The sequence below is a fragment of the Cibotium barometz genome, chromosome 64 (genome assembly GCF_041138505.1).
Source record: "Cibotium barometz isolate CiBa-2024 chromosome 64, ASM4113850v1, whole genome shotgun sequence".
In the NCBI taxonomy this organism is placed as follows: domain Eukaryota; kingdom Viridiplantae; phylum Streptophyta; class Polypodiopsida; order Cyatheales; family Cibotiaceae; genus Cibotium; species Cibotium barometz.
The window spans coordinates 30,907,289-31,051,467 of NC_141109.1; the positions used below are offsets into that span (position 1 = coordinate 30,907,289).

The following is a 144,179-nucleotide window of genomic DNA, read 5'->3' on the forward strand; positions in this document are numbered from 1 at the left end:
ATTGGAGGGCACGTGCGTCGTTTTTGAGTTCTTTATTCCATTAACTGACATGTAGGGTGTTCTTTAATTCAAAACAATGCATCTTGAGTATAGTTTTTTATTCCCACTATGGTGCCTTATTTTATTGAAAAAAGACACCACTCTCTTTCTTCATTACACTTTTGAATGTAACGAAGCCAACTCTGCTAACCGAACTTAGTCCCTGCAACCCGTCATCTTGCATTGTCTCCCTCATTGTCTTCCCGATTGCACAACCACTACCACTCCAAATCCGAGTTTTTTTGAGCGGGAGGTTTTTGATTTTCTCTTCTTCTCAAGGCGGCAAGTTTTGAAAAAGGATGGAAAAGTGTTTGTTCTTCATGCGCCATACCTGCTTGTGCATGAATAACAATCCCATTTCTTACCTTTTTCAAGTGAGGGTTGTGCTTACAAGTACTCTGTACATTTGGGTTCATCCAGGATACCAACAAGTTTGTTTGATGGACAAGGAGGTATTATTTAGTGATGTTGTCTTTTGGTTTTAATGAAGCAATCTTCTTCACGGGAGATAAGTGTAATATCTAAGGTTTTTTTTGGTTAAAGTGTGAGTTCATTATGCTTTTTGGTGTTGTTAAAGCACAGAACAATGCAATGGAACCTGTGCAGCAAAAGAGGAAAAAGGTGGACATCCACTTCCAAGTAGAACCCGATTATGCTCCCTGCTGTAAGAGAAATTGGTCTAGGCCAGCATGCGAAGCCCGCATTACTGAGCTTCGAAATGAAGGAAAGAAAAACATGGACCTTTGGTTGGATGGTAGTATTTACCCACCAGATCCAACCTCCTCTCAATCTCCATCATTCTTTGGGTTGACAAGTTTCTTCAAGTTTGTGTGTGAGGGTGAAAATGGATTGCTTGGGTATTGCAAAAGACTGTTTGGCCAATGTCAAAGTATCTTTGAAAGACATTTGAGTGATAGAGATGCCAGGATAAAAATGCTTGAAGGTGCGAATTTTTACTTGGCATCGATCACAACAGCTTTGCAAGCTTCAAACGAGGACAAGGCAAAAGTTTGTGCTGGGTTACAAAAAGAGTTTGATCATTTGCAGCAGACTATTTGTAAGATGCAGGACACTATAAAGGAGAAGAATGAAATTTTGGCAGTTCGAGAAATCAACAATTTCACATTGGAGAGTGAGAATGCACACCTTCGAAAACAACTTGAAAAGTTCAATAGAAAATTGCAATATTTGAAAGACACGCCATTAGGTGCTCGATTACGCAAGAGAAAGATCAAACCATTGGAAGAACTCAATGTTGGAGGTGGCCAATGGAAGCGTCGTGTAAAAGCTTGCAGGTATTGGGATCTATAATTTCTTTGAGCTTAAATTTCTTTGAGCACTCACTTTCATTTTCATCTTTAGTTCCTTTCTTGGAGATGGGGGATTGGGTGTGGGGGTGGTATAGTTAGATGAATGGTGGACTGAAATAGCTATCGTTGTTGCTTCAGGATGGTAACAGATGTTGTGGGTCCAAAAGAGCAAGGTTCTGATATATTTGGCAAAGTTCTGACAAGAGACATCATGGAGTCAGCAATACAGCATCCTAAGTTTGCAAGACTTCGATCAGACATAGCAAAGCAATCCTTGCAAGAGGTGAGTGAAGCATTCACGCCTGCAGATGCACAAGGTATATGTGACATGGCTGGTATAAGCACAAAGTCTTACAGGATGTTGTTTAATAAAGTAAAAGAGGGTTTCAATTGCAAGCTTGGAAAAAAGACAGTAATTCCCATTCCAAAACCATTTCACGTAAACAAAGCTCGAAATATTCTCAACTTGGGAATGGTCGAACTTGTTGGAGAGCCTTGTCACGTGTCTAGCACATTGACAGTGACTAAAAAGAGCGGGGAACAGAAAATTATAGAGCTTACAGAGTTCAACAATTTCATCATGGATGTTCGTAAATTACAAATGGCTATGGTGAAATTTTATGACATCAGTGTACATGAGTGCAATGGAAGGCTAAAATTTGTTTTGAAACTTGATGAGAGTGAGGTGATCAAAGGACAGAAGCTGGAAAGGGTTAGCATTACTTTAATGAATAGAGCTTTGGATGCAAGTATCAGTAATGCTGATGAGAAGCACTTTAGTGTACAATCCGAAAATGAGATTTGGTGGCTGGCTGCATTTGAGGTGACGTGCTATCCATTTTTAAATAAAGAATATTATGTTGCTATCCTCTTGTTATGATGTTGTAGACAATCTAATAGTTGTTGTTAACAGGTTCCAACAGAGACCCATGAAATTCTGAAGTGGTACTTCAACCAGACTGAGCTTCCTTCCACTATCCAGCAGCAGTCGAATGGCGAAAAGCTTTATGTAGAAGGATATGGTGAATATGAGGTTGAATGGCACCTGGCTGCAGATCTTAAAACCTTGAAATGCATGTTTGGTATTTCCCAAGGAGCAATGGCCAAGTATCCTTGCCTGTATTGTATGACCGAACGAGGTGTCTCCAAAGGAGGAAAAGAGAGAGAATGGAAATGCCCAAATGCAATCAGTAATAGGCGTGAACCCCCAAATCGTGATGCTCCAGGAGTGGATCCTACTTGGGATCCAATTCTTCCTATCCCTTTGATCAGAGTTCATATTTGTGTTTTGCATGCGCTGGTTAGAATAATTGAGAAACTAGTCTACATGTACATCGAATTTTCATGGAATATGAAACCAGCAGTAGAGAGTGAAAGAACTATTAAAAAAATAGAGCAAGTGCTTTCAGATGCAGGTTTACATTGTGGTCAAGTGAAGATTGAGAAGGACTTGAGAAGATCAGGGAAGACCGGGAATGTTCCTAGCAAACCATGTTTTGGAGGTGCAAAAGCCAGAAAGTTCTTATCTAATCATACCCAGAGAGGTCATCTGGGTACAGATTTTGAGGTGTGGAGGAAGCTTCATGCAGCTGTACCTGACCGAGGCTCTTCAGGACAAGCAAGGGTGGCAAAGGCCAAAGCGTGGTTGGCGCTTGATCGCCTAGCACCTTTGTTGCAAAAAGCAAGGTTTGAAGATGGGGATGTTGAGAAATTTGAGGCAGTTGTGACAGAGTTCTACACTAGCTATGAAAAGGCATGGGGTGCGACAAACTTGACACAATACATGGTTATTACTTGAAAACCTACAGCTTTGAGTATTTTTTGTTGTTCAAAAAATATTGTACGATACTAAATGTCTTGTTGTTGTTGAGCATTTGTAGCACATTTTGCATGCACATGGAACCTTCTTTGCGGAAGAGTTTGGAAGCCTTGGGATTTGGTCTACCCAAGGCATGGAAAGATCTCATTGGCAAGCACGTTGTGCCTATCAAAGGGCCACTCAACATGGAGGAGGAATAAAGAAAAGTAATCCCATGAAGCAACTATGTCAGTGGTGGTATAGGCGGATTCAAGTGAGGGCTCGTGTGAAGATCAAACATGCTGAATCAGCTGTGTCATGTGCAATAAGAAAGGTTCAGGCTGAACGGAGACGTTCAATATATGTCTCCTCACAGGGAAAGCAGAATCATGCTGAATGGCTAAGACAACGACAAAGACAGGGCAGAGTGTGGAAGAAAATTGATCATTGAAATATATATTGTAAAACAATGATGTAACTGAGAAAGATTTTAAAAGAACAAGAGCTTTCATCTATGTCCCATATAAATGTTTCCAATATATATACATTTCATAGTTTGCAATGGTAAACAAGAAGAGTATTGAGAAATATGACGAAACTTCTGAGAAACTGGAACAATCTAAATTTGTTAATCTTGAACAGAGACTTCCCCCAGCCGAGCCTTTTTTGTTGACGTTTCTGCATCATCTTCTTCATCCTCTATTAATGGCACAAGAGGGACCATTGGTCTTGCTGTTCTAAGAAGATGCTTCTTCCCGCAATCACTCAACAGATTGGGATCTGTGATTCCACATGCCAACCCGTAAGCAGCATATGTTAAATAATATTTACATCTTAACGAATATACTCCAGGTCCCTCTCCAAAAATTCGAACAGCTGCTTGCCGCTCCAGAAGTATTGCCTTGTTTGCATTCAGCCTTACGTGGTAGCCACCTAAATACCTGGATAAAGTCTTTATCGCCATCAGAGGAAAACTGGCGTTGTCCTTCGAGTAGCTAGCGTGGAATATCACAATTTGAGGGAATGTTAGGCGGTGTATATATGTTCCTAGTGTCGAATCGTGGCCCAATCCCGCCATACGCTTGCCTGAAGCACGTTTGAGGAATGTGTCTTCATATATTTCCAGCTGAAAAAATAAAGGAGCATTAGCCAGAAACAACATCACCAAACATTTCAGGACAAAGTTGATAAAGCCAAATCCAGAACAAAATAAAACTAACCTCTTGGTTCTCATCTGCTTCAAGCAAGGCGTCTTGCCATAAATTAGTGCTCGAACTAGGAACGTTTTCCGCTGACTTGTTTGGCACATCCCTACACCCTCCCATGTTGGTGATATTCAATCTGTCCCTTGCTTCTTGTAGCTCTTCCTCTGTGGCATCTTTTCCTTCATATCTAAGGGCATCAGCATAGATCATATTTAGTGTTGCTGCAGCAGAAAGGAACTCAGTGTCTTTTACATGGCTATCCACTAGTAGGTACTTGTCTATCCCATCATCATCTACAAAATTGTCATCGACCTCCAGATTCTGGGCTATGAAAGCTATGCACTGATCTTCCCTTAAGTTAAATACACGTTGTATGTCTGTCAGCAATATATACTCTGAGTCTCCTACTTGGTAGGAGGGGAGTAATGGCGTTGGAATGGGGGAGGAGTCATCTGATTCAATCACAAGCTGACCTACATCACTGTTTTGTTCTCTAACTGCCTCAATATCAACCACCGAACTAAGCTTCCTCTCTTCTTCAACATTGAACTCCTCAATGACATGAGGAGTGTCCTCCTCTTCAGCAGCATCCTCAGCGGTGGGACTTGCCTGACGAGAAATCGTGTCTTCACTTTCAATTTTTGCAAGCGGCTCTGTACCTTCTTCATCTGTTAATTGCACGTTCATGTGCAAGAAGCATAAGAAGGCGTAGGAGTATTCCATCAAGCGGCACTTTCTTTTGTGAAAAGGGCAAAGCAAGGCTCTCTTCTTGTCACATGGCACCTTGTGCCAATCCCTGTTTAACCTCTGCTTCTTATCCGACGAAACCTTGAGATTAAAATGAATGTGACTTTTCCCATCAATCATCATTGGTTCTTCATTTGTGAGCTCGTCAAACTCTTGCTTTGCCTCTTCGAAGTATCCATGATGGCTAGACAATGTTTCCTCCAGAGAAAAATCGCTATTGAACATCAACGAAATTGCAGGGTGCAAATCATGATGTCGACATTTGTACAGGAAGTCATATAATAGAGTTGCAGGAGTTTCTTTGATCTCTTCGTCCACATCAAATTCGACTTGAACTTGCGACATGGCTGAATTCAAGTCTGTAGAAAAGACATGGAAAATATTAGTGCAGGCAATGAATCAAGAGACAGTCGATCTTAAACAACGATAATTATTGGATAAATTTATCTTTATGCTTAATTTAGGGTATTCTTTATGTATATCTCTCTCTCCCCAAAAGAATGGTCATTCCTATGACCAACTCTCTATTCAAATGATGCATTAGGGAAAATTTGGACTCAAAAAGGGGCCTTGTAAGAGATCCCTTGGGATGGTGATGTGGACAAAGCAAGCCAATAAATCCACATATAATATTGGAGGGCACGTGCGTCGTTTTTGAGTTCTTTATTCCATTAACTGACATGTAGGGTGTTCTTTAATTCAAAACAATGCATCTTGAGTATAGTTTTTTATTCCCACTATGGTGCCTTATTTTATTGAAAAAAGACACCACTCTCTTTCTTCATTACACTTTTGAATGTAACGAAGCCAACTCTGCTAACCGAACTTAGTCCCTGCAACCCGTCATCTTGCATTGTCTCCCTCATTGTCTTCCCGATTGCACAACCACTACCACTCCAAATCCGAGTTTTTTTGAGCGGGAGGTTTTTGATTTTCTCTTCTTCTCAAGGCGGCAAGTTTTGAAAAAGGATGGAAAAGTGTTTGTTCTTCATGCGCCATACCTGCTTGTGCATGAATAACAATCCCATTTCTTACCTTTTTCAAGTGAGGGTTGTGCTTACAAGTACTCTGTACATTTGGGTTCATCCAGGATACCAACAAGTTTGTTTGATGGACAAGGAGGTATTATTTAGTGATGTTGTCTTTTGGTTTTAATGAAGCAATCTTCTTCACGGGAGATAAGTGTAATATCTAAGGTTTTTTTTGGTTAAAGTGTGAGTTCATTATGCTTTTTGGTGTTGTTAAAGCACAGAACAATGCAATGGAACCTGTGCAGCAAAAGAGGAAAAAGGTGGACATCCACTTCCAAGTAGAACCCGATTATGCTCCCTGCTGTAAGAGAAATTGGTCTAGGCCAGCATGCGAAGCCCGCATTACTGAGCTTCGAAATGAAGGAAAGAAAAACATGGACCTTTGGTTGGATGGTAGTATTTACCCACCAGATCCAACCTCCTCTCAATCTCCATCATTCTTTGGGTTGACAAGTTTCTTCAAGTTTGTGTGTGAGGGTGAAAATGGATTGCTTGGGTATTGCAAAAGACTGTTTGGCCAATGTCAAAGTATCTTTGAAAGACATTTGAGTGATAGAGATGCCAGGATAAAAATGCTTGAAGGTGCGAATTTTTACTTGGCATCGATCACAACAGCTTTGCAAGCTTCAAACGAGGACAAGGCAAAAGTTTGTGCTGGGTTACAAAAAGAGTTTGATCATTTGCAGCAGACTATTTGTAAGATGCAGGACACTATAAAGGAGAAGAATGAAATTTTGGCAGTTCGAGAAATCAACAATTTCACATTGGAGAGTGAGAATGCACACCTTCGAAAACAACTTGAAAAGTTCAACAGAAAATTGCAATATTTGAAAGACACGCCATTAGGTGCTCGATTACGCAAGAGAAAGATCAAACCATTGGAAGAACTCAATGTTGGAGGTGGCCAATGGAAGCGTCGTGTAAAAGCTTGCAGGTATTGGGATCTATAATTTCTTTGAGCTTAAATTTCTTTGAGCACTCACTTTCATTTTCATCTTTAGTTCCTTTCTTGGAGATGGGGGATTGGGTGTGGGGGTGGTATAGTTAGATGAATGGTGGACTGAAATAGCTATCGTTGTTGCTTCAGGATGGTAACAGATGTTGTGGGTCCAAAAGAGCAAGGTTCTGATATATTTGGCAAAGTTCTGACAAGAGACATCATGGAGTCAGCAATACAGCATCCTAAGTTTGCAAGACTTCGATCAGACATAGCAAAGCAATCCTTGCAAGAGGTGAGTGAAGCATTCACGCCTGCAGATGCACAAGGTATATGTGACATGGCTGGTATAAGCACAAAGTCTTACAGGATGTTGTTTAATAAAGTAAAAGAGGGTTTCAATTGCAAGCTTGGAAAAAAGACAGTAATTCCCATTCCAAAACCATTTCACGTAAACAAAGCTCGAAATATTCTCAACTTGGGAATGGTCGAACTTGTTGGAGAGCCTTGTCACGTGTCTAGCACATTGACAGTGACTAAAAAGAGCGGGGAACAGAAAATTATAGAGCTTACAGAGTTCAACAATTTCATCATGGATGTTCGTAAATTACAAATGGCTATGGTGAAATTTTATGACATCAGTGTACATGAGTGCAATGGAAGGCTAAAATTTGTTTTGAAACTTGATGAGAGTGAGGTGATCAAAGGACAGAAGCTGGAAAGGGTTAGCATTACTTTAATGAATAGAGCTTTGGATGCAAGTATCAGTAATGCTGATGAGAAGCACTTTAGTGTACAATCCGAAAATGAGATTTGGTGGCTGGCTGCATTTGAGGTGACGTGCTATCCATTTTTAAATAAAGAATATTATGTTGCTATCCTCTTGTTATGATGTTGTAGACAATCTAATAGTTGTTGTTAACAGGTTCCAACAGAGACCCATGAAATTCTGAAGTGGTACTTCAACCAGACTGAGCTTCCTTCCACTATCCAGCAGCAGTCGAATGGCGAAAAGCTTTATGTAGAAGGATATGGTGAATATGAGGTTGAATGGCACCTGGCTGCAGATCTTAAAACCTTGAAATGCATGTTTGGTATTTCCCAAGGAGCAATGGCCAAGTATCCTTGCCTGTATTGTATGACCGAACGAGGTGTCTCCAAAGGAGGAAAAGAGAGAGAATGGAAATGCCCAAATGCAATCAGTAATAGGCGTGAACCCCCAAATCGTGATGCTCCAGGAGTGGATCCTACTTGGGATCCAATTCTTCCTATCCCTTTGATCAGAGTTCATATTTGTGTTTTGCATGCGCTGGTTAGAATAATTGAGAAACTAGTCTACATGTACATCGAATTTTCATGGAATATGAAACCAGCAGTAGAGAGTGAAAGAACTATTAAAAAAATAGAGCAAGTGCTTTCAGATGCAGGTTTACATTGTGGTCAAGTGAAGATTGAGAAGGACTTGAGAAGATCAGGGAAGACCGGGAATGTTCCTAGCAAACCATGTTTTGGAGGTGCAAAAGCCAGAAAGTTCTTATCTAATCATACCCAGAGAGGTCATCTGGGTACAGATTTTGAGGTGTGGAGGAAGCTTCATGCAGCTGTACCTGACCGAGGCTCTTCAGGACAAGCAAGGGTGGCAAAGGCCAAAGCGTGGTTGGCGCTTGATCGCCTAGCACCTTTGTTGCAAAAAGCAAGGTTTGAAGATGGGGATGTTGAGAAATTTGAGGCAGTTGTGACAGAGTTCTACACTAGCTATGAAAAGGCATGGGGTGCGACAAACTTGACACAATACATGGTTATTACTTGAAAACCTACAGCTTTGAGTATTTTTTGTTGTTCAAAAAATATTGTACGATACTAAATGTCTTGTTGTTGTTGAGCATTTGTAGCACATTTTGCATGCACATGGAACCTTCTTTGCGGAAGAGTTTGGAAGCCTTGGGATTTGGTCTACCCAAGGCATGGAAAGATCTCATTGGCAAGCACGTTGTGCCTATCAAAGGGCCACTCAACATGGAGGAGGAATAAAGAAAAGTAATCCCATGAAGCAACTATGTCAGTGGTGGTATAGGCGGATTCAAGTGAGGGCTCGTGTGAAGATCAAACATGCTGAATCAGCTGTGTCATGTGCAATAAGAAAGGTTCAGGCTGAACGGAGACGTTCAATATATGTCTCCTCACAGGGAAAGCAGAATCATGCTGAATGGCTAAGACAACGACAAAGACAGGGCAGAGTGTGGAAGAAAATTGATCATTGAAATATATATTGTAAAACAATGATGTAACTGAGAAAGATTTTAAAAGAACAAGAGCTTTCATCTATGTCCCATATAAATGTTTCCAATATATATACATTTCATAGTTTGCAATGGTAAACAAGAAGAGTATTGAGAAATATGACGAAACTTCTGAGAAACTGGAACAATCTAAATTTGTTAATCTTGAACAGAGACTTCCCCCAGCCGAGCCTTTTTTGTTGACGTTTCTGCATCATCTTCTTCATCCTCTATTAATGGCACAAGAGGGACCATTGGTCTTGCTGTTCTAAGAAGATGCTTCTTCCCGCAATCACTCAACAGATTGGGATCTGTGATTCCACATGCCAACCCGTAAGCAGCATATGTTAAATAATATTTACATCTTAACGAATATACTCCAGGTCCCTCTCCAAAAATTCGAACAGCTGCTTGCCGCTCCAGAAGTATTGCCTTGTTTGCATTCAGCCTTACGTGGTAGCCACCTAAATACCTGGATAAAGTCTTTATCGCCATCAGAGGAAAATTGGCGTTGTCCTTCGAGTAGCTAGCGTGGAATATCACAATTTGAGGGAATGTTAGGCGGTGTATATATGTTCCTAGTGTCGAATCGTGGCCCAATCCCGCCATACGCTTGCCTGAAGCACGTTTGAGGAATGTGTCTTCATATATTTCCAGCTGAAAAAATAAAGGAGCATTAGCCAGAAACAACATCACCAAACATTTCAGGACAAAGTTGATAAAGCCAAATCCAGAACAAAATAAAACTAACCTCTTGGTTCTCATCTGCTTCAAGCAAGGCGTCTTGCCATAAATTAGTGCTCGAACTAGGAACGTTTTCCGCTGACTTGTTTGGCACATCCCTACACCCTCCCATGTTGGTGATATTCAATCTGTCCCTTGCTTCTTGTAGCTCTTCCTCTGTGGCATCTTTTCCTTCATATCTAAGGGCATCAGCATAGATCATATTTAGTGTTGCTGCAGCAGAAAGGAACTCAGTGTCTTTTACATGGCTATCCACTAGTAGGTACTTGTCTATCCCATCATCATCTACAAAATTGTCATCGACCTCCAGATTCTGGGCTATGAAAGCTATGCACTGATCTTCCCTTAAGTTAAATACACGTTGTATGTCTGTCAGCAATATATACTCTGAGTCTCCTACTTGGTAGGAGGGGAGTAATGGCGTTGGAATGGGGGAGGAGTCATCTGATTCAATCACAAGCTGACCTACATCACTGTTTTGTTCTCTAACTGCCTCAATATCAACCACCGAACTAAGCTTCCTCTCTTCTTCAACATTGAACTCCTCAATGACATGAGGAGTGTCCTCCTCTTCAGCAGCATCCTCAGCAGTGGGACTTGCCTGACGAGAAATCGTGTCTTCACTTTCAATTTTTGCAAGCGGCTCTGTACCTTCTTCATCTGTTAATTGCACGTTCATGTGCAAGAAGCATAAGAAGGCGTAGGAGTATTCCATCAAGCGGCACTTTCTTTTGTGAAAAGGGCAAAGCAAGGCTCTCTTCTTGTCACATGGCACCTTGTGCCAATCCCTGTTTAACCTCTGCTTCTTATCCGACGAAACCTTGAGATTAAAATGAATGTGACTTTTCCCATCAATCATCATTGGTTCTTCATTTGTGAGCTCGTCAAACTCTTGCTTTGCCTCTTCGAAGTATCCATGATGGCTAGACAATGTTTCCTCCAGAGAAAAATCGCTATTGAACATCAACGAAATTGCAGGGTGCAAATCATGATGTCGACATTTGTACAGGAAGTCATATAATAGAGTTGCAGGAGTTTCTTTGATCTCTTCGTCCACATCAAATTCGACTTGAACTTGCGACATGGCTGAATTCAAGTCTGTAGAAAAGACATGGAAAATATTAGTGCAGGCAATGAATCAAGAGACAGTCGATCTTAAACAACGATAATTATTGGATAAATTTATCTTTATGCTTAATTTAGGGTATTCTTTATGTATATCTCTCTCTCCCCAAAAGAATGGTCATTCCTATGACCAACTCTCTATTCAAATGATGCATTAGGGAAAATTTGGACTCAAAAAGGGGCCTTGTAAGAGATCCCTTGGGATGGTGATGTGGACAAAGCAAGCCAATAAATCCACATATAATATTGGAGGGCACGTGCGTCGTTTTTGAGTTCTTTATTCCATTAACTGACATGTAGGGTGTTCTTTAATTCAAAACAATGCATCTTGAGTATAGTTTTTTATTCCCACTATGGTGCCTTATTTTATTGAAAAAAGACACCACTCTCTTTCTTCATTACACTTTTGAATGTAACGAAGCCAACTCTGCTAACCGAACTTAGTCCCTGCAACCCGTCATCTTGCATTGTCTCCCTCATTGTCTTCCCGATTGCACAACCACTACCACTCCAAATCCGAGTTTTTTTGAGCGGGAGGTTTTTGATTTTCTCTTCTTCTCAAGGCGGCAAGTTTTGAAAAAGGATGGAAAAGTGTTTGTTCTTCATGCGCCATACCTGCTTGTGCATGAATAACAATCCCATTTCTTACCTTTTTCAAGTGAGGGTTGTGCTTACAAGTACTCTGTACATTTGGGTTCATCCAGGATACCAACAAGTTTGTTTGATGGACAAGGAGGTATTATTTAGTGATGTTGTCTTTTGGTTTTAATGAAGCAATCTTCTTCACGGGAGATAAGTGTAATATCTAAGGTTTTTTTTGGTTAAAGTGTGAGTTCATTATGCTTTTTGGTGTTGTTAAAGCACAGAACAATGCAATGGAACCTGTGCAGCAAAAGAGGAAAAAGGTGGACATCCACTTCCAAGTAGAACCCGATTATGCTCCCTGCTGTAAGAGAAATTGGTCTAGGCCAGCATGCGAAGCCCGCATTACTGAGCTTCGAAATGAAGGAAAGAAAAACATGGACCTTTGGTTGGATGGTAGTATTTACCCACCAGATCCAACCTCCTCTCAATCTCCATCATTCTTTGGGTTGACAAGTTTCTTCAAGTTTGTGTGTGAGGGTGAAAATGGATTGCTTGGGTATTGCAAAAGACTGTTTGGCCAATGTCAAAGTATCTTTGAAAGACATTTGAGTGATAGAGATGCCAGGATAAAAATGCTTGAAGGTGCGAATTTTTACTTGGCATCGATCACAACAGCTTTGCAAGCTTCAAACGAGGACAAGGCAAAAGTTTGTGCTGGGTTACAAAAAGAGTTTGATCATTTGCAGCAGACTATTTGTAAGATGCAGGACACTATAAAGGAGAAGAATGAAATTTTGGCAGTTCGAGAAATCAACAATTTCACATTGGAGAGTGAGAATGCACACCTTCGAAAACAACTTGAAAAGTTCAACAGAAAATTGCAATATTTGAAAGACACGCCATTAGGTGCTCGATTACGCAAGAGAAAGATCAAACCATTGGAAGAACTCAATGTTGGAGGTGGCCAATGGAAGCGTCGTGTAAAAGCTTGCAGGTATTGGGATCTATAATTTCTTTGAGCTTAAATTTCTTTGAGCACTCACTTTCATTTTCATCTTTAGTTCCTTTCTTGGAGATGGGGGATTGGGTGTGGGGGTGGTATAGTTAGATGAATGGTGGACTGAAATAGCTATCGTTGTTGCTTCAGGATGGTAACAGATGTTGTGGGTCCAAAAGAGCAAGGTTCTGATATATTTGGCAAAGTTCTGACAAGAGACATCATGGAGTCAGCAATACAGCATCCTAAGTTTGCAAGACTTCGATCAGACATAGCAAAGCAATCCTTGCAAGAGGTGAGTGAAGCATTCACGCCTGCAGATGCACAAGGTATATGTGACATGGCTGGTATAAGCACAAAGTCTTACAGGATGTTGTTTAATAAAGTAAAAGAGGGTTTCAATTGCAAGCTTGGAAAAAAGACAGTAATTCCCATTCCAAAACCATTTCACGTAAACAAAGCTCGAAATATTCTCAACTTGGGAATGGTCGAACTTGTTGGAGAGCCTTGTCACGTGTCTAGCACATTGACAGTGACTAAAAAGAGCGGGGAACAGAAAATTATAGAGCTTACAGAGTTCAACAATTTCATCATGGATGTTCGTAAATTACAAATGGCTATGGTGAAATTTTATGACATCAGTGTACATGAGTGCAATGGAAGGCTAAAATTTGTTTTGAAACTTGATGAGAGTGAGGTGATCAAAGGACAGAAGCTGGAAAGGGTTAGCATTACTTTAATGAATAGAGCTTTGGATGCAAGTATCAGTAATGCTGATGAGAAGCACTTTAGTGTACAATCCGAAAATGAGATTTGGTGGCTGGCTGCATTTGAGGTGACGTGCTATCCATTTTTAAATAAAGAATATTATGTTGCTATCCTCTTGTTATGATGTTGTAGACAATCTAATAGTTGTTGTTAACAGGTTCCAACAGAGACCCATGAAATTCTGAAGTGGTACTTCAACCAGACTGAGCTTCCTTCCACTATCCAGCAGCAGTCGAATGGCGAAAAGCTTTATGTAGAAGGATATGGTGAATATGAGGTTGAATGGCACCTGGCTGCAGATCTTAAAACCTTGAAATGCATGTTTGGTATTTCCCAAGGAGCAATGGCCAAGTATCCTTGCCTGTATTGTATGACCGAACGAGGTGTCTCCAAAGGAGGAAAAGAGAGAGAATGGAAATGCCCAAATGCAATCAGTAATAGGCGTGAACCCCCAAATCGTGATGCTCCAGGAGTGGATCCTACTTGGGATCCAATTCTTCCTATCCCTTTGATCAGAGTTCATATTTGTGTTTTGCATGCGCTGGTTAGAATAATTGAGAAACTAGTCTACATGTACATCGAATTTTCATGGAATATGAAACCAGCAGTAGAGAGTGAAAGAACTATTAAAAAAATAGAGCAAGTGCTTTCAGATGCAGGTTTACATTGTGGTCAAGTGAAGATTGAGAAGGACTTGAGAAGATCAGGGAAGACCGGGAATGTTCCTAGCAAACCATGTTTTGGAGGTGCAAAAGCCAGAAAGTTCTTATCTAATCATACCCAGAGAGGTCATCTGGGTACAGATTTTGAGGTGTGGAGGAAGCTTCATGCAGCTGTACCTGACCGAGGCTCTTCAGGACAAGCAAGGGTGGCAAAGGCCAAAGCGTGGTTGGCGCTTGATCGCCTAGCACCTTTGTTGCAAAAAGCAAGGTTTGAAGATGGGGATGTTGAGAAATTTGAGGCAGTTGTGACAGAGTTCTACACTAGCTATGAAAAGGCATGGGGTGCGACAAACTTGACACAATACATGGTTATTACTTGAAAACCTACAGCTTTGAGTATTTTTTGTTGTTCAAAAAATATTGTACGATACTAAATGTCTTGTTGTTGTTGAGCATTTGTAGCACATTTTGCATGCACATGGAACCTTCTTTGCGGAAGAGTTTGGAAGCCTTGGGATTTGGTCTACCCAAGGCATGGAAAGATCTCATTGGCAAGCACGTTGTGCCTATCAAAGGGCCACTCAACATGGAGGAGGAATAAAGAAAAGTAATCCCATGAAGCAACTATGTCAGTGGTGGTATAGGCGGATTCAAGTGAGGGCTCGTGTGAAGATCAAACATGCTGAATCAGCTGTGTCATGTGCAATAAGAAAGGTTCAGGCTGAACGGAGACGTTCAATATATGTCTCCTCACAGGGAAAGCAGAATCATGCTGAATGGCTAAGACAACGACAAAGACAGGGCAGAGTGTGGAAGAAAATTGATCATTGAAATATATATTGTAAAACAATGATGTAACTGAGAAAGATTTTAAAAGAACAAGAGCTTTCATCTATGTCCCATATAAATGTTTCCAATATATATACATTTCATAGTTTGCAATGGTAAACAAGAAGAGTATTGAGAAATATGACGAAACTTCTGAGAAACTGGAACAATCTAAATTTGTTAATCTTGAACAGAGACTTCCCCCAGCCGAGCCTTTTTTGTTGACGTTTCTGCATCATCTTCTTCATCCTCTATTAATGGCACAAGAGGGACCATTGGTCTTGCTGTTCTAAGAAGATGCTTCTTCCCGCAATCACTCAACAGATTGGGATCTGTGATTCCACATGCCAACCCGTAAGCAGCATATGTTAAATAATATTTACATCTTAACGAATATACTCCAGGTCCCTCTCCAAAAATTCGAACAGCTGCTTGCCGCTCCAGAAGTATTGCCTTGTTTGCATTCAGCCTTACGTGGTAGCCACCTAAATACTTGGATAAAGTCTTTATCGCCATCAGAGGAAAACTGGCGTTGTCCTTCGAGTAGCTAGCGTGGAATATCACAATTTGAGGGAATGTTAGGCGGTGTATATATGTTCCTAGTGTCGAATCGTGGCCCAATCCCGCCATACGCTTGCCTGAAGCACGTTTGAGGAATGTGTCTTCATATATTTCCAGCTGAAAAAATAAAGGAGCATTAGCCAGAAACAACATCACCAAACATTTCAGGACAAAGTTGATAAAGCCAAATCCAGAACAAAATAAAACTAACCTCTTGGTTCTCATCTGCTTCAAGCAAGGCGTCTTGCCATAAATTAGTGCTCGAACTAGGAACGTTTTCCGCTGACTTGTTTGGCACATCCCTACACCCTCCCATGTTGGTGATATTCAATCTGTCCCTTGCTTCTTGTAGCTCTTCCTCTGTGGCATCTTTTCCTTCATATCTAAGGGCATCAGCATAGATCATATTTAGTGTTGCTGCAGCAGAAAGGAACTCAGTGTCTTTTACATGGCTATCCACTAGTAGGTACTTGTCTATCCCATCATCATCTACAAAATTGTCATCGACCTCCAGATTCTGGGCTATGAAAGCTATGCACTGATCTTCCCTTAAGTTAAATACACGTTGTATGTCTGTCAGCAATATATACTCTGAGTCTCCTACTTGGTAGGAGGGGAGTAATGGCGTTGGAATGGGGGAGGAGTCATCTGATTCAATCACAAGCTGACCTACATCACTGTTTTGTTCTCTAACTGCCTCAATATCAACCACCGAACTAAGCTTCCTCTCTTCTTCAACATTGAACTCCTCAATGACATGAGGAGTGTCCTCCTCTTCAGCAGCATCCTCAGCGGTGGGACTTGCCTGACGAGAAATCGTGTCTTCACTTTCAATTTTTGCAAGCGGCTCTGTACCTTCTTCATCTGTTAATTGCACGTTCATGTGCAAGAAGCATAAGAAGGCGTAGGAGTATTCCATCAAGCGGCACTTTCTTTTGTGAAAAGGGCAAAGCAAGGCTCTCTTCTTGTCACATGGCACCTTGTGCCAATCCCTGTTTAACCTCTGCTTCTTATCCGACGAAACCTTGAGATTAAAATGAATGTGACTTTTCCCATCAATCATCATTGGTTCTTCATTTGTGAGCTCGTCAAACTCTTGCTTTGCCTCTTCGAAGTATCCATGATGGCTAGACAATGTTTCCTCCAGAGAAAAATCGCTATTGAACATCAACGAAATTGCAGGGTGCAAATCATGATGTCGACATTTGTACAGGAAGTCATATAATAGAGTTGCAGGAGTTTCTTTGATCTCTTCGTCCACATCAAATTCGACTTGAACTTGCGACATGGCTGAATTCAAGTCTGTAGAAAAGACATGGAAAATATTAGTGCAGGCAATGAATCAAGAGACAGTCGATCTTAAACAACAAATCTCTGTGGTGTAAATGGATTCAACATAACGCGAGAGGAGATGCCAGAGGAATGCAGGTATTCCTCCTCGCATTGTAGTGAATCTATTTTCCCTAACGCAAATAAAATTACAGCTAAGTCAAGGACCTCTTCTCTCATTATGGTGAATCGATTCACCATAATGCGAGGAGGAGTATTCTGCTTCCTATGGGACCTTCGCTCGCGTTGTGGTGAATTGATTCACCGCAATATGACGACTTTATCATCCTTTGGCAACGCCTCTAACGTTATGGTGAATTAAAAATAAAGATAGTTCTCCAGTACCCATACTGAGAGAGGAGGTGTCAAACGAATTAAAATACTCTTCTTCGCAGTCAATTCACCATAACGCGAGGAGTCATAGGTTTTCAATTCACCTTAACGCGATGAAAAGACAAAGCAAGTAGTTCTCCTCGACTGAAACCAAAACAACGAAATAACAAAAGAAGAAAATGTAAATGGATTCAACATAACGCGAGAGGAGATGCCAGAGGAATTCAGGTATTCCTCCTCGCGTTGTAGTGAATCTATTTTCCCTAACGCAAATAAAATTGCAGCTAAGTCAAGGACCTCTTCTCGCGTTATGGTGAATCGATTCACCATAATGCGAGGAGGAGTATTGTGCTTCCTATGGGACCTTCGCTCGCTTTGTGGTGAATTAATTCACCGCAATATGACGACTTTATCATCCTTTGGCAACGCCTCTAACGTTATGTTGAATTAAAAATAAAGATAGTTCTCCAGTACCCATACTGAGAGAGGAGGTGTCGAACGAATTAAAATACTCTACTTCGCAGTCAATTCACCATAACGCGAGGAGTCATAGGTTTTCAATTCACCTTAACGCGATGAAAAGACAAAGCAAGAAGTTCTCCACGACTGAAACCAAAACAACGAAATAACAAAAGAAGAAAAAAGCACAAAGGAGATAAAAATACCAGGAAAACGAATTGTATACAATCGTCGCAGGAGATGGAGATGAAGGAGGTTGGAGGTTTGTCTTTGACGTTGGATACAGGAGGATGATTGATGAAGGAGGGTTGTAGGAGATAGTCAGTCGTTGATGGAGATAAAGGCCGTTGGTGGGATAAATGAGAGGCAATAAATGAGATGAGTATCCTAGAAAATCCGTCTTTAATGCTACGCAACACGTCAGCGCCGCGTTTTCACCCGCCATTCCATGACTGCCACGTGGCATCCCGTCGTGTACCTAGCAAAAGAGGCAATAAATGAGATGAGTATCCTACAAAATCCGCTTTTAATGCTACGCGACACGTCAGCGCCGCGTTTTCACCCGCCATTCCATGAATGCCACGTGGCATCCCGCCGTGTACCTAGCACGTGTACAAGGTATAAAGTTTAATCAAAGCCCTTTTTAATGCTATACGACACGTTAGCGCCGCCTAGTCGCCCTGGCAGCCCGCCAGCACGTGTGTTCGCTCTAAAGACTAATCAAAGCCGTTAATCACGCCACCTTTTCGTCCTCTTATCGATTTTGCCTTGTCCGTCCTCCTGCTTGCCTCCAGCTGACTTCCGACTACCGCCACAGTACTGAACCGACTTTCCAACACCTGCACGACAGTCTCCATCCATTCACAAGCAAGAAATGTAAGTTTTTGTATAATACTTGATTGTTTTGTAAGTTTCTTGTATATTGCTTGTTTGTTTTATTTTTTCTTCGACTGTTTGCCCTGTGCCATTGTTTATTCTTCGACTGTTTGCCTTCTGCCGTGGTGACTCGATTAACCTTAAAGCACACGACGGGCCATTAGAATCTCAATAAGCTCCATGTCTTATGGTGGATCGAATCACCAAGGGAGAAGGCAAACGTAAGAGATTCGCGAAAATCGATTCACTATAACGCGAGGAGGATTGTTTTGCTTTGACTGGCCCTTAGACTCGCGTTATGGTGAATTCACCATAACGCATGACCAAAGGGCAAAGGATTCACGATAATCCACCTCTTATTGGTGTCAATTAAATCACCTCCTGCACGACAGTCTCCATCCATTCCCACTCATAGAATGTGATGAAAAGTATTACTTGATTGTTTTGTGTTTCTTGTATAATACTTGATTGTTTCGTTTTTCCTTCGACTGTTTGCCCCTGCCGTTGTTTTCTCTTCGACTGTTTGCCCTCCGTCATGGTGATTCGATTCAGCGTAAAGCAGACGACGAGTCATTAAAATCTCAATACTGCTCTATGTGTTATGGTGAATCGACTCACCAAACTGCTAGACGGAAAGGTAAGAGATTCGGGAGAACCCTCCTCCCGTTGTAGTAGATCGATTCACTATAACGCGAGGAGGATTGTTTTGATTTGACTGGCTCTTAGTCTCGCGTTATAGTGAATCAAATCACTTTAACGCAAGATCGAAGCTCAAAGAATGCACGATAATCCGCCTCTTATTGTTGTCAATGAATTCACCATAATGCGAGAAAAATTATTGTGTTTCTGTGGACCTTCATCTCTCGTTATGGTGAATGGATTCACCATAACGCGAGGAAGTGCATATTGCTTTCTTGGCCCCCCTCTCTCGCTTTATGGTGAATTGTTAATCGTGTACTACTGAATAGCAAAGTTTTCTGCTTTTTCTTGCGTTTTCAGATGGCTCGTGTAAGGCATACAGCTAGACCCATTGATAATGCAGCTCCCTCATCTACTGGGAAGAAGATGGGCGTTCTGAAAGCCTCAAGATCAAGAAAATCAAGCAGTCCTTCCCGATTGTCCAAAACGCAGCCTAGACTCAGGCGTTTCGCAGAGCATTCGGCAGCCCTGCGAGAAATCAAAAAGTTTATGAAGCACCCGACAGCTGCTATTCCCAGATTGCCTTTCCAGAGGCTTGCCAGGAGAATTTGTGAGCAGAATGGAATTTTGTTTAGGTGGAAGGCATCGGCCTTGTTTTGCTTGCAAGAGGCCACAGAAGATTGGATGATCGAATTTTTTTTGGATAGTTACGTTCTTGCTGCCCACGCACACAGGGTGACAGTAATGGACAAGGATTTTTTCAGCCTAATAGCCCTTCGTTTCAGATACGATAAGTCACTTAGACCAGTTACGTTTACTGATGAACGAATGTTACAAATTTTGGATGTCCGGCCTGTACAAAAAGTGAGAATTGAAGAGGTGACCGAGGGAGGTCCAGATCATGAGCATCAGACTCGGGCAAATTTAATGACAAGCGCTCAAAGGGAACATCAAGCTGCAATGCTTGCATTGCAAACAAAAAGGGAAAATGTTCGAGCACTCCACGCCATGAATCGGGAGGCGCTGCAATTTTTGTTGCCGGAGTTCTATGTACCCTTTAATATTAGAGGGCATAGATGTTATTTCCCGATTCATGCTGAAGAAATCAACATTTTGTTTGATCCCAAAACTGAAGTCAACGACAAAGTGCTCAGATGTGTTTTAAGGTATACTCTTTTCTCTGTCCTCCCACAATTTTTCATTCTTGGCTCTTAAAGTTGATGCCTCACTCTTGATATGTTTCCTTGTGAAGTTTTGTTATTTCGCTATTGCCCGAGGATGTACAGCAACGAGTGTTCCAGATTGATTCACTGGTCTCAACACTGTTGGTAGAAGAGTCAGTTCCGTACCTCGATGTGCTGAACTGGTTTCGGGAGGTCCAGCTGGACGATGCCCGAGTATTTTTTTTGGCATATCATGAAAAGTGAGTTTGTCTCTCTCTCTCTCTCTCTCTCTCTCTCTCTCTCTCTCTCTCTCTCTCTCTCTCTCTCTCTCTCTCATGATGTTTATAGGAATCACCGTACACGAGTTATATAGTGCTTCCTTTGGATTGAAACTAATAGAATTCTATTGTGCAGTTCCCATTGGAGTCTTCTACTAGTCGACGTGCAAGAAAATGTCATTTACCTTGCAAATTCGACATCTGGTGCCCATGGAAATGTTTTGCTGTAAGTAAAAATCATTAAGATACATATTATTGTTTGAGTTAGAAGTCCGGATTGATCAGGATAATGATTGGTCTCTGTTTACAGTGGAGTCAGGAAACTAATGGCAGCTTACGAGAGCCTCAGCATGGACATCGACACCCTGGATCGATCGACCATCCGTAGGGTTAGTGTCCCCAAACAAGAAGATGGCTACAGCTGTGGGTGGAGGGTTGCACTTAATGCAATGTTGCTGCTACGAAGCATTTTCCAGCTCCCTTCAGAGGATGTAAGCATTTTCAGCTCCCATACGCATTTGTGCGCCTGTTTATCTTCTTATATATTGTCATGTTGATCTTATTTATGTCTTGATGAATTGTGATGGCAGTTTCCATCAATGTCTCGCTACGTGGACCTAGACGTCCAAACGTTTAGGGAGGAAACGATTGCGAAATTGATCGAGGTCGCTGAAGTTATGCCTCCAGACGGGCCAGTGGACTTCATCCCGCCCAATCCACGAGGGGGGATAGGCCCCCCTGACCCTCTTGTATGGGCTCCATACTTGGGAGAAGAGCCCTGGCTCCATCCTGAAGCCGATACCTATGGGTTCCAGCCATAAATAGTTTTTTCCTTCTTCCAACAAATGTACGTTCGTAAATATGCAGCTATACATGTATTGGAGGGAGAACATCAAATGTAAATACACTTATCATTTGAAAATCAGAGGATCAAATTTGCTACTGTGTTCCTTCACTGCTTGCTTTCTTACTTTAAGCCTTTTTTTGTGTACATAAAAATTCAATTGGAGAATTCTTGCCTTCATTACATTGTTTTAAACAATAAAGCATTACAAAAGCAATGTTCTGAATAGATAAGTTTATTGCATATGAAAAATACATTGTCACCGTATACATGGTCACATCATATATCTTCTAGTGCCTCCAATTCATGTGGGGCTGCAACATCTTTACAAATGATCTGATGCTCTCTTCTTTTACTTAGCTTCCGACCATCGAGCTTGAAGCAAAATTGATCTGGAGGATTCTGAATAGCTACTTCTAATTCCTTCCTAACATATTCGAGAGTCCAATTCTCTTCCACTTCCAATGTCAAAGATGGGTGACCCTGTCGAATCATAACTATATCTATCAAGCAAGAGTGGCTGCCATCTCTTGTATCTTGGTCCATGCTTTCCCAGTTGTTGTTGATCCATCGCCACCTTCTATAAGTAAATGACATGCACAGATGTTGCCTGGCAATATAGTATCTGATTCCAAAATATCATTAGGATAATTTTCCGAGTATAATCAAATAAGCGTTGTAACTGTTTCACAAAAATACATTTTAATGTTTTAACACTCACCGAAATGCAATGTCGGAGGTGTTCAATCGACATTCGATCAAATCATCTCCCTTTGATGATTTCACTCTCCAACCTTTGTCAAACAAATGATCAAGCCAGACTTCATCTACATCTTTGCAAACAAAAGTTGTTCTAGTTTTTCTCAATTGTTTACAATCAGAAAATAAATGAACAAAGCATGCAATTGGAACAAACAAACTTAAGTGCACATTTCTTGCACCAATGCTAGGCTTCATAGCACATTTAATATCATTAAACATTTTGGTCCTGTATGACTCTATCACTTCTGTGTCAAGCAATGGCCACTCCGGACTATCAAGTGCGGGCAACGGAATACGTTCCAACTTTCCATGTCGACTCGATTGAGTGGGCAAGGTATAAAATGAGTCATAGAAATATGTTCTACTTCTTGCGAGATCACTTGGTGCACGACCTTCATATTGAAGTTCCCCCACCTCACCATGTACGACATTCAAGAACCCCGTCAAGCATTGTGCAGGCTCCCACTCCTGAAGGTTGGATGGGTACAAATCTGTGTAAGGCAGAAAAATGTATATCAATCACCTTATTTGCTACGTTGAAATACAAAACACAATCACTTACAATGTGGTCTGTGTCTTGGAAGTCCTTCCAATGGTCCCACGTTGATCTCTTTTTGCATGAATACATGCTGGATCAACACTTCTTTGACAGTTTTCCCTCCTGGTGCCATCTTAAAGTCAAGGATCCTTCCTTTCCAATGTTTGGCCAAGTCTTCAGATGCCTTTCCCTTCACTCGGTAGTGGCCTTGTTTTCCTGGCTGCATAGTGACCCAAGAGTACTTCCTGTATACTTGGGGAATCCATTCTTCGTTCTCGTCTTTTATGTTATACAACACAACAGATGAGATACTGCTCCTTGCTCGTTTCAGTCCACTTTCGGGTGCCATGATAGAATAACAGACGTATGAGAAAGAAGAAGTAGCAGAAAGTGGATGACTGGGCTAACCGCTTTTGTGGATCAAGGAGGGAGGATGAAATGAGGGACGGTGTGTTCTTTTTGGGCGCCAAAGATGTTTCCAGATTCAAAAGTGGAACCAAGTTGAGGGAATAACCGGGAGAATGTGTATCTATCTATTCCAAGCATTCAAGCTTCATTAGTTCTAGGGGTGGTGGAAAGAATTTTTTAGTGCTCCACGTCTAACACAGGAATGTGGAAAACATTCTTTTATTGTGTTAGTTTCTGACAAAAAAACGGTTTTAAATATTTTAAGACAAGGTGATGGTTTTTTTTAATATTTCATGAAGATAAGAGTTTCTCCACGTTTTGGGTGGGTTTGTACAGAGGTCCCACCACCGGTGAATCTCGTTCGTAGATTACATGTCACTCAATCTATGTGTCTATTATTATATTATTGTTGAAACAGCCCTCTTTTGAGTCCAGAATTTTCCTAATGCTTCTCATTGATAAATTCTCAATTTAAAAATCAAACTCTATGCTAGTTAACACTAGTTCTGTAATTGGACACTAAAGTGTCATGAGACACTAAAGCGTCCTGAAAGTTAGCATTTTTCTTGAATTTTTGTGGGCAATCTATTAAGAGTTTTGAAATGCTTAACATCCACAGATGTTCCTCAAGACCCAAAAAATCCTTGAGATTTTTTAAATTGCACTTTTCTTAGCTTTTGCAAGGTAATATTTTAATTTTCTTAGACACATGTTGATAAAACGCATGATTTTTGCTGTTTTCAAAATAGTAGTAATTTGTACATAACTTTTAGAAGGGACATAGTTTGATCATGAAACTTGGCTTGATGGAAAGCCCATGATGTAAACTAAATCTTGGAATCATCAAACGATAATTATTGGATAAATTTTTGACTCGCTAATATTGAAATGACGTTTTTTATACAGGTGGAGCATGAATTTTTCTCCTTCCATATGCAAGCTAATAATGTAAAACTTGAGGTGCACCCATGTTATATAGGGTAAATACTACTTTGTTTTGAATTTTCCAAAACTTTATAGCCACTTTTTGGGCCTCTTCTCATACATGGCCTTTTGCGCAACCTGTTTTTAATACATAAAATGTCTAATTATGAGCCTAATTTTGATTTTCATCAAAGGGGAAAGCTGTGTAAGTGCATTATTTGTTGTAACTATAGGTGTAGACTACTTGTGCAAGCATAGTTATGATTAGTTTTTGAAAAAAGATGATCAAATTTTGTATTTTTGTTTTTTACAGTTTTTTTAGAACTAGGCGATAAGAACCTACTTAAGTGGAGGCTAAGTTAGTGTCATACACATCAAATTATGGCTTATTTATCTCATCTCAAGCATGAAAACCAATAATCAACATTCTCATTGATAGGGCTACAATTTTTTTTAGTAGCGTGATTGAGTTTTGATAATACGTGTTACTTTTGCTGATTTTATGCAACTTTTTTGGAAAAATTCTAGGAAAGGAAAATGATTTTTTTGGTGAACTTCTACCTCCTTGGACTGATGTATGCTATCAAAATATCTTGGGAAAAATGCTATTGATATCATTCGATTTTTTTTTTGAGAGAATGATGCTTGCATATTTGGAAAAATCCTGAAAAATGTTCATTTTCAAGACATATGCTACTTTGTTGCTTATGTACTTCCAAATAAAAAGGCATTTTATATGTTTAGCATTTTTTACATAAGCATAGGGTTATGTTCTACATGCCCAATGAAGCATTTTGGTTTTTAAAGCCTACATTAGGAGTTTGATTTTTTTTTTGCAACCCCCAAAAAAGGACACTCAAGTGTCCTGTTTTGGTACCAAACTAGTGTTAAGCTAGAGGTTAAATAAATGGCTTTTTAATGCTTATATGCCAATAAAAATATGATAAACTTATGATTTAATTCCATAAATTGGATTTAGGTCTAAATGATAGTTATTCTATCATAATAGTATTACAAAGTCTTATTCTTTCAAAATTTATTAAAAATTATCAGTAATAGCCAACAGAGCTATGGCAAAATTCTTAGAAATTAATACATAAATCATTTTTATGCATAATGTGAAAAGAGGACTTCCTACCATATTCTAGGATTGGTCATCCTATGCTGAAAGAATGATTTTCATCACATTCTTGGAACAATAATTTTTAGCATTTATGCATAAATAAGTACTTAAGAAAAGAGGTAATTTTGATAATTTTATTTTTATGTAAAAAGAGGAACTCCCATGATAATGGAGATCCATGTAATTAAATGGAAAAAGATAAATTTTGGTATATTAAAATAATGAATATTTTATTTAAAGAGAAATTTTAGATAAATTTATTTTATGCATGAGAAAATTTAAATGATAAAAGAAGAATTTTGAAATTCAATCATTTAAATAGTAAAAGTGGAATTCTTGGCATAATCGAATTAATGGATATTTTTATTTAAATTTGAAGAGGAATTTTAGATAAATTTATTTTTGCATGAGAAAAATTTAAATGATAAAAGAGGAATTCCCATGACATTTGGAATTCAATCATTTAAATGGTAAAAGAAATTCTTGGTAAAATTAAAATAATGAATATCTTATTAAAGAAAAGAGAAATTTTAGATAAATTTATTTTAAAAGAGGAATTTCCATGACATTTGGAATTCAATCAATTAAATGTAAAAAGAGGAATTTCCATGATAATTGAGATCCAATAAATTAAATGGGAAAAAGAGAAATTTTTAGCATAATTCAAATTATGAGTAGTTATCAAAAGTGAAATTTTGAGCATTATTGAAAAATATGGGTAGAATTGATTTTTGTAAATCTCGTGAATCTTTTACTCACAAAGAAGAATATTGAATATATTTCACTTGAGAAAATTGAGAAAGATTATTAAAATATCCGTTAAGAAAAAGAACCTTTACCTAGGCCAAGCAAATGGCAGAAATTTAGAAAAGTCCCATCGGTATCAAAAATAGAAAATGTTACTAAATGTGAATAAGATGTGTATGCGATGTGAATAAGATGCGAATGCGATATGATAAGATGTGAGTGGATGTGATGAAGATGTGGTGTGATGTAAATGAACGTGGATAGGATGTAAGGTGATGTAAATGGATGTGGATGTGAATGAAGACATGAGAATGAGATGTGAGGATATGTGAAAGGATATGATGTGATATGATGTAGATGTGAATGAATGAGATGTGAGGATATGTGAAAGGATGTGATGTGATATGATGTGAATCAGGATAGATGTGAATGAATGAGATGTGATGTGAATCAGGATAGATGTGAATGTGATGTGAATATATGTGGATGTGAATGTGAATGAATGGATGGATGTGGATAGACGTGCATGTGAATGACTGGATGGATGTGGATGAATGAGATGGAATGTGTATGGATGTGATAAGATATGGATGGATGTGGATGAATGAGATGGAATGTGTATGGATGTGATAAGATATGGATGGATGTGGATGTTATGTAATGTGGATAGAATGTATATGATGGGGGATGGGGATACAATGAATGTGATGGATGGATGTGGATGTTATGTAATGTGGATAGAATGTATATGATGGGGTATGGGGATACAATGAATGTGATGGATGTGAATGAATGAGATGTGATGTGAATGGATGAGATGTGATGTGAATCGAGATAGATGTAATGTGAATGGATGTGATGTGGATCAAGGTAGTTCTGAATGGATGAGATGTGATGTGCATGGATGTGATGTGATGTGATGAGGATATGGGTAGATGAGAATGGATGAGATGTGATGAGGATAGATGTGATGGGATGTAATATATTGTGATTGGATGAGAATGGATGAAGGACTATGGGATGTAATATAATGTGATTGGATGAGAATGGATGAAGGACGATGGGAATACATATGATTAGATGGGGATTAAGCAATGTGAATTGATGTAGAAGAAAGTGGAATAACGAGAAATGATGTAGAACAATGTGGAAAGATAAGAGTTCATTAGAAATTGTATTTATAACCTATTTTTAAATGACTGTTTTATGCCAAGAATGCTGGGGAAGCATTTTGACCATCTTGTGAATGAGGTCGTTGGGGATACCTCAGTGATAAAGTTGCAACAACTGATGGAGAGTTAACAGAGGACATCTCGCGTAGCAAGGTCGACCGAGGTCTTGACTAGCCTCAGTTTGATTTAAATGGTGAGCTTCCGGTGTACGATGGATGAGGGACCAAGGAAGCGGCCTATGAGAGAAGTGGTAGGTGACCTACGAAGGATCCTAGAGGGTGCTGACCATACGATGCTCGGGCTCTGGGTTGCCAAAGATACCCATGCGTGCGTCGAGGAAGAAAATGAAACAAGGTGTTAGAGTGGTTTTCTGAACTCGGGCATGGATCTGGTTGATTGACCTTGCTGGTACTCAAACGGATGAGTCCATGGCTCTTTTATATGGATCCGCTGGGCTGATCTTACTGATCTTCAATGGAGAGTTCATCTGTATTTTTATAAGTGAATATATTTCCGAGTACCATGAGCTAGGAACTATTGAAAAGGCCCCTGAGTGGACATGTGGTGAGCATTTTGGTTGCCACAGGTACACCGATGAAAGAATGATTGGAAATTAGAATTCAACCAAATATTTTGGAGAATTATGATCAGTGATTCTATGGTTTCATTAAAAGATTGTTTTAAAGACAGCTAAATCTATGAAACAAGCAATTTCATATTGGGTGTGTAAGTGGTGTGACTATCTTGAAGTTTGCATGAAGCGCCGGCTAGGGGGCCTGGAAATTGTTTTCCCTGGTACCCGAGACAAAACATAACAAAATTCCTAAATGGATCCTATCACTACAGTGGTTGGGCGGTTCGCTAACCCATGGGACAAGGCTGGACTGATGGATCCCTAAAATGAGACTCAATTCTGTTATGTTACGATAGATGAAGTAAATCTCGGATAGTCCTTATTCTATGGAAAAGAATCAACGACTGTGCCTCTTGATGAGGAAAAAAGCATTGGTCTTTATGATCCAAGTGCAAGTCTCTTCCTTGATCTGACCATGTAACTTATTGGTTGGGTCGGATTAGTTTGGTTAGTTAAGGCTCTTGACTACGTTAGAATAAAAATATACTGGAAGAATCGCCCGTGCTTTCTGGGCAAGGAAAGTTTTTTTGGGTTCGATTTTGGAACAAACAGAGGGATTAGTCTGTTGTCCGGATATCCGTGGGCGAGGCCCCAAGTGAGAGGCTCTGCCCTACGCAAGAAGTGCTACTTCCGGTTCTAACACCCATGAATTCGTTGCACGGAGGGAGCAAGGATCTTTCAGCTAGTATCAAAGCGAATTGGCTAAAGTGGATCAATCGAGAAGCAAGAAATGTCAAAAATTTATGAAGTACTAGTAAAAGATTGTAATTGTGTGATGAAATTCATACAAATTGATATTCAAAATAAAAATTCATAAATTGGTAATTGGGTCTTTAAATGGAAGTACCGCAACTGGTAATTGGGTCTTCAGATGGAAGTACCGCAATTGTATGGAATCCCTGACTTGCTTGAGGCCTAGATATGATGGTATTTACCTTATAACTGCAAGGACCATGACTACCCGTATATACCGTGGGTATATTTGCAGCTCTTTACTGATAATATATATAAGTAAACCTAAAATCTTAAAATTATAAGTAAAAATGCTATCCAGATGATGCACTTGAATGCTGGTTGATATGATTTTAGAATTTTGGTTGAGAATTGATGAGTTGATTTGGATTTTGATTGAAAGATAATGATTCCTAAATTCTAGTTGAAAGAAGATAAGTTTAACAAAGCCACAATGAGGATGAATAGGACAAATCCCTGTGATGATGATAGTAACTGGAATGATGATTGTGACTTCAGCAAATCACTATGAGATTAGTGGATTGTGCTGACACATTGCTACTATTGACCTTGAACCTGTGACTCTAATTAAGGGATGACAAATTGATAACTTGCATAACTGCAATTCCCGTGGAGGAATGTTGAGATGGAATTTTCGGTCTGATGGACCATTACTGTATTAAGAGTATGAATGAATTATTCTCTGATAATGAGTTCCGTGTGTTCTTCTGTTAGAAGGGATCTTTATCCCATGATTCTGTGGAGGGTTGACCAATCTAAAGAACCCCAGAATCAGTTGGATCTAAAGTCGGATTTGAATTATAAATAAAGGGACTTAACAAGAATTTTTGTATTGATAGGATCATGGATCGAGGTCATTTTGGTAGGAATGATAACCCCCAACTCGATCAGGAAGAGCTCGACTTGGATGTTTGTAAAACTCTTCATAGATCGCAGCCTAGACCTTTCAAGGGTGAAGGGGAAAACTCGGGCATGGATCTGGTTGATTGACCTTGCTCGTCCTCAATGGATGAGTCCATGGATCTTGTATATGGATCCGTTGGCTGATCTTACTGATCTTCAACGGAGAGTCTATCTGGATTTTTATAAGTGAATATTTTTTCGTGTACCATGAGCTAGGAACTATTGAAAACGCCCCTGAGTGGACAGGTGGTGAGCAGTCTGGTTGATGCCATAGGTACACCAATGAAAGAATGATTGGAAATTAGAATTCAACCAAATATTTTGGAGGATTATGATCAGTGATACTATGGTTTCATTAAAATATTGTTTTAAAGACAGTTGAATCTCTGAAACAGGCAATTTCATATTCTATAGAATCTCGGATAGTCCTTAGAAAAGAATCAATGATTGTGCCTCTTGATGAGGAAAAAAGCGTTGGTCTCTATGATCCAAGTGCAAGTCTCTTCCTTGATCTGACCATGTGACTTACTGGTTCGGTCGGATTAGTTTGGTTAGTTAAGGCTCTTGTCTATGTTAGAATAAAAATATACTGGAGGAATCCCCCGTGCTTTCTGGGCAAGGGACGTTTTTCAGGTTCGATTTTGGAATAAATCGAGGGATTAGTCTCTTGTCCGAATATCCATAAGTGAGGCCCCGAGTGAGAGGCTCTGCCCTGCGCAAGAAGTGCTACTTCCGTGTTGCTAGCACCCCCGAATTCGTTGCGCAGAGAGGGCAGGGATCTTTCAGCTGGTATCAAAGCAAATTGGCTAAAGTGGATCAACCAAGAAGCAAGAAATGTCAAAAATTTATGAAGTACCAGTAAAAGATTGTAATTGTGTGATGAAATTCATACAAATTGATATTCAAAATAAAAATTTGTAAATTGGTAATTGGGTCTTCAGATGGAAGTACCGCAATTGTATGGAATCCTTGACTTGTTTGAGGCCTAGATATGATGGTATTTACCTTATAACTCCAAGGATCGTGACTACCCGTATATACCGTGGGTATATCTGCAGCTCTTTACTGACAATATATACAAGTAAATCTAAGACCTTGAAATTATAAGCAAAAATGCTATCGAGATGATGAATTCGAATGTTGGTTGATATGATTTTAGAATTCTGGTTGAGAATTGATGAGTTGATTTGGATTCTGATTAAAAGATAATGATTCCTAAATTCTAGTTGAAAGAAGATAAGTTTAACAAAGCCACAATGAGGATGAATGGGATGAATCCCAGTGATAATGATAGTAACTGGAATGATGATTGTGACTTCAGTAAATCACTATGAGATTAGTGGATTGTGCTGACAGATTACTACTGTTGACCTTGAACTAGTGACTCTAATTAAGGGATGACAAATTGAGAACCTGCATAACTGAAATTCCCGTGGAGGAATGTTGAGATGGAATTTTCGGTCTGATGGACCATTACTGTATTAAGAATATGAATGAATTATTCTCTGCTATTGAGCTCTGTGTGTTCTTCTCTTAGAAGGGATCTTTATCCCATGATTCTGTGGGGGGATGACCAATCTAAAGAACCCCAGAATCAGTTGGATCTAAAGTCGGATTTGAATTATAAATAAAGGGACTTAACAAGAATTTTCGTATTGATAGGATTATGGATCGAGGTCCTTATGGTAGAAATGATAACCCCCAACGCGATTAGGAAGAGCTCAACTTGGATGTTCGTAAAACTCTTCATAGATCGCAGTAGATCTTTCTTCAAGGGTGAAGGGGAAAACTTGGGCAAGGCTGTGGAGAAGTGGATCGAAGCAATGGAAGAATACTTCGATGTCACCGGGTACAACGAGAAAAGTAAAATAGCTCTTGCAAGGTTGAAGATAGTAGAAATAGCCAGAGTGGCATGGAGAAACCACTGCGAGACAAACCGTATGGATCGAAACACCCAGACATGGAATGATCTCAAAATTTACCTAAGGAAGAGATTCTGTCCTCCCGGCTTTTTGGAAACCAAGATGAACGAATTCTTAGAGTTAACCCAGGGGAGCAGAACTATTGAAGTGTATCACCAAGTTTTTGCTCTCCTACTCAAATACTCGCCAAAACCACCACTGGATGAAGAACAGCTGATGGCCAGGTTCATTCGGGGACTGAACGAACCTTTGAATATCCTAGTGAAGAAAGCCAAGCTAGTTTCCATGGCCGAAGCAGTGCGGATGGCGAAGGCCTTTGATGTCAAGGTCCCAGCACCATCATCTTTCAAAAGATTTCTAGCTCCAGAAGGTGATTCCAACCTTCCACCGCCTAAGAGACAACAAAGTCAATCTCAGGATATGGAAAGTTCCAGAATGGAAGAAAGGTCCTTTTCCCGGAACGCAATCCCCTAGAATTCAACTTCAGAAGTTCCACCCTTGAACAAGGAAGTGAAATGCTATAACTGTCAAGGATTTGGACATCGCAGTATGGATTGCCCAATTTCTTTTGGATCAAAGTTTTCGGGGCGGGGAAATCAAGGACCAAGATTCCAAACTCCAACTCCTTCCTTCTAGAGTAATCAGGTTCCGTTCCGTCAAAATCAGGGAAATCCAAAGTAATGCAAGATCTCCGCCTTAGAATAGGGAAAGTCAAAGAGAGATGTTCCTGAATCGGTCGTCCACTTCCAAGGCAGTAACATTGGAGGTGATTGAAGAAGAAGAAGATGAAAGTGATTATAATCTACCTGTGAGATGAGGACATCTCGCGTTTTTTTTAGTGGGGTAGGATGTAAGAATCCTCCCTCCAGCTTTTAAATTGTAAAGGTGTAAGAACCTCCCCTTCTGTTCTTGTAATTATTCCTCTCTCTGAAATAAAAGAAAGATCTTGTTTTACCCTGTTTTGGCCTAGAGAGAGAAAATGTCTAGAGAGAGATAATCCAAAATTGAGATATCTTTGGATATAAAAATCCTCCTAGTGTCTGAAATGGTTTCCCCTGAAATAGAAGTTCAAAATAAATTCTCCAAAGTGCATTAGGAATCAATTAAAAATGATTTAAAAGACCTTAGCCTAAGGGTCAAGATTTTTTGAAAATTTTGGATTATGGTCCAATCAAGGTTCCTATGGGCCAATAAGATTAATCCAAGTGTTTGGATGAGATAAATCCAAAGAATAAAAAAAAATATCCAAAAATGAGTAAATGCTCACATAAGACGAAGAGTTGACTGAGTACAAGGTTTATTAGTTAAAAACTATGAGATATTACTTAAAAAATGAGATATTTTGGAATAATGATACCATTTTGACACCTTGGTAAGGAGGGGGAAGACTTTAAGGCAGGTGCCTATTTCACACATGTGGATGAGTTTTTAAATCAAAAAAATTGTGATATTTTTATCGCTCGTCTCTCGTGGATCAAACTGGATCGAAATGGGAGCTAAACTGGTCCAAATCTTGTCCAAATTTAGCCAAACTGATACTGGAAAATTTTAGAACTTAGTTGGACTCAATTAGTGGCCTCCCTCACCTATAAATAGACCCTCATTCTTTTGTATTCTCATCTTTGAGCTATACCATGCTAATATTACATTAAAATAAGCATATGTTCTATTATCCCTTTAAAATCCTCTACTTTTGGAGAGAGTAGAGCTTTTCTCTCTCTTCAACAATCCTTGGGGCTTTCTTCTCAACATACTAAACCAATTGATTGGTTGGGGGCTTCCTTCTATGATAAAGAAGGGAGCAAAATCAAGAGGTAAGATGTAATTTCATGGCTTTTCTCTACTGTTCTCAATGTTTTCACTTCTCAACCCCTCTCAAGCTTGAGAAGTTTCTAATTAAATGTTTATAATGCAAATCAAGCTCTTCTTAAGAAATGTAATGAATTATTAAGAAAAATTTATCTTTATGCTTAATTTAGGATGTTCTTTATGTATATCTCCCTCTCTCCAAAAGAATGGTCATTCCTATGACCAACTCTCTATTCAAATGATGCTTCTCATTGATAAATTCTCAATTCAAAAATCAAACTCTATGCTAGTTAAGCTAGAGGTTAAATAAATGGCTTTTTAATGCTTATGTGCCAATAAAATTATGATAAACTTATGATTTAATTTTAATAAATTGGATTTAGGTCTAGATGATAGTTATTCTATCATAATAGTATTACAAAGTCTTATTCTTTCAAAATTTATTAAAAATTATCAGTAATAGTAGTGGAGCTATGGCAAAATTTTTAAAAATTAATACATAAATCATTTTTATGCATAATATGAAAAGAGGACTTTCTACCATATTCTAGGATTGGTCATCCGATGCTGAAAGAATGATTTTCATCACATTCTTGGAACACTAATTTTTAGCATTTATGCATAAATAAATATTTAAGAAAAGAGGTAATTTTATTTTTATGTAAAAAGAGGGACTCCCATGATAATGGAGATCCATGTAATTAAATGGAAAAAGAGAAACTGTGGTATATTAAAATAATGAATATTTTATTTAAAGAGAAAATTTAGATAAATTTATTTTATGCATGAGAAAATTTAAATGATAAAAGAGGAATTCTCATGACGTTTGGAATTCAATCATTTAGATAGTAAAAGTGGAATTCTTGGCATAATCGAATTAATGGATATTTTTATTTAAATTTAAAGAGAAATTTTAGATAAATTTATTTATGCATGAGAAAAATTTAAATGATAAAAGAGGAATTCCCATGACATTTGGAATTCAATCATTTAAATGGTAAAAGTGGAATTCTTGGTAAAATTGAAATAATGGATATCTTATTAAAGAAAAGAGGAATTTTAGATTAATTTATTTTATGATAAAAGAGAAATTCCCATGGCATTTGGAATTCAATCAATTAAATGTAAAACGAGGAATTCCCATGATAATTGAGATCCAATAAATTAAATGGAAAAAAGAGGAATTTTTAGCATAATTCAAATTATGAGTAGTTATCAAAAGTGGAATTTTGAGCATTATTGGGAAATATGGGTAGAATTGAATTTTTAGCATAATTCAAATTATGAGTAGTTATCAAAAGTGAAATTTTGAGCATTATTGGGAAATATGGGTAGAATTGATTTTTGTAAATCCCATGAATCTTTTACTCACAAAGAAGAATATTGAATATATTTCACTTGAGAGAATTGAGAAAGAATATGAAAATATCCGTCAAGAAAAAGAACCTTTACCTAGGCCAAGAAATTGGCAGAAATTTAGAAAAGTCCCATCGGTATCAAAAATAAAAAATGTTACTAAATGTGAATAAGATGTGTATGCGATGTGAATAAGATGTGAATGCGATATGATAAGATGTGAGTGGATGTGATAATGTGGTGTGATGTAAATGAACGTGGATGGGATGTAAGGTGATGTAAATGGATGTGGATGTGAATGAAGAGATGAGAATGAGATGAGAATGAGATGTGAGGATATGTGAAAGGATGTGATGTGATGTGATGTGAATTAGGATAGATGTGAATGAATGAGATGTGATGTGAATCGGGATAGATGTGAATGTGATGTGAATATGAATGAATGGATGGATGTGGATAGACGTGCATGTGAATGACTGGATGGATGTGGATGAATGAGATGGAATGTGTATGGACGGATGTGGATGTTATGTAATGTGGATAGAATGTATATGATGGGATGGGGATACATGAATGTGATGCATGTGAATGAATGAGATGTGATGTGAATGGATGAGATGTGATGTGAATCGGGATAGATGTAATGTGAATGGATGTGACGTGGATCGGGGTAGTTGTGAATGGATGAGATGTGATGTGATGTGATGAGGATATGGGTAGATGAAAATGGATGAGATGTGATGAGGATAGATGTGATGGGAGATGTAATATAATGTGATTGGATGAGAGTGGATGAAGGACGATGGGAATACATATGATTAGATGGGGATTAAGCAATGTGAATTGATGTAGAAGAAAGTGGAATAACAAAAAATGATGTGGAAAGATGAGAGTTCATTAGAACCTGTATTTTTAACATGTTTTTAAATGATTGTTTTATGTCAAGAATGCTGGGAAAGCATTTTGACCATCTTGTGAATGAGGTCGTTGTTGGGAGACCTCAATGATAAAGTTGGAACAACTGACGGAGAGTTAACAGAGGACGTCTCGCGTAGCAAGGTCCGTCAGCCGAGGTCTTGACCTGCCTCAGTTCGATTTAAATGGTGAGCTTCCAGTGTACGATGGATGAGGGACCAAGGAAGCGGCCTATGAGTGAAGCACTAGGTGACCTACGAAGGACCCTAGAGGGTGCTGACCATACGGTGCTCAGTACTGAAGATACCCATGCGTGCGTCGAGGAAGAAAATGGAACAAGGTGTTAGAGTGGTTTTCTGAACTTAGGCATGGATCTGGTTGATTGACCTTGCTGGTCCTCAACGGATGAGTCCATGGCTCTTTTATATGGATCCATTGGCTGATCTTACTGATCTTCAATGGAGAGTCCATCTGTATTTTTATAAGTGAATATATTTTCGGGTACCATGAGCTAGGAACTATTGAAAAGGCCCCTAAGTGGACATGTGGTGAGCATTCTGGTTGCCAATGATGCCATAGGTATTATGATTAGTGATACTATGGTTTCATTAAAAGATTGTTTTAAAGACAACTGAATCTATGAAACAGGCAATTTGATGCCATAGGTATTATGATTAGTGATACTATGGTTTCATCAGACAGCTGAATTTATAAAACAGGCAATTTCATATTGGGTGTATAAGTGGTGTGACTATCTTGAAGTTTGCATGAAGCGCCGGCTAGGGGGCCTAGAAACTCTTTTCCCTGGTACCCGGGACAAAACATAACCAAATTCCTAAATGGATCCTATCACTACAGTGGTTGGGCAGTTCGCTAACCCATGGGACTAGGCTAGATTGATGGATGCCTAAAATGAGACTCAATTCTGTTATGTTACGATAGATGAAGTAAATCCCAGATAGTCCTTATTCTATGGAAAAGAATCAATGACTATGCCTCTTGATGAGGAAAAAAGCGTTGGTCTCTATGATCCAAGTGCAAGTCTCTTTTCCTTGATTTGACCATGTGACTTATTGGTTTGGTCAGATCAGTTTGGTTAGTTAAGACTCTTGACTACGTCAGAATAAAAATATACTGGAAGAATCGCCCGTGCTTTCTAGGCAAGGGAAGTTTTTTCGGGTTCGATTTTGGAACAAACCGAGGGATTAGTCTCTTGTCCACATATCTGTGGGCGAGGCCCCGAGTGAGAGGCTCTGCCTTGTGCAAGAAGTGCTACTTTCGCTACTAGCACCCCCGAATTCGTTGCGTGGAGGGGGCAGGGATCTTTCAGCTGGTATCAGAGCGAATCGGCTAAAGTGAATCAACCGAGAAGCAAGAAATGTCAAAATTTTATGTACCAGCAAAAGATTATAATTGTGTGATGAAATTCATATAAATTGATATTCAAAATAAAAATTCATAAATTGGTAATTGAGTCTTCAGATGGAAGTACCGCAACTGCATGGAATCCCTGACTTGCTTGAGGCCTAGATATGATGGCATTTACCTTATAACTGCAAGGACCGTGACTACTCGTATATATCGTGGGTATATCTGCAGCTCTTTATTGACAATATATACGAGTAAATCTAAGACCTTAAAATTATAAGCAAAAATGCTATCGAGATGATGCATTCGAATGCTGGTTGATAAGATTTTAGAATTCTGGTTGAGAATTGATGAGTTGATTTGGATTTTGATTGAAAGATAATGATTGTTGAATTCTAGTTGAAAGAAGCTAAGTTTAACAAAGCCACAATGAGGATGAATGGGACGAATCTCAGTGATGATGATTGTGACTTTAGCAAATCACTATGAGATTAGATTACTACTGTTGACCTTGACCCAGTGACTCTAATTAAGGGATGACAAATTGAGAACGTGCATAACTGAAATTCCCGTGGAGGAATGTTTAGATGGAATTTTCGATCTGATGGACTATTACTGTATTAAGAATATGAATGAATTATTCTCTGCTATTGAGCTCTGTGTGTTCTTCTCTTAGAAGGGATCTTTATCCCATGATTCTGTGGGGGACTGACCAATCTAAAGAACCCCAGAATCTGTTGGATCTAAAGTCGGATTTGAATTATAAATAAAGGGACTTAACAAGAATTTTCGTATTGATAGGATCATGGATCGACTTCGTTGTGGTAGGAATGATAACCCCCAACCCGATCAGGAAGAGCTCGACTTGGATGTTCGTAAAACTCTTCATAGATCGCAGCCTAGACCTTTCAAGGGTGAAGGGGAAAACTTGGGCAAGGCTGTGGAGAAGTGGATCGAAGCAATGGAAGAATACTTTGATGTCACTGGGTACAACGAGAAAAGTAAAATGGCTCTTGCAAGGCTGAAGATAGTAGAAACAGCCAGAGTGGCATGGAGAAACCACTATGAGACAAACCCTATGGATCGGAACACCCAGACATGGAATGATCTCAAAATTTACCTAAGGAAGAGATTCTGTCCTCTCGGCTTTTTGGAAACCAAGATGAACGAATTCTTAGAGTTAACCCAGGGGAGTAGAACTATTGAAGTGTATGACCAAGCGTTTGCTCTCCTCCTCAAATACTCGCCACCACTGGATGAAGAACAGCTGATGGCCAGGTTCATTCTTCGGGGACTAAATGAACCTTTGAATATCCTAGTGAAGAATGCCAAGCTAGTTTCCATGGCCAAAGCAGTGCGGATGGCGAAGGATTTTGCCAAGGCCTTTGATGTCAAGATCCCAGCACCATCATCTTTCAAAAGATTTCTAGCTCTAGAAGGTGATTCCAACCTTCCACCGCCTAAGAGACAACAAAGTCAAGCTCAGGATATGGAAAGTTCCAAAATGGAAGAAAGGTCCTTTTCCCAGAACTCAATCCCCTAGAATTCAACTTCAGAAGTTCCACCCTTAAACAAGGAAGTGAAATGCTATAATTGTCAAGGATTTGGACATCGCAGTATGGATTGCCCAACTCCTTTTGGATTTAGGTTTTCGGGGCGAGGAAATCAAGGACCAGGATTCCAAACTCCAGCTCCTTCTTTCCAGAGTAATCAGGTTCCTTTCCGTCAAAATCAGGGAAATCCTAGATGTAGACCCTCCTCGGGGGGGTCACTCACAAAAAAATGTGAATATCACGTGCGTTCAACAAAAGCATAATTTTAATTTATGAAACTTACAGAAATATATTTACATAAGGGTATGATTTAAAAATTTTTCAAAAAAATTTACAGATTCATAAAGAAAAGGGGATATTATATAGATTAAAAAATTCACAAATAAGGGATTTAAAATATAGGCCTTGAACGCACGCGATAGGGATATTTTACATATAGTGACCCCCCCGAGAGACCCTCTAACCAGCCCTCAGTTGTTTCAATCTAAAGTAATGCAAGACCTTCGCCTCAGAGTAGGGAAAGTCAAAGAGAGATGTTCCCGAATCGGTCGTCCAGTTCCAAGGCAGTAACGCTGGAAGTGATTGAAGAAGAAGAAGATGAAAGAGATTATACTCCACCTGCGAGATGAGGACATCTCGCGTTTTTTTAAGTGAGGTAGGATGTAAGATTCCTCCCTCCAGCATTTAAGATGTAAAGGTGTAATAACCTCCCCTTTTGTTCTTGTAATTATTCCCCTCTCTAAAATAAAAGAAAGATCTTATTTTACCCTGTTTTGGCCTAGAGAGAGAAAATATCTAGAGAGAGATAATCCAAAATTGACATATCTTTGGATATAAAAATCCTAGTGTTTGAAATGGTTTCGGGCCCTGAAACAGAAGTTCAAAATAAATTCTCCAAAGTGCACTAGGAATCTATTAAAAATGATTTAAAAGACAGCCTAAGGGTCAAGATTTTCTGAAAATTTTGGATTATGGTCCAATCAAGGTTCCTATGGGCCAATAAGATTAATCCAAATATTTGGATGAGATAAATCCAAAGAATAAAAGAAAATACCAAAAAATGAGTAAATGCTCACATAAGACAAAGAGTTGACTGAGTACAAGGTTTATTAGTTAAAAACTATGAGATATTACTTAAAAAATGAGATATTTTGAATTAATGATAGCATTTTGACACCTTGGTAAGGAGGGGGAAGACTTTAAGGTAGGTGCCTATTTCACACATGTGGAAGAGTTTTTAAATGAAAAAAATTGTGATATTTTTATCTCTCCTCTCTCGTGGATCAAACTAGATCAAACTGGATCAAACTAGGAGATATACTGGTCCAAATCTTGTCCAAATTCAGCCAAACTGAAGCTAGAAAATTCTAGAACTTAGTTGGACTCAGTTAGTGGGCTCCCTCACCTATAAATAGACCCTCATTCTTTTGTATTCTCATCTTTGAGCTATACCATGTCAATATTACATTAAAATAAGCATAATTTCTATTATCCCTTAAAAATCCTCTACTTTTGGACAGAGTGGAGCTTCTCTCTCTCTTCAACAATCCTTGGGGCTTTCTTCTCAACATACTAAACCAATTGATTGGTTGGGGGCTTCCTTCTATGATAAAGAAGCAAGCAAAATCAATAGGTAAGATGTAATTTCATGGCTTTTCTCTACTGTTCTCAATGTTTTCACTTCTCAACCCCTCTCAAGCTTGAGAAGTTTCTAATTAAGTGTTTATAATGCAAATCAAGCTTTTCTTAAGAGTTGTAATGAATAATTAAGAAAAATTTATCTTTATGCTTAATTTAGGATTTTCTTTATGTATATCTCCCTCCCCCAAAAGAATGGTCATTCCTATGACTAACTCTCTATTCAAATGATGCTTCTCATTGATAAGTTCTCAATTCAAAAATCAAACTCTATGCTAGTTAAGCTAGAGGTTAAAGAAATGGCTTTTTAATGCTTATATGCTAATAAAATTATGATAAACTTATGATTTAATTCCATAAATTGGATTTAGGTCTAAATGATAGTTATTCTATCATAATAGTATTACAAAGTCTTATTCTTTCAAAATTTATTGAAAATTATCAATAATAGCAGCGGAGCTATGGCAAAATTTTTAGAAATTATTACATAAATTATTTTTATACATAATGTGAAAAGAGGACTTCCTACCATATTCTAGGATTGGTCATCCTATGCTAAAAGAATGATTTTCATCACATTCTTGAAAAACTACTTTTTAGCGTTTATGCATAAATAGGTAATTAAGAAAAGAGGTACTTTTGCTAATTTTATTTTTATGTTAAAAAAAAGAGAAATTCCCATGATAATGGAGTTCCATGTAATTAAATGGAAAAAGAGAAGTTTTGGTATATTAAAATAATAAATATTTTATTTAAAGAAGAATTTTAGATAAATTTATTTTATGCATGAGAAAATTTAAATGATAAATGAGGGATTCCCATGACGTTTGGAGTTCAATCATTTAAATAGTAAAAGTGGAATTCTCGACATAATCGAATTAATGGATATTTTTATTTAAATTTGAAAAGAAATTTTAGATAAATTTAATTTATGCATGAGAAAAATTTAAATGATAAAAGAGACATTCCCATGACATTTGGAATTCAATCATTTAAATGGTTAAAATGGAATTCTTGGTAAAATCGAAATAATGGATATCTTATTAAAGAAAAGAGGAATTTTAGATAAATTTATTTTATGATAAAAGAGAAATTCCCATGACATTTAGAATTTAATCAATTAAATGTAAAAAGAGAAATTCCCATGATAATTGAGATCCAATAAATTAAATGGAAAAAAGAGAAATTTTTAGCATAATTCAAATTATGAGTAGTTATCAAAAGTGGAATTTTGAGCATTATTGGAAAATATGGGTAGAATTGATTTTTGTAAATCCCATGAATCTTTTACTCAAAAAGAAGAATATTGAATATATTTCACTTGAGAAAATTGAGAAAGAATATGAAAATATCCGTCAAAAAAAAGTACCTTTACCTAGGCCAAGCAATTGGTAGAAATTTAGAAAAGTCCCATCGGTATCAAAAATAGAAAATGCTACTAAATGTGATTAAGATGTGTATGCGATGTGAATAAGATGTGAATGCGATATGATAAGATGTGAGTGGATGTGATAAAGATGTGGTGTGATGTAAATGAACGTGGATGGGATGTGAGGTGATATAAATGGATGTGGATGTGAAGGAAGAGATGAGAATGATATGTGAGGATGTGTGAAAGGATGTGATGTGATGTGATGTGAATCAGGATAGATGTGAATGAATGAGATGTGATGTGAATGTGATGTGAATATATGTGGATGTGAATGTGAAAGAATGGATGGATGTGGATGTGATATGGATATGGATGGATGTTGATGTGATGTAATGTGGATAGAATGTATATGATAAGATGGGGATACAATAAATGTGATGGATGTGAATGAATGAGATGTGATGTGAATGGATGTGAATGGATGAGATGTGATGTGAATTGGGATAGATGTAATGTGAATGGATGTGATGTGGATCGGGATAGATGTAATGTGAATGGATGTGATGTGGATAGATGTGATGGGAATGGATGAGATGTGATGTGGATAGATGTGATGTAGTTGGGAATGGATGAGATGTGATGTGAATGGATGTGATGTGATGAGGATATGGGTAGATGAGAATGGATGAGATGTGATGAGGATAGATGTGATGGGATGAGGATAGATGTGATGGGATGTAATATAATGTGATTAGATGAGAATGGATGAGATGTGATGAGGGTAGATGTGATGGGATGAGGATAGGTGTGATGAGGATAGATGTGATGGGATGTAATATAATGTGATTGGATGAGAATGGATGAAGGATGTAATATAATGTGATTGGATGAGATGTGATGAGGATAGATGTGATGGGATGAGGATAGATGTGATGGGATGTAATATAATGTGATGAGGATAGATGTGATGAGATGAGGATAGATGTGATGGGATGTAATATAATATGATTGGATGAGAATGGATGAAGGATGTAACATAATGTGATTGGATGAGAATGGATGAATGATGATGGGAATACGTATGATTAGATGTGGATTAGGCAATGTGAATTGATGTAGAAGAAAGTGAAATAACAAGAAATGATGTGAAACAATGTGGAAAGATGAGAGTTTATTAGAAACTGTATTTATAACCTATTTTCAAATGACTGTTTTAAGTCAAGAATACTGGGAAAGCATTTTGACCATCTTGTGAATGAGGTCGTGCTGGGGAGACCTCAGTGATAAAGTTGCAACAGCTGACGGAGAGAAAACGGAGGACGTCTCGCATAGCAAGGTCGGTCGAGGTCTTGACCAGCCTCGGTTCGATTTAAATGGTGAGCTTCCGGTTCGATTTAAATGGTGAGCTTCGGGTACAATGGATGAGGGACCAAGGAAGCGGCCTATGAGTGAAGCGCTAGGTGACCTCCTGCGACGAAGGATCTTAGAGGGTGCTGACCATACGGTGCTCGGGCTCTGGGTTGCCAATGATACCCATGCGTCGAGGAAGAAAATGGAATAAGGTGTTAGAGTGGTTTTCTAAACTCGGGCATGGATCTGGTTGATTGACCTTGCTGGTCCTCAACGGATGAGTCCATGGCTCTTTTATATGGATTAAAGACGGCTGAATCTCTGAAACAAGCAATTTCATATTGGGTGTGTAAGTGGTGTGACTATCTTGAAGTTTGCATGAAGCGCCGGCTAGGGGGCCTGGGAACTCTTTTCCCTGGTACCCGGGACAAAACATAACCAAATTCCTAAATGGATCCTATCACTACAGTGGTTGGGCGGTTCGCTAACCCATGGGACTACTGGATGGGGTTAGGCTAGACTGATTGATCCCTAAAATGAGACTTAATTCTGTTATGTTACGATAGATGAAGTAAATCATGGATAGTCCTTATTCTATGGAAAAGAATCAATGTGACTATGCCTCTTGATGAGAAAAAAGAGTTGGTCTCTATGATCCAAGTGCAAGTCTTTTCCTTGATCTGACCATGTGACTTACTCATTCAGTTGGATAAGTTTGGTTATAAAAATATACTGGAGGAATTGCCTGTGCTTTCTGGGCAAGGGACATTTTTTTGGGTTGGATTTTGGAACAAACCGAGGGATTAGTCTCTTGTCCAGATATCTGTGGGAGAGGCCCCGAGTGAGAGGCTCTGCCCTTCTGCGCAGGAAGTGCTACTTTCATTGCTAGCACCCCCGAATTTGTTGCACGGAGGGGGTAATTATCTCTCAGCTGGTATCAGAGCAAACTGGCTAAAGTGGATCAACCGGGAAGCAAGAAATGTCAAAAATTTATGAAGTACAAGTAAAAGATTGTAATTGTGTAATGAAATTCATACAAATTGATATTTAAAATAAAAATTCATAAATTGGTAATTGGGTCTTTAGATGGAAGTACCGCAATTGTATGGAATCCCTGACTTGCTTAAGGCCTAGATATGATGGTATTTACCTTATAACTCCAAGGACCGTGACTACCCGTATATAGCGTGGTATATCTGCAGATCTTTACTAACAATTATACGAGTAAATCTAAGACCTTAAAATTAAAAACAAAAATGCTATCCAGATGATGAATTCGAATGCTGGTTGATATGATTTTAGAATTCTGGTTGAGAATTTATGAGTTGATTTGGATTCTGATTGAAAGATAATGATTTTAGAATTCTGGTTGAGAATTGATGAGTTGATTTGGATTCTGATTGAAAGATAAGGATTCCTGAATTCTAGTTGAAACAAGATAAGTTTAACAAAGCCACAATGAGGATGAATGGGACAAATCCCAGTGATGGAATGATGATTGTGACTTTAGCAAATCACCTATCCAGGGAAGCAGAACGATTGAAGTGTATCACCAAGCATTTGCTCTCCTCCTCAAATTCTCGCCACCGCCGCTGGATGAAGAACAACTGATGGCCAGGTTCATTCGGGGACTGAACGAACCTTTGAATATCCTAGTGAAGAATGCCAAGCTAGTTTCCATGTGGCCGAAGCAATGCGGATGGTGAAGGATTTCGCCAAGGCCTTTGATGTCAAGGTCCCGCCGAAGCTAGCACCATCATCTTTCAAAAGATTTCTAGCTCCAGAAGGTGATTTAAACCTTCCACTACCTAAGAGACAACAAAGTCAAGCTCAGGATATGGAAAGTTCCAGAATGGAAGAAAGGTCCTTTTCTCAGAACTCAATCCCCTAGAATTCAACTTCAGAAGTTCCACCCTTGAACAAGGAAGTGAAATGCTATAGCTATTAAGGATTTGGACATCGCAGTATGGATTGTCCAACACCTTCTGGATCAAGGTTTTCGGAGTGGGGAAATCAAGGACCAAGATTGCAAACTCCAGCTCCTTCCTTCCAGAGTAATCAGGTTCCTTTCCGTCAAAATCAGGGAAATCCTAGAGGTAGACCCTCTAACCAACCCTCAATTTCAATCCAAAGTAATGCAAGACCTCCACCTCAAAATAGGGAAAGTCAAAGAGAGATGTTCCCGAATCGGTCATCCACTTCCAAGGCAGTAATGCTGGAAGCGATTGAAGAAGAAGAAGATGAAAGAGATTATACTCCACCTGCGAGATGAGGACATCTCACGTTTTTTTAAGTGGGGTAGGATGTAAGATTCCTCCCTCGAGCTTTTAAGGAGTAAGGTGTAAGAACCTCCCCTTCTGTTCTTGTAATTATTCCCCTCTCAGAAATAAAAGAAAGATCTTGTTTTACCTAGTTTTGGCCTAGAGAGAGAAAATGTCTAGAGAGAGATAATCCAAAATTGAGATATCTTTGGATATAAAAATCCTCCTAGTGTCTGAAATGGTTTCCCCTGAAACAAAAGTTTAAAATAAATTCTCCAAAGTGTATTATGAATCAATTAAAAATGATTTAAAAGACCTTAGCCTAAGGGTCAAGACTTTCTGAAAATTTTGGATTATGGTCTAATCAAGATTCCTATGGGCCAATAAGATTAATCCAAGTGTTTGGATGAGATAAATCCAAAGAATAAAAGAAAATACCCAAAAATGAGTAAATGCTCACATAAGATGAAGAGTTGACTGAGTACAAGGTTTATTAGTTAAAAACTATGAGATATTACTTAAAAAATGAGATATTTTGGAATAATGATACATTTTTGACACCTTGGTAAGGAGGGGGAAGAATTTAAGGTAGGTGCCTATTTCACACATGTGGATTAGTTTTTAAATTAAAAAAATTGTGATATTTTTATCTCTCCTCTCTCCTAGATCAAACTGGATCAAAATGGGAGCTAAACTGGTCCAAATCTTGTCCAAATTGAGCCAAACTGAAGCTGAAAAATTCTAGATTTTAGTTAGACTCAAATAGTGGCCTCCCTCACCTCTAAATAGACCCTCATTCTTTTGTATTCTTATCTTTGAGCCAAACTGAAGCTGAAAAATTCTAGATTTTAGTTAGACTCAAATAGTGGCCTCCCTCACCTCTAAATAGACCCTCATTCTTTTGTATTCTCATCTTTGAGCTATACCATGCCAATATTACATTAAAATAAGCATATTTTCTATTATCCCTTAAAAATCCTCTACTTTTGGAGAGAGTGGAGCTTCTCTCTCTGTTCAACAATCCTTGGGGCTTTCTTCTCAACATACTAAACCAGTTGATTGGTTGGGGGCTTCCTAAGAAGCAAGCAAAATCAAGAGGTAAGATGTAATTTCATGGCTTTTCTCTACTGTTCTCAATGTTTTTACTTCTCAACCCCTCTCAAGCCTAAGAAATTTCTAATTAAGTGTTTATAATGCAAATCAAGCTTTTCTTAAGAGTTTTTATGAATAAATAAGAAAAATTTATCTTTATACTTAATTTAGGATGTTCTTTATGTATATCTCCCTCTCCCCAAAAGAATGGTCATTTCTATGACCAACTCTCTATTCAAATGATGCTTCTCATTGATAAATTCTCAATTCAAAAATCAAACTCTATGCTAGTTAAGCTAGAGGTTAAAGAAATGGCTTTTTAATGCTTATATGCTAATAAAATTATGAGAAACTTATGATTTAATTCCATAAATTAGATTTAGGTCTAAATGATAGTTATTCTATCATGATAGTATTACAAAGGCTTATGCTTTCAAAATTTATTGAAAATTATCAGTAATAGTAGCGGAGCTATGGCAAATCATTTTTATACATAATGTGAAAAGAGGACATCCTACCATATTCTAGGATTGGTCATCCTATGCTAAAAGAATGATTTTCATCACATTCTTGGAAAACTAATTTTTAGTGTTTATGCATAAATAAGTAATTAAGAAAAGAGATAATTTTGGTATAAAAAAAATTTATGTAAAAAGAAAAATTCCCATGATAATGAAGATCCATGTAATTAAATGGAAAAAGAGAAATTTTGGTATATTAAAATAATGAATATTTTATTTAAAGAGAAATTTTAGCTAAATTTATTTTATGCATGAGAACATTTCAATGATAAAAGAGGAATTCCGATGACATTTGGAATTCAATCATTTAAATAGTAAAAGTAGAATTCTTAGCATAATCAAATTAATGGATATTTTTATTTAAATTTGAAGAGAAGTTTTAGATAAGTTTAATTTATGCATGAGAAAACTTTAAATGATAAAAGAGGAATTCCCATGACATTTGGAATTCAATCATTTAAATGGTAAACGTGGAATTCTTGGTAAAATTGAAATAATGGATATCTTATTAAAGAAAAGAGAAATTTTAGATAAATTTAGTTTATGATAAAAGAGGAATTCCCATTACATTTGGAATTCAATCAATTAATTGTAAAAAGAGGAATTCCCATGATAATTGAGATCCAATAAATTAAATGGAAAAAAGAGGAATTTTTAGCATAATTCAAATTATGAGTAGTTATATCAAAAGTGAAATTTTGAGCATTATTGGAAAATATGGGTAGAATTGATTTCTGTAAATCCCATGAATCTTTTACTCAAAAAGAAGAATATTGAATATATTTCACTTGAGAAAATTGAGAAAGAATATGAAAATATCCGTCGAGAAAAAGAAACTTTACCTAGGCCAAACAATTGGCAAAAATTTAAAAAAGTCCCATCGGTATCAAAAATAGAAAATGTTACTAAATGTGAATAAGATGTGTATACGATGTGAATAAGATGTGAATGCGATATGATAAGATGTGAGTGGATGTGATAAAGATGTGGTGTGATGTAAATGAATGTGGATGGGATGTGAGGTGATGTAAATGGATGTGGATTATGTGAATGAAGATATGAGAATGAGATGTGAGGATATGTGAAAGGATGTGATGTGAATCAGGATAGATGTGAATGAATGACATGTGATGTGAATCGGGATAGATGTGAATGTGATGTGAATATATGTGGATGTGAATGTGAATGAATGGATGGATGTGGATAGACGTGCATGTGAATGACTGGATGGCTGTGGATGAATGGATGTGATGAGATATGGATGGATGTGGATGTGATGTAATGTGGATAGAATGTATATGATGGGATGGGGATACAATGAATGTGATGGATGTGAATGTATATGATGGGATGTGAATGAATGAGATGTGATGTGAATGGATGAGATGTGATGTGAATCGGGATAGATGTAATGTGAATGGATGTGATGTGGATCGGGGTAGTTGTGTGAATGGATGAGATGTGATGTGAATGGATGTGATGTGATGTGATGAGGATATGGGTAGATGAGAATGAATGAGATGTGATGAGGATAGATGTGATGGGATGTAATATAATGTGATTGGATGAGAATGGATGAAGGACGATGGGAATACATATGATTAGATGTGAATTAATGCAAATCAAGCTTTTGAGAGTTATAATGAATAATTAAGAAAAATTTATCTTTATGCTTAATTTAGGATGTTCTTTATGTATATCTCCCTCTCCCCAAAAGAATCTCCCTATGCTTAATTTAGGATGTTCTTTATGTATATCTCCCTCTCCCTAAAAGAATGGTCATTCTTATGACCAACTCTCTATTCAAATGATGCTTCTCATTGATAAATTCTCAATTCAAAAATCAAACTCTATGCTAGTTAAGCTAGAGGTTAAAGAAATGGCTTTTTAATGCTTATATGCTAATAAAATTATGATAAACTTATGATTTAATTCCATAAATTGGATTTAGGTCTAAATGATAGTTATTCTATCATAATAGTATTACAAAGTCTTATTCTTTCAAAATTTAAAAATTAATACATAAATCATTTTTATGCATAATGTGAAAAGAGGACTTCCTACCATATTCTAGGATTGGTCATCCTGTGCTAAAAGAATGATTTTCATCACATTCTTGGAAAACTAATTTTTAGTGTTTATGCATAAATAAGTAATTAAAAAAAGAGATAATTTTGGTAATTTTATTTTTATGTAAAAAGAGGAATTCCCATGATAATGGAGATCCATGTAATTAAATGAAAAAAGAGAAATTATGGTATATTCAAATAATGAATATTTTATTTAAAGAGAAATTTTAGATAAATTTATTTTATGCATGAGAAAATTTAAATAATAAATGAGGAATTCCCATGACGTTTGGAGTTCAATCATTTAAATAGTAAGAGTGGAATTCTTGGCATAATCGAATTAATGGATATTTTTATTTAAATTTGAAGAGGAATTTTAGATAAATTTAATTTATGCATGAGAGAATTTTAAATGATTAAAGAGGAATTCCCATGACATTTGGAATTCAATCATTTAAATGGTAAAAGTGAAATTCTTGGTAAAATTGAAATAATGGATATCTTATTAACGAAAAGATAAATTTTAGATAAATTTATTTTATGATAAAAGTGGAATTCCCATGACATCTGAAATTCAATCAATTAAATGTAAAAAGCGGAATTTCCATGATAATTGAGATCCAATAAATTAAATGGAAAAAAGATAATTTTTTAGCATAATTCAAATTATGAGTAGTTATCAAAAGTGAAATTTTGAACATTATTGGAAAATATGGATAGAATTGATTTTTGTAAATACCATGAATCTTTTACTCACAAAGAAGAATATTGAATATATTTCACTTGAGAAAATTGAGAAAGAATATGAAAATATCCGTTGAGAAAAAGAACCTTTACCTAGGCCAAGCAATTGGCAGAAATTTAGAAAAGTCCCATCGGTATCAAAAATAGAAAATGTTACTAAATGTTAATAAGATGTGTATGTGATGTTAATAAGATGTGAATGCGATATGATAAGATGTGAATGGATGTGATACAGATGTGGTGTGATGTAAATGAACGTGGATGGGATGTGGGTGATGTAAATGGATGTGGATGTGAATGAAGAGATGAAAATGAGATGTGAGGATGTGTGAAAGGATGTGATGTGATGTGATGTGAATCGTGATAGATGTGAATGAATGAGATGTGATGTGAATTGGGATAGATGTGAATGTGATGTGAATATATGTGGATATGAATGTGAATGAATGGATGGATGTGGATAGACGTGCATGTGGATGAATAAGATGGAACGTGTATGGATGTGATGAGATATGGATGGATGTGGATAGAATGTATATGATGTGATGGGGATACAATGAATGTGATGGATGTGAATGAATGAGATGTGATGTGAATGGATAAGATGTGATGTGAATCATGATAGATGTAATGTGAATGGATGTGATGTGGATCGGGGTAGTTGTTGTGAATAGATGAGATATGATGTGAATGGATGTGATGTGATATGATGAGGATATGGGTGGATGAGAATGGATGAGATGTGACGAGGATAGATGTGATGGGATGTAATATAATGTGATTGGATGAGAATGGAATGTAATATAATGTGATTGGATGAGAATGGATGAAGGACGATGGGAATACATATGATTAGATGTGGATTAAGCAATGTGAATTGATGTAGAAGAAAGTGGAATAACGAGAAATGATGTGGAACAATGTGGAAGGATGAGAGTTCATTAGAAACTGTATTTATAACCTGTTTTTAAATGACTGTTTTATGTCAAGAATGCTGGGGAAGCATTTTGACCATCTTGTGAATGAGGTCGTGGTGGGGAGACCTCAGTGATAAAGTTGCAACAACTGACAGAGAGTCAACGGAGGACGTCTCGCATAGCAAGGTCGGCCGAGCCTTGGTACGATGGATGAGGGACAAAGGAAGCGGCCTATGAGTGAAGCGCTAGGTGACCTGTGAAGGATCCTAGAGGGTGCTGACCATACAGTGCTCTGGCTCTGGGTTGCCGAAGATACCCATGCGTGCATGAAGGAAGAAAATGGAACAAGGTGTTAGAGTGGTTTTCTGAACTCGGGCATGGATCTGGTTGATTGACCTTGCTAGTCCTCAACGGATAAGTCCATGGCTCTTTTATATGGATTCGTTGGCTGATCTTACTGATCTTCAACGGAGAGTCCATTTGGATTTTTATAAGTGAATATATTTCCGGGTACCATGAGCTAGGAACTATTGAAAAGGCCCCTGAGTGGACAGGTGGTGAGCATTCTGGTTGCCAATGATGCCATAGGTACACTGATAAAGGAATGATTGAAAATTAGAATTCAACGGAATATTTTGGAGGATTATGATCAGTGATACTATGGTTTCATTCAAAGATTGTTTTTAAGATAGCTAAATCTATGAAACAGGCAATTTCATATTGGGTGTGTAAGTGATGTGACTATCTTGAAGTTTGCATGAAGCGTCGGCTAGGGGGCCTGGGAAATCTTTTCCCTGGTACCCGGGACAAAACATAACCAAATTCTTAAATGGATCCTATCACTACAGTGGTTGGGCGGTTCGCTAACCCATGGGACTGGATGGAGTTAGGCTGGATTGATGGATCCCTAAAATGAGACTCAATTCTGTTATGGTACGATAGATGAGTAAATCTTGGATAGTCCTTATTCTATGGAAAAGAATCAACGTTTGTGCCTCTTGATGATGATGAGGAAAAAAGCGTTGGTCTCTATGATCCAAGTGCAAGTCTCTTCCTTGATCTGACCATGTGACTTACTAGTTCGGTCGGATCAATTTGGTTAGTTAAGGCTCTTGACTACGTTAGAATAAAAATATACTGGAGGAATCGCCCGTGCTTTCTGGGCAAGGGAAGTTTTTTGGGGTTCGATTTTGGAACAAACTGAGGGATTAGTATTTTGTCTGGTTATCCGTGGTGGCGAGGCCACAAGTGAGAGGCTCTGCCCTGCACTTCTACTGCTAGCACCCCCGAATTTGTTGCGCAGAGGGAGCAAGGATCTTTCAGCTGGTATCAGAGTGAATTGGCTAAAGTGGATCAACCGAGAAGCAAGAAATGTCAAAAATTTATGAAGTACCAATAAAAGATTGTAATTTTGTGATGAAATTCATACAAATTGATATTCAAAATAAAAATTCATAAATTGGTAATTGGGTCTTCAGATGGAAGTACTGCAATTGTATGGAATCCCTGACTTGCTTGAGGCCTAGATATGATGGTATTTACCTTATAACTCCAAGGACCGTGACTACCCGTATATACCATGGGTATATCTGCAGCTCTTTACTGACAATATATACGAGTAAATCTAAGACCTTGAAATTATAAGCAAAAATGCTATCCAAATGATGAATTCGAATGCTGGTTGATATGATTTTAGAATTCTGGTTGAGAATTGATGAGTTGATTTGGATTTTGATTATTGAAAGATAATGATTCCTGAATTCAAGCTGAAAGAAGATAAGTTTAACAAAGCCACAATAAGGATGAATGGGACGAATCCCAGTGATGATGATAGTAACTGGAATGATGATTATGACTTTAGAAAATAACTATGAGATTAGTGGATTGTGCTGACAGATTGCTACTGTTGACCTTGACCCAGTGACTCTAATTAAGGGATGACAAATTGAGAACCTGCATAACTGAAATTCTCGTGGAGGAATGTTCAGATGGTATTTTTTGTCTCATGGACCATTACTGTATTAAGAATATGAATGAATTATTCTCTGATAATGAGTTCTGTGTGTTCTTATGTTAGAAGGGATCTTTATCCCATGATTCTATGGGGAGCTAACCAATATAAAGAACCCCCACAATCAGTCAAATTTGAATTATAAATAAAGGATATTAACAAGAATTTTTGTATTGATAGGATCATGGATCGAGGTCATTGTGGTAGGAACGATAACCCCCAACTCGATCAGGAAGAGCTTGACTTGGATGTTCGTAAAACTCAATAGATCGCAGCTTAGACCGTTCAAGGGTGAAGAGGAAAACTTGGGCGAGGATGTGGAGATGTGGATCGAAGCAATGGAAGAATACTTCGATGTCATCGAGTACAACGAGAAAAGTAAAATGGCTCTTGCAAGGCTGAAGATAGTAGAAACAGCTAGAGTGGCATGGAGAAACCACTGCGAGACAAACCGTATGGATCAAAACACCTAGACATGGAATGATCTCAAAATTTACCTAAGGAAGAGATTCTATCCTCCTAGCTTTTTGGAAACCAAGATGAGCGAATTCTTAGAGTTAACCCAGGGGAGCAGAACTATTGAAGTGTATCACCAAGCGTTTGCTCTCCTCCTCAAATACTCGCCACTAGCTGATGGCCAGGTTCATTGGGGGACTGAACGAACCTTTGAATATCCTAGTAAAGAATGCCAAGCTAGTTTCCATGGCGGAAGTAGTGCAGATGGCGAAGGATTTCGCCAAGGCCTTTGATGTTAAGGTCCCGCCGAAGCTAGCACCATCGTCTTTCAAAAGATTTCTAGCTCTAGAAGGTGATTCCAACCTTCCACCACCTAAGAGACAACAAAGTCAAGCTCAGGATATGAAAAGTTCCAGAATGGAAGAAAGGTCCTTTTCCTGGAACTCAATCCCCTAGAATTAAACTTCAAAAGTTCCACCCTTGAACAAGGAAGTGAAATGCTATAACTGTCAAGGATTTGGACATCGTAGTATGAATTGCCCAACTCCTTTTGGATCAAGGTTTTTGGTGCGGGGAAATCAAAGACCAAGATTCCAAGCTCCAGCTCCTTCCTTCCAAAGTAATCAAGTTCCTTTCCGTCAAGATCAGGGAAATCCCAGAGGTAGACCCTCTAACTAACCCTCAGTTTCAATCCAAAGTAATGCAAGACCTCCGCCTCAGAATAGGGAAAGTCAAAGAGAGATGTTCACGAAGTGGTCGTCCACTTCCAAGGCAGTAACATTGAAAGTGATTGAAGAAGAAGAAGATGAAAGAGATTATACTCCACCTGCGAGATGAGGACATCTCGTGTTTTTTTAAGTGGGGTAGGATGTAAGATTCCTCCCTCCAGCTTTTAAGGTGTAAAGGTAAGAACCTCCCCTTCTGTTCTTGTAATTATTCCCCTCTCTGAAATAAAAGAAAGATCTTGTTTTACCCTATTTTGGCCTAGAGAGAGATAATCCAAAATTGAGATATCTTTGGATATAAAAATCCTCCTAGTGTCTGAAATGGTTTCCCCTGAAACAGAAGTTCAAAATAAATTCTCCAAAGTGCATTAGGAATCTATTAAAAATGATTTAAAAGATCTTAGCCTAAGGGTCAAGATTTTTTGAAAATTTTAGATTATGGTCCAATCAAGGTTCCTATGGGCCAATAAGATTAATCCAAGTATTTGGATGAGATAAATCCAAAGAATAAAATAAAATACCCAAAAATGAGTAAATGCTCACATAAGACAAAGAGTTGACTGAGTACAAGGTTTATTAGTTAAAAACTATGAGATATTACCTAAAAAATGAGATATTTTGGAATAATGATACCATTTTGACACCTTGGTAAGGAGGGGGAAGACTTTAAGGTAGGTGCCTATTTTCCACATGTGGATGAGTTTTTAAATCAAAAAAGTTGTGATATTTTTATGTCTTCTCTCTCCTAGATCAAACTGAATCAAAATGGGAGCTAAACTGGTCCAGATCTTGTCCAAATTCAGCCAAACTGAAGCTGGAAAATTCTAGAACTTAGTTGGACTCAGTTAGTGGCCTCCCTCACCTATAAATAGACCCTCATTCTTTTGTATTTTCATCTTTGAGCTATACCATGCTAATTTTACATTAAAATAAGCATATTTTCTATTATCCCTTAAAAATCCTCTACTTTTGGAGAGAGTGGAGCTTCTCTCACTCTTCAACAATCCTTGGGGCTTTCTTCTCAACATACCAATTGATTGGGTGGGGGCTTCCTTCTATGATAAAGAAGCAAGGAAAATCAAGAGGTAAGATATAATTTCATGGCTTTTCTCTACTGTTCTCAATGTTTTCACTTCTCAACCCCTCTCAAGCTTGAGAAGTTTCTAATTAAGTGTTTATAATGCAAATCAAGCTTTTCTTAAGAGTTGTTATGAATAAATAAGAAAAATTTATCTTTATGCTTAATTTAGGATGTTCTTATGTATATCTCCCTCTCCCCAAAAGAATGGTCATTCCTATGACCAACTCTCTATTCAAATCATGCTTCTCATTAATAAATTCTCAATTCAAAAATCAAACTCTATGCTAGTTAAGCTAGAGGTTAAAGCAATGGCTTTTTAATGCTTATATGCTAATAAAATTATGATAAACTTATGATTTAATTCCATAAATTGGATTTAGGTCTAAATGATAGTTATTCTATCATAATAGTATTACAAAGTCTTATTCTTTCAAAATTTATTGAAAATTATCACTAATAGCAGCGGAGCTATGGAAAAAATTTAGAAATTAATACATAAATCATTTTTATGCATAATGTGAAAAGAGGACTTCCTACCATATTCTAGGATTGGTCATCCTATGCTAAAAGAATGATTTTCATCACATTCTTGGAAAACTAATTTTTAGTGTTTATGCATAAATAAATAATTAAGAAAAGAGGTAATTTTATAATTTTATTTTTATGTAAAAAGAGGAACTCCCATGATAATGGAGATCCATGTAATTAAATGGAAAAAGAGAAACTTTGGTATATTAAAATAATGAATATTTTATTTAAAGAGAAATTTTAGATAAATTTATTTTATGCATGAGAAAATTTAAATGATAAAAGAGGATTTCCCATGACATTTGGATTTCAATCATTTAAATAGTAAAAGTGGAATTCTTTGCATAATCGAACCAATGGATATTTTTATTTAAATTTTAAGAGGAGTTTTAGATAAGTTTAATTTATGCATGAGAAAAATTTAAATGGTAAAAGAGGAATTCCCATGACATTTGGAATTCAATCATTTAAATGGTAAACGTGGAATTCAATCATTTAAATGGTAAACATGGAATTCTTGGTAAAATTAAAATAATGAATATCTTATTAAAGAAAAGAGAAATTTTAGATAAATTTATTTTATGATAAAAGAGGAATTCCCATGACATTTGGAATTCAATCAATTAATTGTAAAAAAAGGAATTCCCATGATAATTGAGATCCACTAAATTAAATGGAAAAAAGAGAAATTTTTAGCATAATTCAAATTATGACTAGTTATCAAAAGTGAAATTTTGAGCATTATTGGAAAATATGGGTAGAATTGATTTTTGTAAATCCCATGAATCTTTTACTCAAAAAGAAGAATATTGAATATATTTCACTTGAGAAAATTAAGAAAGAATATGAAAATATCCGTCGAGAAAAAGAACCTTTACCTAGGCCAAGCAATTGGCAGAAATTTAGAAAAGTCCCATCGGTATCAAAAATAGAAAATGTTACTAAATGTGAATAAGATGTGTATGCGATGTGAATAAGATGTGAATGCGATATGATAAGATGTGAGTGGATGTGATAAAGATGTGGTGTGATGTAAATGAATGTGGATGGGATGTGAGGTGATGTAAATGGATGTGGATGTGAATGAAGAGATAAAAATGAGATGTGAGGATATGTGACAGGATGTGATGTGAATCGGGATAGATGTGAATGAATGAGATGTGATGTGAATCGGGATAGATGTGAATGTGATGTGAATATATGTGGATGTGGATGTGAATGTGAATGTGAATGAATGGATGGATGTGGATAGACGTGCATGTGAATGACTAGATGGATGTGGATGAATGAGATGGAATGTGTATGGATGTGATGAGATATGGATGGATGTGGATGTGGATGTGATATAATGTGGATAGAATGTATATGATGGGATGGGGATACAATGAATGTGATAGATGTGAATGAAGGAGATGTGATGTGAATGGATGAGATGTGCTGTGAATCGAGATAGATGTAATGTGAATGGATGTGATGTGGATTGGGGTAGTTGTGAATGGATGAGATGCGATGTGAATGGATGTGATGTGATGTGATGAGGATATGGGTAGATGTTAATGGATGAGATGTGATAAGGATAGATGTGATGGGATGTAATATAATGTGATTGGATGAGAATGGATGAAGGACGATGGGAATACATATGATTAGATGTGGATTAAGCAATGTGATGTGATGAGGATATGGGTAGATGTTAATGGATGAGATGTGATAAGGATAGATGTGATGGGATGTAATATAATGTGATTAGATGAGAATGGATGAAGGAAGATGGGAATACATATGATTAGATGTGGATTAAGCAATGTGAATTGATGTAGAAGAAAGTGGAATAACGAGAAATGATGTGGAACAATGTGGAAAGATGAGAGTTCATTAGAAACTGTATTTATAACCTATTTTTAAATGACTGTTTTATGTCAAGAATGCTGGGGAAGCATTTTGAACATCTTGTGAATGAGGTCATGGGGAGACCTCAGTGATAAAGTTGCAACCAGCTGACAAAGAGTTAACGGAGGACGTCTCGCGTAGCAAGGTCGGCCGAGGTCTTGACCAGCCTCAGTTCGATTTAAATGGTGAGCTTCCGGTACGATGGATGAGGGACCAAGGAAGCGGCCTATGAGAGTGAAGCGCTAGGTGACCTACTACGAAGGATCCTAGAGCGTGCTGACAATACGGTGCTCGGGCTCTGGGTTGCCGAAGATACCCATGCGTGCATTGAGGAAGAAAATGGAACAAGGTGTTAGAGTGGTTTTCTAAACTCGGGCATGGATCTGGTTGATTGACCTTGGTGGTCCTCAATGGATGAGTCCATGGCTCTTTTATATGGATTCGTTGGCTGATCTTACTGACCTTCAACGGAGAGTCCATTTGGATTTTTATAAGTGAATATATTTCCGGGTACCATGAGCTAGGAACTATTGAAAAGACCCCTAAAAGTAAACAGGTGGTGAGCATTCTGGATGATGCCATAGGTACACTGATGAAAGAATGATTGGAAATTAGAATTCAACCAAATACTTTGGAGGATTATGATCAGTGATACTATGGTTTCATTAAAAGACTGTTTTAAAGACAGCTGAATCTCTGAAACATGCAATTTCATATTGGGTGTGTAAGTGGTGTGACTATCTTGAAGTTTGCATGAAGCGTCGGCTAGGGGGCATGGGAACTCTTTTCCCTGGTACCTGGGACAAAACATAACCAAATTCCTAAATTGATCCTATCACTACAGTGGTTGGGCGGTTCGCTAACCCATGGGATTGGATGGGGCTAGGCTAGACTGATGGATCCCTAAAATGAGACTCAATTCTGTTATGTTACGATAGATGAAGTAAATCCCGGATAGTCCTTATTCTACGGAAAAGAATCAACGACTGTGCCTCTTGATGAGGAAAAAAGCGTTGGTCTCTATGATCTAAGTGCAATTCTCTTCCTTGATCAGACCATGTGACTTACTGGTTCGGTCGGATCAGTTTGGTTAATTAAGGCTCTTGACTACATTAGAATAAAAATATACTGGAGGAATCCCCTGTGCTTTCTGGGCAAGGGAAGTTTTTTCGGGTTCTATTTTGGAACAAACCGAGGGATTAGTCTGTTGTCCGGATATCTGTGGGAGAGGCCCCGAGTGAGAGGCTCTGCCCTGTGCAAGAAGTGCTACTTCCACTATTAGCACCCTCGAATTCCTTGCGCGGAGGGGGCAGGGATCTTTCAGTTGGTATCAGAGCAAATTGGCTAGAGTGGATCAACCGAGAAGCAAGAAATGTTTAAAATTTATGAAGTACCAATAAAAGATTGTAATTGTGTGATGAAATTCATACAAATTGATATTCAAAATAAAAATTCATAAATTGGTAATTGCGTCTTCAGATGGAAGTACCGCAATTGTATGGAATCTCTGACTTGCTTGAGGCCTAGATATGATGGTATTTACCTTATAACTCCAAGGACCGTGACCACCCGTATATACTGTGGGTATATCTGCAGCTCTTTATTACTGACAATCTATACGAGTAAATCTAAGACCTTGAAATTATAAGCAAAAATTCTATCCAGATGATGAATTCGAATGCTGGTTGATATGATTTTAGAATTCTGGTTGAGAATTGATGAGTTGATTTGGATTCTGATTGAAAGACAATGATTCGTGAATTCTAGTTGAAAGAAGATAAGTTTAACAAAGCCACAATGAGGATGAATGGGACGAATCCCAATGATGATGATAGTAACTGGAATGATGATTGTGACTTCAGCAAATCACTATGAGATTAGTGGATTGTGCTGATAGATTGCTACTATTGACCTTGTCCCAGTGACTCTAATAAAGGGATGATAAATTGAGAACTTGCATAACTAAAATTCACATGGAGGAATGTTCAGATGGCATTTTCTATCTGATGGACCATTACTGTATTAAGAATATGAATGAATTATTCTCTGATAATGAGTTCTGTGTGTTCTTCTGTTAGAAGGGATCTTTATCCCATGATTCTGTGGGGGGCTGACCAATCTAAAGAACCCCAGAATCAATTGGATCTAAAGTCGGATTTGAATTATAAATAAAGGGACTCAATAAGAATTTTTGTATTGATAGGATCATGGATCGAGGTCGTTGTGGTAGGAATGATAACCCCCAGCTCGATCAAGAAGAGCTCGACTTGGATGTTCCTAAAACTTTTCATAGATCGCAGCCTAGACCTTTCAAGGGTGAAGGGGAAAACTTGGACGAGGCTGTGGAGAAGTGGATCGAAGCAATGGAAGAATACTTCGATGTCACCGGGTACAACGAGAAAAGTAAAATGGCTCTTGCAAGGCTGAAGATAGTAGAAACAGCCAAAGTGGCATGGAGAATACTTCGATGTCACCGGGTACAACGAAAAAGTAAAATGGCTCTTACAAGGCTGAAGATAGTAGAAATAGCCAAAGTGGCATGGAGAAACCACTGCGAGACAAACTATCTGGATCAAAACACCCAGACATGGAATGATCTCAAAATTTACCTAAGGAAGAGATTCTATCCTCCCGGCTTTTTGGAAACCAAGATGAACGAATTCTTAGAGTTAACCCAGGGGAGCAAAACTACTGAAGTGTATCACCAAACGTTTGCTCTCCTCCTCGAATACTCGACACCGCTAGATGAAGAATAGCTGATGGCCAAGTGAACGAACCTTTGAATATCCTAGTGAAGAATGCCAAGCTAGTTTCCATGGCCGAAGCAGTGCGGATGGCGAAGGATTTCGCCAAGGCCTTTGATGTCAAGGTCCCGCCGAAGCTAGCACCATCGTCTTTCAAAAGATTTCTAGCTCCATAAGGTGATTCCAACCTTCCACCGCCTAAGAGACAACAAAGTCAAGCTCAGGATATGGAAAGTTCCAGAATGGAAGAAAGATCCTTTTCCCGAAACTCAATCCCCTAGAATTTAACTTCAGAATTTCCACCCTTGAACAAGGAAGTGAAATGCTATAACTATCAAGGATTTGGACATCGCAGTATGGATTGCTCAACTCCTTTTGGATCAAGGTTTTCGGGGCGAGGAAATCAAGGACCAAGATTCCAAACTACAGCTCCTTCCTTCCAGAGTAATCATGTTCCTTTCCGTCAAAATCAAGGAAATCCCAGAGGTAGACCCTCTAACCAACCCTCAGTTTCAATCCAAAGTAATGTAAGACCTCCGCCTCAGAATAGGGAAAGTCAAAGAGAGATGTTCCCGAATCGGTCGTCCACTTCCAAGGCAGTAACGCTGCAAGTGATTGAGGAAGAAGATGATAAAAGAGATTATACTCCACCTGCGAGAGATGAGGACATCTCGCGTTTTTTTAAGTGGGGTAGGATGTAAGATTCCTCCCTCCAGCTTTTAAGGTGTAAAGGTGTAAGAACCTCCCATTCTATTCTTGTAATTATTCCCCTCTCTGAAATAAAAGAAAGATCTTTTTTTACCTTGTTTTGGCCTAGAGAGAGAAAATGTCTAGAGAGAGATAATCTAAAATTGAGATATCTTTGGATATAAAAATCCTCCTAGTGTCTGAAATGGTTTCCCCTAAAATAGAAGTTCAAAATAAATTCTCCAAAGTGCATTAGGAATCTGTTAAAAATGATTTAAAAGACCTTAGCCTAAGGGTCAAGATTTTTTGAAAATTTTAGATTATGGTCCAATCAAGGTTCCTATGGGCCAATAAGATTAATCCAAGTGTTTGGATGAGATAAATCCACCAAAGAATAAAAGAATACCAAAAAATGAGTAAATGCTCACATAAGAGGAAGAGTTGACTGAGTACAAGGTTTATTAGTTAAAAACTATGAGATATTGCTTAAAAAATGAGATATTTTGGAATAATGATACATTTTTGACACCAGATTTCTAGCTCCAGAAGGTGATTCCAACCTTCCACCACCTAAGAGACAACAAAGTCAAGCTCAGGATATGAAAAGTTTCAGAATGGAAGAAAGGTCCTTTTTCTGGAACTCAATCCCCTAGAATTCAACTTCAGAAGTTCCACCCTTGAATAAGGGAGTGAAATGCTATAACTGTCAAGTCACAGTATGGATTTCCCAACTCCTTTTGGATCAAGGTTTTCGGGGCCGGGAAATCAAAGACCAAGATTCCAAGCTCCAGCTCCTTCTTTCCAAAGTAATCAGGTTCCTTTCCGTCAAGATCAGGGAAATCCCAGAGGTAGACCCTCTAACCAACCCTCAGTTTCAATCCAAAGTAATGCAAGACCTCCGCCTCAGAATAGGGAAAGTCAAAGAGAGATGTTCACGAAGCGGTCGTCCACTTTTAAGGCAGTAACGTTGGAAGTGATTGAAGAAGAAGAAGATGAAAGAGATTATACTCCACCTGCGAGATGAGGACATCTCGCGTTTTTTTAAGTGGGGAAGGATGTAAGATTCCTCCCTCCAGCTTTTAACGTGTAAAGGTATAAGAACCTCCCCTTCTGCTCTTGTAATTATTTCCCTCTCTGAAATAAAAGAAAGATCTTGTTTTACCCTGTTTTGGCCTAGAGAGAGGTAATCCAAAATTGAGATATCTTTGGATATAAAAATCCTCCTTGTGTCTCAAATGGTTTCCCCTGAAATAGATGTTCAAAATAAATTCTCCAAAGTGCATTAGGAATTAAATAAAAATGATTTAAAAGACCTTAGCCTAAGGGTCAAAATTTTTTGAAAATTTTGGATTATGGTCCAATCAAGGTTCCTATGGGCCAATAAGATTAATCCAAGTGTTTGGATGAGATAAATCGAAAGAATAAAAGAAAATACCCAAAAATGAGTAAATGCTTACATAAGACAAAGAGTTAACTAAGTACAAGGTTTATTAGTTAAAAAACTATGAGATATTACTTAAAAATGAGATATTTTGGAATAATGATACATTTTTGACATCTTGGTAAGGAGGGGGAAGACTTTAAGGTAGGTGCCTATTGTGGATGAGTTTTTAAATCAAAAAAATTATGATATTTTTCTCTCCTCTCTCTTGGATAACTAGATCAAAATGGGAGCTTAACTGGTCCAAATCTTGTCCAAATTCAGCCAAACTAAAGCTGGAAAATTCTAGAACTTAGTTGGACTCAGTTAGTGGCCTCCCTCACCTATAAATAGACCCTCATTCTTTTGTATTCTCATCTTTGAGCTATACCATGCTAATATTACATTAAAATAAGCATATTTTCTATTAAAAATCCTTTACTTTTGGAGAGATTGGAGCTTCTCTCACTCTTCAACAATCCTTGGGGCTTTCTTCTCAACATACTAAACCAATTGATTGGTTGGGGGCTTCCTTCTATAATAAAGAAGCAAGCAAAATCAAGAGGTAAGATGTAATTTCATGGCTTTTCTCTACTGTTCTCAATGTTTTCACTTCTCAACCCCTCTCGAGCTTGAGAAGTTTCTAATTAAGTGTTTATAATAAAAATCAAGCTTTTCTTAAGACTTGTAATGAATAATTAAGAAAAATTTATCTTTATGTTTAATTTAGGATGTTCTTTATATATATCTCCCTCTCCCCAAAAGAATGGTCATTCCTATGACCAACTCTCTATTCAAATCATGCTTCACATTGATAAATTCTCAATTCAAAAATCAAACTCTATGCTAGTTAAGCTAGAGGTTAAAGAAATGGCTTTTTAATGCTTATATGCTAATAAAATTATGATAAACGTATGATTTAATTCCATAAATTGAATTTAGGTCTAAATAATAGTTATTCTAACATAATAGTATTACAAAGTCTTATTCTTTCAAAATTTATTGAAAATTATCAATGATAGCAGCCGAGCTATGGCAAATCATTTTTATACATAATGTGAAAAGAGAACTTCCTACCATATTCTAGGATTGGTCATCCTATGCTAAAAGAATGATTTTCATCACATTCTTGGAAAACTAATTTTTAGTGTGTATGCATAAATAAGTAATTAAGAAAAGAGATAATTTTGGTAATTTTATTTTGATGTAAAAAGAGGAATTCCCATGATAATGGAGATCCATGTAATTAAATGGAAAAAGAGAAATTTTGGTATATTTTATTTAAAGAGAAATTTTAAGCTAAATTTATTTTATGCATGAGAAAATTTAAATGATAAAAAAGGAATTCCCATGACATTTGGAATTCAATCATTTAAGTAGTAAAAGTGGAATTCTTGGCATAATAGAATTAATGGATATTTTTATTTAAATTTAAAGAGAAATTTTAGATAAATTTAATTTATGCATGAGAAAAATTTAAATGATAAAAGAGGAATTCCCATGACATTTGGAAGTCAATCATTTAAATGGTAAAAGTGGAATTCTTGGTAAAAATTGAAATAATGGATATCTTATTAAAGAAAAGAGAAATTTTAGATAAATTTATTTTATGATAAAAGAGGAATTCCCATGACATTTGGAATTCAATCAATTAAATGTAAAAAGAGGAATTTCCATAATAATTGAGATCCAATAAATTAAATGAAAAAAAGAGAAATTTTTAGCATAATTCAAATTATGACTAGTTATCAAAAGTGGAATTTTGAGCATTATTGGGAAATATGGGTAGAATTGATTTTTATAAATCCCATGAATCTTTTACTCAAAAAGAAGAATATTGAATATATTTCACTTGAGAAAATTGAGAAAGAATATGAAAATATCCGTCGAGAAAAAGAACCTTTACCTAGGCCAAGAAATTGGCAGAAATTTAGAAAAGTCCCATCGGTATAAAAAATATAAAAAGTTACTAAATGTGAATTAGATGTGTATGCGATGTGAATAAGATGTGAATGCGAGAAGATAAGATGTGAGTGGATGTGATAAAGATGTGGTGTGATGTAAATGAATGTGGATGGGATGTGAGGTGATGTAAATGGATGTGAATGTGAATGAAGAGATGAGAATGAGATGTGAGGATATGTGAAAGGATGTGATGTGATGTGAATCAGGATAGATGTAAATGAATGAGATGTGATTTGAATTGGGATAGATGTGAATGTGATGTGAATATATGTGGATGTGAATGTGAATGAATGGATGGATGTGGATAGACGTGCATGTGAATGACTGGATGGATGTGGATGAATGTGGATGGATGTGATGAGATATAGATGGAGGTGGATGTGATGTAATGTGGATAGAATGTATATGATGGGATGGGGATACAATGAATGTGATGGATGTGAATGAATGAGATGTGATGTGAATGGATGAGATGTGATGTGAATCGGGATAAATGTAATGTGAATGGATGTGATGTGGATCGGGATAGTTGTGAATGGATGAGATGTGATGTGAATGGATGTGATGTGATGTGATGTGATGAGGATATGGGTAGATGAGAATGGATGAGATGTGATGAGGATAGATGTGATGGGATGTAATATAATGTGATTGGATGAGAATGGATGAAGGACTATGGGAATACATATGATTAGATGTGGATTAAGCAATGTGAATTGATGTAGAAGAAAGTGGAATAACGAGAAATGATGTGGAACAATGTAGAAAGATGAGAGTTCATTAGAAATTGTATTTATAACTTGTTTTTAAATGACTATTTTATGTCAAGAATGCTGGGAAGCATTCTTGACTGTTTTATGTCAAGAATGCTAGGGAAGCATTTTGACCATCTTGTGAATGAGTTCGTGGTGGGGAGACCTCAGTGATAAAGTTGCAACAATTGCTGAGACGAAGAGTCAACGGAGGACGTCTCGCGTAGCAAGATCGGCCGAGGTCTTGACCAGCCTCGATTTAAATGGTGAGCTTCTGGTACGATGGATGAGGGACCAAGGAAGCGGCCTATGAGTGAAGCGCTAGGTGACCTACGAAGGATCCTAAAGGGTGCTGACCATACGGTGCTCGGGCTTTGGGTTGCCGAAGATACCCATGCGTGCATCAAGGAAGAAAATAGAACATGGTGTTAGAGTGGTTTTCTGAACTCGGGCATGGATCTGGTGGATTGACCTTGGTGGTCCTCAACGGATGAGTCCATGGCTCTTTTATATGGATCCGTTGGCTGGTCTTACTGATCTTCGATGGAGAGTCCATCTGGATTTTTATAAGTGAATATATTTTCGGGTACCATGAGCTAGGAACTATAGAAAAGGCCCCTCAGTGGACAGGTGGTGAGCGTTCTGGTTGCCAATGATGCCATAGGTACACCGATGAAAGAATGATTGGAAATCAGAATTCAACCGAATATTTTGGAGGATTATGATCAGTGATACTATGGTTTCATTAAAAGACTATTTTAAAGACAGCTGAATCTCTGAAACAGGCAATTTCATATTGGGTGTGTAAGTGGTGTGACTATCTTGAAGTTTGCATGAAGCGTCAGCTAGGGGGCATGGGAACTCTTTTCCCTGGTACTCACGACAAAACATAACCAATTTCCTAAATGGATCCTATCACTACAGTGGCTGGGTGGTTCGCTAACCCATGGGCTAGACTGATGGATCCCTAAAATGAGACTCAATTCTGTTATGTTCCGATAGATGAAGTAAATCTCGGATAGTCCTTGTTCTATGGAAAAGAATCAACGACTGTGCCTCTTGATGAGGAAAAAAGCGTTGGTCTCTATGATCCAAGTGCAAGTCTCTTCCTGGATCAGACCATGTGACTTATTGGTTCGGTCGGATCAGTTTGGTTAGTTAAGGCTCTTGACTACGTTAAAATAAAAATATCCTGGAGAAATCGCCCGTGCTTTTTGAGCAAGGGAAGTTTTTTTGGGTTTGATTTTGGAACAAACCGAGGGATGAGTCTCTTGTGCGGATATGCGTGGGCGAGGCCCCGAGTGAGAGGCTCTGCCCTCTGCGCAAGAGGTGCTACTTCCGCTGCTAGCACACCCGAATTCGTTGCGCGGAGGGGGTAAGGATCTTTCAGTTGGTATCAAAGCAAATTGGCTAAAGTGGATCAACCAAGAAGCAAGAAATGTCAAAAATTTATGAAGAAGTACCAGTAAAAGATTGTAATTGTGTGATGAAATTCATACAAATTGATATTCAAAATAAAAATTCATAAATTGGTAATTGGGTCTTCAGATGGAAGTACCGCAATTGTATGGAATCCCTGACTTGCTTGAGGCCTAGATATGATGGTATTTACCTTATAACTCCAAGGACCGTGACTACCCATATATATCATTGGTATATGTGCGGCTCTTTACTGACAATATATATGAGTAAATCTAAGACCTTGAAATTATAAGCAAAAATGCTTTTCAGATGATGAATTCGAATGCTGGTTGATATGATTTTAGAATTCTGGTTGAGAATTGATGAGTTTATTTAGATCCTGATTGAAAGATAATGATTCCTGAATTCTGGTTGAAATAAGATAAGTTTAACAAAGACAAAATGAGGATGAATGGGACGAATCCCAGTGATGATGATAGTAACTGGAATGATGATTGACTTCAGCAAATCACTATGAGATTAGTGGATTGTGCTGACAGATTGCTACTGTTGACCTTGACCCAGTGACTCTAATTAAGGGATGACAAATTAAGAACCTGCATAATTGAAATTCCCGTGGAGGAATGTTCAAATGGCATTTTTGGTATGATGGACCATTACTGTACTCAATCCCCTAGAATTCAACTTCAGAAGTTCCACCCTTGAATAAGGGAGTGAAATGCTATAATTGTCAAGGATTTGGACATCGCAGTATGGATTGCCCAACTCCTTTTGGATCAAGGTTTTCGGGGCGGGGAAATCAAGGACCAAGATTCCAAACTCTAGCTCCTTCCTTCCAGAGTTATCAGGTTCCTTTCCGTCAAAATCAAGGAAATCCCAGAGGTAGACCCTCTAACCAACCCTCAGTTTCAATCCAAAGTAATGCAAGACCTCTGCCTCCTTAGAATAGGGAAAGTCAAAGAGCGATGTTCCTGAATCGGTCGTCCACTTCCAAGGCAGTAACGCTGGAATTGATTGAAGAAGAAGAAGATGAAAGAGATTATACTCCACCTGCGAGATGAGGACATCTCGCGTTTTTTTAAGTGGGGTAGGATGTAAGATTCCTCCCTCTAGCTTTTAAGGTGTAAAGGTGTAAGAACCTCCCCTTCTATTCTTGTAATTATTCCCCTCTCTGATATAAAAGAAAGATCTTGTTTTACCCAGTTTTAGCCTAGAGAGAGAAAATGTCTAGAGAGAGATAATCCAAAATTGAGATATCTTTGGATAAAAAAATCCTTTTAGTGTCTGAAATGGTTTCCCTTGAAATAGAATTTCAAAATAAATTCTCCAAAGTGCATTAGGAATCAATTAAAAATGATTTAAAAGACCTTAGCCTAAGGGTCAAGATTTTTTGAAAATTTTAGATTATGGTCCAATCAAGGTTCCTATGGGCCAATAAGATTAATCCAAGTGTTTGGATGAGATAAATCCAAAGAATAAAAGAAAATACCCAAAAATGAGTAAATGCTCACATAAGACGAAGAGTTGACTGAGTATAAGGTTTATTAGTTAAAAACTATGAGATATTACTTAAAAAATGAGATATTTTAGAATAATGATACATTTTTGACATCTTGGTAAGGAGGGGGAAGACTTTAAGGTAGGTGCCTATTTCACACATGTGGATGATTTTTTAAATCAAAAAAATTGTGATATTTTTATCTCTCCTTTTTCCTGGATCAAACTGGATCAAAATGGGAGCTTAACTAGTCCAAATCTTGTCCAAATTCAGTCAAACTGAAGTTGAAAAATTCTAGAACTTAGTTGGACTCAATTAGTGGCCTCCCTCACCTATAATTAGACCCTCATTCTTTTGTATTCTCATCTTTGAGCTATACCATGCCAATATTACATTAAAATAAGCATATTTTCTATCATCCCTTAAAAATCCTATACTTTTCGAGAGAGTGGAGCTTCTCTCTCTCTTCAACAATCCTTGGGGCTTTCTTCTCAATATACTAAACCAATTGATTGGTTGGGGGCTTCCTTCTACGATAAAGAAGCAAGCAAAATCAAGAGTTAAGATGTAATTTTATGGCTTTTCTCTACTGTTCTCAATGTTTTCACTTCTCAACCCCTCTCAAGCTTGAGAAGTTTCTAATTAAGTGTTTATAATGCAAATCAAGCTTTTCTTAAGAGTTGTAATGAATAATTAAGAAAAATTTATCTTTATGCTTAATTTGGGGTGTTCTTTATGTATATCTCCCTCTCCCCAAAAGAATGGTCATTCCTATGACCAACTCTTTATTCAAATGATGCTTCTCATTGATAAATTCTCAATTCAAAAATCAAACTCTATGCTAGTTAAGCTAGAGGTTAAAGAAATGGCTTTTTAATGCTTATATGCTAATAAAATTATGATAAACTTATGATTTAATTCCATAAATTGGATTTAGGTCTAAATGATAGTTATTCTATCATAATAGTATAACAAAGTCTTATTCTTTTAAAATTTATTAAAAATTATCACTAATAGCAGGCGGAGCTATGGCTTAATTTTTAGAAATTAATACATAAATCATTTTTATGCATAATGTGAAAAGACAGCTTCCTACCATATTCTAGGATTGGTCATCCTATGCTAAAAGAATGATTTTCATCACATTCTTGGAAAACTAATTTTTAGTGTTTATGCATAAATAAGTAATCAAGAAAAGAGGTAATTCCCATGATAATGGAGATCCATGTAATTAAATGAAAAAAGAGAAATTTTGGTATATTAAAATAATAAATATTTTATGTAAAGAGAAATTTTAGATAAATTTATTTTATGCATGATAAAATTTAAATGATAAAAGAGGAACTCCCATGACATTTGGAATTCAATCATTTAAATAGTAAAAGTGGATTTCTAGGCATAATCAAATTAATGGATATTTTTATTTAAATTTGAAGAAGAATTTTAGATAAATTTAATTTATGCTTGAGAAAAATTTAAATGATAAAAGAGGAATTCCCATGACATTTGGAATTCAATCATTTAAATGGTAAAAGTGGACTTCTTGGTAAAATTGAAATAATGTATATCTTATTAAAGAAAAGAAGAATTTTAGATAATGTTATTTTATAATAAAAGCGTAATTCCCATGATAATTGAGATCCAATAAATTAAATGGGAAAAAGAGAAATTTTTAGCATAATTCAAATTATGAGAAGTAATTCAAATTTTTTGCATTATTAGGAAATATGGGTAGAATTGATTTTTGTAAATCCCATGAATGTTTTACTCAAAAAGAAGAATATTGAATATGTTTCACTTGAGAAAATTGAGAAAGAATATGAAAATATCCGTCGAGAAAAAGAACCTTTACCTAGGCCAAGCAATTGGTAGAAATTTAGAAAAGTCCCATCGGTATCAAAAATAGAAAATGTTATTAAATGTGAATAAGATGTGTATGCGATGTGAATAAGATGTGAATGCGATATGATAAGATGTGAGTAGGTGTGATAAAGATGTGGTGTGATGTAAATGAATGTGGATGGGATATTAGGTGATGTAAGTGGATGTGGTATGCGATGTGAATAAGATGTGTATGCGATGTGAATAAGATGTGAATGCAATATGATAAGATGTGAGTGGGTGTGATAAAGATGTGAGTGGGTATGCTAAGATGTGAGTGGGTGTGATAAAGATGTGGTGTGATGTAAATGAATGTGGATGGGATTTGAGGTGATGTAAATGGATGTGGATGTGAATGAAGAGATGAGAATGAGATGCGAGGATCTATGAAAGGATGTGATGTGAATTAGGATAGATGTGAATGAATGAGATGTGATGTGAATCGCGATAGATGTGAATGTGAATGAATGAGATGTGATGTGAATCGCGATAGATGTGAATGTGATGTGAATATATCTGGATGTAAATGTGAATGAATGGATGGATGTGGATAGACAAGCATGTGAATGACTGGATGGATGTGGATGAATGAGATGGAATGTGTATGGATGTGATGAGATATAGATGGTGGATGTGGATGTGATGTAATGTAATCTGGATAGAATGTATATGATGGGATGTGTATGGATGTGATGAGATATAGATGGTGGATGTGGATGTGATGTAATGTAATCTGGATAGAATGTATATGATGGGATGGGGATGGATGTGATGAGATATAGATGGTGGATGTGGATGTGATGTAATGTAATCTGGATAGAATGTATATGATGGGATGGGGATACAATGAATGTGATGGATGTGAATGAATGAGATGTGATGTGAATGGATGAGATGTGATGTGAATGAATGAGATGTGATGTGAATGAATGAGAAATGAATGAGATGTGATGTGAATGGATGAGATGTGATGTGAATCGGGATAGATGTAATGTGAATGAATGTGATGTGGATCAGGGTAGTTGTGAATGGATGTGATGTGATGTGATGAGGATAAGGGTAGATGAGAATGGATGAGATGTGATGAGAATAGATGTGATGGGATGTAATATTGGATGAGAATGGATGAAGGACGATGGAAATACATATGATTAGATGTGGATTAAGCAATGTGAATTGATGTAAAAGAAAGTGGAATAACAAGAAATGATGTGGAACAATGTGGAAAGATGAGAGTTCATTAGAAACTGTATTTATAACCTGTTTTTAAATGACTGTTTTATGTCAAAAATGCTGGGGAAGCATTTTGACCATCTTGTGATGAGGGATGAACGAATCCTTAGAGTTAACCCACAGAAGCAGAACTATTGAAGTGTATCACCAAGCGTTTGGTCTCCTCCTCAAATACTCGCCACCGCTGGATGAAAAACAGCAGATGGCCAGGTTCATTCGGGGACTGAACAAACCTTTGAATATCCTAGTGAAGAATGCCAAGCTAGTTTCCATGGCCAAAGCAGTATAGATGGCAAAGGATTTTGCCAAGGCCTTTGATGTCAAGGTCCCGCCAAAGCTAGCACCATTATCTTTCAAAAGATTTCTAGCTCCAGAAGGTGATTCCAACCTTCCATCGCCTCAGAGACAACAAAGTCAAGCTCAGGATATGGAAAGTTCAAGAATGGAAGAAAGGTCCTTTTCCTGGAACTCAATCCCCTAGAATTTAACTTCAGAAGTTCCACCCTTGAACAAGGAAGTGAAATACTATAACTATCAAGGACTTGGACATCGTAGTATGGATTGCCCAACTCCTTTTGGATTAAGGTTTTTGGGGCGGGAAAATCGAGGACCAAGATTCCAAACTCCAGCTCCTTCCTTCCAGAGTAATCAGGTTCCCTTCCAGAGTAATCAGGTTCCTTTCTGTCAAAATCAGGAAAATCCTAGAGGTAGTAGACCCTCTAACCAATCCTCAGTTTCAATCCAAAGTAATGCAATACCTCCGCCTTAGAATAAGGAACGTCAAAGAGAGATGTTCCCGAATCGATCGTCTATTTCCAAGGCAATAACGCTGGAAGTGATTAAAAAAGAAGAAGATGAAAGAGATTAGACTCCACCTGCGAGAGATGAGGACATCTCGCGTTTTTTTAAGTGGGGTAGGATGTAAGATTCCTCCCTCCAGTTTTTAAGGTGTAAAGGTGTAAGAACCTCCCCTTCTGTTCTTGTAATTATTCCCCTCTCTGAAATAAAAGAAAATGTCTAGAGAGAGAAAATCCAAAATTGAGATTTCTTTGGATATAAAAATCCTCCTAGTGTCTGAAATGGTTTCCCCTAAAATAGAAGTTCAAAATAAATTCTCCAAAGTGCATTAGGAATCAATTAAAAATGATTTAAAAGTCCTTAGCGTAAGGGTCAAGATTTTTTGAAAATTTTGGATTATGGTCCAATCAAGGTTCCTATGGGCCAATAAGATTAATCCAAGTGTTTGGATGAGATAAATCTAAAGAATAAAATAAAATACCCAAAAATGAGTAAATGCTCACATAAGACAAAAAATTGACTGATTGAGTACAAGGTTTATTAGTCAAAAACTATGAGATATTACTTTAAAAATGAGATATTTTGGAATAATGATACATTTTTGACACCTTGGTAAGGAGGGGGAAGACTTTAAGGTAGGTTCCTATTTCACACATGTGGATGAGTTTTTAAATCAAAAACATTTGTGATATTTTTATCTCTCCTCTCTACTGGATCAAATTGGATCAAAATGGGAGCTAAACTGTTCCAAATCTTGTCCAAATTTAGCCAAACTGAAGCTGGAAAATTCTAGAACTTAGTTGGACTCAATTAGTGGCCTCCCTCACCTATAAATAGACCCTCATTCTTTTGTATTCTCATCTTTGAGCTATACCATGCCAATATTACATTAAAATAAGCATATTTTCTATTATCCCTAAAAAATCCTCTACTTTTGGAGAGAGTGTAGCTTCTCTCTCTCTTCAACAATCCTTGGGGCTTTCTTCTCAACATACTAAACCAATTTATAGCAGCGGAGCTATGGTAAAATTTTTAGAAATTAATACATAAATCATTTTTATGCATAATTTGAAAAGAGGACTTCCTACCATATTCTAGGATTGGTGATCCTATGCTAAAAGAATGATTTTCATCACATTCTTGGAAAAGTAATTTTTAGTGTTTATGCATAAATAAGTAATTAAGAAAAGAGGTAACTTTGGAAATTTTATTTTTATGTAAAAAGAGGAATTCCCATGATGATGGAGATCCATGTAATTAAATGAAAAAAGAGAAATTTTGGTATATTAAAATAATGAATATTTTATTTAAAGAGAAATTTTAGATAAATTTATTTTATGCATGAGAAAATTGAAATGATAAAAGAGAAATTCCCATGACATTTGGAATTCAATCATTTAAATAGTAAAAGTGGAATTCTTGGCATAATCTAATTAATGGATATTTTTATTTAAATTTGAAGAGGAATTTCAGATAAATCTATTTTATGCATGAGAAAAATTTAAATGATAAAAGAGGAATTCCCATGACATTTGGAATTCAATCATTTAAATGTAAAAAGAGGAATTTCCATGATAATTGAGATCCAATAAATTAAATGAAAAAAAGAGAAATTTTTAGCATAATTCAAATTATGAGTAGTTATCAAAAAGTATAATTTTGAGCATTATTGGGAAATATGGGTAGAATTGATTTTTGTAAATCCCATGAATCTTTTACTCAAAAAGAAGAATATTGAATATATTTCACTTGAGAAAATTGAGAAAGAATATGAAAATATCCGTCGAGAAAAAGAACCTTTACCTAGGCCAAGCAATTGGTAGAAATTTAGAAAAGTCCCATCGGTATCAAAAATAGAAAATGTTACTAAATGTGAATAAGATGTGTATGCTGTCGTGACGTGGACGGTGTCGCTAGGAAAGTGCGAGACTTCTAGCTGTGAGAGTAGCTTCTAATTCCCAGCAAGGAAATACACACACATACTCTTCAAAGAGCATAAGACATCTCCATTTTTGATGACATATACATGTGCCATTTCACCTCAATACATTCCCGAATTCAGCCTGATGATTGCACATAAATTGTGTATCAAGAGCATGTCCCGTTCCAAGCATAGATTTACTGACTCCTTTTTTCAAATGCCTCAAACCAATCACATGTAGGCATAACACATACTACAAATGATTTCCATATACATGTGACCATTCACATCACATATACCATATAATGCCAATTCCATCATTTTAAAATGTCTCTTGATCACCTGAAAACCTGCTTTCAGATTCCAACAACTCACAAGGCAAAAGATGGCACATGGAGCATGTACAACATATTCATCTGTCTTTAAAAAAAATCACCATGTCTAACAATCCAAAACCAAAAAGCCCCCTTTTATTCCATGGTTCTTCAAAACCATATATACTAAAAAAAACTTCTATACGATTTTTTTTTTAATCGTAAATAACATCAAATAAGATTTCACTTATCTGAGTAAAAAAGCGAATTTTTCTTTGTTTTTGCTATTTCTCATGCATTGCAGTTTGCGCCAAGATCACAAAGCATCATATAATGTGTAATTTTTTTGAAGATCGTCTCCTGTAATAGCTCTTCATTCACTCGTTAATTCTAATCCCTAGAAGCTCTATACAGTAGGCGCTGTTTTGATTTTAAAATCTCTGGTTAGAAGACACTCTGGTTCTCATTTTCTGCACACACCCCGACGATATGCGCCGCCTTCTGGTTATTTCTCCTTTCCCCGCAAGGAATTCGGGCGCGCATCCCTTTTGCAGCTATATTATCAAAATTTCCCTAGTTCCCAATACACTGTGCCACCTTTTATGTAGCTTTAAATTCGGATATCTCCACGTAAGCTGCCACATAAGGATAGCATGTGGCAGAGCATAGCCCTCGTAGATAGGAACGGTATGCATAACACCATCACCCGAATCCAGCACAATACCTGTTGTCCTTCCACTGGCATACAATGAAAGCACAGCCTGGATAGCAACATACGTAGCTAGCGCATTGAATGTATCGAACCTGATTTGAGTCATCTTCTCTCGATTAGCTTTTGGATTGAGAGGAGCTTCAGTGAGCAAGACTGGATGCTCTTCAGGAGCAACTCGAAGCTCATTAAAGAATGTATGGTGCCAAATCTTTTCCATGTCATCCCAGTTGGTTACGATACCATGCTCATTAGGATATTTCAAGGTCAATATTCTCCACTTAGATTGAACCTCATTACCAACATATGCATCTTTCTGTCCCATACCCACCATAACACCAGTGCGCCGAGAACGACCCACAATACTAGGAAACACTGCCGCCCCAGGAGCATCATCTCCAGCAAACCCAGAGCCTCCTTGATCTGCTCATTCCGAATAAGAACAGGAATCATGGTATCCCAAGACACGATATCTCAAAAGGGCATTCTTGAAAACCAAACCTTATATCATACATGCTCTCACATTTCCATACATGTCGAGAAGGGTGTTCCCTACTACAAGGTCTACCATAAACATAAAGCTCCATAATTCACACCACACTTATGTACAGAAGCTTCGAGACCTGACTCAGCCTCAGCTCGTCTTATTGAACCTCATTTACAATATGAACATATGTTCATGGGCATCATATAATGACTCAAGTCATGGCACTTAATCCCATGCATCTGGATTTGCATTTAATGGCCTCATATGTGTGGTTTCACACCATAGACGTGCCATGGCACGACTTCCACCCCCTCTAAACCTGCACATCCTCTGGTATGTGCCAAATCATCATCAAGATCCACATATAACTGGATGTCATCTTCATCTTCTACAAGAAGATCATCCTCTTCCTCTTCAACCATATCCATACGATCACTCATCCTGAGTTTCCTGTGAATCAAAAGGATCATTGTCATGCCTTCTTTTAAACATCTTGATCCTTTTGCCTGCTACAAGATTCTTTATCTCTGTTCCATCAAGCTCACACAGGGTATACGTGGCATTTCCATGCACATGTTTGACAATGTAAGGGCCAAACCATCTTTTTGCAAACTTTCTTTGAACAGTGAACTGGTTGTCAAGGCTACTATCATACATTAGGACCCAATCACCTTCTTCAATAGGTTTTGGCCGGAGTCTGTGTCTTCTATCAAATCTTTCTTTATTTTTCAACCTTGCATCTTTCAAACGAGCTTTAGCAAGCTCTACATCTTCAGGCCTCCTCTCCAGCTGCCTTATTCGCAATGCAAGGAGGTCTTCCCTGTTCAATCCTTCCACCCAGGGCAATACATTCCAAGTTGGGACTACTTCTTCAACTGGCATTACTGGCTTCTGACCATACATTAATTCTGCAGGCATGTATCCTGTCACTGAGCTATGAGTTGTACGGTCAGCCCACAAGGCATATGGTAGCAGCCTTGGCCACTCTCGCATTCTTTCTCTGCATGCCTTAGCCAAAGCTTTAATGATTGAAGGATGTCCTCGCTCACTTTTACCATTGCCCTCAGGATTGTAAGCACATGTTAGGGACAGTTTGATGCCAATTTTAGAGAAGAATTCCCTTTGCTTCTTCAACATCTAGCTCACCCCTATCAGCTGTTATTTTCCCAACATAGCCATACCGGCAAATCACATCTTCCAAGAGAAATTTGCATACTGTTTCCGTACTTTTTGTTCTAAGAGCACGTCCTTCCACCTGATTTGTCAAATCTTCTCTTGCAAGTGCTATGTACCGCATCTGCCAAATTCCCAAAGGCATTGTAACTAGATCCACTACCCATTTGTAGTGCATGGCAGGTGGGTAGGTTGGTTGCAAGCCATCACGATGTCGCACATTTGAGTACACATACCATGCATGTTTCCACATATTGGGATACATCCTTGTACATTCCTTTCCATCAATATCTTTCCTTTATTTTGGTAAAGGTGGCCCACACACTTCGATGTCCAGCCCAGAGACTCTCATGGAATTCTCTCACGAGCTTCCCTTGAGTCTCTTTATCACATATGACTCTCTGTGGCATAGCATTCCTCTGCTTAGGATGCTTCCACAGGTACCCATCCTTTAGGAATACCCTATGCTTTTCTGCGGATCCTCTTAAATTTTGAGTCAAACCAATTTTCCTGTCTTGTCAAAGTACTCAAGTATTGACCAATAAGCAACCAATCTCCTTCATACATTTCCTCACTAAAAGACTCAAGTGCATTTGATAAGCAAGTATGGTCCCCTTTTGCATATGCAGTAGTATAGAATCTTGTACCTACATCATCAATATCACTAATCATCCCTTCTTCATCCTCATACCTGGCTCTTGATAGCATATCTACAACTGGGTTATCTTTTCCTGCAATATACTCAAACTCAGGATTTAGTGACTTGATATAGGCAATCCACCTAAGCATAGCAATATCTGGAGTGGTGCAGCTTGCAATCATCCCAAGGAGTGGCAAGCAATCAGTTTCCACAAGTACAGATGCCCCAATAAGATATTCTTTTTCACATTTTAGAGCAGTGACTATTCCCCATAACTCCCTCTTGATCTGCGGATATTTTCGCTGACGAATGCTTAATACCTTTGCTCCAAATCTGATTACATACCTGTGATCATCCTCATCATCTTGCCCTGCTGCCCATCCTATCCCGGTAGGACTAGTATCAACTGTAACAATCACAGGCCTGCCACACTCATAATCTGCCTTCCTTAGAGTAGGTGATGATTGGAGCAAACCTTTCAGCTTCCGCATAGCTTTAATATATACTGCACTCCACAAAAATTTTTGATTTTTCCTCAAAAGTTGATAAAGAGGATCTGCTACATGTGCATAATGTGGGATCCAAATAACATAAAAGACACATGCACCAAGAAATCTCCTCAGCTCTATAACATTAATGCATATCTCTTTCATTCTTTGTATTGCATCTATCTTGGCTGGACAAGGTCGGCGTCCATTAGTACTACAAAGATGCCCCACTATTAGCACTTCACCAACCCCAAATACTAATTTTGATCCAGACAAAGTAAGATTCACCTCTTCAAGCCTGGATAGAATCATATCACAATCTTTTATATGATTCGCCACAAACTTGCGGCACCCTTTTGAATCCAAATCCTCATCTTTATTTTTCTCATCATAGCCCTTTATTGGCACATCATCCAGAAAAGGCATAGTTATTTGTGGTATGAAGTCTCGCAAGACTTTATTCATTCCATTCATCATATGCGCCACTGAGTTGGTGGCTCCCTGTGGTAAGGTACACATCCTTACTAATCCCAAAGGAGTTTTCATTGTGGTCAAGTCCCTGCTTTGTATATCCAGCTGGAACTGATCATATCCCGAATACAGATCACCCATAGAGTATATAGCTTTCCCTGCAAATGCTTCTGCAAACTCATCCACAATCGGACCTGCTCCCACATTCTTGATTGTGACTTTGTTTACAGGTTGCATGTCTTGAATGAAGCGCAATGTTCCATTTTTCTTTGGCACGGTAAACCATCTGTTGGAATATGGAGCGCATGATGGCTCCAAAATTCCCATCCTGATCTTTTCTTTTAGTAATTCCATCAGCTTTGGCAAGAGAGCCTTTGGTACTAGAATCGGCCGCCGCCACAGGTTCCAGGGCACATGTGGTACAGTGAAGATCACCATTGGCACTATTACACTTGGATCAACACAGCCTATCTCCTGCGGCTGAAAAGCAAAGGCTTTCCCATGTTTTACAAGCATCTCCTCAAAGCATTCCCTTTCAACTGGCAACAGAAAATCCTTTTCACCAATCTTCAGCTCTTTTAGGGTTTCCTGTGTAAATTTATGCCCAATTTTCTTCGGATCTCTGAGATTCGGTTGCATAGAGGCTTCATCTAATTTCTCCTTGTTCTTCCTGGTGGCAAGGGCAAGGCAACTGGTTTCACCTTCTTTGCAACCGTTTTGTACTTTGTATCAACATGAGCATCCATCTCACAATTCATGTTTTTACATTCCATCCCCTCAAATCCCCGGATTATATCATACATCCCCACAGATGACACCTCTATCATCTCATTTCCACCCTGTAAGCATGCTCTTCCCATGTCAAAAAGCACATCCATAGTATTCACATGACACCTCATCAAGCACCCCTGAAATAAACTCATTCTTCTCCAAAAGACCACACTGCTCAAAACCTTTTTGTACATTCTGTACATATTGACGCATACCACGCTTCAAATCCTTGCTTTTTACAAAGACCAGTGACCCATAGCTAGAAAATCCCTGAAAATTTGCTGAAAAGTTATTTACATTGATTGAGTCCTGCGAGAACTCATTTTCCCTTGTACCATTGGAATCCCGCTTTACAATGGCACCTGGCCAAAATCCCTCATCTCCCTGTAGTTCATGAATTCTCTGTTTATCTTTGGGAGTGACTGTGCTCGAAGAGACTCACGGTTCCTTTCATGGTTAATGCAAACTGTCAAGAACTGAACAGCTTTCTTGCCATCTTTACTCCTTATTCTTGCATATGCCGAGCCATCATCCAAAACCTTTGTTTCCATCCTCACAGCTGTAATGTAGGGTTGCCCAAGGATAAGGGGATACGATGACATCTCCTGAACAAAGAAGTTCTGATCATCTTTCACATCCCCTATAGTTACCCTTACATTTGGACATGCTGCATAGAGCTCTCCAGATGAGTTATTAGCTGCTTTAATCATCCACCCATGATCTACATCCATTGGCCATTTACATTTGTTGTAGAGATTTTTAGCCATAAGATTTATTTCAGACCCATGATCAATTAGAGCGACATACGGCTCTTCCAAGTCACCTATCTTGACAAGGGTTTCAGTAGTTGCTCTTGCCCAATGGCTCCTGGAGTAATGACTCTTTGTAAGAACTTCTTTTTCATCATCCTCATCCACAAAGCGCACTTGTCGTGCCCCTTCAGCACAGTGATTACATTCCACCACATTTTCTCTCTCTTCCTTTTGCTGTACCTGTACCCCATGAGTCTTGGAAGTTCTTGCCTCCCCTTGTGATGGAATAGATTCAATTATGGACTGCCTTTTCCTTCGTATAATATCAATTATCTCATCATGGAATTCTTTCTTTGCAATCCCCTAGTGTAAATTCCACCCTGCTGTTTAGAATCCTCTCTTCAAGCACCTTTTTGAGATTTGTTGCGGCTTCAATATCAGATTGAAGCTTATAGAGTGGACTTTTCCCTTTACCCTTCTCCTTCTCATGCTTCATTTTTGCTGGCACTTCTTCCATTGATACTTCCTGTAGAGGTCTGCTATGCGGTAGAGGCATATGTGATGGCCCAGGATCCTTCTTTTCACTTCCATGGGTAACTCTTTTTGATGACCCTCCTTCCTCATTTTCCCTTTTATGCTTCTCCTCTACCTGTGCCTCATTATTCTGGCATTTAGCAATGTAGGCATGAACAGATAAAGAATCCACAGGCTTCTCCCAGCCAGTCTCAAGACGTATACACTCACCTGCCTCATGCAAAGCTTGCTTAGACACCTTCTTTGACGCAATTAATTCCATTGTTGATGGCCAAAAATCTTCATTCTCATAATCTTCATCATTCTCAGATCCCTGCTTTGATTGACCAGCCTTTAACCCATAGGTTGCTGCCTCAACCATAGAGATAGCATGGCTAGCAGCCATATCCTCAACCAGCCTTTTCATCCCTCCTTTCCCAAAGTTTGTGCTTAATGGAAGACCAGTCTCTGTAAGGTGGATTTTCCCATCTTTGAAAAACACAAGTTGATTTCTGAGGGCTTCTTTATAGCTACCACAGTCTTTCTTTGCATGTTCTGGGTCATCACACCATATACATCTAAATGTAAACCCTTCTTTGCTTTGAGGCCTTTGCATAGAAGCCTGTCCTAATGGTAGCCCTTTTTCCTCAATCCTGGACATCTTCAATTTTAGGTCTCGCATACCCTTAATAAGCTCATCCATCGGCCCTTCTACCTTTGGGATTGCAGCAGCAGCTGGTTTTGGTAGATTCTCAGGGATAACAGCAGTTATAGGGGTTGCCGAGCTCATCACCATTTTATCCCTCCTTCGCTGCCGCTTTGCTAGCATGGTGACCGCATCCTCGACATCATTCCAATCATTCTTTAGCCCTTGCTCTGTATCCTTATCCTCAAGGAGGATTTCTAGTTTCTCTTGGAGATCTTTCCCAGCTGCTTGTAAGAAGAGCTCTGTTTTTTCTCTGTCCAAAGTTGTGCGCTCTATCCTTGACAGCTGGGCATAGTGCTTCTCAAACTCTCTTAGCAACTCTGTGGCAGAAATTCCCATTTTGGGTTTTGTGACCCATTCCAAGAAAGTTCGTTTGGTCACCCGCTCAGAGTCCTCCATGAAATATTCATCCTTTAAAGCAAGCTTGAACTCCTCCCAATTTCTGCCACCATGTGCTGTCTGTAATCCTCTTATGCGCTCTCTTATTTCAGGAACACATACCAGCTCAAAGCTTCGAACCATATCCTCCTCAGTCACCCTGTTTAGCTCCATTTCCTTTGTATAATTGCGCAGGTACTTTGTAATGTCCTTACCATCAAATTGATCCACCTTTTTCACAATTGACTGCAATGCTTTAGTCGTGGAAATTTGTCCCCTCTCAACAGCTTGCTGCTGTTGCATATACATAGTAAACATCTGAAACATTTGCATAACCCCGGGGTCAAAATGAACCCCCTGGCCCTCAGGATTCTCAGCCATAACTTCCTTGTGTATTTCACCACACTCTCACCCCAGCAGTTTCACATCGGGTTCACCAAAAAGCTATCGTGACGTGGACGGTGTCGCTGGGAAAGTGCGAGACTTCTAGCTGTGAGAGTAGCTTCTAATTCCCAGCAAGGAAATACACACACATACTCTTCAAAGAGCATAAGACATCTCCATTTTTGATGACATATACATGTGCCATTTCACCTCAATACATTCCCGAATTCAGCCTGATGATTGCACATAAATTGTGTATCAAGAGCATGTCCCGTTCCAAGCATAGATTTACTGACTCCTTTTTTCAAATGCCTCAAACCAATCACATGTAGGCATAACACATACTACAAATGATTTCCATATACATGTGACCATTCACATCACATATACCATATAATGCCAATTCCATCATTTTAAAATGTCTCTTGATCACCTGAAAACCTACTTTCAGATTCCAACAACTCACAAGGCAAAAGATGGCACATGGAGCATGTACAACATATTCATCTGTCTTTAAAAAAAATCACCATGTCTAACAATCCAAAACCAAAAAGCCCCCTTTTATTCCATGGTTCTTCAAAACCATATATACTAAAAAAAACTTCTATACGATTTTTTTTTAAATCGTAAATAACATCAAATAAGATTTCACTTATCTGAGTAAAAAAGCGAATTTTTCTTTGTTTTTGCTATTTCTCATGCATTGCAGTTTGCGCCAAGATCACAAAGCATCATATAATGTGTAATTTTTTTGAAGATCGTCTCCTGTAATAGCTCTTCATTCACTCGTTAATTCTAATCCCTAGAAGCTCTATACAGTAGGCGCCGTTTTGATTTTAAAATCTCTGGTTAGAAGACACTCTGGTTCTCATTTTCTGCACACACCTCGACGATATGCGCCGCCTTCTGGTTATTTCTCCTTTCTCCGCAAGGAATTCGGGCACGCATCCCTTTTGCAGCTATATTATCGAAATTTCCCTAGTTCCCAATACACTGTGCCACCTTTTATGTAGCTTTAAATTCGGATATCTCCACGTAAGCTGCCATGTAAGGATAGCATGTGGCAGAGCATAGCCCTCGTAGATAGGAACGGTATGCATAACACCATCACCCGAATCCAGCACAATACCTGTTGTCCTTCCACTGGCATACAATGAAAGCACAGCCTGGATAGCAACATACGTAGCTAGCGCATTGAATGTATCGAACCTGATTTGAGTCATCTTCTCTCGATTAGCTTTTGGATTGAGAGGAGCTTCAGTGAGCAAGACTGGATGCTCTTCAGGAGCAACTCGAAGCTCATTAAAGAATGTATGGTGCCAAATCTTTTCCATGTCATCCCAGTTGGTTACGATACCATGCTCATTAGGATATTTCAAGGTCAATATTCTCCACTTAGATTGAACCTCATTACCAACATATGCATCTTTCTGTCCCATACCCACCATAACACCAGTGCGCCGAGAACGACCCACAATACTAGGAAACACTGCCGCCCCAGGAGCATCATCTCCAGCAAACCCAGAGCCTCCTTGATCTGCTCATTCCGAATGAGAACAGGAATCGTGGTATCCCAAGACACGATATCTCAAAAGGGCATTCTTGAAAACCAAACCTTATATCATACATGCTCTCACATTTCCATACATGTCGAGAAGGGTGTTCCCTACTACAAGGTCTACCATAAGCATAAAGCTCCATAACTCACACCACACTTATGTACAGAAGCTTCGAGACCTGACTCAGCCTCAGCTCGTCTTATTGAACCTCATTTACAATATGAACATATGTTCATGGGCATCATATAATGACTCAAGTCATGGCACTTAATCCCATGCATCTGGATTTGCATTTAATGGCCTCATATGCGTGGTTTCACACCATAGACGTGCCATGGCACGACAACGCAATGTGAATAAGATGTGAATGCGATATGATAAAGAGATGAGAATGAGATGTGAGGATATTTGAAAGGATGTGATGTGATGTGATTTTAATCAGGATAGATGTGAATGAATGAGATGTGATGTGAATCGAGAAAGATGTGAATGTGATGTGAATATATGTGGATGTGAATGTGAATGAATGGATGGATGTGGATAGACGTGCATGTGAATGACTGGATGGATGTGGATGAATGTGGATGAATGAGATGGAATGTGTATGGATGTGATGAGATATGGATGGATGTGGATGTGGATGTGATGTAATGTGGATAGAATGTATATGATGGGATGGGGATACAATGAATGGGATGGATAGAATGTATATGATGGGATGGGGATACAATGAATGTGATGGATATTAATGAATGAGATGTGATGTGAATGGATGAGATGTGATGTGAATCGGGATAGATGTAATGTGAATGGATTTGATGTGGATCGGGGTAGTTGTGAATGGATGAGATGTGATGTGAATGGATGTGATGTGGATCGGTGTAGTTGTGAATGGATGTGATGTGGATCGGGGTAGTTGTGAATGGATGAGATGTGATGTGAATGGATGTGATGTGATGTGATGAGGATATGGGTAGATGAGAATGGATGAGATGTGATGAGGATAGATGTGATGGGATGTAAAATAATGTGTTTGGATAAGAATGGATGAGAATGGATGAAGGCGATGGGAATATATATGATTAGTTGTGGATTAAGCAATGTGAATTGATGTAGAAGAAAGTGGAATAACGAGAAATGATGTGGAATAGCGAGAAATGATGTGGAACAATGTGGAAAGATGAGAGTTAATTAGAAACTGTATTTATGACCTGTTTTTAAATGATTGTTTTATGTCAAGAATGCTGGGGAAGCATTTTGACCATCTTGTGAATGAGGCCGTGGGGAGACCTCAGTGATAAAGTTGCAACATCTAACAGAGAGTCAACGGAGGACGTCTCGCGTAGCAAGGTCTCGACCGAGGTCAAGGTCTTGACCAGCCTCGGTTCGATTTAAATGGTGAGCTTTCGGTACGATGGATGAGGGACCAAGGAAGTGGCCTATGAGTGAAGTGCTAAGTGACCTACGAAGGATCCTAGAGGGTGCTAACCAGGGCTCTGGGTTACCGAAGATACCTATGCATGCGTCGAGGAAGAAAACAGAACAAGGTGTTAGAGTGGTTTTCTGAACTCGGGCATGGATTTTGTTGATTGACCTTGCTGGTCCTCAATGGATGAGTCCATGGCTCTTTTATATGGATCCGTTGGCTGATCTCTTACTGATCTTCAACAGAGAGTTCATGTGGATTTTTATAAGTGAATATATTTTCGAGTAACCATGAGCTAGGAACTATTGAAAAGGGCCCTGAGTGGACAGGTGGTAAGCATTCTGGTTTTGCCAATGATGCCATAGGTACACCAATGAAAGAATGATTGGAAATTAAAATTCAACTGAATATTTTGGAGGATTATGATCAGTGATACTATGGTTTCATTCAAAGATTGTTTTTAAGACAGCTAAATCTATGAAACAGGCAATTTCATATTGGGTGTGTAAGTGGTGTGACTATCTTGAAGTTTGCATGAAGCGCCAGCTAGGGGGCTTGGGAACTCTTTTCCCTGGTACCTGGGACAAAACATAACCAAATTCCTAAAAGGATCCTATCACTACAGTGGTTGGGCGGTTCGCTAACCCATTAAACTGCTGGATGGGGTTAGGCTGGATTGATGGATCCCTAAAATGGAGACTCAATTCTGTTATGTTACGATAGATGAAGTAAATCTCAGATAGTCCTTATTCTATGGAAAACAATCAATGACTGTGCCTCTTCATGAGGAAAAAAACGTTGGTCTCTATGATCCAAGTGCAAGTGTCTTCCTTGATCTGACCATGTGACTTACTGGTTCGGTCAGATCAGTTTGGTTAGTTAAGGCTCTTGACTACGTTAGAATAAAAATATCCTGGAGGAATCACCCATGCTTTCTAGGCAAGGGAAGTTTTTTCGGGTTCAATTTTGGAACAAACCGAGGGATTAGTCTCTTGTCCGGATATCCGTGTACGAGGCCCCGACTGAGAGGCTCTGCCCTATGCAAGAAGTGCTACTTCCGCTGCCAGCACCCCCGAATTTGTTGCCCAGAGGGGGCAGGGATCTTTCAGCTGGTATCAGAGCGAATTGGCTAAAGTGGATCAACCGAGAAGCAAGAAATGTCAAAAATTTATGAAGTACCAGTAAAAGATTGTAATTGTGTGATGAAACTCATACATATTGATATTCAAAATAAAAATTCATAAATTGGTAATTGGGTCTTCAGATGGAAGTACCGCAATTGTATGGAATCCCTGACTTGCTTAAGGCCTAGATATGATGGTATTTACCTTATAACTCCAAGGACCGTGACTACCCGTATATACCGTGGATATATTTGCAGCTCTTTACTGACAATATATACGAGTAAAACTAAGACCTTGAAATTATAAGCAAAAATGCTATCTAGATGATGAATTCGAATGCTGGTTGATATGATTTTAGAATTCTGGTTAAGAATTGATGAGTTGATTTGGATTCTGATTGAAAGATAACGATTCCTGAATTCTAGTTGAAAGAAGATAAGTTTAACAAAGCCACAATGAGGATGAATGGGACGAATCCCAGTGATGAAGATAGAAACTAGAATGATGATTGTGACTTCAGCAAATCACTATGAGATTAGTGGATTGTGCTGACAGATTGCTACTGTTGACCTTGACCCAGTGACTCTAATTAAGGGATGACAAATTGAGAACCTGCATAACTGAAATTCCCATGGAGGAATGTTCAGATGGCATTTTCCGTCTGATGGACCATTATTGTATTAAGAATATGAATGAGTTATTCTCTGATAATGAGTTTTGTGTGTTCTTCTGTTTGAAGGGATCTTTATCCCATGATTTTGTGGGGGGCTGACCAATCTAAAGAACCCTAGAATCAGTTGGATCTAAAGTCGGATTTGAATTATAAATAAAGGGACTTAACAAGAATTTTTGTATTGATAGGATCATGGATCGAGGTCGTTGTGGTAGGCATGATAACCCTCAACTCGATCAGGAAGAGCTCAACTTGGATGTTCGTAAAACTCTTCATAGAGCGCAGCCTAGACCTTTCAAGGGTGAAGGGAAAAACTTGGGCGAGGGTGTGGAGAACTGGATCGAAGCAATGGAAGAATACTTCAATGTCACCAGGTACAACGAGAAAAGTAAAATGGCTTTTGCAAGGCAGAAGATAGTAGAAATAGCCAGAGCAGCATGGAGAAACCACTGCGAGACAAAGCGTCTGGATCGGAACACCCAGACAAGGAATGATCTCAAAATTTACCTAAGGAAAAGATTCTGTCCTCCCGGCTTTTTAGAAACCAAGATGAACGAAATTCTTAGAGTTAACCCAGGGGTGCAGAACTATTGAAGTGTATCATCAAGCGTTTGCTCTCCTCCTCAAATTCTCGCCAACGGTGGATGAGGAACAGCTGATGGCTAGGTTCCTGAATGTTGAATATCCTAGTGAAGAATGCTAAGCTAGTTTCCATGGCCGAAGCAGTACGGATGGCAAAGGATTTTGCCAAGGCCTTTGATGTCAAGGTCCCGCCGAAGCCAGCACCATCATCTTTCAAAAGATTTCTAGCTCCAAAAGGTGATTCCAACCTTCCATCGCCTAAGAGACAACAAAGTCAAGCTCAAGATATGGAAAGTTCCAGAATGGAAGAAAGGTCCTTTTCCCAAAACTCAATCCCCTAGAATTCAACTTCAGAAGTTCCACCCTTGAACAAGGAAGTGAAATGCTATAACTGTCAAGGATTTGGACATCGGAGTATGGATTGCCCAACTCCTTTTGGATCAAGGTTTTTGGGGCGGGGACATCAAGGACCAAGATTCCAAACTCCAGCTCCTTCCTTCCAGAGTAATCAGGTTCCTTTCCATCAAAATCAGGGAAATCCGAGAGAGGTAAACCCTCTAACAACCAACCCTCAGTTTCAATCCAAAGTAATGCAAGACCTCCGCCTCAAAAAAGGAAGAGTCAAAGAGAGATGTTCTTGAATCGGTCGTCCACTTCCAAGGCAGTAACGCTGAAAGTGATTGAAGAAGAAGAAGATGAAAGAGATTATACTCCACCTACGAGATGAGGACATCTCGCGTTTTTTTAAGTGGGGTAGGATGTGAGATTCCTCCCTCCAGCTTTTAAGGTGTAAAGGTGTAAGAACTTCCCCTTCTATTCTTGTAATATTTCCCCTCTCTAAAATAAAAGAAAGATCTTGTTTTACCCAGTTTTAGCCTAGAGAGAGAAAATATCTAGAGAGAGGTAATCTAAAATTGAGATATCTTTGGACATAAAAATTCTCCTAGTGTTTGAAATGGTTTCCCTTGAAACAGAAGTTTGAAATAAATTCTCCAAAGTGCATTGGGAATTAATTAAAAATGATTTAAAAGATCTTAGTCTAAGGGTCAAGATTTTTTAAAAAATTTAGATTATGGTCCAATCAAGGTTCCTATGGGCCAATAAGATTAATCCAAGTGTTTGGATGAGATAAATCCAAAGAATAAAAGAAAATACCCAAAAATGAGTAAATGCTCACATAAGACGAAGAGTTGACTTAGTACAAGGTTTATTAGTTAAAAACTATGAGATATTACTTTAAAAATGAGATATTTTGGAATAATGTTACATTTTTGACACCTTGGTAATAAGGAGGGGGAAGACTTTAAGGTAGGTGCCTATTTCACACATGTGGATGAGTTTTTAAATCAAAAAAATTATGATATTTTTATCTCTCCTCTCTCCTGGATCAAACTGGATCAAAACTAATCCTAATTCAGCAAACTGAAGCTGGAAAATTCTAGAACTTAGTTGGACTCAGTTAGTGGCCTCCCTCACCTATAAATAGACCCTCATTCTTTTGTATTCTCATCTTTGAGCTATACCATGCCAATATTACATTAAAATAAGCATATTTTCTATTATCCCTTAAAAATCCTCTACTTTTGGAGAGAGTGGAGCTTCTCTCACTCTTCAACAATCCTTGGGGCTTTCAATTTCATGACTTTTCTCTACTGTTCTCAATGTTTTCACTTCTCAACCCCTCTCAAGCTTGAGAAGTTTCTAATTAACTGTTTATAATGCAAATCAAGCTTTTCTAAAGAGTTGTAATGAATAATTAAGAAAAATTTATCTTTATACTTAATTTGGGATGTTCTTTATGTATATCTCTCTCTCCCCAAAAGAATGGTCATTCCTATGACCAACTCTCTATTCAAATGATGCTTCTCATTGATAAATTCTCAATTCAAAAATCAAACTCTATGCTAGTTAAGCTAGAGGTTAAAGAAATGGCTTTTTAATGCTTATATGCTAATAAAATTATGATAAACTTATGATTTAATTTCATAAATTAGATTTAGGTCTAAATGATAGTTATTCTATCATAATAGTATTACAAAGTCTTATTCTTTCAAAATTTATTGAAAATTATCACTAATAGTAGCGGAGCTATGGCAAAATTTTTAGAAATTAATACATAAATCATTTTTATGCATAATGTGAAAAGAGGACTTCCTACCATATTCTAGGATTGGTCATCCTATGCTAAAAGAATGATTTCATCACATTCTTGGAAAACTAATTTTTAGTGTTTATGCATAAATAAGTAATTAAGAAAAGAGGTAATTTTGGTAATTTTATTTTGATGTAAAAAGAGGAATTCCCATGATAATGGAGATCCATGTAATTAAATGGAAAAAGAGAAATTTTGGTATATTTTATTTAAAGAGAAATTTTAAGATAAATTTATTTTATGCATGAGAAAATTTAAATGATAAAAGAGGAATTCCCATGACATTTGGAATTCAATCATTTAAATAGTAAAATGAAATTCAATCATTTAAATAGTAAAAGTGGCATAATCAAATTAATGGATATTTGTATTTAAATTTGAAGAGAAATTTTAGATAAATTTAATTTATGCATGAGAAAAATTTAAATGATAAAAGAGAAATTCCCATGACATTTGGAATTCAATCATTTAAATGGCAAAAGTGGAATTCTTGGTAAAATTGAAATAATGGATATCTTATTAAAGAAAAGAGGAATTTTAAATAAATTTATTTTATGACAAAAGAGGAATTCCCATGACATTTGTGTTAACCCATGGCGGACATTGAGACGTACTATATTTTACGTCATTAATTTAAATATTCTGAGCCATGGGCCGAGCTTGTCCGCGTGTGGACGTGCAATCTGTTATCTGGTTTTCTGCGTGTGGGAGGGGATTTCTGAATCCCCTAGATAGAGAAAATTCATGTCGAAATTTAAGTTTCAGAGGGAACTGGCCAGTCCGCCTCAAACTTCTATTCTGTGAAGGAAGTGATGTATAGAATTAATCTGGTTGGTTTCATACACTTACTCCAGACACATTTATGTCTTCTATCTTTTAGCCATCCTATGTGTGTATGTGTAACGTGCCTATGTGGTATGGGACACTTAGACTCGTCTTACATACATTCATTTGTTTGGTTCATTACATATGCATTATGTGTAGATCTAGTCTTCCACACCAATCATGAAGCCATCCTCTCACACGTTTATGTAACTATATATCGGGGATGCTCGTATATGGCATGCCTATGGATGTGCGAATGTGCCGCGGATAGGGCTGAACCCTAAAGAAACCCTAGAAAACTTATCTCAAAAAAAACATAAAATAAAAATTAAAAAACATAAAAAATTAAAAATTAAATTTTATTCTTAAAGAAAGAACCAAACGTGTGGAGAGGAAAGATTTTTTAATTGGAGAAAAAAAATTTGAAAAGAAAAAACCCCCAATTGACCCACGACCCCGGCCTCAGTCTCGGTCTCGGGTCTTTTGATATATATATATAGGAGAGTGAGCCTCCATAGCTTTCTTTCAAGTGAGAGCTTATGGGAAGTTGTGCCCTATATGTAGCCCACTCCCCAAGGAGTAAAGTGAGCATGTGGGATAAAGCCCTCACCCTTTCCTCCACAAGCAAATAGGCTTTTGCCCCTTCCCCCATAGGACTGTTTTGAGGACCGCAGGAGCTCTGGATAGGCAAACACGGTGCTGTAAAGCACGCTAGGACCCTTTAAACGATACGCTCGTTTCGAGCTATCACACGCCCTAGTCCAAGTTCGACCGTAAGTAAGGGGGTCAAAAACGAGTTAAAAACAATCTAAAAACAATCTAAAAACAAGTAAAAACGGGGTGCGAAACACCTAAGAAACCACTTGTGTGAGTTTCAAGGGTAGTTACCAACGCACGTAGGGTACCCACGTCACATGCATCTACGTTCTGGTCGGGTGCTAGAGCCTTAACCACTAGAAAGTGTTTCAGTTTACACAGGCTCACACCATCCCTCCACGTTGGCATCTTGGCCTTCGGCTGGAACCCAAGGGAGTGCAACCCAAGATCCACGAATAGTGGATAGTGACTCGTCCTCTGACTCAGAAGCCATGGAAGGACACCCTACCAAGAACCCTGAGGAGACAAGCCAAAACATGCCAGTGTGGGCCCCACAACCTGGATCTAGCATGTTTAGTCGTCTAATCGAGACCTTTAGTAGAGCTACACGCTCTGAGCATGCGACAAGCAAAGTAAATGAAGAAGGAGGGGTAGTTGATTCGCCATTCACATCTCATGTGGACCCTACCTTCCCAAAGAGTGTCCATGTGGATATTCTACCCACTTCGTTTAATGAGGGCCCTACTGAGCTACCACATTCCGATGCTCTTCCTAAAGTAGAGGTCCCTAGAAGCCAATCCATAAGAAGTGACATTGCGTCCACTTCAAGAGAACCATTTGGCACACCAAGTCTGGATGGGATATTTCTCAATGAAAATTGGGAATATGATCTACACACAGAGACTCTAACTGACCTATACACGGGTTACACATACCATGTAGGTTGGTTAGAAGTCCTACGATCTACATCTAGCGCCACTAATCTAGAGGAGCAACAACACATGATATGTGAGGTTATTCATAGAATTATCCAAATTGAGAGGCAAAATAGGGGAGTGAACTTAGTTTCCACTGGCCCTATGAGATTTTTGGATACGGGCAAGGCAAAACAACCAACCCTATCACAATTGGAGACTCCCTCGGTGAGTCCCATAGACCCTTCGTATGTTGTTTCGCTTGGATTCTCAATGCAGGTTGAGCCCACGAGCAGTAACTTTAGCTTTCCAACCTTGGCTCAACTTTCCATTAAGGACTCCACAATGCCTACCCCAATGATGAGCATGACAGAAAGCACACCTGTTACCACTGTAGTTAGTACGACACCGCTACCTAGTGGAACAGTACCTACAACAGTGCGTGGCAGTGCCCATCGGCCTTATGTACCTATTGCTACTCATGCTCAAGTAGCTCCTACGCCTGTTGGTATGCCAATGGCATATGCTCCACGACCGCCTTATCACAACCCTTATCCAAGAGGAGCTAGGCCTAGTCACATATCATATCCTACGTCATTTGCCAACCTACTCAGACCAACGCCAACTCCTATTAGCCATGCTATCCCAGAAGTGCCTCCACCAGCTATGCCTGCTCACCTAGGTGATCTCGTAGCGTTTGCTCAGACGATCGAACGATCTATTGCAGAAAACATGCGGGGTATGCCTGAGAGAGAACCTAGAAGCAAGGCAGTACAAGTGGCTAAGCTCACTCAAAACTTCAGTGGTAACGAGGATGTTAGGAAGCACATTGAAGTCTTTGAACACGTGTGTGATTCCTTGGAAGAGCACAATGAGCTGCATAAGTGTAAAGCCTTAGGCTTAACTTTGAGTGGGAAGGCCGGAGATTGGTATCGAACCTTAAGGGTTGAAGAGCGCACTCACTACCCCACTCTCAAGAGATTGTTCTTGAAAGAATACATACGTGAGGGTGTGCTTTGGGGAGTAGCATCTCAACTCCAAAAAGCTGAACGTGAGGAAGGGGAATCAGTGATCGACTTTATAAGTCGATTGAAGCATCTAAATTCTCGCTGCACTCCCGATGAATGCTTCAATAACAACCAACTCCTCGATAGATTCATCCGAGGATTGCGCCACGAGGACATTTACAATGGCCTAGTCATTAGAGGTCTTACAACGTGGGAAGCAGTCATCACTGCCAATGCAATCCAGTTAGAAGACAACTTGATGATTGCAGGTAAAAAGGTGTCTTCAGAAATAAAATCCGTTAGTTCACAAGTATCTGGGCACGAGCCAATGAGACGGTGAAACCTATTGCTGCCAAGGAGCCCAAGATATCTGAAATGTCTATGATGACCGACCTTACTAGGGCTCTCCAAGAATACTTTAGGGGTAATCGAGCTCCTCAAAATAGCCATATGTACCCAAGGAGAGAGCAACAATGGTGTTCGGTGTGCTTAGGACCACATAGCACGAGTGAATGTCCCACATTCAGAGTCAAATTCAATGGGAATTGCAATGCATGTGGTAAGTACGGCCATCAATCTAAGGATTGCCTAGTACTTAAGCGAATGTTGGCAAATCAGGCACCACTAGCCTGGTCAAACACACCTCAAGTACCCGCGTTAATGCCTGCACAACCTGTCGAGCAACCGTCACAGCACATAGTTCCAAGGAATCCGAATGTAGTCCAGTCTGTGCCGTTACCACCGCCAGTGTGCTAGGACCACAACCTCCACATCCAAGGATTACCCCAATAAACCAGATGGGTTGTGAGTCACATAGTGCGTGTGGGGATTATGAAGAGGAGATAGACCCCACTACTCCATATGGGATTGATACGTTTGAAATGATTCCCCAGTACTACATGGAGGATCATTTCAGGCAAGTCAAGCCTGTATATCAAGCGGCTGCTCTCGCCACACATTAGGAAGTGAATGGGGTCTTCTTGGGCCCTTTAATTTGCCCAAGCCTAATCAAGGTGATTAAGGAATAGCCAAATGGGGGGTTGCCATGTGGACTGAAATGTTGGGTTTGTAAGAGAGGTGTAAGAGTGGTCAAAGGGTGCACTTTTTCCCCCAAAAAGGGGAGGGAGGCAATTTTACAATTTTCGGACCTCCATAACTTCTACATACAAGCTCCGATTTGAGCGGAGATTATAGATCCGTGATCTACGCATCAAGAGCTTTCCATAGATATGTTACATGATATGGTTTTGTCCGCTAGATTTTAAATTCCATTTTCCCTCCAAAATTCAAATTTGAATAAAGTAGCCGTTTTGAAGCTTCTAATTAGAAAACGTTTCTTCTTAAGAGAAAAGGTTTGACTCCTTAAACTGCCAAATAAAAGGGCCGAAGAAGCCTTCCATTGAGGTCCTAATGAGAGGGCAAAACCTTAATACCTTGGCGAGGAGACCACCTCTTCAATGCTACGATTGTGGTGGACCGCATCGTGTAGCGGAGTGCCCTAATAGGCTACAGAAGATCGCTACTCAAATGTAGCCAAATCAAGGAAGCACATCGGGAATGCCGGTACTTACATGTAATCGTTGTGGCATAGATCATTTGATTGCTCAATGTCCACATAATCCTAATGCACCCAAGATTACGCCATTGAATTTGGTTGAGGTCACCAACCAAGCACGAGGAACCACACCCATTGTACCCGTGAATGTAGTTACACGGTCAATGCTTCAAAATCAAAACTACATTCTTGAAGAGAGGGATACTGCATCAATCGCTCAGGCAAAGAAAAAGAAAACACGACGGAAGAGATCGCTTAATGCCACGAGCTCCAAGCCCAGTTCAAAGACTAACATAGGGACAGGAGACGACCCCGTGTATATGAATGATCCTGAAGATGATTCCGATTCCATAGAAACCATGGGGACCAAAGCCACTACCTTAAGGGAGGAACCCACTCGGGAGCTCAATGAAGGAGAATCAAGCGAGTACATAAATAAGGGAAAACAAAAGGAAACTTCCTCGGCCCCACAACCAAGTCAGTTAATGCCCTCTCGACCACCCAAACTGACTGAGACTCCCCACCAAGACAAGCCACGTGGGCCAAAAATCCTCAAGAAAAAGATTTGTACTTACCCAAACCCAGTTGAGGAGATTGAACAAGTGCAACACTTAAGGGGTTTGGTGGAAGAAACACAAAGAGAACTGGAGCCAAACCCGAGAAAAATCAAAATTCCAGACACAGTGTTTCCTACACAAGTTCAGTCTCACCGGAACCATAAACCGTTAGCTATACCTAGTATCATTCGGGAAGAAAGTGAGGATAGGACATCAGGAAGTGGGCAAACACCCTTTTTGCTTGAAAGAATGTTTAGTGAGGGAATGCCTGACCCCATCGAAGAGGAAGTGATTCCATCTTCACCAGTCCCTAGTCAAGGGGCGATATCTCAAAAAGTACCGTTGAATGTGTCCAAGTTAATGGATTTCATGTCCTCAGAAATCAGAACCACCATCATATCCAAATTATACGGAGATCCTGAGCTATTCTTAGCTCTTCGGGCATTTCTCAATGGAGAACTAAAGGCGGGGCTACCACAATTTGCAAATATGGATAGACCCGACACACTTCAAGATGAAGGGGAACATTGGGATCTACAACCCAACCTAGAGGAAGACTCGGTCGTTGAAATACCTGTGAACAAGTTGGGACAGTACTTTGAAGGTGACGAATCTATGCAACCCTCCCCATTACTACCAAGGGATTAACTCTAAAGGGAATCCTTGATGGTGGTGCTGGAGTGAGCATTGTGACTAAAAACTGTTGGGAATCCATGGGGAGACCTCACCTCAAAGTCACAAACATAGTGGTTAAGATGGCAAATGGAACTATTGCTAAACCTATTGGAATGTTAAGGGACCTTAAGATCAAGGTTCTGGGATACAAGGTACGACATACCTTCATTGTAATGGATTTCTCCAAGCATCCTATGTCATATCAAATGATCTTAGGACGTCCTTTCATGAGGGAAGCACAAATGGTGCATGACTGGTCGAAAAACCATGTCTATCTACAATTCCAGGACTCTGTCATTCGAGTTGATCTTGAGAATGGTCGTGCGCATCCTTTAGGAAGCAAGGTTATCATTGATAATTGATCGGATACCACTGTTCACTCTGCCCCATTAAGGTATTGCTATACATGCAAAAAAGAGACTGATGATGGAAAAGATTCTCCTTATATGGATGTTCTACCGGGTATGACTGAGTCGGATAACGTGGATTGGGTACACCTAGCGGCAACCATAGACACATGGGGAAATAGAGGCACAAGTTGGGTAACACTTGAGGGGCAAGATATGCCACCGTTAGTGCCAATAAACATGATAGGTGTTATGCACTTGACTCCTGATGGCGAGAACATGGCAAACTCCACCGACACTAAAAGTAGCGAAGACTCTGACCAATGCAACTCTGAGTATGAATCTCAAGAAGAAACTGACCCTGAGACTCATGGAGAAAACGAATCAAATATTCACCCAAATGTGGAAGCAATGTGCTCAAGGCCTAGGACAGTGACCTCCTGCAGTTCATCCGAAAGTGAGGTGGACACAAGTGAAGATCGACCAAGTGAGTCTAAATCTGATAGAAACAAAAATCAAAAACTTGGTAAGAAGAAAACGAGACATAAGCACCAACGCTATCGAGCTAATGTACGCACTGCAATAAACAAGGAAAGATCCACTGCAGAATGGCTCAGTTATGTAGGAGCCATTGATGCTCGAAAGATAGCTAATAATTGGGGACAATATCTCCAAAGTGTCATGTGGTGTATTCCGCAACCTCATGATGTCGCCCAATTAGAAATCGAAGAGAAGCCGAAACTAAGTCGTACTGCAAGAAGGTGGCAAAACCAAGAGTTGGCTCGGCAACAAAAGGAAGCGGAATTGAAAGAAAAGAGCCTGGCACAACAAGAACCAGTAGACTTACACCCCGCACCCGAGGATTTCAAATCATTTACCCCACAGGGGAACGTAAAGTGGTCTACACAAAAGCCCAACGAACGCCTACCAATGGGAGTAGCGGTGTCTACGATGGCCCTGCGGTAGTTAAGGAGATAGACTTAGCAGATCCGGGTGAGGAGTCTAAACCAGTTTATATTGCTCAAGACCTCACCAAGGCGGAAGAAGCTGCACTTACGAAGCTTCTTAAAGAATTCAAGGACATATTTGCTTGGACATATCATGATATGAAGGGTGTTCCACCCTCGGTGGTGCAACACACGATTCCAATGATTAGCACTGCTAAACCAGTCCAGCAACGTCCCTACCCAATGAATCCTAAGTACGCAAAGATTGTATAAGAGGAAATTGAAAAGCTTGTAAAATGTGGATTCATATACCCTATTGAGCACTCAGAATGGGTTTCTCTGATAGTCATCGTACCAAAGAAGAATGGGAAACTCAGAGTGTGCGTTGATCTCAAAAAGGTTAATGCAGCCACCAGAAGGGATCATTACCCCTTGCCGTATTCTGAACATGTGCTTGAAAGAGTGGCAGGCAAGGAGGCATATAGCTTTTTAGATGGGTACTCGGGTTACAATCAGATCACAATTGCAGTCGAGGACCAAGCTAAAACAGCATTTATCACGGAGTTTGGAGTGTTTGCCTTCCGCGTCATGGCTTTTGGCTTGACCAATGCACCTGCAACATTCCAACGATTGATAAACACGGCCTTTAAGGAATATCTAAGGGACTTCTGTGAAGCTTTCTTAGATGATCTTTGTGTTCATTCCTCTTGGGACGAGCACTTGGATGTGTTTACGAAAAATATTTGAAAGGTGTAGATTATATCACATCTCATTAAATCCTTTCAAATGCCAATTCTGGGTTAAACACAGAGTTATCTTAGGGCATATAGTGTCCAAAAATGGGATTTCCACGGATGAGAGTAAAATCAAGGTCATTCTGGAATTGCCACCACCCACCAACTACAAGGGAGTCCAACGCTTTATGGGCCACGTTGGTTATTATCGAAGGTTTATTCTATTCTTCGCTGAGATAGCTCGACCATTGTATAAGCTTCTCATCGAGTTTATTTGGACCGAAGAATGTGACCGTGCCTATGAGCTATTAAAGAAGGCCTTGGCGAGTGCTCCAATCTTGAGAATGCCTAACTGGGATTTACTCTTCCATGTGCATATTGATGCATCAAACTTTGCTATTGGGTGTGTGTTAACTCAACCTGGAGAACACAAGCTAGACTACCCCATTAGCTTTGCCAATCGCCAGTTAAACGATGCTGAGATGAACTACACCACTACGGAGCGAGAAGGGTTGGCAATGATATATGCAGTAAGGAAACTTCGTTATTACCTCCTTGCTACCAAATTTGTTTTCTATGTGGATCATCAAGCATTGTTGTATCTGGTAAACAAACCATGCTCCACAGGAAGAATCACACGATGGCTATTGATTCTTCTTGAGTTTGATTTCACTATTGTGGTGAGACCTGGCAAAAAACATGTTATGGCTGATCATTTGTCTCGCATACCTAATGGTGAGGCTCCTACGGGGGTTGATGATGACTTACCTGACACTTCCCTGTTCATGGTGGAGACAATGCCTGAATGGAGTGAGAAGATTGTTAACTTTTTGGTTAATGGCTTTCCACCCCCAAAGAGCTTCGTAAAGATCTAGCTCGAAAGCTGATCAAAGAATGCGAACCCTATTGCCTGATAGCAGGGACTCTTTATAAACGAGGAAAGGATGACGTTCTTAGGCGTTGTGCCCGAGAGGATGAGTATCTATACATTTTGCAAGAGGCACATATGGGCGTAGCCGGTGGTCACTTCTCAGGAGACTTAACTGCGCGAAAGATCTTACAATCAGGGTATTGGTGGCCCACTATGTTCCAAGATGCATCACTCTTTGTGAAGGGTTGCGATGAATGCCAACGATACAAGAAACCCCAGAGGAAATCAAAGTAAACCAACCATTTGAAAAGTGGGGTTTAGACTTTGTAGGTCCAATCAGCCCAGCGGCCCGCAACACACAATCTCGCTATATTATTGTGGCCACTGACTATATGACCAAATGGGCTGAAGCGAAAGCGACACGTAAGGCAGATGCGAGAACAACAGCCAAGTTCCTCTTTGAAAATATAATCACATGCTTTGGTTGTCCTTTTGAACTTGTGAGCGACAATGGGACGCATTTTATAAATGACGTGATTAAGGAGCTCACAACAAATTTCATGATATCCCATCATAAATCTACTCCTTATTATCCGCAAGCGAATGGCCAAGCCGAGAGTACCAACAAGACCCTAATCTCTGTTTTGACAAAGACAGTTGAAGCTCATCGCACGGATTGGGATCTAAAGCTTACAATAGCTTTATGGGCCTATCGTACTGCGTACAAAGTGGCTATTAATTGCACACCATTCAAAATGGTATATGGCCAAGAAGCAGTCATGCCGTGGGAATTTGTCATTCCAAGTCTTCGTGTTGCTACTCAAGAGGGTTGGGATGGTAATCCCTTAGCAGAGCGTCTGTATATCCTTGAGCGGCTAAACGAAGAAAGACAATTGGCTGTGTACAATGCCCTTGTGGAGAAGGATAGAAGGAAAAAATGGTTTGATCGCCACCTAAAGGACAAGGACATCAAGGTTGGGGATAAAGTCCTAATGTATGGAGTGCGAAACGAAAAGAAGAAGCTCAAATATGCTGGTAAGGGACCGTATAGAGTATGTGAAATTACCCCGCAAGGTACCATCCGAGTGGAGACTCTCGACGGAGTTGAAACCATTGGATTCCTTAATGGGAGTAAATTCAAAAGATACTATGACCCCCTAAGCCAAGAGGAGTTACATGCAATCCATCAAAAGAAGGCAGCTAAAGAACAAGCTGAGCTTAAAAAGATACAAGCGAGAGTCGAAGCTAAAGAACGTCAACAGCGTGCTAGGCGACAACGAGAAGCCAACTTGGAGATTACGCAAGTATTTTTCGAGGAAGCAGAGGAGGATGCACTGGAATCTGACCCACCTCTAAGATACCCAATTGAGTTACAGAGTCCTTACGGGGAGGTGCTGTATAATGCATTATTGGATACAGGAGCTCAACACAATCTGCTATCGTATGGCGTTTGGTGTCAACTTGGAAAACCACCTTTATCCAAGAGTGCTATCCAAATTAAAGGTATCAACAAGAAGAAAACCCCTGTCTCAGGAATTCTGCACACTCCTGTGGCCTATGACAAGGGGACCGTAATTCAAAGCTTTTTGGTTATGCCTGCGGGTACCATGGAAGGGACTGTAAACTTAGGGCGCAAATGGATGATGGCCACCAATGTGCAATATCGATTGGGCGACTAGACGAGTCACCACGCAAGAACACCAACACTAGGTCTGACCGCTCAAAATCCCGCTCCTAAGCCATCAACCCTGGACAAAATGTTAGATAATGAAAAATCACAAAATCGAGTGGCAAAACCATCTTTGATTGTTTGCCACCCCTCTGACGCTTCAACGCCAAGAGTGGAAACATGCAGGATGATCTCTAAATCTCCACTTACTATGCCAAAAAACACATACAAATGGGTCCCGAAAGCTTCGTTAATAGCCACTTCCCCTGCTCAATCTCGTTCAGCCACCAAGAAGCCTCGTAAAAGGAAAGTAGCTACCCACCCGAGAAAGGGCAATGTAACATCGCGATGGATCCCTAAAAAATTATTAGTAGCCCAAGGGTACTACGAGGGGAATGACCAGATTTGGGTCCCTAAACATAAGGTGCATCCCTCTACATCACCTGTAAAACCTTGCAAACCAATTGTTGCCACCCCAATGACAATTCAAGACCGTGGTAAGGGAAAGGTAACAGAGTGCTCCGCACCACTTCTTCCAGATTTAGTTTGGATTCCCAAACGATATCGATCATTACCACCTAGCTCAGGAAGGGGGGAGCCACATGAAGCTTCTAGCTCCTCATGCCAGGCACACACTCATATAGAAGTTTCTACATGCTCTACACCTACTCTTGTCAACACCCAACAAAAAACCGATGAGTCTACGTCTCCCCTTGTAATAGTATCGTCGGAAACCATTTCCTCCATTCGTCAATGGGAGCGTACACTACCATCGCTACAATTGGATGTGGCCACAAGGGTCATAAAAAGCTATCTGCCCACATCACAACCTATGACCCGCTGGACAAATTGGTTCCAAGAGGCTGCAACATCATTGCAAATAATATGATCTACCCAAGGAAAGGGGGAGCATGTACTCACGCTCGACATTCTAATGCTTCCTCCTTAACCTTCTCCCCTGACCATGTAATTGCCAAATTCAAGGGGATGTATATATATAGCTTCATACATTTTTTTTAAAAAAATAAAGAAAAGAAAAACAAAAAATAGTAAAAAGAGCAAGAGCACAAAAAGAGGATAAATATCCGTATATACAATCAAGAACTAGATTGACCTGTCTCACAAACCTACTGATGCTATATCTGTGTTTGCAGATATGGCAGATGCACGATCATCATACACTTCATCCACTCCCGCCTTTGATGAGAGTTATCATCTGTACCTTTCTCAGATATTTCACATGTGCTATCCTATAATTGAAACTGAATGGGATCATTTAGATGTATTAGCCAGAGAGGAAAATGTTGAGGAATTAGAATGGCTAATTCGCCTATTGACCATGACTGACCCCTACTCCGTAGAGGACATATCCCCGATAGCCCAATGCTTTCCTTTTCCACAAGATGACTATCCTCGCATGGTTACATTCTTGATGAGTCTATGTGGATGGGAAAATGAAAAGGAAATATCTGACAATGATAAATGGACGGATGAAACTCATGGCACTACTGAGGTTGATTTTATTTATTTGGATGATGCGGATAGAGGCTTAGCCTTAGGGCTAGAGCCAGGACTCTACAACATCCTCTTACCGTATCCTCAGTAGTAGTGTGGTGACTGGTAGGTAGGTTAGTGTTTTCAAGTTTTTTCTAGTTTAGATTCTTTAAACGAGTCTTGAAATTTTCACACTGATGTGCCTCTCGAGGTATAGTGCTTGTTAGTTGATTGTACAGGTTAAAAAGTTTGAGGTGGGTTCACTTTCAAGTCCTGAGACTGCCGCAACGTTCATCAAAATATATCTACATCAAATTGCAAGCTGTCTCGTCAAATCAAGGAGATCTCCAATTATAGGTGTAATTCTTCCATACCCACTCTCTTTCGTTTTTACTGTTCAATTAATTTCATAAACTATAAGGCATGACCACATGGAAATTGTCAATGTACTACTTAGTTTTTGAAGTTACTTGCATGCTAGTGTAAATCATTAATGAGCTTAACTTTATTGGAAATATTCCTAGGCAGCATGACGTCTTTAGTTAACCTTGGAATACGATTGTCTTAGGTCTAGGGTCAAACCATCTTAATGTTTGAACACCTGGTTGTGTGTGTGTTGACCTCTAGGACATAGCTTTTACCCCTTGTCGAAAGGATGTAAGAACACATTTTAGTTCAGGAGCGAAGATCAAAAGAAACTTTATTTAAAAAAAAAAGCCTACAATAAATGGCAATACAAGTCTATGATGTGCTTTAATGTTGTCCTATCGCCTTATTGATACTTGGTAGGCGAGGAGTATTCTACTCCAGACCGATGCCTTGGTTGGTAGGGGGTAGCCTTGCCTAAAGTGAGCTAATAGATTCCTGGATAATGCCTTGTGTTAAACATGGTACCAGGATCGATGTTAGTTTTGCCTTAGGAAGGTCGCCATTGTGTATAAAAATTGTCACGTGCATAAAAAAATAAAGGCAAAAGGCTCCTGTAAGTCTGATGTTTCTTGTGTCCCTAGGCTCGTGGTAACTACTTGTTCTTAGAGTAGACACAGTATGGTCATCTGTTTATTTATTAAGCTTGGTTATTTCCTTGACTTAAGCCAGTTATAAACCTTGATTAACCTTTGACACCTTGCTAACTCTTGATTTACTTTCAATAATTTTAAACTCCTGTTACTTTGCTACACTAGCTCATTCATGTGACCCTTAAACTAAGTTCTCATAGCAACATCCATTGTGGTCTAACATGCTTGAATTTATACACTTTATATCTTTTGAATTCCAGCATACTTTCACTCTTTTCCCTGTTTTGCAGACGGTCAACCACAACAACCCTATCGACGAGCTTACCGTACCATAGCTTCCGAGGACGGAATCTACATCAGGAAGGGGGGCATGTTAACCCATGGGGCGGACATTGAGACGTACTATATTTTACGTCATTAATTTAAATATTCTGAGTCATGGGCCGGGCTTGTCGGCACTATATGTTAAGGATAAAGGGATTGGGTGATCGCCGATGAGAGGCGCACCTTGGATATCAGTAGGATAAGGGTTAGGGTCGGCCGGCCATGTATGGGCGCCCAAGTGTGAACGGCCAAGTCACCTATAAGAGTCAAATGTAACCCTAAAATTCTCATTCTCATGTGTTGTGAATACAAGAGTGCTCTTGCCTTATCTCCTTGGTTTCCTTCTCCTGCGTGTGTGTGTGAGAGTGAGAGAGAGAGAGTGAGAGAGCGATCGAGCACTGTGTAGCGGCACGGCGGCGGCGGAGAGGCGGTAGAGCGGCGACGGCGGCTCCTCCTTCACGGCTGCGACGCGGGAATCCTTCAAGGCGGCAGTTAAGCGGTGAGTGACACACCTTTTGCATTCTGTTTTGAGCTTGCCTTCCTGGTTGTATGCTTGCAGCCATTCGTGGCTCGCATACGGTGTCCGGCAAGTCCCCAGCTACGACCTGTGCGGCAAAAGCGCACAATTTGGAATTCAATCAATTAAATGTAAAAAGAGGAATTCTCATGATAATTGAGATCCAATAAATTAAATGAAAAAAAGAAAAAAATTTAGCATAATTCAAATTATGAGTAGTTATCAAAAGTGGAATTTTGAGCATTATTGGGAAATATGGGTAGAATTGATTTTTGTAAATCCCATGAATCTTTTACTCAAAAAGAAGAATATTGAATATATTTCACTTGAGAAAATTGAGAAAGAATATAAAATTATCCGTCGAGAAAACGAACCTTTATTGGCAGAAATTTAGAAAAGTCCCATCGGTATCAAAAATAGAAAATGTTACTAAATATGAATAAGATGTGTATGCGATGTGAAAAAAATGTGAATACATATGATAAGATGTGACTGGATGTGATAAAGATGTGGTGTGATATAAATGAATGTGGATGGGATGTGAGGTGATGTAAATGGATGTGGATTATGTGAATGAAGAGATGAGAATGAGATGTGAGGATATGTGAAAGGATGTGATGTGATGTGATGTGAATCAGGATAGACGTGAATGAACGAGATGTGATGTGAATCGGGATAGATGTGAATGTGATGTGAATATATGTGGATGTGAACGTGAATGAATGGATGGATGTGGATAGACGTGCATGTGAATGACTAGATAGATGTGGATGAATGAGATGGAATGTGTATGGATGTGATGAGATATGAATGGGGATGTGGATGTGATGTAATGTGGATAGAATGTATATAATGGGATGGGGATACAATGAATGTGATGGATGTGAATAACTAAGATGTGATGTGAATGGATGAGATGTGATGTGAATGGATGAGATGTGGTGTGAATCGGGATAGATGTAATGTGAATGAATGTGATGTGGATGGGGGTAGTTGTTGTTGTGAATGGATGAGATGTGATGAGAATGGATGTGATATAATGTGATGAGGATATGGGTAGATGAGAATGGATGAGATGTGATGGGATGTAATATAATGCGATTGGATGAGAATGGATGAAGGACGATGGGAATACATATGATTAGATGTGGATTAAGCAATGTGAATTGATGTAGAAGAAAGTGGAATAACGAGAATGGATGAAGGACGATGGGAATACATATGATTAGATGTGGATTAAGCAATGTGAATTGATGTAGAAGAAAGTGGAATGACGAGAAATGATGTTGTGGAACAATGTGGAAAGATGCGAGTTCATTAGAAATTGTATTTATAACCTATTTTTAAATGACTGTTTTATGTCAAGAATGTTGGGGAAGCATTTTGACTATCTTGTGAATGAGGCCATGGGGAGACCTCAGTGATAAAGCTGCAACAGCTGACGACGGAGAGTCAACGGAGGATGTCTCGCGTAGCAAGGTCGGCCAAGGTCCTGACCAGCCTCAGTTCGATTTAAATGTTGAGCTTCCGATATCATGGATGAGGGACCAAGGAAGTGGCCTATGAGTGAAGCGCTAGGTGACCTGCGAAGGATCCTAGAGGGTGCTGACCATATGATGCTCGGGCTCTGGGTTGCTGAAGATACCCATGCGTGTGTCGAGGAAGAAAATGGAACAAGTTGTTATAGTGGTTTTCTGAACTCGGGCATGGATATGGTTGATTGACCTTGATGGTCGTACGGATGAGTCCATGGCTCTTTTACGTGGATCCGTTGGCTGATCTTACTGATCTTCAACGGAGAGTCCATCTGGATTTTTATAAGTGAATATATTTTTGGGTAACCATGAGCTAGGAACTATTGAAAAGGCCCCTGAGTGGACGAGTGGTGAGCGTTCTAGTTGCCAATGATGCCATAGGTACACCGATGAAAGAATGATTGGAAATTGAAATTCAACCAAATATTTTGGAGGATTATGATCAGTGATACTATGGTTTCATTAAAAGATTATTTTAAAGACAGCTGAATCTATGAAATAGTCAATTTCATATTGGGTGTGTAAGTGGTGTGACTATCTTTAAGTATGCATGAAGCGCCAGTTAGGGGGCCTGGGAACTCTTTTCCCTGGTACCCGGGACAAAACATAACCAAATTCCTACAATGATTCCTATCACTACATTGGTTGGGCGGTTCGCTAACCCATGGGACTGGATGGGGTTAGGCTGGACTGATGGATCCCTAAAATGAGGCTCAATTCTGTTATGTTACGATAGATGAAGTAAATCCTCGATAGTCCTTATTCTATGGAAAAGAATCAACGACTGTGCCTCTTCATGAGGAAAAAAACGTTGGTCTCTATGATCCAAGTGTAAGTCTCTTCCTTGATCTGACCATGTGATTTATTGGTTCGATCGAATCATTTTGGTTAGTTAAGGCTCTTGACTACATTAGAATAAAAATATCCTGGAGGAATCGCCTGTGCTTTCTAGGCAAGGGAAGTTTTTTCGGGTTCGATTTTGGAACAAACCGAGGGATTAGTCTCTTGTCCGGATATCCGTTGGTGGGCGAGGCCCCGAGGGATTAGTCTCTTGTCCAGATATCCATGGGCGAGGCCCCGAGTGAGAGGCTCTACCCTGCGCAAGAAGTGCTACTTCCGCTGCTAGCACCCCCGAATTTGTTGCCCAGAGAGGGCAGGGATCTTTCAGCTGGTATCACGCGAATTGGCTAAAGTGGATCAACCGAGAAGCAAGAAATGTCAAAAATTTATGAAGTACGAGTAAAAAAATATATTTGTGTGATGAAATTCATACAAATTGATATTCAAAATAAAAATTCATAAATTGGTAATTGGGTCTTCAGATGGAAGTACCGCAATTGTATGGAATCCCTGACTTGCTTGAGGCCTAGATATGATGGTATTTACCTTATAACTCCAAGGACCGTGACTACCCGTATATACCGTGGGTATATCTGCAGCTCTTTACTGACAATATATACGAGTAAATCTAAGACCTTGAAATTATAAGCAAAAATGCTATCCCGATGATGAATTCGAATGCTGGTTTGATATGTTTTTTGAATTCTCGTTGAGAATTGATGAGTTGATTTAGATCCTGATTAAAAGATAATGATTCCTGAATTCTAGTTGAAAGAAGATAAGTTTAACAAAGCCACAATGAGAATGAATAGGATGAAAAGGCTGAAGATAGTAGAAACATCCAGAGTGGGATGGAGAAACCACTCTAAGATAAACCGTCTGGATCGAAATACCCAGACATGGAATGATCTCAAAATTTACCTAAGGAAGATATTATGTCCTCCCGGCTTTTTGGAAACCAAGATGAACGAATTCTTAGAGTTAACCCAAGGGAGCAGAACTATTGAAGTGTATCACCAAGCGTTTGCTCTCCTCCTCAAATACTCACCAGCGCTGGATAAAGAACAGCTCATGGCCAGGTTCATTCAGGGACTGAACAAACCTTTGAATATCCTAGTGAAGAATGCCAAGCAGGTTTCCATGGCCGAAGCAGTACGGATGGCGAAGGATTTCGCCAAGGCCTTTGATGTCAAGGTCCCGCCGAAGCCAGTACCATCATCTTTCAAAAGATTTCTAGCTCCAGAAGGTGATTCCAACCTTCCACTACCTAAGAGACAACAAAGTCAAGCTGAGGATATGGAAGGTTCCAAAATAGAAGAAAGGTCCTTTTCCCGGACTCAATCCCCTAGAATTCAACTTCAGAAGTTCCACCCTTGAACAAGGAAGTGAAATGCTATAACTGTCAAGGATTTGGACATCGCAGTATGGATTGCCCAACTCCTTTTGGATCAAGGTTTTCGAGGCAGAGAAATCAAGGACCAAGATTCCAAACTCCAGCTCCTTCCAAAGTAATCAGGTTCCTTTTCGTCAAAATCAGGGAAATCCCAGAGGTAGACTCTCTAACCAACCCTGAGTTTCAATCCAAAGTAATACAAGACCTTCGCCTCAGAATAGGGAAAGTCAAAGAGAGATGTTCTCGAATCGGTCATCCACTTCCAAGGCAGTAACGCTGGAAGTGATTGAAGAAGAAGAAGATAAAAGAGATTATACTCCACCTGCGAGATGAGGACATCTCGCATTTTTTAAATGGGGTAGGATGTAAGATTCCTCCCTCTAGCTTTTAAGGTGTAAAGGTGTAAGAACCTCCCCTTCTATTCTTGTAATTATTCCCCTCTCTAAAATAAAAGAAAGATCTTGTAAACAGAAGTTCAAAATAAATTCTCCAAAGTGCATTAGGAATCAATTAAAAATGATTTAAAAGACCTTAGCCTAAGGATCAAGATTTTTTGAAAATTTTGGATTATGGTCCAATCAAGGTTCCTATGTGCCAATAAGATTAATCCAAGTGTTTGGATGAGATAAATCTAAAGAATAAAAGAAAATACCCAAAAATGAGTAAATGCTCATATAAGACGAAGAGTTGATTGAGTACAAGGTTTATTAGTTAAAAAATATGAGATATTACTTAAAAATGAGATATTTTGGAAAAACGATACATTTTCGACACCTTGGTAAGGAGGGGGAAGACTTTAAGGTAGGTGCCTATTTCACACATGTGGATGAGTTTTCAAATCAAAAAAATTGTGATATTTTTATCTCTCCTCTCTCCTGGATCAAACTGGATCAACTTTCAAGTTCTTGTTCCATAGCCTGTTTCCAAGCAGGTTGTTTGATTATTTCTTTCCATGAGGTTGGTTCATCCAAATTCCTAAATGGATCCTATCACTACAGTGGTTGGGCGGTTCGCTAACCCATGGGACTGGATGGGGTTAGGCTGGACTGATGGATACCTAAAATGAGACTCAATTCTGTTATGTTACGACGATAGATGAAGTAAATCCCGGATAGTCCTTGTTCTATGGAAAAGAATCAACGACTGTGCCTCTTGATGAGGAAAAAAGCATTGGTCTCTATGATCCAAGTGCAAGTCTCTTCCTTGATCTGACCATGTGACTTACTGGTTCGGTCAGATCAATTTGGTTACGGTTAAGGCTCTTGACTACGTTAGAATAAAACTATCCTGGAGGAATCGCTCGTGCTTTCTGGGGCAAGGGAAGTTTTTTCGGGTTCGATTTTGGAACAAACCGAGGGATTAGTCTCCTGTCCGGATATCCGTGGGGACGAGGCCCCGAGTGAGAGGCTCTGCCTTGTGCAAGAAGTGCTACTTCTGCTGCTAGCACCCCCGAATTCGTTGCGCGGAGGGGGCAGGGATCTTTCACTCGACACAGTCCTTGTTGCTGCCTACCCCCAACGTGTCTCAAACAATGTGAATACACAACACATGAGTTCTACAAGTCTAAGAAGCCAGCACCTTCTAGGAAGGAAGAAGATGAAGAGACCAATGATGATGCCCTGGATGAAGATAAAGATGATGGTGATGTGTCAAACAGCTAGAACAAAAATGCAAAGGAGCACCCTGTAGGCTGAGAAGCAGGTGGCCCGAGCAAAGCACCTCAAGACCCTTCCCGTTAGGCCCCTCTTCCAACACAACCATTAGAGGAGCTTTTTTACCGAGCAAAACCAAAGGACTTCATGCCCACCCATCAACCTCATTTCTTCGTCATGTTGCCTCTACCTACCACTCCGCCAATGGTTACACCCCTTGCCTCCAACACCACCATCCCCACCTTTGTCTTCCCAACAACAACCCCCACCCATTACCTCCTTAGGGGAAGTCCTAAATGGACTCACAAAGGCCTTCACCTCTTACCCCACAGGAAGCCGCCCCATCCTTGCAAGCATTAGAAGAAAGCAAGATCCCAACACCCCCAATCGGGGGTGAGCGTGAACAGATGTTCCCACCAACGATCCTTTCAACTCGCACGACCCACTAGACACCCTCAACATCGACCAAGAAATATGGATCTTGCACCATAGGTAAAACCCCAACCCAGATCTTAACAAGATCACGGATCACTTGGAACTCTACCTTATCAATGTTTATCTACAAAGAGGAAAATTTTAAGCAATGATCAAGGACACATCACAAAAGGGACCATGCGGCGACTACACAATGCCACCATCAAGAGGTGATCCCATCATGCATGACAACCTTTGGTGGTAGCCATACCTTCTTAAGCCCAAATTTTGGAAGGAATACTGTTATGCTCCCTAGTACCTCCGAGTTAGTCCCATTTACTTCCCCATTGAACGATGGTATGTGGGATATCTTTGATAGAGAGTTGGAGAAAAACCCAAAGTTATAATTAAACTTCCCATGGATAACTCCACCTTGGCCACCCACCCTTCTTAGCAAGGCATGGATGCTTTACGCAATGTGAGAATTTATCCAATATTATGAGTCCTTGACATTGTAATCACCATTTGCTTCTTTTGCCCGTCATCACCCTCCTAGTGGAATTTCTAGATTGGCATAGATTTGATGAAAGTCTCCAAGGCCTCACCTTTGACATGAACAAAGGCCCAACACTTTGACAAGTACTTGGATACTGCAAGCGAGTACAATGGATGCAAGGTTGGCGGCGTGGTTGCTCATCTTCAAGATATGTTCTAGATAGCCTTTTGGACTCTTGCAGATTCTTCCACCGCACCACCCAAGTACGCGAAGTCTTGCTTCGACTTCTACTAGAACTATAATGGCTTCTACCCACTAACTCCCATTGTGCTGCACCATCATCGATTCCGAGGATGGAACCATGATTAGGGAGAGGCCACATCAGCTAACATTACTGTGAACGTTCGGTAACACTTTTTGAGCCATTTTTTTTGTACCGCGCAAAGTGCTTTGTGTAAATGATTATGGGAAATCTCTGAGCTTACGACTTGTGTAATGCCAGTAGTATATAATTAGATTAGGAAATTAGCCTAGACTAGCTTTTGGGCCCCTAAACATTACTTGGGCGACCAAGCAATGTAAATATGAGTCTTATATATAACACATTTTGACTAATGAGAAAGGACATAATCCCATTCTCAAAGTTGAGTTTAAGTTTTTCTTGCTCTTGTGATTGATACTTGCTTATGTTCTCTCTTCTCTTTGACGCATGCCTACTTTGATTGTGTGTGAGTGATAGTGTGATGATGATGATGCTAGCTCTCCTCTCCCTTTCTCCTTATCTCCCCTTCTCCCCCATGCTCTCACTCACCAAGGCATTGAGGTAGAGGTTGAGATTTCCATAGCTCTCTCCCTTTTTGCTTTCCACCCCTTTGCAAGGGTTCCTTGTGGGGTGACCAAAAGGAAGACAAGGTTGAGGACCCTAGCTCTCCCACAAGAGAGGGTTGCTTTGCCAAGAGTGGCTAGAGGTGCAAGTTGGCAAGACCCTTGCATTCTTTGTCTTTTTCTCTCCTTCGTGCACAACAAGGCTTAAATGTTCCTGAATTGGTGAACACCTTCTTTTTTCTGAATGCCCATGCATGACAGCTATGATATATGCTGTTGCTCTGCATCTAGTAGACACATTAATAGGTAATGATATATCAAGCACGTTGTTAAAACCCTAAGATCTCTAGATAATTATTATGCATAAACATGCATAAATTAGGCATAAACTCATCCACCCGACCACCCCCGAGCCCAAGGGATGCACACATGAATTATAAATGAAATACATCATACCTCTACCTTGATGTCCCATACCATCAAGAGGTATAACTCCAATCCAATAGCATGTAGCTATAGTGTTAAATGGTAGGTGAGTAGTTATGATCCTCTACACAAGAGAGCATAACATAACCTAGCCTCAAGCTAACATATCAAGAGCCCATAGCCTAAGCCTCAAGATAACATAGCCTTGGCCTTCAAGCCCCCAAGCCCCCCTTGAGTGTGTCCCATGCCCCTATTATATAGGAGGGCCCTTAAGTGACTCTTGACTCTCCATTTCCCATGTGTGACCCTTGGATGCCTGACCCTAACCTTAACCTTTAAGGTTAGTCCTAACCCATGCTCCACTAGAGCTTGTTCCCATGCTCCCATGCTCACAAGCCTAATGTGGGTTAGCCTCCTAGTATATGCACACATAATGTGCATATAACATACTTCTCCTCTCTCAAAACATTGCACTCTTGCAATGAAAAGAAGGAAAACTGCACTCAACAATCTCAACCGACTCCCAAGTCGAATCCTCTATTTCCCTATCTTTCCACCTAATTTTAACCTCAAGGATTAGTCAACTAGAAAGTTTCCTTTCCCTTAAATTCAAGTACCTTATCAAGTTCATGTGGAACATAGGATGATTCTTCGACTTCAACGAGTTCTTGAGGAGTAACTGTGTTATCCTCACCTCCCAATTTCCTTTTCAATCTATTGATATAAAAGACTGGATGAACTCTAACATGTGGAGATAGTTTTTAGTTCATACACAACCGTGCCAATCCGATGTATAACTTGATTTTGACCATAATATCTAGGAGATAAATTCAAGCATTTTCCTTTTGACAAAGTTTGAGAATCTTTAGGAACTTTTAAATAAACCAACGCTCCTGGTTCAAAAGACCAAATTGAGCGTCCTCTATCAGCATAGAACCGTGCCCTATCCTCCTGAGCACTCCTGATAAAATCCCGAGCTTCGGTTAGCATTTCTTGTATATCATGCAAGAAATCCCTCGATGCATCAAGCTCGATGTCCTTAAGACCGACATCAATAGGTGCCCTGGGTTAATACCCATACATAAGCATGAATGGACTAAATACCATCATTGGAAGATATTTTTTCCAATTTGATGCTTTTCCAGAGACATATGCACGAAGCATATTCTTTACAATATGATTCATACGCTCTGTTTGCCCATCAGACTACGGATGATCATAGGAATTCACACTCAAAGTAATTTCCTCGTTATAAACCATTCGGAATAAAGTAGGAAAACATGGCATTATAACAACAAAATCTAGGGATTCATCGGCACCATGACATACCCACATCTACACATGGAATAATCGATGTCCCGAGTTGCCTATATCAACATAGAGAATCATCAGCGTCTCGATGAGTCACATATGTCCATCCGTAAACCATCAAGTTGACTATATAAATCACCTAAAATACGAAACTAGAGAAAGAAATACCAACAAAGGAAAAATCCAAATTCTCTTAATCCGAACACAACAAGATAAACTCGTTGAACTCTAGAGATTTCAATAAGTGAAAATGCCGACGAGATTACACTCATCAATACATGTAGGCTATAGATAAAAGAAGTTTATCTAGAGAATGCCCACACTATAACTTCTAGTGAATTTAGAAAATGAGATTGTCTTTGAATGTTGAGGTCAACATGCCAATTGATGTAAGCAAGGCAACAATCTTGAGCCCAAATTATCCCATAAGATAATATATGTGAGGGATCACTAGCGTCCCATACCACCATGATACCACCCATACATACCTTAACAATTTGAAACTCCCTAGTATGCCGTCTAGGAAAATATGAATAAAATCGTGTATAAAAGGAATAAGATGGCCTTATCCCAAACTTTCACATACTAAAATCTGTCTCTATATACCTGAGACCACATCAAGGAATAACTCTTTCCAAGTACATCATTAGAAAAGAATTTTGAATTATTAGCACCTTTCTAATGATAACTACCCAATAAACACAATAAAGCTGGGGTAGAAAAATAACTCAACTAGATACATAAACAACTAGGTATCCGAGTTGGAATATGTACAAGAGTACAAGAAATATACTCCAAAATTACATACAAAAAATAAAGGCAAATGCTACCTTCAAAGCACATAAAATTATCCAAAAGATCAAAAGAAAACCATGGATAACAGCATAGAAGCTCCTCGAATCCATGAAAACCATAGTTGATCATAATGCATGACATCTAATGGTCATTAATAACAAAAGAAGCATTAAAATTTGTGGCCAACTCATCAATCCGGAGTATATAAACGTGATGTTGTTTAAGCAAAACTCCAAAGTAAGCAAGTGAAACGCATGTGTGTATCACTCATTAAAAAACCCCTAGATACAAGTGATTTAGGCAGAACCTGATGAGTCCATATAAAACTTGGAAAACATCCAATAAAATCCACCAAAACAAACCGATCAACTAACCCATGATAGAATTTGTCTTAGGCTTAGAAAATTAAGCATAGACCACACGTAAACACAAGTGCAAAATAAATTATCATAAAAAGTGTCAAAGGTGAGACACACTTTGAATGCAAATTCTAGCCATCAAAAATATGGAACATGTCCAAAAAGAATGGCTAAACAATGGCAAAAAATCATGAAAACATCGTTTAGAATAAATCCAAACAGAAATATCTACTAATACGAGGTATAATCATATTAATAATATGCGAATAACCCGCATCTATCTAATGTCAGCACGAGAAAACATACTTCAACATTAAATAACCCTCGAAAATATTAAATTCTCGAGAAAAAGAATTATCATGATTTTTTCCAAATTTTTCCTAATTTTATAGGGCCTAAAAATACGATAATTTTGAATTCCACCAAACATATCTTATGGCATTCCAAACCTATATTTTTCTAGAAAATTTTTAGCAATTTAGATTTAAAAATATCAATTTTTAGGATTTCTAAAAATTTCCTAATTTTTCCTGAGAATCCCATCGTTCACAAAATTTCCAATTCCGCCCGACAATTCTCAAATCCAATGAAAATTTACAATTTTAATGGATTTTTTTTTTAGGTCAAAAATATATTTTTAAAGGAATTTGAATGGTCACAAATGCCCGAATGGACACACCACATGGAATACTTAAGAGATAGACAATGGTGTCAATGCAATGCAATGTAGCTATATTAAATGCAATGGTTACAATAAGATCTATGAATAGATCTATGCCTACCCTAGATAAATATCCTTCTCTGGGTGAGAGAGATATGTTGAATGTTGATGATGACTAAATGTTGATGATGACCTACCCTATTGCACCTTTATGTATGCTGTATTGTAGGCTAATATGAATTGCTGACTCCTTGTGCTCCTTGGGATGGAAACGCTGGAGAAGAAGCAAGATCTATGATGATGACTTTGACTGAATGGATGCTGAATGATGAACTCCATACCTTCTAGGGTCTTGGACTGAAGACCACCAAAACAATAGAGATATGTTGGAGATGTCTGGATTGAATGTGCTTTTCTATTTATATGGAATGATGCTACTAGTCGACCACGTACTACTGTTGGCGGCAAGCTGTCTGGAACCTCCACAACTCATAAATGCCAAAGATGTTGTTGTCGGCTTGCTAATACCCACCTGTCAAACAACTAGTTCCACATGCTTGACCTGATATGATAAATGCTTTGAATGCCTTTAATGCTTTACGTACTTGCCGATACCCACCTATCAGCTGGTCTCTTGAATGCCTTCAATGATGTTGTTGGCTTGTTGATACCCACCTGTCGGCTGGTTCCACATGCCTTGACCTGACATGATAAATGCTCTAAATGCCTTTAATGCTTTACGTATTAGAGTGGGTGCTCTAAATGCCTTTAATGCTTTACGTACTGTTGTGGGTGTTGTAGAACCCCCATACACTGTTGTACATGCTATGATAAATGGATTAAATCTTGAATGTCTTGCTTAATGCCAAGAGTGCTCTAGTTAATGTTTATAAATGCCTAAAATGCCATGTCACTTGTACACCAACTGGGTGTGCACGTGATAATTTTTTAATGTAAAAGCTAGTCACTTGAATATAAGTCATTTTTGGCAATAAGCAATACACATCATTCCCTTGTAATAGAGCACTTGTGAGCTCCCCTCCTCTTCTTCTACTCTTGCTTACTTGTGCTCGATTGAATCTTGCATGCTTAATGAATGTTTGCTAGATTTGATTTTTTAATAGCTTTTTTGCTTTCACTTGTTTCCTCTTCTTCCCATGTCTTTCGTGAGGGAGAACCATCAAAGGACCATCTCTATTTACCTCCACCTAGGCAAAGCGAGCTCTCCCTTCACCCCATTGGCAAGGAACATTCCGATATGACAATGAAGTGAGGACGCGACAGACGAGTTAGCGCACCCTCATTAGGAAGTTTAAATTGTGGCTTTAAGGCAAGGCCCAATGACACATGCCTTGGCAAGGCTAAGGTAAGCTCTTGACTTGAACAATTCCAATTATGTATGCTATGATAAACATGCTAGGAGAAACTAGAGGAACATTATTAGATCTCACATCAATGCAATCTTAGCATAGAGACGAGGATACAACTAGAGCTGCCTGTAGGTGCTCACAAGTTATTGGCATTGCATGCCACACACATGAGACTTGGACAAAAGAAGCCCAATCATGAGCATTCCAGTTATAATTGGACATACCCAAACCAAGCATTCTTACATCTTTGATCACTTATCGTGAGACAACTATTAACTTTAAGAAGACCTTGATTATGGGTGAAGCTTATAACATGGTGGAACTGGTGGCCTTGATCACTAATCATGAGAAGCCTATAAACCCTAAGAAGACCTTGACTATGGTTAAAACTTATAACTTCATGGAACTGCTAGACTTAAAGTAGGTGTCATCATTTCATTTTTATGAGAATTCCATTAAAACCAATTATATTATTCTTGAAGTAAAGGTACAATTTTTAAATGTGTGTTTTTTATTTTTTTTGTTGGAAGGCCCTAAAAACACTAACAAGATGTCTCTATCTATTTGCTTTAGATAAACATAATCTTTAATTTTTTTTAAGCCTCTTCCACTCTCTCTCTCTCTCTCTCTCTCTCTCTCTCTCTCTCTCTCTCTCTCTCTCTCTCTCTCTCTCTCTCGTCTTGCTTGACTTGTGAAGATCTAAGTGAGATTGAAGTTCCTATATATTTAAGAGTGAAATGACATATCAACTCCACATAGATTTTCTTTAAGAAATTCCTTCTTCTATTCCAGGCACTACACCTCTTTAAAAGGTGATAATTTGGTGGTAGTAGGACCCATTGTAAATGGTAAATGGTACCTCTTGCCAAACTTGGTGGAAATTTTCATAGGTGGAAGGGGTGCTTGGCCACGCATAGTACCCCATTGTGAAGCCCTCCCCAAGCACCAGAGTGGGCGAGGATGATTAGATGCGATGCCATGGCTAGGAAGCACAACACCTTGATGGCATGCATGATCATGTATGTTGCTCCTTTGAGGTTGCATGAGAGAGAGAGAGAGAGAGAGAGGAGTTGTTTTAACGTCATGGCCACCAAAGCCAATTCTCATATGTGCACACATGGACATGAAAAATTCCCAGTGCTAATCCTTGATTACACAACATATAAATAGTAGGCTTAGAGCAATAGGAGCTTTGACAGGCACTAAAAAGCTTCTCTGTGGACCAAGAACTAGTCGATGTCACACTTTAGGTTGGCAACATATTATATTTATGGGTCCATGGAACTTGCCGACTGCTAAATAAGGTTTCCAAGAGCCTATAAAAAGTCAAAGCATTGTTCTTTGTAGATCATCTAACCCTCTTTTTTAGCAAATCAAGGGTTAACCCTCAGGGGTTACCTTTTGGAAGCCGCATATTGGTACAATCATCTTTGACACTTTTTGTATCATATATTATACTGAACATACAACTATCTCTATCTCTTCTCTCTATCTTTGTTGCTAATTTGCATATCATCAAGGTTCCTATTCACTTGCTTAGGGCTGAAAGAAGACACACACAGTTTTCGTGCACATGACAGTGGTATCACAACAAATTCAGTGTGCTGAGGGTGTGCCAAGAAGGTGCACAAGTCCAAGGAGAGTAACACAGGCAGGATGGATGCTAGGATCGACCTCGAGAAGGAGACCATTGAAGTGTTTAGGGACAAGACATGAAGGTAAGGGGACAAAGTGGAACATCTGCACATATCTTGTCACAAAATTCCTTACAGTTTCTATTTTTTTATTGTTCATGTGTGGCATGTGGAGCCTGACATGACATACATGTATGGCTGGTGTAGCCTGACATGGTGTGTCTGTGTGCCATATGGAGCCTGACATGACAGTACATGTATGGCTGGTGTAGCCTAACATGATAGTACATGTGTGGCTTGTGGGGCCTGACATGGTGTACATGTATGGCTCATGGATCCTGACATGATGTAATTCCATAGGACTATCTATCCAGGAGATCTTTTGTATTTATGTTCTGGGAAGGTTCCGGGAGGATCATTAGCCCTAGACATTTTCTCATATACAACTGAGCAGATGGGTGTTTCTTCTAGTCTAGCTACACTCGTGTATGCATGACATGACTTTGATTTTATCTTTGGATGACTTGTATTGTTTGCCTAGACAATGCTTGAGATTTCTACCTGCATTGTCCATGGGGCCGAGGACGCCTAGGCACCTTGTGGAGGTGTATGTGCACACATGTTTGGGACTAACACGTGGTCTACATGTGTTTTGCAAGTGGTAAGTGTACCCAAAAAACCCAATTTACAGCTTTATCATTTCATATACTAATAACTATGGGTGCAGGTTTACACACACTTGTAAGTGGCCGGACAATTTATAAGGTATTCACACTGGGCAGGACTATTTTAATACATGTGGCAACCATAAGGTGGGCACCGAGCTAGATTTGAACCAACTGATGATAGGCGCCAGAAAAGCACACGTGTGGGCTATTTTCTGGGAAGCCCTATCATGGGAGAGAAACTCTAGTTTTGCGGTAGCGCCTGCTTTATGCGGTGGCTGAGGGCTAGTCGACCTGTTGGAGAGTAGATTTGGTGGATTTTGTCGCGTGTGAAATCTCACATCCAGGTGGAAGACGGTGGGTGTCCAATCATCATGCAGGCTTCTATTAATGTTTACAAGCTATAAACAGCCACAAGAGAGGCTGGTCGACTAGTATTCAAGCTGTTGTAGTCCTTGGCGGGCTAATAACAGTCATATACAGAGGCTGGTCGACTGTCCAAGAGGCTAGAAGGTTGGTCGTTTTTTAGGTACAAGTGGGTATCTACTAATTGGTGGTTTTCTGGAGCATAGATTACTGTTGTATGACCTGTTTTAGGGTTTATGAGGGCTGGTTGACTATTGTAATAGCCTTAAAAGGTTGGTCAACCTACTCTGTGAACCTAACAGATGAAAGAGAATGAAGAAGAGCTATCTTGGGCCGATGCGGGAGTGTTATGGGCTGTCCATGGTTGTCCTGCATGTGCTTTATGAGATGGGAATGCTCTTGGTTTCTAAGGAGGAGTGTCCAACTCAGAGCTTGTGAATTGTTTTGATTTGTTTTCATATTGTATTGGAAGAAATAGGTGCAGCCAGTGGTGAACCCTGGGCACCCGCAAAGTTGTATTGGAAGCACACTCCTTTTTGGTAATCTAACCATAAGGGGGGGGGGTAAGCCCATCTTTTGGCCCCTAGTGTGGTGTACTGTGCAATTTTGTTATAATCTTTATATCTGGCATGCTTATCTATTTATTCAGATTTCATAATTGATAAGATTTCCGTGTTATAGTTGCCCTCGGTATCAGAGCTTGGCTTTCTACACAGTTTGTGCCTTATATGATGCTGGATATGGTTGTAATAAGGAGTCATTATCCGTGAGAGAAGGTTGGGATTCCAAGGTAGCCCTCATCTTATTGTCGCGCCTCAAAAAAGAGGTTACTTTTGGTTTAAGCGGCAGTGAGCGTGTGGAAACACTTCGTGGCCCTCCTGTCTGTGTAGGGGCATGGTTGCACCCTTGCAGTCTATTCAGTATCATACTTGGGAAACTGGTAGAGAGAAATTCCGAGGCACAAAAATTCTTTTCTCTTTGAAAATTTGATTAACACATTATGGCCAGTCAATTAAATCATTCTATGAAGGACGCTATCACCCATACTCGCCGCATGTGGGAAGAGGATAGAGACAGGGATCATGTTGGGGCTTTGGCAGATAACCATCCACCGTTGTCTGCTAGGGTTGAAGATCAACAGGATATGGATGCCTTGATGACTGAGCTTGAAGAGTTCCGTGCTTTGTGAAGATACCCAGATGTACAAAAAGGGTCATTGAATCAAAGTCTCATGCCAAGGCTGATGTAGTCACTTTTGATGCAATTGTCCAACATATGGGAATTGAAAAACCTCGAGAGTTGGTTGTTGCTTATTTGAAAAGCCGTGGTGATGTTAAATCCAATGATTAGGGCAAGTGGGTCTTCACACATGGCAGCCTTGCATGCTATACCATGAAGGGAATTCCGATGATGTTGTGAGAGGGCATGCAGCCCGCACCAGTGACGCGAGAGGGCACGTAGCCCACACCAGTGATGTAAGAGGGTATGCAGCCCGAGCAAGTGATGTAAGTGGGCATGCAGCCCGAGCAAGTGTTTTGAGGGGGCTCGCAGCCCATGCAACAGATATGAGGGGGCATGCAACTCGAGGGGATGATGAGGGGTTTTTAGCCTATTTGAGAGATGCAGATCATGCATTGTCCATGGTATCTCCACCTTCTAGGTATGTACCTGCTCCCACAGTTCCATCTAGAGTGGAGGATGTTGCACAAGAAATCAGCCCTAGATCTGGGCACCGTCGCCATCGCAAACATGATGAGGAGGATGATATTTTAGAACGTCGGGATGCTCATCACAACAAGAAGGCCAAAGAGTTCAAGTCAGGGGACAAGGACATCAAATACGAGAGCTATAATGGAAAGTTGGATACCACCAAGGCACTTGCTTTCATAAGGCAATTTGAAATAGCATTTTGCACTGATGAATTTACCAAGAAATCTATGCTCAAGCATGTGGGTATGCATCTTAAAGAGACTAAAAGTGATTGGTAGCTTTTGGACACAGGACGGCTGCTCGTACATGGAGTGCTTTCAAAGAGCAATTCTATGATCGGTTCCTTTCTCCTAATTTCAGAAAGGATGTACATAAGGAATGGGATTGGTTAACATGGGATGAAGGTGAATCCGTTTCCTCTTATGTTTCAAAGTTTTGGCGGATTCTTCTTAAGGTCACACCTTTCATGACGTTTAGTGATGAGGACGAGAAGAAAAGAAAGTTTGAGTCAGGGCTGCAAAGAATCATTCAGAAGAGCCTTGCAGTGTATCCCCACAACACCTTACAAGAGCTCATATATTCAGCCACTATTTCTGAGGAGTTGCATGGTAAGGGAGCTTCAAAAAGACAAGAATTCAGCTCATACAAGGGAAAAGCTGGATGCCTAATGAGTCCAAGGATGCAAAAGGGGGAGTCGGAAAAGAAGCTGGGAGGTAAAAAGGATGATCCTAAGCTGTCCAGACAGCATATTTTTTATTGCATAAGAGAGGGGAAGTGTTTCACATGTAGAATCTCAAAAAGAATAATGTGCAGGATGCCAAACCAAGTGTGAATGGTATACCCGATGTTCAGGGTAACACTACACATGAACCGAAGAGCAGGATCTTATGCAAAGCTTAGAGCAAGTTAAAGGACCAAACAGCTCTATTCCTTTTTTTTATGCCTCAACAGATAACCTTATATCCATACAGATGGTTGTAGCTCTTGGGCTAAAGCCCGAGGAATTGGGCATGGATTTTCATGCAGATACTCCCATCATTGGGAAGCTTCACATACAGATACAAAGATATTTGGATCATAAATACTTCCTCGTGGCACCACTTACGGGATGTGATGTGATACTTGGGATGCCTTGGCATTACCGTTTAGATCCCAAGATTTTTCACAAAGAAAAGAAAGTTATGTTTACTCTTCATAGGGGTAGGGAAGTTTGTATTGACGCGGGTACCATTGGGAGTACCATACCCGTTGTAAGCCATATAAATATTTCAAAGGCAATAAAGAAATTGGCTTATTCTTACTTGGTTTTTGTACGTGATAATGTTGAGCATTATGTCGTAAATCCCGTAAATCAAGATAAGATTGATTTCTTAAGTGAATATGTTGATTGTTTTGATGATTCACTACCTGGACAGTTACCCCCAAAGAGGCCAGAGGATCATTGTATTGACATAATCCCTGGTAGCTCTCCTCCTAATAACCGACCTCGTTATGCTACCCAATAGGAGGAAATCATGACTCAAGTGCATGATTTGCTTGAGAAGGGGTTGATAAGGCGCCTTATTGTTCTCCAGTTTTGCTTGTGCAGAAAAAGGGTAGGACATACAGAATGTAAGCTGAAAATTTGTGTCCAAAGCATACATATCTTGCATCCTTGACAAGTCCTAATAATAGGCGGTAGTTACGGCATGCACTTGAGGCCTGTGTGACAAAACATCTGCCACCAGATTCTTCTTGCCCGGGGTATGAAAAATCTAAAAATGGAACATGGACAAGAAGTTTGTCCACCTTAGGTGCTTTTTTGAGAGTTTAGGCTGTGTAAGAAAGTGCCGTAAACTCTAGTGATCTGTTTTTACCATAAATTCGGCACCCCAAAGATAATGCTTATATGTTTGAAGGGCATGAATAATGACCAACAACTCTTTCTCATAAACCTGCAAATACAATTTCGCATGCTGCAAGCGGCGGCTTTCAAAAGCCACTGCATGTCCCTCTTGATTCAAAACAGCCCCTAAACAATCTCCACTCGTATCATACTCGACCACAAAAGGTTTATGCACATCTGGAATAATAAGAATTGGCCCTGAGATGATGGCATCCTTCAATTTTTGAAAAGTTATCTTTTTGGGATCGACCAACGGAATGCCACTTTCTTCTTTGTTAGATCATGTAACGACGAAGCCAAGAAAGCAAAGTGTCGAATAAATTGATGGTAATAAGAGCATAAACCAATAAAGCTCCTAACTTGATGCACATTCTGCAGTTCTGGCCAATCCTTGATAGCTTGAATCTTTGCGGGATCCATGCGTACTCCATCTTTGGAGACAATATGTCCCAAATAGTGAATTTCCGACAAGAAGAATTCACTCTTCTTTCCATTGATGAAAAGCTTATGTTTCCTCAGCTTTTCAAAAACAATGGCAAGGTGCTCTTTATGACAGCCTCACTCTTTGAAAAGATAACAATATCATCAAAGAAAGTTCCTGCGAACTTGCGGTGAGGTCTAAAAATTCTGTCCCATCATTCTATTGAAAGTGGCAGGGGCATTTGGAAGCCCAAATGGCACAACCAAATACTCATATAGTCCAAATGATGTTCGAAAAGCTGTTTTGTGCACATCTTGAGGTACCACTCGAATTTGATAGTAACCACTCTTAAGATCAATGCGAATGAAATTGAGCTGATTTGAATAATGGTACTGCTATCCCATCTTATTCGATTAGAGATGGGTTTCTAATGATGCAAAACCGTATTTGTGTAGTGTGTGAATTATGCCAAAAGGTTATGGAAGAGTGTCATGCTCCGCCATATGCTGGTCATCATGGTATTCTGGCTACTACATAGGCTTTTGAAAGGTATTTCGGCTAGCTCTACATAGGAATATTGAAGCTTATGTGCGAGAGTGCATAGTGTGTCAGAAAGTCAAGTTTGACAGACACAAGACACTTGGTTTGCTTCAGCCCTTACCCATTCCACAAGAACCATGGGAAAGCATTGCTATGGATTTCATTATGGATTTGCCGAAATCGGCACATGGAAATGATGCTATATGGACTGTTATAGATCGTTTTAGCAAACACACATGCTTTATTCCTATGCTGAGGAAAACAATAAAGCCAGAGCACATGGCAAAGTTGTTTTTGGCTCAGTTTTTCAAACATCATGGCATGCCTAAATCTATTGTGGGGGATAGAGATCCTCGGACTACCCGTTTATTTTGGCAAGCATTGTTCGATAATATGGGCACAAAGCTGAGTTTTTCATCAACCTATCCTCCGCAAACGGATGGTCAGAGTGAAATTGCAAATTCAACTGTACTTGACTTGCTCAAGTGTTATGTATCTGAGCAGAAGTCAGATTGGGAAAAGTATTTACCATTGGTTGAGTTTGCATACAATAACACGGTGCATTCTTCAACAAATAAGGCTCCGTTTGAGATAGTCTATGGCAAGGTGGTGCTTCCACCTATCTTACAAACAAAAGATGAAATCTTTGCAGCTTCTGCAGATGAGTATGTCTGGGATTTGGATGTTATGTTTGCACTAGTTCGGATAGCCATAGAAAGATCTCAAGCTAAGCAGAAAAAGGCAGTTGACAAGCACAGGCAAGAGGTTATTTTCAAGGAAGGTGATTGGGTATTACTTAAGTTCGAGAAAGCACGTCTTTGGAAGTGGCCAGGCAAGGAAGGCAAGTTTCCTAATCTTTCAAACAGGTATCATGGGCCATTCCATATCTTGTAGAAGATAAACAAAGTGGCTTATAGATTTGTATTGCCCGATCACTGGAAAATAAATAATGTGTTTTATGTCAATTAGGCACCCCCTTCGAGACCAAAAAAGCACACGTGTGGGCTATATTCAACAGGGAAGCCCTATTATGGGAGAAAAACTCCAGTTTTGGGGTAGGCGCTTGCTTTGTGGGGTGGCTAAGGGCTGGTCGACCTGTTGGAGAGTAGATTTGGTGGATTTTGTCGCGTGAAATGTCATCCAAGTGGAAGACAGTGGCTGTCCAATCATCATGCAGGCTTCTATTAATGTTTGCAAGTTGTAAATAGCCACAAGAGAGGCTGGTATTCAAATTGTTGTAGTCTTTGATGAGCTAATAACAATCATATACAAAGGCTAGTCGACTGTCCGAGAGGCTAGAAGGCTCGTCTTTTTTGTTTTAGGATTTCTGAGGGCTGGTTGACTATTGTAACAGCCTTAAAAGGCTAGTCGACCTACTCTGTGAACCTAACAGGTGAAAGAGAATGAAGAAGAGTTGTCCCGAGCTGATGCGGGAGTGCTATGGGCTGTCCATGGTTGTCTTGCATGTGCTTTATGCCGGGAATGCTCTTGGTTTCTAACGAGTGGTGTCCAACTCAGAGCTTGTGAATTGTTTTGATTTGTTTTCATATTGTATTGGAAGAAACAGGTGCAGCCATTGGTGAACCCTAGGCACCCACAAAGTTGTATTGGAAGGAGACTCCTTTTTGGTAATCTAACCATAAAGGGGGAGGGTCAGCCCATCTTCTGGCCCCTAGTGTGGTGTACAGTGTAGTGTTGTTATCATCTTTATATCTAGCATGCTTATGTGTTTATGATTGATAAGATTTCCGTGTTATAGCTGCCCTTCCGTTTACATATCTCAACACCAAATCTAGAGTGGAGTTAGAGACATGGCAAGGCTTTGAATGAAAAGGTTGCCAAGAAGGAAGAATGACAAATTTGGGAGTTTGAGAGGAGACAAAGGAATGATCATAGTCATCCAAGGTCAAAGGTTGGAATTCCATCATATCAAGTTTAGTGAGAGGGTATGAACCACTGGATGACTATGCACTGGCTCGTTGTGCGATCCACTATGTTGATGATTCCACTTTGCCGATGACCTGTGTGCGCAAGTGATCCAAGTATTAGGATCAATCAAACTATGTCAATGATCCATTGTGTAGGTGATCCAACAGTGCAAGTGATCCTAGAATTGAACCGATTAGCAACTTTGACAAGCACCGAAAGGCCTCTTTGTGGACCACGAACCAATTGGCCTAGCCAACCTAATAATAGAAAGGCGAGGCATATTATATTCACCTTTTGGGGCTCTTTGACACTTTTCATACTATATAGTTTACTGAAAATACAATGCTCTCTCTCCTCTCTCGTCTTTGTTGGTGACTTGCATCAAGGTTTCTATTCAGCTGCTTAGGGCTGAAAGAAGACACAGAATTTCAGCACATGTGACACCAATGGACCATATATGATCCACGTGATGCCACCTAAGTGTGGGAATATGGGACTTGAAACCGGGATCCCTTGATTGAGCCCGATGCATAACTTGCTACGCCAGCACTCCCACGAGAGAGAGAGAGAGAAAGAGAGAGAGAGAGAGAGAGATTGGAGCAGAGGCATTATTTAGACATCCTTAATATGCCATGAGGGGTAACAACATAATTCCTTTATGAAATTTCAGTATCAAGATATGGGACTCAAACCTGGGATCTTTCAATTTTGTGTGTGGATGTGTGTGTGTGTGTGAGAGAGAGAGAGAGAGAGGCATAAAAAAGTTCATTGACGAAAACAAGTGTAAACATCTTTATCAAATCTATGTTTCATTAGATCAAAACCCTAGGGACAAACCCCATTCTCTGTACAGGCTCTTTCATGAGCTGGGGGTCAGAAGAATGTCCTTGCTTTGATTGCAGGGAAGCAAGAAAGACCCCAAACCCCCAAAAATGTTCATACCATCGGAATTTGCTACTTTCTGTAGTGTTTGTTCTTTCATAATATTAACAAGTTTATGTAATGTTGTGTCACCCTTTGCAGACGTTTAAACCTTTTCCATACATCTCATTAACAATGTTTTAAGTTGATCAGTACGAGTATGTACACCTGCGCACATTACTTGAGGAGGGAGTCCCTGAAATCTATATACACTTTCAGCTCTTTCAAAGCATCACTAGCTGTCTTCTTGCACTGGTGCAAAAGCAACACATTGTCTTTATCCTGTTGCTGTGTACCACCCAGTGGTGCAGCAGTTTTGAGCAGCCTCACCACCAACCCTACAGCACCATCTTCTGAAATTTTACTTGAAAATCTCCCATAACCCAAAGAATCAGATTTCACTGACGTCAATCTTGGGCTTTCCATCCTGCCAAAAACAAAGTTGATTAATGTCCCAGTCAAATGCAGAATCTCACAAAGCCAAAGACAGGGCAAACATCGAGATCAAAGACACCCTGCCAAAAACATAGTTGATTAAGGTCCCAGTAAAAGGCAGAATCTCAACCACGCTAAAGCCAAAGACAAGGCAAACATTGAGATCAAAGACACCCTGATGATTCTCGGTAAAGCCAAACCACGCCCAGGTCTACACCCTAAAGCAAGTAGAAGAAGATGATCATTATATATCCAAGGCAGATGATTGCATGGACAGAGTTCCATGTAGACCTTGCTTACCTGTGCTGTTGCTTATCCACTGCAAAAGGGCATGCCAATTCCTCATCCTGTACAGCAGTAAAGTCACTGGACTTCATTGACACAGCACGAGGGTGGATAGTTGCACGACCCTCCCCGTCTCTTGTGGCCTGTAAACAAAAAAAATTTGTACATAATTCAGCTGAGTTAAAATTGGCAAGTTTAGCTTCACAGACACCTATCTAGTGCATCTTTCCACCAGCCTGTCTAACAATCCATGTACCCTACAGCCCAAAATCAATGCAGGGCTGAAATTTGCAACCCCGCCTTGAACTCCTGAATCGAAGGCCTACAAGGTACTTTGACCTCCAAGTTTTACCCATTGCTCAACAAAATGTATTTGAGGTGGTGTCACCGACCATGCAGGATTTTCTTAATAACTTGGCCTACGTGCCTACTTGCTGCATGGCAAAAAAGCTGTGTGTGAGAACTGTTTTTGGGCCTTGACATTGCCTGGATTTAATGCATGTCAAATGTCCACGGATTTTAAAAGGTTGAGTGAGAATCAAACATTATGGTCAAATCTATGCACTCCCAGGTTTTTTATGGGGTTTACAGGTGGTGAGTATGCACCAAGTCTATATTTTAATATTATTAATATGGGTTCTGACCTTGTAATGTTTAATCACCAAGGTGGTCAGGACCAAATGAGTACCAAGACATCAAAGCCCAAGACCTTAGAAAATCAATGTGGGCCAAATGATAGACAAAATTGCCAAGTGTGCCCGTGGGACATTTGTATGCAGGATGGAGAAAGTCGACCAACTTTGTGGAACAAAAGGGGCTCACAATTTTTCCCCAGAGATCCAACAGGCTGTAAGGCCCTGCACCCGCCCCGTTTGGGCCCATTTATGGCCGCTTCTGCCCTCTACAGCCTGCTCTAGGCAAGTATCTGTGGTACAGACCACTTTTGCTTTTTCAGGCTACTGTACCAGCTGCACCAAAGCTGTACCAGCTGAAGTTACCCCTGTACAATGCTGCCAACATGTTGTACCTACTGCCAACTTGCTGTACTATGCGACCAAACCATCTGAACTTGCTATTGTGTAGAGTGTACCTACTGCTGTACCATTTGTACTTGCTGCTGAACCACCTGTAACCTGCTCCTGTACCGTGTGTACCTGCTGTTGTATCTGCTGTACCAGGCTGTATTCTTGCTGCCCAGGATCTGTTGGTGCCTTATGGCCACCTGCTGTTGGCACCTATTTATGTTGATGAGCACCTTGTATTTGCTTGTTTATGGTATCCTACATGTTAGTGGACACCCTATATCTGCTGTCCAATGTCTCTGGGAACTTTATAGCTGCATTCCGCACCAAGTTCCAAAATGGCTGGACACCATGAACCTGCTAAGTGGTTAGCCTGGGAGGGGCCCAGCTGATTGTTGCTGAATCTCTAGTCTCGGCAGGTAGTTGGCCTAGCTGGAGATGACAAATTGTTGGGTGATCTTTGAAGATTTCGGAACCGGCCGGGTAGTTTCACCAGCAAGCGGTTCTTGTTTTGAAGGCCTGCTTGGAGGTTTCACCAGCAGAGAAGCAGTGCTTGAAGGCCTGTTTGGTAATTGACCCGCAGAGGGATCTTCATAAAGCTGTTTGAAACTTGTTCCCTGTATGGAAATTGTTACCTTGAAAATCGGCTTCCAGGTGAAGTTGTTCCCTAGAACCCCAAAGCTTTGTATCGGACAAAATTCCTTAGGTTAATAAAAGACTAGGGCTGGCCTCTAGTGTGGCATACTACGCACAGATTCACAGCATGCATACACAATCTTGCATCTGTCTAGTTTTGCATTGTGTCATTAATTAAGTGAATAATTAAGTCACGTGGGGATCCGTGTGCCCGTTAAAGGTGACCTTCTTTTGAAATATATACCTAGATGAATCCAGTAACATGCCCAAATTCACCTTATTAGAATGTGCAATCTATAACCTCATGGTAGTCATCCACAAGACAATAAACCATCAACTCCATCATGCATAGTATGGACTCAATACTACGACATCCCCACTAATGTCATCAGTGCCCAATAGTGGGTGTAGAACTTGGTATCAATATATGCTCCCCCACACACACACCCCGCGCACACACACACACACAAGAGCATACATTCATACAAAGGTCTGTGTACTGAGTTTCTGTCAGAGCTCTAGAGATACAGGGCAGACTCAGCCATAATGAAGCCTAGCACTAAGGATCATAACAAATAGAAAGAATTACTACAAGTTACAACAAAAGGTAGTTGATAGGGCATATGCAAAGATAGAAAGAATTAACACAATATCAACTGGCTGCAACTTGCATGAAAAAGATATACCTAGATGAATCTAGGAACATGCCCGAATTCACCTTATTAGAATATAACCTCATGATAGTCATCCACAAGACAATAAACCGTCAACTCCATCATGCATAGTATACTACGACATCCCCATGTCGTCGTCATCAGCGCCCAATTGCGGGTGTAGAACTTGGTATCAATATATGCTCCCCCACGCACACGCACACACACATAAGAGCATACATTCATACCTTCTTTTGAAACCCAATTTTCAAGGATGGGTTTCTTTCGAAGGTTATAATGGGCTTTGAAGCCCACTGCAGCCTTCAAATTTCAGCACTCACTGCATACACTACCTTGCTGACGTTCCCACGTTCCTCAAAGGACACTGCATTTAAAGAAGTACGCTACACAAAACTACATGTTATTAGGAGGGACTAGAGACCAATCTGTGGTTAGATAAAGAGCTTGAATGATGAAAATTAGGTGCTATTCAGGCATCTCTATGGTAGAACATCCTATGCATTAGAGAGATGCAGTGGCTTTGCTGGCACGACCTAGTCACTCCCCTCTCCTCAAAAAACATACATACGAATTTAGGTGGTGTGGGTGTGGGTGTGGGTGTGCACGCACCTCTGTGTGTGTGTGTGAGAGAGGGGGGGAGAGAGAGATGCACATGCATGCCATTGCCATTACTACTACCAAACCCACTAAGCAACACCTCAAACCTTCATGTCTTGATAAGGGGCTTGTTGCAACATTCTCACATGGAAAGACACACATTAAAAAACATAGAAAAAGTGTCAAGAAGGTACCACTTGCTTCTTTGATGTTTGTTCTTGTTGCATTTTTTGTGATTCAATCAAAGAAGACCTTTGAGCTGATGGCCGAGACGAAGGCAAACGCAAATCTCTCTCATTTGAAAACTGCTTCAACCGAATTGTGGCTGCACTGCCAACATAGTCTGCAATAATCTGGGGAAAAAGTGGAGTGGTTTCATGAGCTGCAGTAGGAACTGCTGACCGATATGCAACTGATACACACATGCGTCCACCATGACTCTCAATTGGAGTGAAGCAATGGTAGATCATGTCCTTCTTGATACTCTCTGGGAGTGGGGGAGGTGATGCCAATATTCTATAAGACAGAGAAAACTTGCACCTGCGTGAGGCACATAGGAGCCTGAACAAGCTCTGTGCTGGCAACAGCCGTGCTGTGCAATACAAAGACCGCAAAAATATCACTGTCCTCTTGTACACTGCCGGCAACTCTAAGACCTGCAAAGTTTCAGCTTTGCCTGCAGCTCTCTCTCTCTCCCCATGATCACTTGAAGCACCACCGATTGGTTTGTGACCATAAGTGGCCCTCTGCTCCTGGCTGCTGATTCCAGATGTTCCCTTGCGCTCCTGTAATTCAGTTGTTCTTTTTGCTTTTTCTGACCTCTCCACCCTGGGTCCTGAGAACTGGACAATCCATCTTTCCAATACAATTGGCCGCTCTGAACAAGACGATGTTGAGGCTGTGCCTGGACGCCCACATGCAAAAAGACCTTGCCCACGTTTCTGCCCCGGAGCCTCGATTGGTCTGTTTTTCCTGGGCTGTGAAAACAAGACATCAATGACCATTGGCTCTCGTACACCTCTACACCATGGCTCCATTTTCTCTATAACTGGACCAAATTTCCCGAGAACCAGGTTAAACCACGAGCCTTTGGCCCCAGGCACAAGGGCTAAAGCAGAACTTTCTCCATCGTGAGAAGACGAGGACAAAAATGCAGGTATTCTGGATTCTAGAATCACTTGCATGCATCTTGCATAGAACTTTGTGATTATCTGGTTTAACTGAGCATCTTCAGAAAATGACATGCTCAATCCTCTCAATTCTCCTTGGTCAGCTTAATTTCCCTGTCCCACTATTCTCCCTGTCTATGTAAAATAGCAAACTAACCTGCTTGATCACAGAAACTTTTGCAAAAAATAAGGAATTGTAGCCCTCAGACTTCGGATAAGCTCGAACTAAACCTTTGAGAAAATACAGACTACGGGCATTGTTGCTGCAACTGGGAATCTTGCCATGTTTTGACAAAACTGTGCAACGTCGTTTGCAAATACCTAGCAGATAAAACATCCTTGTTGCCTTCAGTATGTGGGTCCATGCCTTAAGTATGAAGTGGTGCTGCAAGAGGCAAGCACAATATCCCATCTTGACACATCTTTCTAGAGTAAATTCTCATCTTGGCACATCTTTCTATGCTCTGTCTGGTTCATCTGGAAAAAAGAAAAACATTGGGTGGTAAATCAGGATTACAAAAAAGCAAATCTTTTTAATGACTTAACGAGCATGCTATCACACATACACATCAATTTCAATACAAGTGGAAAGACATTACAAGGATGTTATTACATGTCTGCACACACATCCATGACAAGGATGCTATCACATGTATGCATACACATCAGCTCGAAAAACAACTGCTATCACATGTGTGCATACACATCAGCTTCAATGAAGACAATGATGATATCACACACATCAACTTCAACACAGGCGAAACACTGCAAGGATGCTATCACTTCAATGTGGGGGGGGGGGGGGGAGGGGGGGACCTTAGCTTGAGATAATTGTAGGTTATTACTCAATTAAGCCTTGCTTAATCACCCAAAATGGGTTGATTTATCTAGATTGGGGGGGTGGAGGGGGGGACATTACAAGGATGCTATCCACATATATGCATACACAGCCTCTCCAACTCATGCGGAAAAACATTCACAAAAAGGAAAAAAGGAACACATCACATGTAAGCATCTCCGGAGGTGGATTACAAGGATGCTATGCACCTTCATATGTATACATACACATTGAAGGCGGAAAGACAATTCAAAGGTGCTGTCAGTGTATGAAAACCATATTATTGATAGGTTAAGGTCATGAAGAAAAGCCTCAAGATTATGAAGAAAAAGCAGACTTCCTAGCCGATGAGCAGGCATAATCATGGGCTTTTTAGAAAGCAGATTTTCAAAATTCTCGAGGAAAAAGCAAATGATTCCAGTTTAAGTTCGCTTACTGTTGTGGCATTTTGAGGCAAGAGACCCTGAAAATAAAGCTATGGCAGCAGCAGGTTGGGTTTGAGAAAACCCTAAAAAGCAACAGGTGGTCTGGGAAACCCTAAAAATTGTCCAATGAAGCTGTGAATGGCCCTCGCGAGAGAGGCCCCCCAGAAGGGAGGGGCTGTGTGAGAAACCCTAGAAGAAGAACTATCTGAGAAACCCTAGCAGGAGGGCTTGTGTGAGAAACTCTGCAGCTTCTGTCCCGGTCGCCAAGAAAACCTGAAAGGGCAAGAGCAATCGGACTATATATACCTTCACGCAACCCAGCCCCCGCCTGTATTCCTTTTTTTAACAATTGTTCATCGTGCCATTGATATTTATTACCTCTTCACGTGTTAAATTTGTACAATTTCATGATCTCTCTGTTCTTTTTTTAACCTTGGCTTGAAAGTAGAAAGTACACATGTTATCACCCCACAGAGTGCCGTTGCTCGCACACGAGATGCTGGTGCATTAACACGTGATCGGCATGATCTCTCTCTTTATGTATGATATTTCTTTATATATATATACATGTTTTTGCCATCGCTTGCACAGGGGAAATTTGAACCCACAACCCGGGGACTTTCAAACCCATTCTAACCGCTTCACTAATACGCGATCACCATGATCTCTATTTTCACACATACATACACATAAACAAATATTTTCATATCTCCCTCTCTATATATGTAATATTTCTGTATCTATGTATATGTTTATGTATGTCATGTGTGTGTGTACACACACATATATACATGCATACATATGTATGGAAGGTGGCACCTAGCTAGTAGTTTCACATGGTCTTCTTACACATCCAGTAGGCTTTCTTGGAAACTTATGCTCATTATAATAACTAGTGGGCAACTCGTGCTTTGCACGTCTTTTGAGACTCCAAATTAAAATTCTCCTCAAACCTTCTCCTTCCCTTCCCGAACCTCCAAATTCTTACCACGTGGAAGCTTTGTGAAACTCTTCCTTAAGATAATATAGAATAGATAAACCTCCTTCTCCCCTTCCTGTACCTCTAAATTCTTGCCACATGGAAACTTTGTGAAACTCTTCCTTAAGATGATCTTTACATTAAAAGAAATATAGAGTTTCAATGACTTAATGTTATATGCACATTATGTGTGCATATACTAGGAGGCTAACCCACATTAGGCTCGTGAGCATGGGAGCATGGGAACAAGCTCTAGTGGAGCATGGGTTAAGACTGACCTTAAGGGTTAAGATTAGGGTTAGGCATCCAAGGGTCATACATGGGAGATGGAGAGTCAAGAGTCACTTGAGGGCCCTCCTATATAATAGGGACATGGGGCACACTCAAGGGAAGGCTTAGGTTATTGTCTCTTGATGTTATCTTGAGGCTAGGTTATGTTATGTTCTCTTGTGCAGAGGATCATAACTACTCACCTACCATTTCACACTATAGCTACATGCTGCTAGATTGGAGTTATACCTCTAAAGGTATCATGTACTTCATTATAATTCATGTGTGCATCCCTTGGGCTCTAGGGTGGTCGGGTGGATGAGTTTATGCCTGATTTATGCATGTTTATGTATAACAATTATCTAGAGAGATCTTAGAGTTTTAACAGTGGTATCAAAGGCTTGGGCTATGGTCTCTTGATGTTATCTTGAGGCTAGGTTATGTTATGTTCTCTTGTGTAGAGGATCATAGCTACTCACCTACCATTTCACACTATAGCTACATGCTGCTAGATTGGAGTTATACCTCTTGATGGTATGGGACATCAAGGTAAAGGTCTCATGTACTTCATTATAATTCATGTGTGCATCCCTTGGGCTCGAGGGTGGTCGAGTGGATGAGTTTATGTCTGATTTATGCATGTTTATGCATAACAATTATCTAGAGAGATCTTAGGGTTTTAACAGTGGTATCAAAGCAATCTCTAGTTAATTGTTGTTATTTTTTCTTTCTTATTGTAATTTTTGGCATTTTTTAAAGTAAATTTTAATATTTACTAAATAAAAATATTATTTTGTTGATTTGTGTTGATGATTTGCACGTGGATTGTCGATATGGCGGTTGAAACGCGTATTTCTTCTATTCAATGGATGAATCGACGTTGCGGGGGAATTCCGTGAGTTTAATGCTATTTTTGTGGTTTAAAATAAGTATTAATGGAAATTTTTACCAAAATACCACATATTTTATTGTGGTTATTTTTTGTAGAATGAATTTCTTGATTTTCTATATTTTTTAGGAATTTTTTCCTAATTTTTTAGAATTTTTTTGAGCATTTTTATGGTTAAAAATGTATTTTTTTACATCTTTGCGGGTTTTTCCGCGTGTATGCTATCAATTTTTTGCCGATTTTTTGCTGAAATGTAGTAGGGGGCAGCATGTTGATGCATGCAATGCTCTCCCATGTGCGTGGGACCCTCTTTACCTCTCAATTCTGATTTTTTCTTCTTTTTCCTCTCCCGCGCGTGTGAACGCCTCTTAATAGACACAATTTGATTAAATGTTAATCATTATTAAATTTTAATTCTGATTAAGGTATTTTAATTAACAGAGAGAAGGGGGTGGAGAAAGAGAGAAGGAATGGAGAAGAAGGAGAGGAGAGAGGACTCTCCTCTCTAGCTTCAATCGCAAACACGCAAGGAGGGGGTTCGCTGCAGGCGGGTGGAAAAAAAACGCCACCCCCCTAAAAAAATCAATTTATAAGCTTTAAAAGCTTATTAAGGTTTTGGTTTTTTTTCTTTTTTTTAAGAGTTTTTTTTACTTAAAAAAACTTTGGGGCCTACTTACGGGATCATGTTATAGTCAAATATAGTCCTAGTCAAATTTTATGGTCGATTGGTTGGTATGGACCATATATCCATGTCAACCTTGGACACTATATATAGAGTAGTTTGACAGCCTTTGTTTATCATTAAGTTGATTGTGTTCAAGCACTCTTGTAAAAGCAAGACATTCTGTCTCGATTGGCATCAAAGCTCCTTACCCGGAGCACACAAGTGGGTGGATAGCCACACCATAACCAATGCATTAGAAACAAACCTAATCCTCTTTTCTCACAATTGGTATCAAAGTTTGATTACTTATGCTAAGAGGCCCTCATTACTCTACTAAGCATAATTAGGCCATCATTAGTGTAAATGTAATTTTTAATTTTCTGGTAGCATCATCTTCCCATATATCACTTAATTCTCCCTCCAGAAGCCATCTTTTCATAAGCTTTCACTTGGGCAAATTGTACAACATCCAAGTGTTGCTTGTTATTAGGATCAATCGACCTGAAACGTGTAGCATACATACGGCATTACTCAATTAACAAGTGCTGCATTTTTGGGAGAAAATCTTGATTTCGATGTCTCTGGTTTAAATCGGCTTAATTACTATAAGCCCTGGGGGTTTTGACATATGGTACCATCTGATTCTGCTAGAAAAGGACGCCACAATGCCAACACCCAATTTTAGAGCTAGGTACATTTTGGTACTCACTAATTACATTGATATAAGGTAGGTTTGTGGTGCTTTAACAGAAGTCAAGTCATTGGGAAAGCTTGCTCTAACTTCATTTTGAGTAAAATACTTGTCATGTTCAAGGATTGAATGCTCTAAGGTAGATCTATCTTATGGAAATAAGAAGGTGTGGGAAGAAGCACTAGTGTCACTCATAATGCCTACATCATGTGAATCTTCAAATGTGAAATATCTCAAAAGCAACAAGAAAACTAAGCACACATTGACAAGTTTCATGGTGGAAAAGGCCTGGCAAACTAAGGTTAAGTTTATCTTAATGAAGAAAGCGTTATGGAACATTACCAATTGGAAAGAAAAAAAACCTATAGCAAGAGGCAATGAAGGGGATCGGAGTGCTAGAAATGAAAATGCATTTGCTATCATAGCCCTAGGTCTAAGTGATATTAGAGAGAGAAAAAGTGCAACAAAGGCAAGGGATACTCCTGATAGAACCTTTGGAGCTAAATGAAAGCATTCAAAGGTTGGTCTCAAAATTTTGTTCTTTGAACTGAAAATGAAGCCAAATGAGAACATATCAATTACATGAAGAGCCTTATGGCTCAACTAGTTATAGTTGGTGAACTAGTAGAAGAAGCATATGATGGCTCTACCTTGAATAGCATGCCAAATGAAGAATATGGTCACCTTGTTTCCACATTATAGAACTTACCACGTGAACCAAAGCTTGAAGAAGTAGAAGTGTCACGGTTTGTCCATCCATCCTTCTGTGGGTAATTGGGGACACCTAATTACCACTATGTTTGAAGCATGGCACTTGGGTGATTCTAAATATTCCATGTGTAGGACATGAAATTAGGGATAGCTGGAACTAAGTGTTGGATTTATTACTTATGTGTTGTTATGGACTTGTAGTGCGTTTGAATGGGCAACCTTGTAGGTTGGTGAGATTGACGGGCCTTGTGCTCGTAAGCTGGATTGGCTGGGACGTGATGGCGGCGGTAATATGGTGCGAGCTATTACCGGGATAGTTCTCATTTTGATATTTTTGCCGTAGTGCCTACTACGAGATTTTGTATTGTTATTGGCCATCCCATTTTGATGTATTCGGGCGTGGACCTATTGAGTGCCCACTTTTGTTATATTGGGCGTGGACTTATTTATTTGCACGTGAATTAACCCTTGGGGTTCTTTTTGTAATTATCCTTTAGTGGTTGATAGGAATACTTTACCTAAGCTTGTGTTAAAAGCAACCCCCATTTTTGTAATAAAGGGCAAGCCCATGCATAAGCGTGCATCTATTTTTGGCTTATGGGCTATTTTTTATTAATAAATCATAAATACTCAAGAAGTGGAAGGAAGCCGACACTTCTTGAGGGGGGATAGATTGCACCCAATGATTCTCTCTTGTGTTTTTATGCTATGTTATGCTTTTAAGATTATTTATTAATTTTTCGGTTATGGTAATTTGATTGAAGTGATGAACCAGTTGGTATTTCGTTGGACAGTGTGTCTCCCCATGATCCTAATGGTTTCAATGGTATCAGAGCAAAGGGGGGAGAGAAGGTGAAAAATATTGAGAAAAAAAATCAAAGTGAGGATGGCTTGCAAAAGAAAAAGAGAAGGTACATGCATCTTTTTGGTTTCTGTGAAAGAAGAAAAATTCAGAAAATTCAAGGGGATTGGAGGCTTGGTTGAAGGTCTTCTTCAAGGTCACATCAAGCATATAACCAAGGGGTAAAGGCTTTATCCAAAGTCTTGGTTAAGGCATAGCACAAAGCTTAAGCAAAGCTTAAAGCTTAGCTTAAACAAAGCTTAAGCTTATTATCTACACGGCTGAGCGATTCTCGCCCGTCATGATTTTCAGGATGGCCTGAAAATCACGAAACGGCGCTCTTCTCTTGGGAGATTGGCTCACAATTCTACAACCGGTTCAAAGATATGTTATGTTAGATGCATCCAATGTGTTCTCTTGCATAATTCTTGTACCCTGTCTTAGGGGTTTTGTGGAAGATCCAAGAATTTGAATTTGCAGCAATGGAGGAAGCTCTGCAAAAATCAAGGGTGGAGAAAAATTACATCCTTGCTTTACTCAAAAAAGTCTAAAAACATAAGAGGAGATTCATACACAAAGCTTCTTCAAGCCAAAACTTCATCAAAATCCGAATTTGGCCCGGCTTCAAACTGGAAATATTTTCAGTTTCTTATTCTAGTTCGGCTCAGAAAATTACAGCAATTCAAAGTTGCAAAATTTTCAAATTTGGTTGTTTTATGCCTTCCCGAAGCTTAAATTCACTCTCGATTCTCAATATTTTTTCTGCCGGACGACCTTCCGACGCTTTGAGAGACTACTTCAAGCACTTTGGTGATTGCGTTGTGGATGGCCACACTGCTCTTCTAATTCCCACGGGATTCAAGATCTTCAAAATCATTACCACAAGCGAAAAATCATATAAGTACTTCTAACTTTTTCCTACCTTTTATTATTATTATTTTAGCATTCATGGCTGATCTACCTACACTTCCGTCTATTCAAGAGCAACTCATAGCTTTGCAAGCACAATTGGTCAATGAACGCACTCATAAACTCGCATTAGAAGACTAACTGAAATCACGTAAAAGACATAAGCATGACATCGAAGGCGATAGTGATGAAGATTCTATTCTTCGAACCGTGAAAGCAACTTTAGATGCTTAAATGGCTCTGAAAGAATCTCACATTAGTCGCAAGGCTTTTTGATTTCAGAATTTTGATGGAAAGAAGGACACACGCACTCTTTTGGCTTGGCTTAGTCAATTCGATGACTATTTTTCAGGAGAGAAATTTTTCGAGAAAGACAAGGTCAAGTGTGCTGCGAATCATCTGATTCAAAATGCTACTTTATGGTGGAATGCTACCAAGAATGGGCGGCATAAACATCATACTGGGGAGGATTTCTCAGCACAAAATTAAGAGACATTTTCTACCTCTTTTCTACCTCCTCAATACAAGGCTAAAGCCCGACAGCATTGGGACACTCTTAGACAATAAAAAGGAGAGGATGTCCAAACCTATATTGAAAAATTTTGGAATGCTCTCATTCAAATGCAATCTATAGAAAAAGTACATGAAAGCATCTTAAAAGGAAGTTCATCTCAGGGTTGGACTCAAAAATTAGAGCGGAGGTTAATATGTTTCGTCCTCACACTCTTGCCTCTGCTAAATCTCTTGCTCCAAATTGTGAAAAGAAAAATGGTGTGCCCAAGTTCCAACAAGAGAATCGTACTTCTAAATTCTCCAAAGATTCGACATCTTCTAGTGGTTTTGACAAGCATTCTTCATTCAAATGACCTTTTATAACAAGGATCAAGATCAAAGAAGCCAGCAATTCAACAATAACAACAAAGCAAAGATTGGCAACAATAGTAATGGAGCGAGTGGAGAACCAAAGAAGACATATGTTCCAGATTCATTGACTAGAGATGAAAAAGCAAGCAATGTTCAATGTTACACTTACCCATCAGAGGGGACACTATGCTAATAAGTGTCCAAATGACAAGAAGAAGAAGAAGAAGAAGAAGCCAATTGTACAACTTAACATGGTGGATGGAGATGAAGACACTGGCAATGGAGACGATGATGATGCTTACCGACGACGAGTACGAGCCAGAGTCTGATGGTAACGAGTTCAATGGTAAATCTGATCAAGAAGGTACTTCTAACCTTGATCTTCATTCTTATTCACCACATACTTTACTTAAAATGAAGGAAAGATTTCAAGATAAGGAAATCACAATCTTGCATGATGATGGTAGTACACACGATTTTATTTTTGAACGTCTTGCACATGCTCTTCATCTTGACATGATTCCTTCTCGTTTTAAAGTAAAGGCTGCTTTTCAAAACCAAAAGTATAATTGCACTAAGAAAGTAAAGAATCTACTAAGAAAGTAAAGAATCTTTCTTTTTCTATTGCACAATTTTTGGATCAACGTATTGTCTTAGTAGCACCTTTGCATGGTATTGACATGATTTTGGGAATGCCTTTTCGACATGAGTACACACTACATATTGATTATGCAAAGCACACAATGTCTTTAATATATCATGGTAAAAATGTTTGTTTGCAAGGAATTTCTAAGGGTAAGGATCAACCACTTTTGAGCTATACTCAGGCAAAAAGGGCTTTGAGGAAGAGAGAGAAAACTTTTTTAATTTTGGTTAACCAGCTTAGTGCTCAAGAACCACCTCCTTGGGATACATCCCATGACTCTTTCATTTCTAAATTTTCTGACTGTTTTCTCAATGAGTTACCTCCTAGACTCCCTAGATCACGTCTTGAAGATCATCACATAGACATTAGTCCTGGTAGTGCACCGCCTTGTAGAGTACCTTATAGAGATAAACCTCTTGAGCAAAGAGAAATTTAGACTCAAATCGAGGAATTGCTTTCTCGGGGACTTATTAGACCAAGTAGTTCACCATATGGAGCACCAGATTTAGACACAAATTTAGCTACATCATTTTTCATTTTAGAGCAGGACGAAATTTCCTACTCTCGAAAGCAATAGGATGACCATCTTGCATTAATACAACACCAATGCCCTTACCACTAGCATCGGTTACAACCACAAAGAAAAGACGTGAAAAATCAGGTAATTGTAACACAGGTGCATGAGTAAGTGCATATTTTAATGCAAGAAAAGATTTCTCTTGAAGTTCAGTCCATTCACAAGGTTTGGTTTTCTTGAGAAGTTCAGTGAGATAGTGCACCTTATATGTAAAATTATGGACAAATTTGCGATAATAGCTACACAACCCTAGAAAAGATCGTAATTCATGAAGGTTCTTGGGAGGTGGCCATGTCGAAATAGTTTCTATTTTCTTGGGATCAACATGGATGCCTTTAGCAAAAACTATGTCCCAAATACTCAATCTCACTCTAGAAGAAACTACTCTTTTCGGGATTAATGTAAAGTTCATTTTCCTTGATCAAATTAAATACAATTTTCAAGTGTTTTTTGTGCTCTTATTTAGATTTACTAAAAACTAAGATATCATCGAAAAAGACAACCACAAAGTTTTGATATTCAAGAAAGATCCTATTCATCATATGACTAAAAGTTGCAGGACCATTAGTAAGACTGAATGGCATCACTAAAAACTCAAAGTGACTAGTTTGAGTTCTGAAAGCAGTTTTATAGATATCTTGCTTGGCCATTCTTACTTGATGATATTCAGATTTTAGGTCAATTTTGATAAAGACGCTAGCTAAGTAGATCATCAACTCTAGGAATTGGAAATGTTTGTCAAAGTGAAAAGTTATAAGGATAAGAAACTTGGTTTACTCATACCACTTCCTATTCCTAACACTCCTTGGGAATAGATTTCTATGAATTTTATCACTCATTTTCCATTGACTATGAACCATAATGATATGATTTGGACCATTGTTGATAGGTTTAGCAAACAAGCATATTTTCTTCCTTGTAAAAAGACTCTTACTGCACATCAAACTGCACATTTGTTTGTTAAACACATTTTCACACATCATGGTTTACCACAAGTGATTATTTCTGATAGAGATTCTAAGTTTTATAGTATATCCATATTTTGTAAAGAATGCAAAAGGTAAAGGAGCAAGAAGAGAATTAAAGTAATAGCGGTAATTAGCCAAAGAGGAGAGTGTTGGGGGGAGATATCCCACAAATAAAGAGATAAGGACATCATTTTGAGGGTAAGGATCATTGGGTCATAGGAGGAACACATTGTGGGTGGGTTACTCATTGAGGGTAAGGATCATTCGGTCATAGGGTGAACACATTGTGGGTGGTTTACTCATTAAGGGTAAGGATCATTGGTTCATAGGGTGAACACATTATTATGGGTGGGTTAAAGGATAAATAAAGCTTATAAATTTTTAATTTATAAATATACTTCTTCAAATTTTGACTGCTATAATAAAGCTTATATACGTCTTCAAATTTCGACTACTATAATAAAGCTTATATACTTCTTCAAATTTTAACTACTATAATAAATCTTATATACTTCTTCAAATTTTGACTACTATAATAAAGCTTATATACTCTACTAATACTCTAACCCATGTGCTTCATTCTTACCATTATAATAAGGCTTATATACTCTACTTATGGTACCTACTCTAACCCATGTGCTTCATTCTTACCATTATAATAAGGCTTATATACTCTACTTATGGTACCTACTCTAACCCATGTGCTTCATTCTTACTATTACAAATATGTACTCATTTGTATGCTAATAATGTGCTATATGCAAATGTAAAATATGTGTGCTAATCTAAGCATATATAGAGATGTGATCTCCTACCCGTTTGCCATCGCAAACCTTGTGCCAGTGCATCTCAGTAGGATGTCCAAGGTGGCAAGGATATGCATCCAATTCTCGGAGTCTTCCGGCTCTGGAAGAGGTGCACATTCCTCACTATCCTTTTCATCATTGAGTGTCTTATGGCACGTTTAACACAGATGGACTACAGTAGATCGGGTTGTTGTGATTGAGTCCTCTACGAATGGTCTACCACTCATTTTGTGTACCTTCCACGTGCGTAGATTGATCTTTGCAGTTTGATCCTTTCTTCGAATATAAATGTGGTCGATATCCCAGTCGTGGATCATCTTGGATTCTCTCATAAATGGTTGTCCAAGGATGCAGTCTCATAAGAAACAGGCCAACGTCTAAAGTTCATCACCACAAAGGTGTGGCGGTAAGTGGTTCCAAGGATTTTTATCTTCAAATCCTTCAGTAGACCAATGGGTCTTGCTGTGGCTCCGTCAACGAGTTTGACCAGAAATGTGGTTTCATCCATGGTAGGTGCTCCCCATTTTTCCCAGCATTGTTTTGTAACAATGCTCACTCTTGCTCCCCCGTCCAGGATTGCTGTGACTTGGAGGCTATCGAAGGTTATCGTCGACAAAGCTGTATTTAATTCGTCTCCTTCGAAGTACTGTCCAAGCTTATTTACTTGGACTGTGGGGGTGCCAATTATTTCGTGGGGTATAACAAGTTCATCTTCCTCAGATTCATTAGAGATATATAGCTCCATGGATTCTTACATGCCTGCCCCTAGGTATCCCTCCATCTAGTCTTTTAGATCTTTCCATAAGCTTGGGCTACCTTGAAGCAAGGTGCTGATAGGGATCTGGATTTGACAGGAAAGGAAGGAAGAGAGACCAGTAATGTCTCTAAGGGCAGAGGTTGTTCTGTATAAGGAAGGTTAGTGTGGCTTAATCTTAAGCTCTTTTGTGTGTGGAATGTGGATAGGTATTTCTGTATCCATTCTCTTAAGCTCTTTTGTGTGTGGAATGTGGATAGGTATTTCTGTATCCATTCTCTTAAGGTCATCATCCTCCAGATCTTTGAGATATTCTGCTACATGGTCTCCCTGGTGGGGGGTAGCTGCTGGCAATGGGTTCTACTGCTCCTGTTGGTCTTTGTGGGGGTGCTAGCTTTGGGAGCTCTCTAGGATATACTTGAGCTTCATCAGTAGGTCTCACATTGGAAATCAACTGACAAGGCTCAAGGTAAGCGGTAGGAGGCTCGTCTTCTATTTGTGCCTGGCAATCCCTGACCAATGCTTGGGCTACCAGTAATCTTTCTTTATCCTCTATATGGGGTTACGATATTCAGCAAGCTTCTTCGGATGCTGGTTGCAGTTGGGAGGTGAGCTAACCTATTACCTCATGATTTGGTTAAGGACTAGCCTTGGTTTTTGGCTGTGTTTAGGGAGATTCAAGGGAGGACTTCACATGTCATTTGACATCTTCATCCTCAACCACATCTTGTACTTGAATTTCAGTTGAATTACTTCTTGTTGTACATAACATGCAGCTTAGTGTATTAGATCTTCCTCTTTTGATGACAAATAGGTTGATGCATGTGTTATCATGCCATCTTCCGAACCACTTTGGATAACTACACGGCAGTCTCCCTTGCCGATCTTTGCAGTTTTCTTCTTTGAGTGTCTAGTTGCTCGTGTTTGCTCAGGGACATTCTTTGAGGATAAGACCTTGGCTTGTCCTTGGTCTCGTGAGGTAGATACCACTACTATAGCATGAGCTGCGGCTCTCTATCTGTTTTGTAGTCGATTTACTTCGTTGAGAGGAACCGTGTGGATGAAGCCGTCTCTTACACTCAGCAGGTTAATTCTGGTGCTTGGATTAGCTTCACAAGCCTTCCCCGTTTCGGATCTTATCAAACAATATTTATACATATGGTCAATTCCACACCCAACGCACAAGGGAATTAATGCGGGAGTACCTATAGAGGTACTCGCCATCCCTTTTTTGATAGGACACAGCCACTCGGTGAGGCCCCGCACAATGATAGCACTACAGAGGTGGTCATTTTGCCATCGTATTCATGTCTCTAGGCCTTGACATTGGGGCGACTAAGTACATTGGGTACATTTGGTCTCCCTCCATAACATAGTGGCTTAGATTTTGAGAGTGTGGGCTTGTTGGCTCAAGGGTTTCATAATTAGGAACTTCTGGAATTTCCCCCTCGTCCCCTTCTTCAAAGATTTTTTATCAGGGTTAGCTAAGGAACTGGTGCAATTTGCAACGATGGGGGTTGACATGGGAGAACTGGGGGTGGTAAGGGAAGTTCAGGTACCCTAAGAATTCCTCTTTGGGCACTTCTTGGCTTGGTTGAGGTGCATTATGATGAGCTGGTGCTAGCAAAGCCAACAGTTGCCTTAGGTTGGCTGGCAAGGCCTGAGGTAGAGCACGGGCTTGAGCAGCCCTCTATTGATAGCAGTTTGTAACTTTGTGATTTCCCCATCTTTGATAATATATGCAGTAGAGATTGGGACGGGGTCGCAAATGTGGACACTTCATGCTAGTATGGTTCGCTCAACATATCAGGCACCATACAAGCTCCCTCTTTGGATAGAGATGAGGTTGGTCGACCCAATCCTGATCTTGGCCGGTTCTCCAATGTTGGGTCATCTGCTGCATTAATGCAGTGGCCAACATCTCAACTTGCTGCCCGCTTGTGGACTCTGTGCTCTTTCTATCAGATTTTGTACTGGTGGTCTTGAAAGAGGCTTCAGATGTTCCTTCATGAAGTTCTCGGGAACGTGCTCCCTTGAAATTGTCCTCAAAGTTCATAGCACTCTTACAGCATTGCTCGAAGGAGGTATGGGCCATGGCATATAATGAATTGTGCAAGGGTATGTCATCTAGACCTTCCATGAATCTCCCTATTAGTCTTTCATCAGAGAACTTGTCTTTGGCACTACGGTGAGAATGGAGATATCTGACTCTATTGATATAATCTCGGATGGTTTCACCATCCCTTTGTCTGACATTCTGCAACTGCTCCACCGGACTCCATCTGGTGCCTTGCCGAGAATATCCTACCTTCAAAGCCTCTTTCAAGGCTTCATCAAAGGTGGCCTTGTCCTCAGATTTCAAGGACCTAAACTAGTGGCTTACTTTACCATCGAGGGTGAGGCCGAAGGCACTCACCTTAACCTGATCTTCTACATGGCCAAAGGCTTCACAAATTTTATTAAACATCTCCAAATGTGAGATGGGATCTCTAGTCCCATCAAACTTAGTGATAAGCTTTGAGATGTTGGTGAGTTAGTTTCGCTCTAATCTGGGTGTAGGTGCAGGTTGCATTGGTGCTAGGGGCGTGATGCCTACAGTCACCCCCTCCCTATTTCCATGGCTACAG

General features: G+C 39.3%; 2 protein-coding genes and 1 pseudogene across 3 annotated transcripts; 1 reads left to right on the forward strand and 2 right to left on the reverse strand.

Moving 5' to 3' along the window:
* The first annotated feature begins 19,459 nt into the window (after positions 1-19,459).
* Positions 19,460-74,048, forward strand: LOC147603523 (uncharacterized). Its single transcript, XM_086796975.1, has 5 exons — positions 19,460-20,418; positions 20,505-20,675; positions 20,830-20,919; positions 21,004-21,184; positions 74,019-74,048. Exons 1-5 carry the CDS (start codon positions 19,613-19,615, stop codon positions 74,046-74,048), a joined length of 1,278 nt encoding a protein of 425 aa, XP_086653101.1. The 5' UTR covers positions 19,460-19,612.
* Positions 74,049-74,268: 220 nt separating this feature from the next.
* LOC147603524 (uncharacterized) lies at positions 74,269-82,634 on the reverse strand (annotated as a pseudogene).
* Positions 82,635-124,776: 42,142 nt separating this feature from the next.
* LOC147603525 (autophagy-related protein 13a-like) lies at positions 124,777-131,331 on the reverse strand. 2 transcript variants are annotated; one of them, XR_015265620.1, is made up of 5 exons: positions 130,995-131,331; positions 128,746-130,197; positions 125,638-125,765; positions 125,468-125,555; positions 124,777-125,329 (listed from the first exon to the last, which is right to left on the reverse strand). XR_015265620.1 is itself a non-coding variant. In XM_086796584.1 (4 exons), exons 2-4 carry the CDS (start codon positions 129,793-129,795, stop codon positions 125,080-125,082), a joined length of 1,428 nt encoding a protein of 475 aa, XP_086652710.1. In that variant the 5' UTR covers positions 129,796-130,197; positions 130,995-131,316; the 3' UTR covers positions 124,777-125,079. The 2 variants fall into 2 exon arrangements, 1 of the variants encoding a protein (XP_086652710.1); XM_086796584.1 differs by lacking the exon at positions 125,468-125,555 and having other exon boundaries at positions 130,995-131,316.
* Positions 131,332-144,179: the final 12,848 nt, after the last annotated feature.

Coding starts and splice junctions, on each gene's coding strand:
- LOC147603525 (XM_086796584.1), bottom strand. CDS start 129,795: ATGTCATTTTCTGAAGATGCTCAGTTAAACCAGATAATCACAAAGTTC. Junction 125,766..128,745: donor AAACATCAAAGAAGCAAGTG/GTACCTTCTTGA, acceptor TTTTGTTTACAG/GCCACAAGAGACGGGGAGGG. Junction 125,330..125,637: donor GTGGATAAGCAACAGCACAG/GTAAGCAAGGTC, acceptor TGTTTTTGGCAG/GATGGAAAGCCCAAGATTGA.
- LOC147603523 (XM_086796975.1), top strand. CDS start 19,613: ATGGCTCGTGTAAGGCATACAGCTAGACCCATTGATAATGCAGCTCCC. Junction 20,419..20,504: donor GTGCTCAGATGTGTTTTAAG/GTATACTCTTTT, acceptor TTCCTTGTGAAG/TTTTGTTATTTCGCTATTGC. Junction 20,920..21,003: donor GCCCATGGAAATGTTTTGCT/GTAAGTAAAAAT, acceptor CTCTGTTTACAG/TGGAGTCAGGAAACTAATGG.